Source organism: Phocoena sinus, chromosome 18, assembly GCF_008692025.1.
Source record: "Phocoena sinus isolate mPhoSin1 chromosome 18, mPhoSin1.pri, whole genome shotgun sequence".
Classification (NCBI taxonomy): Eukaryota; Metazoa; Chordata; class Mammalia; order Artiodactyla; family Phocoenidae; genus Phocoena; species Phocoena sinus.
The window spans coordinates 20,256,277-20,400,455 of NC_045780.1; the positions used below are offsets into that span (position 1 = coordinate 20,256,277).

The 144,179-nt window shown below is 40.2% G+C and overlaps 2 protein-coding genes across 14 annotated transcripts in view; both read left to right on the top strand.

The window, feature by feature from the left end:
• The first annotated feature begins 50,898 nt into the window (after window positions 1–50,898).
• On the top strand, window positions 50,899–110,518 carry HTR2A (5-hydroxytryptamine receptor 2A). 2 transcript variants are annotated; one of them, XM_032611623.1, is made up of 4 exons: window positions 51,246–51,309; window positions 51,741–52,470; window positions 55,598–55,798; window positions 107,243–110,512. In XM_032611623.1, exons 2-4 carry the CDS (start codon window positions 52,059–52,061, stop codon window positions 108,040–108,042), a joined length of 1,413 nt encoding a protein of 470 aa, XP_032467514.1. In that variant the 5' UTR covers window positions 51,246–51,309; window positions 51,741–52,058; the 3' UTR covers window positions 108,043–110,512. The 2 variants fall into 2 exon arrangements, with proteins under 2 accessions (XP_032467513.1, XP_032467514.1); XM_032611622.1 differs by having other exon boundaries at window positions 50,899–52,470; window positions 107,243–110,518.
• A 27,150-nt stretch (window positions 110,519–137,668) lies between these two features.
• ESD (esterase D) overlaps window positions 137,669–144,179 on the top strand; it is a 21,984-nt gene continuing 15,473 nt past the window's right edge. The window contains exons 1-6 of one of the 12 annotated variants that reach the window (XM_032611252.1): window positions 137,675–137,748; window positions 138,468–139,930; window positions 141,110–141,158; window positions 142,290–142,355; window positions 143,431–143,505; window positions 144,105–144,179. The exon at window positions 144,105–144,179 is cut by the window's right edge and continues 14 nt beyond it. In XM_032611252.1, the coding sequence (XP_032467143.1) occupies window positions 143,438–143,505; window positions 144,105–144,179 (143 nt within the window). In that variant the 5' untranslated portion in view covers window positions 137,675–137,748; window positions 138,468–139,930; window positions 141,110–141,158; window positions 142,290–142,355; window positions 143,431–143,437. Of the gene's footprint in view, window positions 141,159–142,289; window positions 142,356–143,430; window positions 143,506–144,104 lie in introns of all 12 variants that reach the window. The other 11 variants (XM_032611256.1, XM_032611257.1, XM_032611251.1 and 8 more) reach the window with 11 other exon arrangements.

The following is a 144,179-nucleotide window of genomic DNA, read 5'->3' on the forward strand; positions in this document are numbered from 1 at the left end:
AAAGAAGATTGAAGAAGACACAAATAAATGGAAATATATCCCATGTTCTTGGATTGGAATGACTGATACTGCAAAAATGTCCATACTACCCAAAGTTAACTACAGATTCAACACAATCCTTATCAACATCCCAATGGCATTGTCCACAGAAATAGAAAGACTTTTCTAAAATTTATTTGGAACCACAAAAGACGCTGAAGAGTCAAAGCAATTCTGAGAAAGAACAAAGCTGAACACATCACATTACCAGATTCTAAGCCTTATTACAAAGTGATTAAACAGTACGGTACTAGTATAAAAACAGGCACATAAGGCAGTGAAATACAGAGCCCAGACATAAACAATACATATATATGGTCAACTAATTTTTGACAAGGGTGCCAGGATCACACCGTGGGGGAAAGGACAGTATCTTCAATAAATTGTGTTGAGAAAACTGGATATCCACACAAAAAAGAATAAAACTGGACCCCTATCTTATATCACTCACAAAAATTCAAAACAGATCATAAACAACAAGGCCCTACTGTATATAGCACAGGGAACTATATTCAATATCCTGTGATAAATGATAATGGAAAAGAATATGAAAAAGAATATATATAGGTATAACTGAGTTACTTTGCTGTACAGCAGAAATTAACACATTGTAAATCAACTATACTTCAGTAAAATTTTAAAAATTAAAAAAAAATAGATCAGAAACTTAAATGTAAGACCTGAAACTGCAAAACTGCTAGAAAACATAAGAGAAAATATTCTTGACATTTGCCTTAGCAAAGATTTCTTGGAAAAGATACCAAAAGAACAAGCAACACAAACTAAAATAAGTGGGACTAGATTAAACTAAAGAGCTTCTGTACAGCAAAGGAAACAATGAATTGAAAAGGCAACCTACAGACTGGGAGAAAACATTCACAAATCATACATGTGAGAAGGGGTTAATATTCAGAACTATAGAAATAACTCATAACTCAATAACAAAAAAGCCAATAATCCAATTAAAAAATAGGCAAAGAACCTGAACACATTTTTCCAAAGACGATATACAAATGTCCAATAGGTATATGAAAAGATGCTAAACATCACTAATCATCAGAAAAACACATATAAAAACCACAATGAGGGCTTCCCTGTGGCGCAGTGGTTGAGAGTCCGCCTGCCGATGCAGGGGACACAGGTTCGCGCCCCGGTCTGGGAAGATCCCACATGCCACGGAGCGGCTGGGCCCGTGAGCCATGGCCGCTGAGCCTGTGCGTCCAGAGCCTGTGCCGCAACGGGAGAGAAATCATATCAGTGTCTATAAGACATGGCTTTCTTATAGCAATCCTACAGCTAATAAAAGCTGCATTTAAAAAAAAAAACAATGAGATATCACCTCATATCTGTTAAGATAGCTGTTATCAAAAAGACAAGGGGTAAAAACTGCTAGTGAGGTTGTGGGGAAAAGAGAGCCCTTGTACACTGTTGATGAGAATATAAACTGGTTCAGCCACAGTGGAAACAGTATGGGAGGGTTCCTCAAAACATTAAAAATTCAACTGTCATATGATCTGGTAATCCCACTCTTGGGTATACATTCAAAAGAATTGAAATCAGTATCTCCAAGAGATATCTGCATTCCCATATTAATTGCAGCATTACTCACAACAGCCAAGATACAAAAACTAAGTGTCCATCAAGAGATGAATGGATAAAGATGTAGTGTGTTTTTAGATATATAATTGAATGAGTCAGCCATGAGAAAGAAGGAAATCCTGACAGTGTGACCATGTGGATGGTCCTTGAGGGCGTGATGCCAAGTGATGTAAGTCAGACAAGACAGACAAATACTGTATTATTTCACTTATATAAGGAATCTATTTTTAAAAAGCTGAACTCATAAAATCTGTAGAATGGTGGTTACCAGGGGTTGGAGTTTCGGGGAAATACAGGGGATCATTAGGGTACAAACTTGGCACCAGTAAATAAGTTCTGAAGATCTAACACACAGCATCCTCCAAGTAGCAAGAGACTACATCTTGTTCTCACCACAAAAGAAGAAATGATTATGTGACATGATAGAGATGTTAGCATATGCTATGACGGAAATACAAATATATTAAATCAACACATTATACATGTTAAACCTACACGATGCTATATGTCAATTATATCTCAATTTCTAAAAAATTCAAAATGGAAAAAAATAGTCGGTGATCTAAGGGACTACACTTCAAGACCATGTAAATTTCCTGTTCCCAACAACCTTAGCTCATTAGTTAAAAAATCTATTGATATTATTCTGCTGCAAGTGCCAAGAGTGATTTTCTAACTTTATTTTTCTTTATGCATTTATTTACCGACATATCATAATATTTTCTCAATCAATAGCTAGGATAACTACTGTAATGTGAGAGTACAAGTCCTCAGTAAGGTTAGAAGCCACCTTATCTAGGCAGACACTAGACATTAGGCTAGCAATTGTGTAAATGTTCCACTTCCCCCATACACCTCACTGCACCACTGCACTTCTTTTTCCTCTCAGAAGCTCTGCTGACAGCACTGCTGTCTGAATTATTTGCAAAGATCTCATTATTAGATTTAATAGGAATAAACATAATTTTCTTTAAAAAACTAGAACCTCATTATTCCTGACAATTAGTATTAGGATTCTAGATATCCATATGAAATACTTGAAAAAGAGGGCTTTGTCCAGACAGTGGAAACACTAAGCAAATGATTGTACAAACCCCAACTCCATACATGCTGAGAACAACGAAATTTTAATATTTGCTGCTTAATTTGTCTTTATTTTCTCTAATTTCTGATTTGTTTAATGCAAAGACTACATGAGGTCATGTCGTTAAACTTTTGTACAAGGCCTGTTACTGTATAATTTGCGATTCCCTGGGCTTTCCTTGAAAATCAGCCACAAGTTGCTACAGGTGCAGAATTCAGCAGCTTGGCCACTGCATTTAAGGAGAAGAGAGACCAATTTCATTGCGAACGTAGTATGTAGATCGTTCAACAGGCTAAGATACAAGGGCCTGACCTACTCATATTCGATGTCAAATCAAGAATTTGGCCCAGCAGTTCAGTCTTGACCCTGTGATGTTCACAAAATCATCAGTTCAGACAGGGGTTTCATTCTTTAGAAATGTCTCCACAAAGGTATATTACAAGGTTTCTGCTGTTAAGATTTCAAGATTTACTACACTATCAAATCTGCCTGCATAAACAATGAGCCTCTCTTTTGCAATCTGGGATCACCTTCTCCAAGGGAGATAGATGGCAGGTATTTAAAATACAGCAGAAGAAGGGGCCTTCAAGATGGCAGAGGAGTAAGACGTGGAGATCACCTTCCTCCACACAAACACATCAGAAATACATCTACATGTGGAACAACTCCTACAGAACACCTACTGAACGCTGGCAGAAGACCTCAGACCTCCCGAAAGGCAAGAAAAACCCCACATACCTGGGTAAGGCAAAAGCAAAAAGAAAAAACAGAGACAAAAGAATAAGGATGGGACCTGCATCTCTGGGAGGGAGCTGTGAAGGAGGAAAACTTTCCACACACTAGGAAGCTCCTTCACTGGTGGAGATGGGGGGGTGGGCGGGGGGAACCTTCAGAGCCATGGAGGAGAGCACAGCAACAGGGGTGCGGAGGGCAAAGCGGAGAGATTCCCGCACAGAGGATCGGTGCCAACCGGCACTCACCAGCCCAAGAGGCTTGTCTGCTCACCCGCCGGGGCAGGCGGGGCTGGGAGCTGAGGTTCGGGCTTCAGAGGTCAGATCCCAGGGAGAGGACTGGGGTTGGCTGCGTGAACACAGCCTGGAGGAGGCTAGGGCGCCACAGCTAGCTGGGAGGAGTCCGGGGAAAAGTCTGGAACTGCCAAAGAGGCAAGAGACCATTGTTTCGGGGTGCACGAGGAGAGGGGATTCAGAGCATTGCCTAAATGAGCTCCAGAGACAGGCATGAGCTGCGGCTAACAGCGCCAACACCACAGACGGGCATGAAACACTAAGGCTGCTGCTGCAGCCACCAAGAAGCCTGTGTGCGAGCACAGGTCACTCTCCACACCTCCCCTCCCGGGAGCCTGTGCACCCGCCACTGCCAGGGTCCCGGGATCCAGGGACAACTTTCCTGGTAGAACGCATGGCGCGCCTCAGGCTGGTGCAACGTCATGCCGGCCTCTGCCGACGCAGGCTCGCCCCGCACTCCGTGCCCCTCCCTCCCCCCGGCCTGAGTGAGCCAGAGCCCCCGAATCAGCGGCTCCTTTAACTCCCTCCTCTCTGGGCAGGGAACAGACGCCCTCAGGCGACCTACACGCAGAGGCGGGGCCAAATCAAAAGCTGAACCCCAGGAGCTGTGCGAACAAAGAAAAGAAAGGGAAATCTCTCCCAGCACCCTCAGGAGCAGCGGATTAAATCTCCACAATCAACTTGATGTACACTGCATCTGTGGAATATCTGAATACACAACAAATCATCCCAAAATTGAGACTGTGGACTTTGGGTGCAACTGTAGACTCGTGATTTCCTTCCTGTATCTAATTTGTTTCTGGTTTTATGTTTATATTAGTTTAGTATTCAGAGCTTATTATCATTGGTAGATTTATTGATTTGGTTGCTCTCTTCCTTTTTTTATTTTATTTTTTTCATTTTTCTCCTTTTGTGAGTGTGTATGTGTGTGCTTCTGTGTGTGATTTCGTCTGTATACCTTTGCTTTTACCATTTGTCCTAGTGTTCTGTCTTTTTGTTTTTTAGTATAATTTTTAGTGCTTGATATCGTTGGTGGATTTGTTTTTTGGTTTGGCTGTGCTCCTTTCATTATTTTTTCATTTTTTTATTTTTAATAATATTTGTTTTAATAACTTTATTTTATCTTTTTTCTTTCTTTTTTTTCCCTCCCTTTTCTTCTGAGCCATGTGGCTGACAAGGTCTCAGTGCTCTGGCCAGGTATCAGGCCTGAGCTTCTGAGGTGGGAGAGCTGAGTTCAGGACATGGGTCCACCAGAGACCTCCCAGCCCCACGTAATATCAAACGGCAACAGCTCTCCCAGAGATCTCCATCTCAATGCTAAGACCCAGCTCCACTCAACGACCAGCAAGCTACAGTGCAGGACACCCTATGCCAAACAACTAGCAAGACAGGAACACAACTCCACCCATTAACAGAGAGGCTGCCGAAAATCATAATAAGTTCACAGACACCCCAAAATACACCACCAGATGTGGTCCTGCCCACAAGACAACATCCAGCCTCATCCAACAGAACACAGGCACCAGTCCCCCTCCACCAGGAAGCCTACACAACCCACTGAACAAAACTTACCCAGTGGCGGCAGACACCAAAAACAACAGGAACTATAAACATGCGGCCTACAAAAGAGACCCCCAAAACAGTAAGTTAAGCAAAATGAGAAGACAGAGGAACACACAATAGATGAAGGAGCAAGGCAAAAACCCACGAGACTAAACACATGAAGAGGAAATAGGCAGTCTACCCGAAAAAGAATTCAGTGTAATTATAGTAAAGATGATCCAAAATCGTGGAAATAGAACGGAGAAACTACAAGAAACGTTTAACTAGGACCTAGAAGAACTAAAGAGCAAACAAACAATGATGAGCAACACAATAAATGAAATTAAAAATTCTCTAGAAGGAATCAATAGCAGAATAACTGAGGCAGAAGAACGGATGAGTGACCTGGAAGATAAAACAGTCGAAGTAATTACCGCAGAGTAGAATGAAGAAAAAAGGAATGAAAAGAATTGAGGACAGTTTCAGAGACCTCTGGGACAACATTAAATGCACCAACAGTTGAAGACAAAAAGAAAGGGACTGAGAAAATATTTGAAGAGATTACAGTTGAAAACTTGCCTAACATGGGAAAGGAAAGAGTCAAGTCCAGGAAGTGCGGAGAGTCCCATACAGGATAAATCCAAGGAGAAACGTGCCAAGACACATATTACTCAAACTATCAAAAATTAAATACAAAGAAAAAATACTAAAAGCAGCAAGGGGAAAGCAACAAATAACATACAAGGGAATCCCCATAAGGTTAAGAGCTGATCTTCCAGCAGAAACTCTGCAAGCCAGAAGGGAGTGGCAGGACATATTTAAAGTGATGAAAGAGAAAAACCTACAACCAAGATTACTCTACCCAGCAAGGATGTCACTGCAATTCAACGGAGAGACTAACACCGTTAAAGGCAAGCAAAAGTTAAGAGAATTGAGCACCACCAAACCAGCGCTCCAACAAATACTAAAGGAAGTTCTCTAGGAAGGAGATGCAAAAGAAGGAAAAGACCTACAAAAACAAACACAAAACAATTCAGAAAATGGTAATAGGAACACACATATCAATAATTACCTTAAGTGTAAATGAATTAAATGCTCCAACCAAAAGACAAAGACAGGCTGAATGGATACAAAAACAACACCTCTATATATTCTGTCCATAAGAGACCCACTTCAGACCTATGGACACACAGACTGAAAGTGAGGGGATGGAAAAAGATATTCAATGCAAATGGAAATCAAAAGAAAGCTGGAGTAGCAATTCTCATATCAGACAAAACAGACTTTAAAATAAAGACTCTTACAAGAGACAAAAAAGGAAACTACATAATGATCAAGGGGTCAATCCAAGAAGAAGAAGATATAACAATTGTAAATATTTATACACCCAACACAGGAGCGCCTCAATACATAAGGCAAATGCTAACAGCCATAAAAGGAGAAATTAACAGTAACACAATCACAGTAGGGGAATTTAACACCCCACTTATACCAATGGACAGATCATCCAAATAATAAGGAAACAAAAATCCAAATAAGGAAACACAAGCTTTAAATGATACATTAAACAAGATGGACTTAATTGATATTTATAGGACATTCCATCCAAAAACAACAGAATACACTTTCTTCTCAAGTGCTCATGGAACATTCACCAGGATAGATCACATCTTGGGTCACAAATCAAGCCTTGGTAAATTTAAGAAAACTGAAATCATATCAAGTATCTTTTCCAACCACAGAGCTATGAGACTAGATATCACTACAGGAAAGAAATCTGTAAAAAGTACAAACACATGGAGGCTAAACAATATGCTACTAAATAACCAAGAGATCACTGAAGAAATCAAAGAGGAAATAAAAAAAAATACGTAGAAACAAATGACGATGAAAACACGATGACCCAAAACCTGTGGGATGCAGCAAAAGCAGTTCTAAGAGGCAATTTTAGAGCAATACAATCCTACCTCAAGAAACAAGAAACATCTCAAACAACCTAAAGCAATTAGAGAAAGAAGAACAAAAACCCCCAAAATTAGCAGAAGGAAAGAAATCATAAAGATCAGATCAGATATAAATGAAAAAAAATGAAGGCAAGAAGTGCAAAGATCAATAAAATTAAAAGCTGGTTCTTTGAGAAGATAAACAAAATTGATAAACCATTAGCCAGACTCATCAAGAAAAAAAGGGAGAAGGCTAAAATCAGTAGAATTAGAAAAGAAAAAGAAGTAACATCTGCACTGCAGAAATACAAAGGATCATGAGAGAATACTTCAAGCAACTATATGCCAATAAAATGGGCAACCTGGAAGAAATGGACAAATTCTTAGAATAGTACAACCTTCCAAGACTAAACCAGGAAGAAATGGAAAATATAAACAGACCAATCACAAGCACTGAAATTGAGATTCCGATTAAAAATTTTCCTAGCAACAAAAGCCCAGGACCAGATGGCTTCACAGGCGAATTCTATCAAACATTTAGTGAAGAGCTAACACCTATTCTTCTCAAACTCTTCCAAAATAGAGCAGAGGAAGGAACACTCTCAAACTCATTCTACAAGGCCACCATCACCCTGATACCAAAACCAGACAAAAATATCACGAAAAAAGAAAACTACAGGCCAATATCACCAATGAACATAGACGCAAAAATCCTCAACAAAATACTAGCAAACAGAATCCAACAACACATTAAAAGGATCATACACCATGATCAAGTGGGATTTATCTCAGGGATGCAAGGATTCTTCTATATATGCAAACCAATCAGTGCCATACACCATATTAACAAATTGAAGAATAAAAACCATATGATCATCTCAATAGACGCAGAAAAAGCTTTTGACAAAATTCAACACCCATTTATGATAAAAAAGCTCTCCAGAAAGTGGACTTAGAAGGAACCTACCTCAACATAATAAAGGCCATATACGACAAACCCACAGCAAACATCATTCTCAATGGTGAAAAACTGAAAGCATTTCCTCTAAGATCAGGAACAAGACAAGGATGTCCACTCTCACCACTATTATTCAACATAGTTTTGGAAGTCCTAGCCATGGCAATCAGAGAAGAAAAAGAAATAAAAGGAATACAAATTGGAAAAGAAGAAGTAAAACTAGTAAAACTGTCACTGTTTGCAGATAACATAATACTATACATAGAGAATCCTAAACATGCCACCAGAAAACTACTAGAGCTCATCAATGAAATTGGTAAAGTTGCAGGATATAAAATTAATGCACAGAAATCTCTTGCATTCCTATACACTAATGATGAAAAATCTGAAAGAGAAATTAAGGAAACACTCTCATTTACCATTGAAACAAAAAGAATAAAATACCTATGAGTAAACCTACCTAGGGAGACAAAAGACCTGTATGCAGAAAACTATAAGACACTGATAAAAGAAATTAAAGATACCATCAGATGGAGAGATATACCATGTTATTGGATTGGAAGAATCAATATTGTGAAAATGACTATATTACCCAATGCAATCCCTATCAAATTACCAATGGCATTTTTCACAGAACTAGAACAAAAAATCTTAAAATTCGTATAGAGAACACAAAAGACCCCAAAGAGCCAAAGCAATCTTGAGGGAAGAAAACAGAGCTGGAGGAATCAGACTCCCTGATTTCAGACTATACTACAAAGCTACATTAATCAAAACAATATGGTACTGGCACAAAAATAGAAATATAGATCAATGGAACAGGATAGAAAGCCCAGAGATAAACCCACACACATACGGTCACCTTATTTTTGAGAAAGGAGGCAAGAATACACAGTGGAGGAAAGACAGCCTCTTCAATAATTGGTGCTGGGAAAACTGAACCAGCTATATATAGAAGAATGCAATTAGAACACTCCCTAACACCATACACAAAAATAAACTCAAAATGGATTAAAGACCTAAATGTAAGGCCAGACACTATCAAACTCTTAGAGAAAAACATAGGTGGAACACTCTATGACATAAATCACAGCAAGACCCACCTCCTAAAGAAATGGAAATAAAAACAAAAATAAACAAATGGGACCTAATGAAACTTCAAAGCTTCTGCACAGCAAAGGAAACCATAAACAAGACCAAAAGACAACCCTCAGAAGGGGAGAAAATATTTGCACATGAAGCAACTGACAAAGGATTAATCTCCAAAATTTACAAGCAGCTCATGCAGCTCAATATCAATAAGACAAACAACCCAGTCCTAAAATGGGCAGAAGACCTAAATAGACATTTCTCCAAAGAAGATGTACAGACTGCCAACACACACATGAAAGAATGCTCAACATCATTAATCATTAGAGAAATGCAAATCAAAACTACAATGAGATATCATCTCACACGGGTCAGAATGGCCATCATCAAAAAATCTACAAACAATAAATGCTGGAGAGGGTGTGGAGAAAAGGGAACACTCTTGCACTGTTGGTGGGAATGTAAATTGATACAGCCACTATGCAGAACAGTATGGAGGTTCCTTAAAAAACTACAAATAGAACTACCATATGACCCAGCAATCCCACTACTGGGCATATACCCTGAGAAAACCATAATTCAAAAAGAGACATGTACCAAAATGTTCATTGCAGCTCTCTTTACAATAGCCAGGACATGGAAGCAACCTAAGTGTCCATCGACAGACAAATGGGTAAAGAAGATGTGGCACATATACACAATGGAATATTACTCAGCCATAAGAAGAAACTAAACTGAGTTATCTGTAGTGAGGTGAATGGACCTAGGGATTGTCATACAGAGTGAAGTAAGTCAGAAAGAGTAAAACAAATACTGTATGCTAACATATATATGGAATCTTAAGAGAACAAAAAAATAGGTTCTGAAGAACCTAGGGGCAGAACAGGAATAGAGACTCAGATGTAGAGAATGGACTTGAGGACACGGGGAGGGGGAAGGGTAAGCTGGGACGAAGTGAGAGAGTGGCATAGACATATATGCACTACCAAATATAAAATAGGTAGCCAGTGGGAAGCAGCCGCATAGCACAGGGAGATCAGCTCAGTGCTTTGTGTCCACCTAGAGTGGTGGGATAGGGAGGGTGGGAGGGAGATGCAAGAGGGAGGAGATATGGGGATATATTTATACATATATATAGCTGATTCACTTTGTTATAAAGCAGAAACTAACACACCATTGTAAAGCAATTATACTCCAATAAAGTTGTAAATAAATAGATAAAATACAGCAGAAATCCAAGATTGTAGTCAATAGGCCATAACAACCTTCTGGATTACACTGTGATTATTTTTATTGTTGTTCTAATCAAATTTGAAGAATAATAATGGAGTAAATGTTTACTTGTAGGAAACATTAATTTATAGGAATTATGAAAAGAAAGCTAATAAAAGCCAATAATCCTTGCAGGAAATTTAGGAATTATTGGAATCTGGAAATGGATCCTGAAGAAAAGCCAACTCCTAAAACAGGCAATGATTTGCGCTTTTTTCAGAAAATCAAAACAAACACTATCCTAATAGTAGGTTCTATATTTTTAAATAGATTTCCAAGTATGTTTCAAACAGAATTCTTCTACATAAAAATCCAACTGTTGGGCTTCCCTGGTGGCACAGTGGTTGAGAGTCCGCCTGCCGATGCAGGGGACACGGGTTCGTGCCCCGGTCCGGGAAGATCCCACATGCCGCAGAGCAACTGGGCCCGTGAGCCATGGCCGCTGAGCCTGTGTGTCCAGAGCCTGTGCTCTGCAACGGGAGAGGCCACAACAATGAGAGCCCCGTGTACCACAAAAAAAAAAAAAAAAAAAAATCCAACTGTTAACTACTAAGTCCACAAAATATGTAGATGTTTGCTTGCTAAAAGCAAAAAGCATTTGTTCTCGAAGTTTATTGCTTGAGTGACTGTAAATGTCATTCATTCAAGACTCTCTACCTAGCATTCAGCTTGGATTAGCAGGGTTCTTACATGGGGCTGTGTATCAGAATTATCTGAGGGACTTCCCGGGACTTCCCTGGTGGCGCAGTGGTTAAGAATCTGCCTGCCAACGCAGGGGACACGGGTTCGAGCCCTGGTCCAGGAAGATCCCACATGCCGTGGAGCCACTAAGCCCATGCACCACAACTAGTGAGCCTGCGCTCTAGAGCCCGTGAGCCACAACTACTGAGTCTGCGTGCGACAACTACTGAAGCCCGCGTGCCTAGAGCCTGTGCTCTGCGACTAGAGAAGCCACCACAATGAGAAGCCAGCTCACCACAAGGAAGAGCATCCCCCACTTGCTGCAACTAGAGAAAGTGCATGCGCAGCAATGAAGACCCAGTGCAGCCGAAAATAAATTTATTTTTAAAAATTACTTAAAAAAAAAAAGAATTATCGGGGAAGATACTTTAAAGCACATGTGCTGGAACATACCCTCAGACACTCAGATTTACTGGAAATTTACTAGAGCCAGATATGTTCATATTTTAAAAGCTCCCCCAAATGATTCTGGCATGCACTGCCATTTGGAACTAGTCAGTGGAAAGAGTAAACATACATGGGTTCAAACAACTATTGCCTAACTAGTTATACAATGTTGAGAAAGATACTTAAAATCCTGAACATCCCTTCACTTGTATGTAACTGGGCCACACAGGCATGAAATGTAATCAAATATCATATTTCACTGTTTTACTATTTTTGTAGCTGTTTTAATTCTAAAAATCTGTACACATATTTAATGTTTCGTTTTACTCCAAAACACTATTACTGAAGTCACAGTGCGTCTTAACAGTGAGTAACATCCTAAGGGGAGGAAGTAAAGTTTAGACCCAAAGGCAATGCCCCAAAGTTGATGTTCTATCAATGTTCTATCAGCTGAACAACTGTCTCTGCTACACCTCAGTACCAGGTGAGAAGGGCCTTAGAACCTTAAGAAAATTTTAGCTTTAAAAGTTAGGCCATTTGATCCCTGAAAATATGAATCTCTGTAGGAGTGACAGCTAAATTAGGGTAATCAAATCAATTTATTTTGTACCACCCCAGAATGTAAATATGACCTTTCAAATAAAAGTACCCAGAATTTGTCCTAACCAAAATTCCAAGTCTCAAATTTAAGTTCTTATACATGTTCTGCCTCTCTTCATACCATCTTCAAAAGACATGTATGTTCTTGCTTCCTTTCCTTAATTGTCTCTTCTAAGATACCTTTTGGGTAGGTAACTAACCTTCATGTGTTTGGGACCATCACACAGCAGTACTCTTCATCTCATTTCACTGAGGAGGAAAACCTTTCTAACAGTAAAACTGAACACCTGCAGTAGGGGCTTCACTCCCACAATGCACCACTAGGGATTGTTGAATTATGACCTATCTCAATATATTAGGCATCTCTAACAAAAACTTTACCTCTTTTCTATCTCCTTTACATGAGTTACATTAATAAAGGATGTTAAGTTTTTTTTTTTTTCTTTTTGGCCATGCCAGGTGGCATGTGGGATCTTCGTATCCAACCAGGGATCGAACCCACGCCCCCAGCAGTGGAAGCGTGGAGTCTTAACTACTGGACGGCCAGGGAAGTCCCAAGGATGTTAAGTTTTCACGAAGGACAGAATATCACAAAGTACAGGGTAGGTAGATGATTCCACAGCAGACATGTCGTTTCTTCCAGAATTTAATCTCCCTCTTATATATCCATGAAAGCTTCTATAATAATATAATAAATTAAAAAAATAAACCAGGGGGAAGGGCAAGATGCCAGCATAGGAAGACCCTGAGCTCACCTCCTCCCATTTTGACAGACTGAATCTGTACCTACATACAGAGCAACTCCTCCTGAAGACCTGAGGACTGACTGGACAGCTACTGCACATAGAGGGACCACATAGCAACAGGTAGAAAAGACAGACATGGTATCGATGGGAAACCTACTCCAACCTGCAGTGGGAAGGGATATAACTGAGGGGCTTGAGCACCTGGGATATAGCAAAAAAAAAACCCAGCTGTTTAAAAGGCACCTAGACTATATGGGAAGAAAATCCATTTACTAAGCCTAGAGCTTCTGCCAGAAGATCAGGGAACTGCTTCAGCCCTCTGGAGGGTCAAGAGCACTGAGGACCATCACTGAGTCCCACCAGGACTCCTCCAAGCCCACACATTCTACTGAGTGGTTGTGGAGATTAAATGATATACTTTTTTTTTTTTTTTTTTTTTTGCGGTACGCGGGCCTCTCAGTGTTGTGGCCTCCCCCGTTGCGGAGCACAGGCTATGGACGCGCAGGCTCAGCGGCCATGGCTCACGGGCCCAGCTGCTCCGCGGCATGTGGGATCCTCCCGGGGCGGGGCACGAACCCATGTACCCTGCATCAGCAGGCGGACTCTCAACCACTGCGCCACCAGGGAAGCCCTAAATGATATACTTTTGTATGAACGTATTAAGCTATTCTTTTTACAAGAAATTTTGGTTTGATAATTTCCTCTCTTACTCTTCTTTCCTTCCTTTCTATCCTTTTTGTTCTCCTCATTATCAGCTCCTCAAAGAGGAGAGGATGGCAAAGCCCACTGCTCCTCAAATGAGAGTTGCTGAAAGTAGGGTTAAAGGAGAGGTCCATTGGACACATCCATGAGAACCCCTGGATACAGTCTCCTATCAGCTTCCACTAGGATGTGAAATCTTAGGCAGGTGGACGTCTCAGAACTTTTAGGGATGCCCGCTTTGCACAAGATTGACCAGGCTTTAGTCTAGAATATAAAATTGAAAATTACCGTTATCCTGACAGATCTCCTCTTGAAATCAAGACAGTACAGCTCTGCCAATTCTCCTTGGTTCTTGGGATCTTACAAAACTGTTTCTTTGTGTTCCCATGGTGAAAAATGGAGTTACTGGGATAATGCTTAGGCCTGAGAGGCAACCCAAGTAGACCCTCATACACATTTGCTTCCACACTTGAACAGTGGCTGAGTTTCTTTGGTCAAAATATACGTCTAACTGACTTGTGTGGCCTGGAGACAAATGTGAAAGAATGCTTCTGATTAACCAGGACTAATATCAACAGTCTTTACTATGGTAAATAGTAAATACTGTGCTGATATGTCTACATGAGTTAGTTAGAAATGTCAGTCTTGCGCTATGGAAGTATTATCCTTGCTTGTCATTCTCCTGGATGACACCTGCAGAGATGGCACCACTCAAGAATGCTTATGCATCCAGCTCAGATAATGAGCCCATTAACTGTCCCACCCTAACCCCATCAAAAATCAACACTGAGCAAAGACATAGGTAATTAAATCTCAGCCAAGAACACCAAATAGCTCAAAAGAACAAAGCCAAGTAATGAGGTCATGAAGAGTGTAAGACTGCAACCTAGCCTACAGTTCAAGAAGTAAGCCCTTAGCACTTAAATGCCTAGTAAATGGGAGCAGAGTTTTTAAATCAATCAAAATAAAATAGCTGGTACTCTTGAGAGTTCTCAGCACCCATGCGAGATTTTGATAGTGAAATGATAAAACATTTTACACTTCCTACTACCGTTCCACATCCCTACTAAACATCCTTCACTCGGTAAGCATTGCATTCATTATCTAAAACAGAGATTGGCAAACTATGGTCTGCAGGCCAGACACCCATTTTAAAATAAAGTCTTATTGTAACACAGTCATACCGTTCATTTGTGTATTGTTTATGGTTGCTTTTGTGCTGGTTCTGGGTAAGATGAAGTAAACACACTTCTCACTGTCTCTTCCACTGAATTCAGTTTTAAAGCCTGGACAGAACGCACGAGCAAACTGTTGGGAAACTCTGTAAAGTAATGACAGGTAGATTGGGGTATAGACTACAATTCAAAGTAGTACCAGACCAGTGGTGAGTTTGCCATTTTCTCCCCTCTGTTTGGAATCCCCACCATTTGTCTCCATATGTGAATGCAGCTATGGACATCCATGGTAGACCAGGATAACTAAAGCCCCATATTTCTGGCAAAAAGACTGAAAAAGGAGATTCCCCAGGAAGCTGGAAAGTACTGAAGAGATTGTAGTGGTGAAGAAGCTTATGAAAGTGACCTCACAAAGTTGTTTATCGATTCCTAGGATACCCCCTGACCTGTGTACATATGGATAAGATCTTAATCAGAAAATGAAAGATTTTGAGAACTGAACTAAATGACCACCACCCAGATCCCAGACTGGCCACTGGCTGATGCACACATGTAATACATGTACACATTCAGATAACGCCGCAAAGGTTTTGAAAACTGAGTTAACATCGGAACTACAGTGCACTGAAGGTCGTTTTAAACTTTCAACCTGAACCTAATCAGGCTGCTAAAACAAAACTATCAACATTCACCATAGGATTTAACAAGACCCAGAATCTCACAACCTGATATTCAAAATGTGTCAGATTTAATCCAAAATTATTGGGCATACGAAGAACCAGAAAATCCTCCAACCCCATGTCACATGGGAAAGACAACCCACAGACATCAACACTGAGATGAGATGGATGTTAGAACTACCTGACAAAGACTTTAAAGCAGCTATTATAAAAATGCTCCAGCAAGCAATTGTAAACATCCTTGAAACAAGTGAAAATATACTCTCAGCAAATAAATAAATGGATAAAAATCTGAAATTTTAGAACTTAAAAATATAATAAAAGAAATTTAATGCAAAGGACTAATAGTTGGGGGAAAAGAAAGGACTAATAGTTGAAACTGTCCTACCAGAGTCACTAGGATATATATATACACATATGTGTGTGTGTGTGTGTGTGTGTATATATATATATATATATATATATAGTGTGTATATATATATATATTTTACAACCCATACAGACATCCCTTCACCAAAATAGTATAATTAAAAGGTATGGGTCTCAAATTCTACAAAATTTTTTTTTTAAATCCATTGTTGCCCTTTTGATCTACCTCTAAGATAAGCTTACCAACCACAAAAACTTTGTTGTTTTTACTTTATGCTTACATATGGGTTTGCTGTTTCCTTACTTACTTTAAACAAAACTGATGTCACCAAGCTCAGTTTTTCATCATATGCAACAAAGTTTTCTGGCAAACACCTGTCAAGTGTTTGCGACATTTATTGGGACATTTTGTGCCAGTTAGACTATATCAAAGACAACTGGGCTAATTAGCCCAGAGCTAATTAGAAAGAGTTTCTATCAAAAAGAATGAGTACAACTGGTTGGAAAACAATGAATATTTTAAAATCCATGAATTAGTAATGCTAATGTTAAATGAGATACAGGGAAAGACCCAGAACTCATTGAATACCTTTGGAAGAACTGGGTCAACAATTCCTTATTCTGAAAGCTGGCGATTAGAAATTAAGAGGAAAGAATTAAACAGTCATTCTGCCCTAAGCTACATGAACTGTATTTCAGGATAACTAAATAGTCTTAATTAATGATGGAAAGCTGTTAAAAATCACTATTTTGCAGTCCCTAAGTGAAATAATTGAGTCAAGCCAAACATCAATGGAAAGAAAGCATTAAACCATGGGTTAATGGGGCTCTTCACAAAGGAGGGATCAGGATTTCAGGATTAAAACAACTAGGCATCACTGTCTTCTGATGTGGTGCAATAGGGAGCATACAGCATCCATCTAGTGAAGTGTCTTGCCAAAAACGTTGAGCCAGAACCAAATCAAGTGTCTAAAGCTAATGTTAATTAAAAAAAAAAAAAAAGGAGATAGAAAAACATTACATGACAGAAAAACATTACACGACACCACGATTAAGCAAATAAAACTATTCTAAAATTAGAATCTTCTAGAGGTTTCTGCTGACAAGTCACTGACCAGGTGTTGCAACCAATCAAAATGTCATGAAAATGAAAAATAGGAATGGAGTCAATATAGATGAAAAAAAGTCTTAGGAAACGTAATATCCAATGCATAGATCTTGTTTGGATTCTGACTTGAAGGAAAATTAAAAAGAGACACCTTTGAAACAATGGTATTCTATGATACTAAGGAATTAATATTTTATTAAGATAATGGCACTGTAGTTATATTAAGGATATCCCTTTTAGAGATGTACACTGAAGCATGAAGGTGTAAAATGACATGATATCTGATATTTTCCTCCTAACACTTCAGAAAGGGGGAAAAAAAGGAAAAAGCTATAGATAAAGCAATATGGGAAAACCCGATAACATAACTTGATGTTGAGTATATGGAAACTCGTACTAGTCTCTCTACTTTCCTGTATGTTTAAAATTTATTTATTAAAAATATTTTCAAGGGCTTCCCTGGTGGCGCAGTGGTTGACAACCTGCCTGCCAATGCAGGGGACATGGGTTCGAGCCCTGGTCTGGGAAGATCCCACATGCCGCGGATCGGCTGCGCCCGTGAGCCATGGCCGCTGAGCCTGCGTGTCCAGAGCCTGTGCTCCGCAACGGGAGAGGCCACAACAGTGAGAGGCCCGTGTACCGCAGAAAGAAAAAAAAAAAAAGAGTAGCCCCCGCTTGCCGCAACTAGAGAAAGCCCTCGCACAGAAACGAAGACCCAACACAGCCAAAAATAAATTAATTAAAAAACATATTCTCAAGAAAAGTTGCTACTGATGATATCATAAAGATATTCCAAAGTCTGTCAGCTAAGTTCAAAAATCATCTTCGAAAAAGAACAAAAGATTTGGGTGCATTTGCACCGTCATTCAAATATGTGGTTGCCCTCCCAAGGTGAATATTTAGAAGGAGCAAAACTCTTTGAGTTATAAGTTCAAATGTGTTTTCTTTAAAATGCAGTCACTTTTATCTGTAGTCTTAATAAGTCTTACTGCTTACTCCAAGGTAACATCATCTCATCTCTTACAAAATATCAAACCCCAGATGCTCCATTGATAATGGAAAAGAATGTGAGGTGGAAGAGAGAAGCCTGACGCCTGGACCTTATAACCATCCCGTTCGCCCAGAGATTTACCTTCTGATTACTTACAGCTGCTTCAAGGAGGACTGCCACTCCTGTTTAATATTCTGGCCTCGGTCACAACATAGGACCCTTTTCTTATATCCTCAAGCAAAACTGAGTTAATACTGAAACATTTACACAAGATTTTAGTTAAAATTTGGGAACAATTAAAAGTGAGCCCTAGGAGTAACGTAAAACTACATCAGGGCTACTCAAACAGTGGAGCTGCATCCGCATCACCTGGGTGTCTGTTACAAATGCAAATTCATGGGCTCCCCGCCCCAGATTTACTGAGTCAGAATATCTGGGGCTAGAGCCCAGGAATCCTTGTTTCAAGGAACGTTGATGTGATTCTTTTGTGAGGACAAGTTCAAGAATCACTGAACTTGATAATCTCTCGAGATTCTGATTCAGTTGGTTTATGATAATCATTGGCAAACTTGGTGGCACAACAGAATCACCTGGGGAGCTTTTACAATTCCTAACACCCAGACCTGACAACAAACCAATTAACTCAGAAACTCTGGGGCCCGTGCCAGACATCGGTAGCTTTTAAAACTCCCCGGAGAATTCCAGTGTGCAGCCAAGCTTGAGAACCATTGGTCTAGAATATGGCATGACCCAGACATCAGTATTTTTGTTTTGTTTTGCCACTTGGCTTGCGGGACCTTAGTTCCCCAACCAGGAATTGAACCCGGTTCAACTGAACCAGCAGTGAAAGTGCCAAGTCCTAACCACTGGACTGCCAGGGAATTCCCTGGACATCAGTTTGTTTTTTAAGAGTTCCCCAGATGACGCTAAGTGCAGCCTGAGTTGAGAACCAATGAACGATATGGTTTAAATACAAGATATATCATGTTCATTTCCAGAAAGGGCTCTTCTAAGTCATCTCACTGTCTGCCTTCACATGCCATGGGCCATGTATTTCCCTGTATGCCAGGAATACCCACAAGCATACCTCGATGCTGAAAAATCCAAGGGAATAAGAATGAAGACAGTGATAAATTCCCTCTTCTACCTTTTCACGTGTGCCTTCCAAGTTCTAATGATTTGCCTTCCGCAGATGGGTGATGTCAGGAGTATCACCCTCATTTTGAGAGACCCCACTTCTTACTCATAGGGAAGAGAACTTATCCCAAAGATACCAATAGAAATTATATCAGAATCTGCCTCAACGCAGTAACTTCAACATTTCAAAATGAGACACTTAGAATATTAGAAAAAACATTTCATGTTCTCTATATACATCAAACATAATGCAAATAAATATTTGAGCATCCAGGAGTAGAGAGGTAATTAAAGATATGCATCTACTACACATATGTGAAAACTACTCTGTAGTTTATACTTTAACTGATTATAGACCCTATGGGAATCAAATACTTTTTTTTCTTAGCCTTTTTTTTTTAAACATCTTTATTGGAGTATATTGCTTTACAACGTTGTGTTAGTTTCTGCTGTATAACAAAGTGAATCAGCTATATGTATACATATATCCCCATATCCCCTCCCTCTTACGTCTCCCTCCCCCTCTCCCTATCCCACCCCGCTAGGTGGTCACAAAGCACCGAGCTGATCTCCCTGTGCTATGCAGCTGCTTCCCACTTGCTATCTATTTTCCATTTGGTAGTGTATATGTGTCAGTGCAACTCTCTCACTTCATCCCATCTTACAATTCCCCCTCCCCATGTCCTCAAGTCCATTCTCTACATCTACGTCTTTATTCCTGTCCTGCCCCTATGTTCATCAGAACTTTTTTTTTAGATTCCATATATATGTTAGCATACGATACTTGCTTTTCTCTTTCTGACTTACTTCACTCTATATGACAGACTCTAGGTCCATCCACCTCACTACAACTCAATTTAGTTTCTATTGAATTAAATACTTTAAATATCAGTTCCCAAGTTTTCTGAGAGCTTTAGTTTCTAAAGAACAAATCTATTTCTGATGACATTCTGAACTACCAACAGGGAGATACTACCATTTAATTGGCTTGTGTTTGAGATTTACACAGATCTTCATTTGAACCCAAATCTACCACTTACTAGCTATGTGATCTTGAACAAGTCAAGTCATCTATTTGAACTTTGATCTCATTTATAAAATGGGAATAATAATAATACCTGTTCTGAAGGACCTTTGTGAGAATTTATGTATGTGATACACTGACAAATTGCTTAGCATATGATTTGTGGTCAACAATGGGTAGCTATTGTTTCCAGAATACCTGTGTCATTTCATGCCTCCATGACTTTGCCACACCATTTCCTCTGCCTGGAAAGTCTTTCCTTTTTGTCAACCTGGTTCATTCATCCATCTAGTATTTTTTGGATACTATGTGCTGGACCTTATTAGGCACTGAGGATAAATTAAGCAAACAGTCCATCCTTCAGGTAAAGATAACCCAAACTGACAAATGCTGTGAACAAAAAAGTCTACAATAAAATTTAAGTGTATAAAGGGGACTTGTAGTCTGGGGGTCATCACCCAAGAGTGTAGGGGTTAAAAGCATGGACTGTGAGCTCTGCAATTCACTAGTTGTGCGACCTTGGGCAAGTCATTTCAGCCTTTGTGTTTGTTTCCATAGTACTTAACACATAATGTTGTTGGGACAATTAAATGCTGTGCAATCAATGTAATACCTGCCACATAGCAAGTACTTAAGTGATAAGTACTTGCTATGGTGAAAAGCGTCTTAAGTGTCTACCTTTTCTATGAAACTTTTCCTACTATTAGTGTATGGCACATAGTATAACCACAATAAATATTTGTTGAAAGAATAAACTCCACATGTACTGCAAATGAGTCAGATGCTTGCATCAAGTTATATAAATAGTACTTCAGTTTAGCAAGGAAACATTCGTTTTGACATCTAGCTCAAGGTCTTCATTTTAACCTTCATATAATAACTGCTGATATGTTCCACTGGCATCCTCTCTAAGGGTTTCAAAGGGAAGCTAAGTTTCAACAGAAAATTCTTTGTTTGAGGATAGCCTTTCTAAGAAAATCTACTTGCAAATTAATTTTGTGCCTGTCCATAATATTATCTTTCAATGTATAAAATTATATTTATCAATGCTTACTTAATTTGATTTTCTATGATGGGTATTATTATAATTCCCATTTTATAAAGGACTCAATTACAGCTGAGAGGCTAAGTAACATGTCCATATGTGTGGCTACTAAATGGCACAAGCTCCCTCAAACATGTTTCTAAGTTTCATGATCTTTCACCTTCTTCCATTGCAGCTATAGAGCAAAAGACCCTTGTCATATTTAAACCCATCAACTTTTATTTTTTTTTTTTGCGGTACGTGGGCCTCTCACTGTTGTGGCCTCTCCCGTTGCGGAGCACAGGCTCCGGACGCGCAGGCTCAGCGGCCATGGCTCACGGGCCCAGCCACTCCGCGGCATGTGGGATCCTCCCGGACCGGGGCACGAACCCGCGTCCCCTGCATCGGCAGGCGGACTCTCAACCACTGTGCCACCAGGGAAGCCCCATCAACTTTTAGTAAACGATTACCAGCATCTCCTAAAAACTCCAAAGCCTACTCTGAGTCTATCTTTATTGTACACAGATGTCAATGCTCCACTACAACCAAGCCCCCATATCATTAGATTATGTCTAGCAAATCAGCCTTGATATAACAATAAATAATTCTTAACGTGTAAATTTATTATGTGCAAGGCACCACGCCAAACACTTTACAGGTATTATCTCCTGTAATTCTCTATGAGGTAGCCAGTACCATTACCCTATTTCACAGATGAGTAATTTGGAGCTTACAAAGGTAAACCTAAGTGACAGAATTCAATTTCCACCTTACATTTATATAGTTTCAAACCTCTAATTTTTAGCCATTTTTTCCAATCTTCTCAGCCTATCTGTGTTCTTGGTTATGGATATAACAGCATCTTAGCTTTTCTCATTCCCAGTCTTCTGTTGCTTGGAATTGTAGTTCCCTGCTTCAAGGTTATTATTCTGTTTGTCATAAATTGCCTGTGAAATTTTTCCTCTAAGAGGGTCCCGGACTGGCTTTGAGAATCTCTGTATTAAATCTGTCAGTTCCATTCCTAAAAAGTGTGTCTATCAGGGATCTGGCCACAGGTGACTGAGATATAATTCCTAAGCTATGCCTCATACTCAGACCTCCACGAACCAAAAATACATCCTCACCATGACTGTCAAGCAGATAAACTCAAAACACCCAGAAATCAACTTGAATCAAGTCATGACGCCCCCCAGGCATCACCTACAAGCTTGATGGAAATTGTACAGCTATTTTATCACCAGCATCACAACTGTTGGGGAAATGTGCTATTAGGTATTGAGTGTTTCAGATGGAGAGTCAGATACATGCATTACTATACAAGTTACCATACTGACAAAGTCTCAGAAGAATTTGCAGGCAGGAAACTATGTGTAACCTAACCTCAGCAGAACACAGGTTCCTAAGAAATGGAGACTTTAAGGAAGGAGCGAGGAGGAACATAGCAGATATGTCTTGGCTAATCCAACATCCCCACCCTTTTTCACCTACTGAGACAGGATTGCTTAAAGACAGAACTATTGCTGGGGCCAGTCAGCAAGCAGACAAAGGAGCCATGCCATGGCAAAGCTACATGTCATCAAAAACCTTCTCAGGGAGAACACAGCCAGGAATAAATAAGATCTGTGTTGTGTGTGTGTGTCACTGAATTGTTACTGGAGTATTTAGTCTTAAAGGTAGCACAAATTCTTGGAAATCAGGTAAATTTTTGCAGAGTAGGACATTAGAAACTACATGTGCTCTCAAATCCACAAAAGCCTCCATTTTTCTGGCAAGACACCAAATGACGTTTGAAGGATTATGTGGTAACAATGTCAAGAGTCTCCTTTAAAACAGCATGAGAGGGCTTCCCTGGTGGCGCAGTGGTTGAGAGTCCGCCTGCCGATGCAGGGGACACAGGTTCGTGCCCCGGTCCGGGAAGATCCCACATGCCGCGGAGCGGCTGGACCCGTGAGCCATGGCCGCTGAGCCTGTGCGTCCGGAGCCTGTGCTCCGCAGCAGGAGAGGCCACAACAGTGAGAGGCCCGCGTACCGAAAAAAAAAAAAAAAAAAAAAAAAAAAAAAACAGCATGAGAGAGGTACCATGCAGAAAAACAAAACTGGATCCCTATCTTACATCACTCATAAAAATTAATTGAAATGGATTAAAAACTTAAACACAATACTTGAAACTGTAAAACTCCCGCAAGAAAACATAGGGGAAAATCTCCCTGACATTGGCCTTGGCAATTATTTTTTGATATAACACTAAAAAACAGAAAAAGGCAAAGATGAGCAAGTGTGACTACATCGAACTAAAAAGCTTCTGCACAGCAAAAGAGACCATCAACAAAATGAAAATGCAACCTATGGAAAGGCAGGAAATATTTGCAAACCATATATATGGATAAGGGGGTAATACTCAAAATACACAACTCATACAACTCAAAATATGAAATTAAAGTGGGCAAAGGAACTGAATGAAAAACAACATACAAATAGCCACCAGACATATGAAAAGATGCTCAACATCACTAACCATCAGGGAAATGCAAATAAAAACTGCAATGAGATATCACCTCACACCTATTAGAAGGGTTATCATCATGAAGACGAGAGATAATGTAACTACTGGCAAAGACACGGGGAAAAGGGAACACTTGTGCACTGTCGGCAAGAATGTAGGCTGGTTTAGCCACTATGGAAAACAGTATGGAGGTTCCTCCAACAATTAAACTAGAACTACCATATGGTCTAGCAATCCCACTTTTGGGTATATACCCAAAGGAAATGAAAACAGGATATCAAACAGATATCTGCACTTCCGTGTTTATTGCAACATTATTTGCAGTAGCCAAGATATGAAAACAACCTAAGTGCCTGTCAATGGTGAATGGACAAAGGTGTGGTACATCATACACAATGGAATATTATTTAATTCATGAGAAAAAAGGACATCCTGCCGTTTGCAAAGACATGCAGGGCATTATGCTAAGTAAAAAAAGACAGAAACACAAATAAATACTGTATGATATCATTTATACGTGGAAGCTAAGAAAGCTGAACTTATAAAAACAGTATAATGGTGGTTACCAGAGGTTGGTGAGGGAGAATTGTGGAGAAGTTGGTCAAAGGGTACAAACATATACTTATAAGATGAATAATTCTGTATATCTAATACCCAGTATTGATTATAGCCGACTATTATATACTTTAAAGTTGCTGAGAGCCTAGATTAACTGTTCTCACCCCAAAAAAGAAATGGCAATTATGTGACGTGATGGAGGTGTTAGCTAACAATGGTGATTATATTGCAATATACAAATGTATCAAACACATTATACACCTTAAATTTACACCATGTTATATGCCAAGTATATCTCAATAATAAAAGAGAAGTACTCCATATAGGGGCTTAATATCCAGAGAACTTTGCAGGAGACCACAAGGAGGACACCTGGTAGACTCGAGCACAGCTGAAGCACTCAGAGAAGATGCTATTCCTAGGAAAGCTTATGTGGAACAACTTGGATTTCAGCGACTGAATTTTTACTATTAGCGGAGCACATGAGGGAAAAGATGAGCGCAAAATTGGTTGCCCTCAGGGAATACAACAAGCAGTATAAGGTCAGCCTTGAAGAACTAGTGATGAGACCAAAATGGCTTAGCTCCTTACACGTCAAATCCTTGGCAAGTGAGGCCCTTGGAACCTGCTTGGGGTCAGGGAGGATGCCAAGCCCCATAGTCTACTTCCACCGTGACAGTGTTGGTAGCAAGCTTCAAAACTATGACAAAGTAGGTACTAACGCCCAGCTCCTTTCAGACACAACTCATGCGGGGCAGATTCTAGATCCATCCTGGGGCTGTCCAGGACATTGGAGGGTGGTAATGCCCACCTACCTGTTTCAAATGTGATGAGAAGGCATACGCTGGAACAGACAGGAACAAGGTAGTTTTCTTCTTGTGAAAGACATACAAAAGGCAGCCCACCTGCTAATGTGACTGAGTTCGACTTAATACTCACTCATTTCAAAAAAATAAATAAATAAAACTCAATCTCCAGTCCTTCAAGCTCCCCAAGGTACTGGCTTACCCACAGGGCCACACACCTGCCCGGGTTGTTGCAGCAGAGCTGCACCCGAAGGCGAGAGCACAAACCTTCCTATGCATCTTAACATTCTAGACTGAAGAAGGGCGCCTCATGGAGCTCCTTAGATCAGCCCTGCTCAGCCCTGAAGGAGCTGCGGAGGTAAGTGGCAGGGCTTAAGACATGGAGCTGAATTCGGAATTTTCGTCAGAAGGAAAATCATGAAAAACCCATCTATTTTTTTTAACATCTTTATTGGAGTATAATTGCTTTACAGGAGTGTGTCAGCTTCTGCTGTATAACAAAGTGAATCAGCTATACGTATACATATATCCCCATATCTCCTCCCTCTTGCGTCTCCCTCCCCCCTCCCTACCCCACCCCTCTAGGTGGTCACAAAGCACCGAGCTTATCTCCCTGTGCATGGGCCCCTCTTCAAACATATATCTCCCTTATTCCCTACTCTGCACCAAGGGACAGGCTGAGGAGCAAGATGTATTCTGCTTGGGGCTCACAGGGGTAAGCAGTCTACGGTGAACAGCTGCATTCCTCCGGATAATGGGGCAATTTTATACAGATGGAAGGACACATGCATGGCTGAGCACAAACCAAAGGAACAGATTTGTTTACTGGGGAATTCTGATTCATTTCTGTTACATGGTGTACGAGGTAGTTCTCTCCTCCAATTGCCCCGTCCCCAAAAAATACTTCCAGAAAAACTACCGAGTATGGGGTCTGGGGGCTGTTTGTGGAGGAGGGAGCAGGGAAGGTAGAGCACAGGAGGCAGCCACACCGCAGCTGCACGAGGTCCTTCCGTGGACCAGTGAGAAAATACCAGACAGGTCGCAGGCAGAGGGCGAGCTCACGTTGGTGCTGCCCTTAAGTTCAGGCATGTGCACGGACCCCGGGGGTGGGGGGCTCTCTACTTGCCTGAAAACCAAGGGGTCTCAGGAGAAAACACTCTAAGAAAAGTCAGAAGCTACTGTGCTTTTCCAGCTACTGCTGCCTAACAAACTATGCCCCAAACTCAGGGGTTTAAACCAACTGTATCCATCTCCTAATTTCGTGGGTCAGGAATTTGGAGAAGGCCTGTCTGGGCAGCTCTTCTGCACTGTGATGGTACCACTTTGGATCACTCAGTGGTAACTGGCTGGTGGCTGCCCTGGATAAAAGGTCCAAAATGTCTGTGCTCACATGCCTAGCAGGTGAGGGTTCCTCACCTTCTCCGCGTACTCTCAGAGTCTCCCGATGGGCCTTCCAGCAGAGCAGTTTGACGGTGTACACGTGGCCCAGGGCCCCGTAAGTGAGCATTTTAAGAGACAATAAATGGAAACTTCGTGGCCAAGCCTGGAACTGGCTAAGTGCCACTTCCCCACGCTCTACTGGTCAAGCCATCACAGGGCAGCCCACATTCAAAGAAAGAAGATCCACCTCCTAATGGGGCCATCTTTAATCTGCTACCAAAGAAAACAAGTTTAGTCTAAGGACAATTAGGTGTTTTCCAAGGAGAAGGATACTCTGAATACATATAATGTGTGCTACTCAGACTGCCCTACCAGCCAGCCGTACACACTGATTTTTATGCAGGGGATCTGCAGAGCAGAATGGGCATGAAAGAACGCCTTCAGGGGGTTTATAGAAAACTGAGGAGACCAACAGCTCCACTTCAAGATAAAACATAACCCAGGTTGAAAGAGAGTGTCTTGTCAATGTCAGACGTGGGAGATGCTGGGAGCCACCTGTACCCTGAGCCTCCCTTCTGCATCACAGCCTAAGGCGGGCAGGGGACAGTCACCCCACATGGCTAACACATTCCCTCACACAGGTAAGGTGTCTTGCAACCCCAGGGCCTCAGAGAAAAGGGGATGAATTTGTGGGTGGAGAATGGGTCAGAGAATGCACTTCTAAGCATGGGACCATTGCTTAGAACCCCGTGACCTTGATCATCTCCTACCGAGCACACAGAAGCCAAGTTAGCACTCATGTGGGCTTGTACACATTGTATGGACAGAAATAAGCCATTCCTAGAGAATAATGGTTTTCTTCCATACTTGGGCATTATTGCCAGTCTGTCTATTCAAATATCACAGTAAAATGTTGTTAGGCATATAGAGTTTCTTGTTCCAGTCAGGAGATTTTCTTTTATTTTCATGAGAATGTACCCTAGTGGGTTCCCAATATGAATGTGGGTACCCTCACTAAGCAGACACAGCCTGCTTCCATAGTTCCAGACTCAATTACTTTACATACATCTCAGCATCATGGCCGAAATCTGGGCACACGGCAGCCAGCCTGACAGTATTGTTTCTTTTAGAGGTGGGTGGAAATAACCATCTGAGGGGAGAAACTAAAGGAAAAAAAAAATGTAACCAACATTTTTTCCCACTAATTTCCTTTCTTAGTATATCCACCCCTATTCCACACAGAAATGGAAATCCTATATGACAACCAGAACATTTTTCTTGATTACCATTCTGATCATCTGATGACCTTGGCACTTTTAAAAACATGTCATTTGTTCACTGCATGATACAATATACTCTTAGGACTCCTGCAGATGCAGCTGACAGAAACGGAAATCAAACTACCTTAAGGAAAAAGAGGAAATTATTGGCTAAATTTTAAGGGAGGATACTCTCAAGCACAGATAGATCTGGAGGCTTGAGTGATGTTCACACTTTCTCCACCTCTGGGCTTTGTTTGTCTCCACTTCTGTTTGTATATTTATCCCATTCTTTCCTATATGAGGCTTACAGGTTATTCCCGAAAAGCAAGAGACATTCTCTCTCCTATGATCTAGATTTAAAACCTCACAAGAGGGCTTCCCTGGTGGCGCAGTGGTTAAGAATCTTCCTGTCAACGCAGGGGACACGGGTTCGAGCCCTGGTCCGGGAAGATCCCACTTGCCGTGGAGCAACTAAGCCCATGAGCCACAGCTACTGAGCCTGCGCTCTAGAACCCACGAGCCACAACTACTGAGCCCACGCACCTACAGCCCATGCTCTGCAACAAGAGAAGCCACAAGGAGAATCTCACGCACCGCAACCAAAAGTAGACCCCGCTCGCCGCAGCTAGAGAAAACCCGTGCACAGCAACGAAGACCCAACGCAGCCAAAACTAACTAAATAAAATTTTTTAAAAATAAAAGCAATAGGGCTTCCCTGGCAGCACAGTGGTTGAGAGTCCGCCTGCCGATGCAGGGGACACGGGTTCGTGCCCCGGTCCAGGAAGATCCCACATGTCGCGGAGCGGCTGGGCCCGTGAGCCATGGCCGCTGAACCTGTGCACCTGGAGCCTGTGCTCTGCAACGGAAGAGGCCACAACAGTGAGAGGCCCGCGTACCGCAAAAAAATAAAATTAAATTAAAAAAAATAAAACCTCACAAGATTCTAATTCAGTGTTCTTGGAACCATGTCACCTTCTAGAGCAAGCACAGAAGTGAGAGAGATGGAGTCCCACAACCAGCCTGGCTGGGTCCTGAGCTCACCTCAAAGGTCAGCAGGCAGTAAAACAGGTCCATCAGAGCCCTAGAGTTAAGAGAGCGCAGTTCCCCCACTGAAAGATGGGTAATGGGCACACGAAAAACATGTCCACGTCACGTGATCAGTCCTGTGTTTGGTTAAACTGGAAAGCATGTGTTAAAAGAGATAGTGAAAGAAAACACTTTAAAAAAACTAACAGTTTACAATGCATATAAAATATAAATATTTTATTCTTTTCTATGCCGTTCTAATCTAATTTTATTTTGCTGTATTTTATTTTTATCCTGTTCTAATCCCCATCTTATTCTACTGTATGTAGAGTATGTTTAATGCAGCTGCAACTATCTCTTCTCTCTTAGCACTTCCAGTGCCCTTGTTGTGGAATCATTACTATCCTCATACAAACATACTGCAACATTTTCCATCAGAAACAGGTCCCCCTCACCCCTCCTTATGCTCCAGCTACTGCATAGTTTCTCTGCTCCTTTTTATACTCCCCAAGCTTCTTACCACGGCCCTCAGAGCCCTACGCAATCTGATCATTGCCTATTTCTCCAACCTCATGTTTCTTTTTCCCTCAAGTCTCATTCTGTTCTCTATCTATGCCAACCACACTTTCATCCCACTGACATCCCTGACACCCCTCTTGGTCAACAAGGTCATAAAACGTATCTCTTTTGTAGTTCTCAACATTGGCTGCTCTCTGGTCGTCTTGGAAGACTTCCTTCTATTGGACTTCACAATACTTTTCTGTCCTGAGTTTCCTCCTATCTCAGTGGCCACTCCTCCTCAGTTTCCTTCGCCAGCTAGCCCTCCCCTTCTCTTACTGACTTCTCTCCTCTGGAGCACCCCAGAGCTCAGTCATATCTCCTCTTCATCTCGATTTATTCCTTAGGCATTTTTTTTTCCAATCCCATGACTTCAAAGATCACGGAAATGCTGAGGACCCTCACATTTATACAACAGTCCTAATCTCAATTCCAGGCTCACATATTCAATTGCTTACTTACTATCTACGTTTGAGTGTCTAAGAAGCACCTCAACTGAACAAATTTAACATTTGCCCTCCACCCCAAAATATGCTTCTCCCATAATCTTTCACTTATCAGTAAAAGGCAACTCCATCCTAGTTATTTGGGTCAAAAACGTCAGAGTTGCCCCTGACTCCTATCTTTCTCTCACACCTCACATTCATGCCATCAGCAAGTCCCACTGGCTCTACCTACCTTCATAATATGTCCCAAATCCAATGACGCCTGACCATGTCCACCAATACCAGCCGGTTCATGCCTAGATTATTGCAACAACCTCCATCTGGACTTTCTTCTACTACTTTTGCTTCCTTCAGTCAGTTTCTACACAGCTCAAAGCGTTCTTGTGTTCTTAAGCTTCAAGCTTCTTACCAGGACCTGCGCATCTCCACATGATCTGCCAGTTGCCTATTTCTCCAACCTCATGTCCCACGACTCTTCCCCTCACCTCTCCACACTCTAGCTGCACTGGACTTTTCGTTGTTCCCCAAATAACCCAAGTCAATCACACATCAAGGGTCTTCACATTTGCTTTTCCCTCTGCCTGCAAAGCTCTCCTGCCCCAGTTCTCATCAGAGCTGGATTCTCCTTGTTATTCAGCTCTTAACTCTAATATAACCTCCTCAGAAAGATCTTTCCTAAGAATACCATCTAAAATACTCCCCACTCTTCACTCTCTATCCTCTAACACTGTACCATTGTTCTTTTGGGCACTTATCACCTGGCCCAACATCACATACTAGCATGTATATGGTGCTCTACCTTCCCAAATAGAATGGAAGCTCTGTAAGGGAGAAACATAATTCCACCCTATCCACATAAGTATACCCAATATCTAGAGCACTACCTGGGAAATGGAAGGCCCTTAAGCAATAGTTAATGGATGAGGAAAATGTCAGAAGCTGTTTAAGAAAAACAGGGGCGGGAGGGTGGGAATGAGGAACTGTCAGGGTAACTGGAACTGGAAAGAGGTTACAGAAAACATCCCTCTGTTCAATTAGAGAGGTTTTTTTTTTTTTAGCAGAGACAGAACATCTCTAACCTAATTACATTTGCAGGAATTGAACTGATTTTTAAATACTGTTAAAAATGCACAGCAAACACTGTAGAGAATGTCAAACTCCTGACACGAAAATGACAGCTGAAATTTGTCAGGAATATGTAATGAACATCTTCTGACAGAGTAGGCTATGATTAATAGACTGTATTTTAGAACTAATATGTTGAAGTAATGCATAAGGAACTTGCATTTGCATCGTTTCAAAGATTTACTAAGATTGTTATGTGGTAATTCTTCCTCATTTACTATTAAAGATTATTAATATCAACGATTTATTGATAGTTTAAACTTTAGCTCTTACAATCTAAAAGAAATATTCAGTCTATCACCTCGTGTCACTTCATATTTAATTTGTTCATTTATACAGTTTTCGGATGGCCCAAGTATTGCTAAACTTAGCAACCGGCATCTCTTCTCAAAAATGGAACACATGAGGAGTAAGGTAACAGCTCTTAAAAACCTTAAGAGTCTATAGAGTAACCATTTCCCAGAATATCAGCCTATTCAAATTCCCTTTTCAGAGCCTCTGCTTCCACCATCCCAACTGAGTAGGTAATAAGCCATGGGGCTGCCAAGCGCCCTACAGATAAAGAGAACAGAAGTGGACAACTGACCCCAAAATGGGCCATTCAAATGGTCTTTGCCTGTAATTCTGAGATGGTCTTCAAAAATTCCAGCAAGAGAACTTTCATTTCCAGGAATAAAGTATAGATGTATTTCTCCCTATTCCTTCCACTAAGCATAAATAAAAGCCCTAGATGTTACACATAAAATTAACGTAAGACTCTGAAAGGTAGAAAGTGGGTGGCAGAATGACTAGGGTCCTGGAGACCCAATAGTGGAACACCACGGTTGTGAGTACCCTGGGTTTTATTTTGGTCTCATATAACCCAAACTGGGTGCTGGAGAATCAGCAACGTGGAAACACCAACAGGGATAACCAAGAAATGCCTCAACCAGAGCCTCTCTCTAGCCAAAGGATCAGAAAAGCAACAGCCTAGGAAAATAGAAAATTTAGATAATAACCACTCTACTTCACACACCACAAAATAAACTGTGCTCCCACCCAGAAAAGGCTGAGTGAAGAGACTACACTTCCACCCTAGCCGGGCTGTAGTGAGGCATGCTAAGGTGGTGCTGGAGAAGAATGAGTAGGTCTCTAGGACGTTTATCCTTACCTTAGTGTCAGTGGAAACCACACAGGAACCTGGACTTCTACCACACCTGCAGAAACAAGTGGTCCTCTCTCTCCCCTGATGAGGTGGTATCCTGGGAGGCCTAGCTGGAGAGGCAGGATGCTCACCACTACCTACTAAAAAAGGCCATCTCTCCCCACAGTAGAGCATACCCTGGCCCATAAAACAAACCTCAAGAGATTGTAAAGAATTAAAGCCATACCGAATCTGTTCTCTGACTACAGTGGATTCAAACTAGAAATAACAGAAAGATAACAAGGAAATCTGAACACTTGGAAACTAAACTGCATGCTTCTAAATAATCCATGGGTCAAAGAGGTTAATTGGATATAAAAGGTAATTGAACTTAATTAAAATGAAAATACTGTATATTAAAAATTGAAGGAGGCAGTGAAAACAGCTCTGGGAGAGAAATTTACAGCAATAAAGGCATACGTTAGAAAAGTCTCAAGTCAATAAATGAAGCAAAGAAGTGCCAAATAAACCCAATGCAAAGAATAAAATACGAAATCAAGGGAAATGAAAAGAAAGAGATAAATCAATGAAACAAAGAGCTGATTCTCTGAAAAGAAAAAAACTGACAAACTAGCAAGAAAAAAAGAGAAAGAAGACAAATTACCAACATCAAGGATAAAACCCAGGATATAACTCAAACATTGTACGTATCAGAAGAATAAATAACTACCATGAATAATTCTAAACACATACATTTGACAATTTAGATGAAATGGATCAATTCCTTGAAAAACACAAATTATCACAACTCACCCAATAGCAAATAGTTAATTTTATAGCCCTATAACTATTAAGTAAATTGAATTCTTTTTTTTTAAAACTCCTCAAAAAAGAAATCTTAGGGGCTTCCCTGGTGGTGCAGTGGCTGAGAGTCCACCTGCCAATGCAAGGGACACAGGTTTGTGCCCTGGTCCGGGAAGATTCCACATGCTGCGGAGCGGCTGGGCCCGTGAGCCGTGGCCGCTGAGCCTGTGCTCCGCAACGGGAGAGGCCACAACAGTGAGAGGCCCGTGTACCGCAAAAAAAAAAAAAAAAAAAAATCTTAGCCCCAGATGTGTTCACTGCAGAACTCTTCCAAACATTTAAATAATTAACATCAATATTATACAATCTACTCCAGAAATAGAAGAGGAAAACATTTTCCATATTTTATAAAACTAGTATTACCCCAATACCAACACCATACAAAAACAGTACAAAAATGAAAAACTATAGATCAATATCCCTCATGAATATGACACCAGTATTCTTAACCAAATATTAGCAAATACAGTCAGCAATATAAAAAGAATTAAACACCATTGCCAAGTGGGGATTATTCCATGGCTGAAAGACTGATTTAAAATTAGAAAAAAAATCAATGTCATTTCCTTTAACAGGCTAAAGAAGGAAAATCACAAGATCATACCAGTGGATGCAGAAAAGGCATTTAACAAATGCCATGATTTAAAAACTCTCAAAAAGTTGGAATGGAGGGAAATTTCCTCAACTTTATAAAGCACACCTACAAAACACCTACAGCTAACATAATTCATGGTGAAAAACACGATTAAGGCAAAGATGTCCACTTCTACCATTCTAACTCAACATAGCGTTAGAGGATCTACCCAGTGCAATAAGGCAAGAAACAGAAATAAAAGACATACAGATTGGATAGGAAGAAACAAAACTGTTCCAATTTGCAAATGACATGATCATCTATGCAGAAACTCCCAGTGCATCTCCAAAAACCAATCCTAGATAAAGAAATGCGTTTAGCAAGGTCACAGGATATAAAGATGCAAAAATAAATTGTATTTTATATACTACCAATGAATAAAGGACACCAAATTCTAAAATGCAGTATAATTTACAATCACTCATAAAATATAAAATAATCAGATATAAATCTAACAAAACATGCACAGGACTTGTATGCTGAAATACAAAACACTGATGAAAGAAATCAAAGATCAAAATAAATGGAGAGATCTGACACATAGATAATGGAATAGAATAAAGAATTCAAAAGTAGTCCCACACCAACATGCTCAACTTTTTTTTTTTTTAACAAAGGTGCAAAATACTTCCATGAAGAAATGGCCTTTTCAACAAATAGTAACTAGAGCAAATAGGCATCTATAGAGAAAAAAAAAAAAAGAACCTCTACCTAATCTCACAGCTTTACAAAAATTACTCAAAATTACAGACAAATGTAAAATGTCCGACTAAAAATTTTAGAAACAAAACAGAAAATCCTTGGGGTTTAGGGTTCAGTAAAGAGTTTTTAAACTAGACACTACAATCATAATCCATGAAAGGAAATCTTTATAAATTTGATCTCATTAAAATCAAAAGTTTTGCTCTGTTAAAGATCTATTGAACATGAAAAGACAGGCTATGGAGTAAGAAAGTATTTGCAAGCCACATATATGACAAAGGGACAGTATCTTTAATATACAAAGAACTGTGAAAACTCAACAATAAGAATTCTATTTGAAAATGGGCAGGGGCTTCCCTGGAGGCACAGTGGTTGGGAGTCCGCCTGCCGATGCAGGGGATACAGGTTTGTGCCCTGGTCCGGGAAGATCTCACATGCCACGGAGAGGCTGGGCCTATGAGCCATGGCCGCTGAGCCTGCGCGTCCGGAGCCTGTGCTCCGCAACGGGAGAGGCCATGGCAGTGAGGCCACCGTACCGCCAAAAAAAAAATAAAAGGAAATGGGCAAAAGATGTGAACAGACATTTCACTTAAGAGGGTATACAGTTGACAAGGAAGCACATGAGAAGATCTTCAATATCGTTAGGCATTAGGGAATTAGAAATTAAAAACACAATGAGATATCGCTACATACCTATCATAATGGCTACAATTAAAAAGAGACAGCACCAAGTGCTGACAAGGATATGGAAAACCCAAACTACTCGTGCATAGCTAGTGTGAATTTGGAATACTGCAGATACTTCAGACCATATTTTGGCAGATCTGTGAGACACATACTCCTGTGCACTTCCAGTTCAAGTTCCTTTGGGCTTAAGCTAGTACAGGCGGGTTCTATTTCCTACCGCCGAACAATTTCTAAAGAAGACAGCCACGTTCACAATTACGTCAACACTCAGAACCAAGTGGAATATTTTAAAAATGTGCGGGATACACCACAGGTACATACCTTACTGTTTTAGTTCCACCAGTGTACTAATTTTAAGGCTAATATAGTGTGACGTAGTAAATTTGCATAAATGTTTATATTACAAGTATTGATTACAGTTGTAAACATGCACCTGCTCAGATTAATTAACCTATATAGTAACCTGTGGTGTAACTATATAACGGCATTGAGATGTTCCATTTCAGTGGGAAAATCGTTTTTCCAGTAGTTGAACCAAGCTGTTTTGATTCTACCTCACTTTTCATCATTAAATTAGTTCATCTTCAATAATTAGAAAAACAGGAGAATATTTAAGAGAAACATGATTGTTTGGAGGATATCTGTTTTTCAAGCTGGATAGCATAAGTGGTAATCAATTTATTTATATTTATATTACTGGGCTGTGTGGACCATGAGTGAAACTTAATTTTTATGCTTGTATGCTTATGGTCATTCTTACGCTCTCAATGTGCCCACAAATAATTGCAAAAGGTGATTCTGATCCTGTCTTAGAAAGAAATGATTCAATTTAAGACGTAATCCTCTCAGAAGCGTTTTTCTCAGGTTTATTTAAAATAGCAATTATCCCTCCCTCTCATAAAATCCAGATTTACAAAAATTAGCCATAACTGTTTCAGAACCTATTTGTTATATATAGCGAGGAGCACTCACCCACCCAGGTATGCATTTATTTAACACGGTCGTGGTCCTCACCCTGTTACACATTGAGCTAGATCTATCAAATACAGCTAGTCCTTAAGACCCTCACAGACAATAAGGGTACCACATCTGCAGTGGGTCTGTGAACTGCACCTCAGGACTGTATCAGTACATGAGTAAGTATTCTGGGATGTGCAAAGGTAAGCAGCAAAAATTACTCCATTCAAAGTGAAACTAGTGTGGTTGTATTGATGAGTTTGTGTGTGAATCTAATCGCATTGACCTATCTCACAGCTTGTTGTATGACAGCTGAAGGTAAGCTGGAGCCTTTAGGAAAGTGTCATGAATTACTTCTATCGAGATTAAAAACCTCAAACCAAAAAGCAATACAATATTTTAGAAATTAGAGACCTTGTACCATGACACTAGAAGTGCTTTTAAATAGGGAGATATGAACCAAAAACGTGTTATACTCACACAAGCTCTGAGTACCGGGATGGAGCTTCGTTATATAGCTGCTCGGAAGAGAAGTCTAAACCCCAGAAATTTTCCCTTCAGGCAGCTTGACATTTTAACTCAGCAAATTACAAAACCATTATCCCTGACATTTTCTGTGAGTGGGACAAGCTTCCAACTTGCTTCTGCTCATGTGTAAATAAGGATTCAAATGGAACAGACATTTTAATAAGATGAACAACGCTATCTGAGAGTATCATACAAAGCACCTTCCTTTCTTACCTCGTCAAAGTGCTTTGTTATGAAAGCGGATTAACAACTCTCATAATTATAATCCTAATTGTTCTGTGGATTGAGTGCCCATCACATGCCAGGTCCTCTACTTGGCACTCTCCAGGTGTCATCACATTTAATCCTCACAATAGTCCTATGAGGTAGAAGAGGAAACGGAGGCTCAGAATGATTAAACCAGCCTAAGGTCACAAAACAATACCAGGCTGCCACCAAGAGAAGTCAAATATCTCACGAATGCTTAGAAAAAGGGAGGAGAAAGATAGTGGCTGCCCCTGGGAAGTGAGCGTGAGAGGTGGTGGGTGAGCAAGTAGAACTTTTATTCTTATTTTCCATATCTACTGCTTTTTTTTTTAATGAGAATGGATTATTTTTATAATAAAAAAAACTACTGAATTCCTTGATCTGATAAGACACCTGTTGTATGAAAACATCAGATCCCTTGAGCGCTGAAAACACAGTCGGCACTAAGTAATTACTAGACAAAACTGAATTGGGTTAAAATATTTTATTCTTCAAGAAAATGACAGGTAGGTGGGAAGCAGCTGCATCGCACGGGGAAATCAGCTCGATACTTTGTGACCACCTAGAGGGGTGGGAGGCAGATGCAAGAGGGAGGGGATATGGGGATATATGTATACGTATAGCTGATTCACTTTGTTATACAGCAGAAACTAACACACCATTGTAAAGCAATTATACTCCAATAAAGATGTTAAAAAAAAAGAAAATGACAGCTAAAACCAGAAAATAATTAGCAAAGTATAAATAATGTGCTTGTCTAATATTTATAAAGTATCGTTAGGTTATACAAAAAAGTACATACTGTATAATTCTACTAACAAAATTTAATAAGTGATAAAACTCATTTTTGCTGTTAGAAGTCAGGATACGGTTACACTTGGAGTGGCTAGAGAGCGACTGAAAGGGAAAATAAAGTGGATTTCTTATATGCTGGAATTTTCTCTTTCTCAACCTAAGTTCTGGCCGCATGGGTGTGTTCATTTTAGGAAAAATTAATGAAGTTGCACACTTACAATATGTGAACTTTGCTGTAATCTATTATATAGCAATATAGTGAGGGTAAAATAAAATTAAAGTGTCCATAGCAAAATTAATAGCAGTTATTGCACAGTTTAAAATTTAAAAGCCAAGACATAATAAAATTTAAAATATATAGTCAAAGAAAATATGATGTAATAAAAGAAAGAAAAATGGAGACATGGGTTAAGATTCCAACTCCAGCAGTGGCCTGTGAGATTAAACTTGGGTACATCTCTTGACTTCTGAGGGGCATCTGTGTCACAGACTCTTAACTTCACCTCTCTCACAGTTGTTGCCAGCATTATATAACAGGTATGTAAAACATAATACTTGGCACACGGTTCCATAAGCATTCATTTCTCTTCCTCGGTTTTAGAACAAGATATGACTATAAGTTTCATACAAAAAGCATCTGCTATTATTCTTAAATGTAGCACGAGTTCATAACCAGTAGTATAACTCAACATCAATGTGGACAAGCATATTACAAAGGAATGTTCATGCCAGCTTAGAATTAGACAGTTCCAGAGGATTTTAAAATATTTCCAACTTTACATGCTTTTCGGGGTGGGAAAGCAAATGGTAGGTGGTGACTCACCTACCAGGCAGACAGATATGGGTGTATAACGTGCTGTCTGAAAGAATACTGGCTGTGACACACTTTTTACCATCCAGGAGCAGGGACCCTGACTCAGTGGGGTGTCACTAAAATAAGTGTCATTGAAGGAAGAAGTGATGATGAAACTCCAGGACCCAAATTCAAATGCAGCGGGAAAAAAAAAAAAAGACCTGAGTATTGAAAGATTTTGCAATGCATGGCAATCAGTGCTAGCATGTTTCCATTTAAAAGGCAGATCATCCTCAGATTCGGTGACAGCTGGCATATCGTTTGGCATGGTGCACTGACTGAACAGCTACTGTGTACGGGAGCCTCTGGCCTCACCAGCCAGTTCTCATCTGGGCTCCAGAACGGGTGGAATTTGGAGAAGATTGAGAGGAGCAAAGGTTGAAAACAAAGAAAAATGAGCAAAACTTAAAATCACCCAGCATCATTCATGCAAAGAAGAGAAAAGTAGTGGACAATTCAACAACCATCTTTGTCTTTGAGTTAAAAAAAATCAAGGATTTAGGGGGAAAATAACAAGTACATTGTCAACAAAATCAAACATGCTGTACGTTTTTAGTGCCCTGCCTCTTGGTTCCATTGCAGTTCTCCCAGGCAAAAATGATGCCTCCCCTACTGGCTTTATTTTGTTTTCAGAAAAGCACGTACAGTGTGTAATCACTGTAACTTCTGATTACAAAAATGAAAAATGTGCCTGGAAATGGAAGCCAAAACGTAGAATGGAAAAGAAAGGGATGGTTGGGTGAATAAATTTGTTTTATGTTCTCCAATCTTCCATTACATTCCTTGGCCAATAGAGTCAATTGTAAATGGCTCTAAACGTCATGGATCATGACCAGCTCCCCAAACAGATACTAACAAAATTTGGGGGCAGTTATACAGTCATGAAAGATTGATATATTACATGACAGTCTTCTGAGTATCAAAAAGGATGACCAATAGTAAAATATTCTAACTTTGCTCTTTACCTTTAAACCTTTAAAAGTTTAAAGTCTCCCGAAAAGTGAATTGATGGCTTACAAAAGTGTGGTCAAGTCCATGGCTAAGAAATAACATGAAATGTCTGTTTACATGCCAAATTTTCACATGCTCTCTACTGTGGTGACAGAGGTGAGAAATGGAAGTTTCTGGCTTATTCTTAGAGTCGCTACCACAGAAAAATTAAATGAGACAATTGTGAGGTGATAGAGAATTAGTTCTTCTGCAGTAGGAATCAGCAGACTTTTTTTTTTTTCTGTGAAGGGCCAGATAAATGTTAGAATATGCAGGCCAAATGATTTTTTTCACAAATACTCAATTCTGCCATGTAGCATAAAAGAAGCCATGGACAATATACAAGTTAATGAGCATGGCTGTCTTCTAATAAAACTTTATTGAGAAAATGGGCAGGCAGCAAGTAGTATTTATCCTGAGGACCACAGTTTGATGACCCCTGCTCTAGACAGCATCACTAAGACCACCTTCCTATTGAGTGGAATACATCAAACAACCTTTTAACTGAATCTGGCCAAGAGACAGAGAGCCAGACACAAGCACAGACACACAGAGATGGAGAGAAACAGAGAGAGAGAGAGAAACAGAGAGAGAGAGAAACGGAGAGAGAGAGAGACGGAGAGAGAGAGAGAGAGACGGAGAGAGAGAGAGACAGAGAGAGAGAGAGAGAGAGACGGAGAGAGAGAGAGAGACGGAGAGAGAGAGAGAGACGGAGAGACAGAGAGACGGAGAGAGAGAGAGACGGAGAGAGAGAGAGACGGAGAGACAGAGAGACGGAGAGAGAGAGAGACGGAGAGAGAGAGGGGGAGACAGGGATTCAAGAAGAATTTAATCCACACATTAAAAGAGCACACTATGTTTCAAGAAAAACTGACACGGAACAAGCAAGAATAATACATTTCCTGATAAACTTAACTAGAAGGAAAGCAAGAAGTAATGTAAGCACGATGATTTTCTCTTCCTTTATAGATCTTATGTAATGCTGATAAGTAAAGGTACACATACACTTAAGTCAGAAACGCTGTAAAGACCGTGATCACAGACACAGCTCCGCACAAGTCCTATGTGTTAAAAGCTTAAAAGAAACGAAAAAAGTCCTTTGAGCATCAAGACAGAAAGGGGAAACAATCTCACTAAACTCATACTTCTACACAGCCATAGTCAACGCCAGAGGACGGTAGGACAGTATGTACAATGCCCTCTTACAGTAGCCAAAACACAGAAGCAATGGAAGTAAACGCCCATTGATGGGTGAATAAAGAAAATGTGATATACATATGCAATGGAATATTATTCAACCTTTAAAAGGACGGAAATCCTGCCATTTGTGCCGTGAATTAAACTGGAGGACATTATGTTAAATGAAAGAAGACAGATACAGAAGGACAAATACTAGCTCATACCACTTACACGAGGAATCTAAAATAGTCAAACAGAAGCAGAAAGAATGTTCTTTGCCAGGAGTTGGGGAGGAGGGGAAAACGGGGAGGTATTAGTCAAAGGGTACAAAGTTTCAGTTAGGCAACATGAGGAAGTCCTGGAGATCTGTTATATCGCACAGTACCTACAGTTAACAATTCTGTGTTGCAGAGTTAAAAATTTGCTAAGAGGGTAGACCTTAAGTGTCCTTATCACCAAAACAATGATAAGAAGGCAGGGGGAATCTTTTGAAGGTGATAGATATGTTTATGACATAGATTATGGTAATGGCTTCACAAATGTGTACTTATCTCCAAACTCATCAAGTTGTATACATTAAATATGTACAGTTCTTTTATATGTCAATCATACCTGAAAATGGTTATATATATATACACACACAAAGATACACATATATACGTATATATATAATGCACACAGTGTTCAAGGAAAGAAAACGTGACAAGAATTTTAGACTAAAGTGTAAAGATAGAGAAATGGTTTTGAACTATTAAGCACTCAGGGAATACAGTTCCATGACTCATTTTTAAGAACCTGCTAAAGAACAATCCACCAAGAGATAACTAGACAGCAATGGCAAAACAGATGTTGGTAAGCATTGACGCCAGCAAACTGTAGGACTAAGCCTAGAGCAGTTGTGAAGATTATGATCACAAAATGGATTTAACATTATAAGCCCCAGAATTGTTTAGAAACGATATAATTAACAAAACCGGAAGGAAATATCAGAAAGAAAGCAAGAAGTAATGTGAGCACGATGATTTTCTCTTCCTTTATAGATCTTATGTAATGCTGGTAAGTAAAGGTACACATACACTTACGTCAGAAACGCTGTAAAGACCGTGATCACAGACACAGCTCCGCACAAGTCCTATGTGTTAAAATTTCACAGTGCGTTAGTAGGTGAAGTATTTTCTCCAAACACATTACAGCCTTTGACTTTTTTAATGGCAAATCATCCAGAGAAAAGCACTTGATCTTTGTAGAGAAATTACCTGGAACCAAGTTACTAAAATGCAGTTAAAATGAACATTGATGGAAATGATAAAAGCAGAGAATCTCCAAATGAGGGATGAAGATACTCCAAGTGAAAGTCAAGGTCTTTAAGTGGCTCCTAAGACAGTGGCTTCCAAAAATTGCTACATTTTTTAGGCCTTGAAAGTTTATACATAAGTGAAAAGAAATTTTTCCTAAGTAACAATACTTCATAAACATTTATATTCATAGATATCTTCATTAGAATAATTTCGTTTTCTAGTGAGTCAAATTTTATTAGAGTAACCAAATGGTGGTTCATAAGATGTGAAAATGTTAGAGCTGCCAATTTAAAGAACCCTGTGTTAGATGTGAGGAAAATATTATTAAATTGTTGGTGGAAATATAAATTAACATTATTTTGAATAGATATTTGGTGGTATCTTTGAAATTTAGTATTTTCAATCCTAATACATTATTTACCTGTTTATCAAGAAGAGACTGGTCAAATGAATCATGGCGTGTCCTTCAGAAGAATTCTATTGCCTATATTTTTAAAATTTATATATTAAAAATTTTATATTATATATACATGTATCACATGTATGCGTATATGTTATATATATGTCTATATATCGCATGTATGCACACACTCATGCAAACACACTTGCATATGCAAAGAAAGTATCTGAGAGGATCTAAAATATGGGCAGTATGATTGGAAGGGAGATCCTTTTCTACGTGTTTTTTTAATAATATGCATGTATTTTATTAGTTAAAATAAAAACCAATTTTAAGACATAGTAATACCTAAGTATGACTCGGGCACCAGAGCCTATATGACTGAGTAGAAACACATGGCAAAAAAAATAGATAAGCCAAGTATGACTTTCCACTAACAGAGTGGATAGGCATCGTTTTACTAGTCTGGGCAGAAATCCTTATTTGGGAAAGGGGTCCATTCCGTACAGTCCCAAGGAAGCAGTCAATCACTTTGCCTTGACATCTCCCCCCAGGAATGGGCAGGTGGCAGGTCCCAGGCTGGCCAATTCGAGGGCTCCATTCCTCCCAGCCACCATGATTAGTTCAGAAACGGGCAAGTGACCCATGCAGGTCCAGTCAGGGTCTTCCCTGCATGGTGCTAAAGGAACGTCACAAAGTTAAATCCTCTTTCACGAGCTTCAATTATGTAAAATCAGAACTGCCAACAACCATCTTTCCCAGTCCCATGAAGGAAACCATGTGTAGCAGAAGAGAATCAGGTCAACTGAGAGATAGAAATAGAGTCTGCACCTTTTCAACCATTAAATCCAGCCACGCCTGAAGTACCAGTTCCATTCCTGGACTTGTCAATTACCTAAGAACCTCCTTTGACACTTCTTCGTCTTGGATTTCTGCCATTTGCCAATAATTATCCTGAATAATACAACTGCTATGCTTAAAGAGAACAAGCTGTTGGTTTTTTTTTCAACATCTCACCTTGAACCCAGTGTATCCCAGTCATGGTTAGAACAGAAGATTATCCCTGGCTCTCTTCCTATGACCTTTAATTAGTTTAAATATTTTAAAATTATTTTATGTTTATAACCATAACACATACATGCTTCAGAAATTTTATAAAATCCAAAATAAACATAAATAAGTAAAGAAATCACCATAACTCCTTGGCCCAGGTGATTACTGTGAACGCTTTCGTGCATTTCCTTTCAGTTCAGGACCATGCACATGTGTTTTTTGAAGTTGAGGTCATACCCTTTGGAGTTTTTATCCTGCTTTTATTTAATGTTTGAGGAACTTCCCACATAACGAAATGCTCCTCAACGATATGAATCTTAAAGCTTCACGGTGTTTCACTTGCCTTCTCTCCTCGAAATGTTTTCTTCTAAGACCAAGGGAAGAAAATATTTCTCTGTGTTTCCCCTTCCCTCACCACGCCTACACACCAGTCTCCTCTGCTGGTTCTTCCTCACTTCTAAATGTTGAGGTATCATTGGACTCAGCTCTCCAACTGCTTCTTTCTCTCCTCAGATGTTGGGAAATCTCATCCTATCTCATGGCTTTCAATACCCCCTATACACTGACAACTTCCTAATTTACATCTGCAGCCTGGACTCTCCACTCTCCCCTGGATTCAGCATAGTCATTTGTTTGTCACAGACATCTCAAGTTTGACATGCCCGAAACTGATCTGATATTCACCCTTGCTCCCCAAACTTGCTCCCCACTGAAGCACTTCAGTGAAGGGCAATTCCATCCTTCCAGTTACTCAGATCTAAAGCCTCCGTCGTCCTGTCACCGCTCTCTTTCTCACATGCCACATGCTGTCTATCCATCAGCAAGTCCTGTTGGCTCTATTTTCAAGATATACACAGAATCTGATCACTTCTCACAAACCCATTAGCACTACCTTAGTCCAAGCCACCATTCTCTCACCTGAAACCAACATCCTGCTTCCATCCTACCCGCTACTCACCCCTCATTTCATTCTGTTCTCAAAGCAGCCAGAGTGATCCGTTTAAATGTATGTCAGACACAGATGTAGAGAACAAATTTATGGATACCGAGGGGGAAAGGTGGGGTGATGAATTGGGAGATTGGGATTGACATATATACATTACTATGTATAAAATAGATAACTAATAAGAACCTACTGTAGAGCACAGGGAATGCTGCTCAATGCTCTGTGGTGACCTCAATGGGAAGGAAATCTAAAACATGGGATATATGTATACATATAACTGATTCACTTTGCTGTACAGCAGAAACTAACACAATATTGTAAAGCAACTATACCCCAATAAAAATTATTCTTAAAAAATTGTATGTCAGAGCATGGCACACTTCCGCCCAAATTAAATGGCTTCCCACGTCACTATGACCAAATGCCAAATCCTTTGCCCATAGTGACCCATGGAAGGTTATCCACAGGACTCCCAGCCCACTCATGCGGCTCCAGCCACAGTGACCTCATTGCTCTTTCTTACCCACCCCAGTCATGCCCCTCAAGCTCTTTGCTCAGAGAGAAATTTGCCAAACAATCTTCACCCCACTCCCCCTTTATCTGCCTGGATCATTCCCTCTCCTATTTCAAGTCACTGATCAAATACAGCCTTCCCTGACCACCTACTATCACAACCCCTGCTCCAGTGCCTATCCCCTTCCCATGCTTTAGTTTTCTCCACAACACCTATCACTTGGAGACACTATATAATTTGTATCCTTCCACCTCACACTCTCAGAACTCACCCTGCTCACCACTACCACATTGCTCTCATACATTTTAACATTTTCGATGAAACTGGTTTTTATCAAGGTCACCAACCAACCCATGTTGCCAAATCCAATGGACTCTTCAATGCCTTCATCTAAATAGGCATCACATTTTATAACTTAAATTACGGTATTTCACTGCCTGAAACCCTAGGTGACTTCCCACTGTACTTGGAATATTAATCCAGACTATTCATCCTGGCCCAAAAAGCCTTAATGATGCCTGACCACCTCTCAGGGTTCATCCCACACCAACCCCCCCCCAATCCCAACCAGTCCTCAGAACCTCGCCTCGCCCCGCCGCACCAAGCCTGGTTCAGCCTCAGGGTCTCCCCACGAGACCCTGCCCCACGAGACTCCTGCCGAGTCTTCCCCCATCTTCTCATCCTCCTGATCTCAACTCTGATCAGAAGACCGCAGGAGACCCTCTCCCTGATCCCCTTATAAAAAATGTCCCTCATCCTTTTCTATCACAACACCACTTCCTCACAGAACTTAAATGACACATAAATATATTTACCTTCTCCCCTAACTAAAATACAAACCTCATAAAGGACTCTGATCATCATCTGACATCAACACATCTACCAGCTGCCTGTACCTGAGCCCACATATTCTGTCTTCTCTCTTGTTATGGTGGAGGAACCCCGCTTCCACTTGTGTCCTTGACCCATCCCTTTTCATCAAATCAAGGACATCATGCCAACAATTATCTCCTGCCTCTATTGCACTGTCAATTTCCCCTTTTCTCCTGGACCATTCCCATCAGCACAAAAACATGTCATAATTTATCCTATCTGGAAAAAAAAAAGTCTTTGCTTCTTATCACCCTTCAATTACTACTGCATTATTCTGCTGTGTGTTTTTTTTTAATCCTCAAAGTAGTTTTTACATTCATTGTAACTTCTCCCATTTTTTCTTTAACCCACTTAGTCGGACTTTTACTGTAACCACTCCATTGGAACAGTTCCAGTTAGGGCCACCAAAGGCTTCCATTTTGACAAATTTGATGGTCATTTCTTGGTTCTCGTGATACTCAGGCTATCACGAGCATCTGACCCAGTTGAGCACTCTCTATGCTTGAGTCTTCACCTGACTTCCAGGATATCACTCTCTTTTTGCACCCCTCCTTACTCACTGGTTGCTTCTTCTCCATCTACTTGACTGGTCCCTCTACAACTCCCTGACTGGAGTAATCCAAGGCTCAGTCCTCAGGCCTCTTTCTTTTCATATCCCCATTCACTCTCTGGATGATCTCGCCCAGTTTCAGACTTTAAATACCATCAACAGGCCATTGACAGCCCAGTTTATACCTCAACCCTATACTCACACTTGCTACCGCCAACAATTCCTTAAATGAATGAATTAAGGCAGAAACACTGTCCCTCTTCACGGTATTACTTAGCTCCTAAAACAGTGTCTGACACAGCACTTGGTAATTATCCATTAACTTTATGAATATTGTTAAAACTAGACACCACTGTGGGAAAACTGAAAAGACAGATGACAGTCATTAGCTAATTTCAAGGAGCTGTTTCTTTTCACACATGCCAATGACATTAACAGAAGGCAATGCAAAACACTGCTTTCCAAGCATGCAGTGGTCAAGTGGTCAGGCTTGTTCCAAACCTCAGAACTGGAACACCCAGAGGAAATGATGGATTACATATCATTCAGGAAATCTGGGAAATTCTTTTTCTCATTCTTAGACCATTAGTAAGATTTGATTAATAGAAATCTCAGGGACATATTGTGAAGAATGAACATGAAATAAACAAATTCTATGAGGCCGATTTAGAAGAAAATCAGGTACAATTGAGTGGAGGTTAAGGTGGCCACCGTCTTTAAAAACAAAACCTAAAAAGAACAGACAGAAGAAGGATCTAGTCTATGCTTATTTGAATAAAAATAAGTGATTGACACCCCAAATGTCCAGGCCATTTAAGTTTCCCAGACTGCAATCCATTAAAAAGAAAAAATTTACTCACAGCAACATGAATGAATCTTACATACATACAGTTAAGCAAAATAAGCCAGACACAAAATGAGCATGTACTACGTGTTTCCGCTTAAGTGAAGGTCCAAAGAGGGCATAAGGGAACTTTCAGAAATTATGGAAATGGTAGATGTCTTGATTGGGTAATAGTTATATGGGTGTATAATATATTTATCAAAATGCATTGAACCGTTTAAGATATTAATATTTTAATGAATGTAAAAGATAACTCAATTTTAACAAATTTTCCTGCAATGAGTGCTCTGGGGGCTCTGGGGACTGGAGGGGGAGTGGGAAAAATAAAAAACAAATGCCTTCACTGCAGGATCTCTCAGAGGCTTGAACACGCTTCTGGGCACTGTAACTCTCTAAGAGAGGCTACAGGATGCTGTATGTTCCAGGTTCAATTGCTCAAGGAACTTTATGTTTTTCTTACATATATTAACCTCTCTAAGGCACTAATGTTTCAGAACCCAGTAACTTTAGTCTGGAAAAATTCAAACAGAGGCTATAAATACCACTGTAGTCTCTGAAAAAGTAAAATCAACATTTTTTAGTGAATCCCCCAGAATAAACTAGTTGCAAAACGTACCCTTAAAGAAAGTCCAATTACGTACTGGAGTAATTCTGTCCAAAATAATAAATTTCATTTTGGAGTTGTTGACCTCAAATTCCTTCTCGCAATTATTAGACAATAAAGCCAGTCGTCTGTCAAACAATTCCAAGTTTGTGTCAAGAAAGCATGCAACGATATAGACAATACTTATCTCTCTGTTCTCTGTAGGACATGCAGCTCATCCAGAGGTGGCATCAAGTCATTGAAACACAAATTTAAAAATAGAAGTCTTAGGTTGGGTTCCCTGGGAACCCTTGTGTACCCGTTTACTATTGAAAGCTCCAGACCAACACCTATCGGGAAACACGACTAGGCAGGGGGAGGAGTGTAACTGTGATACAACCACAACAAAGGTGGGGAGCTCTGGAACCAGGGCAGCCCTTAAGTGCTGTCCAGCCTTGAGGCAAGGGGGCCAGACTTTTCTATCTTCACAACAGACCAATCACTGTATCCTGGCTGCCCTAGGAAAGGGGCACAACTATGGGCACGGTGGCCTCTTTGAGGGTAATTTCCACAGGGAGGATCAGCTGAGAGCCATCAGCTACCAACACTTCCAGCAGCAGAGAGAGTGCCTCAGCCTTGAAGCGAGAGAGGCGCCACACACCAGTGTCCACTACAGCAGCCAATACACACCCCTTTCACCAGGCTCAAAGGGGTGTCTGATCTGCAAGAAACCCTCCAGACCAAATCTAATTCTCAGGCTATTAATAGACAAGCTCTGTTTGAGTACCAGGAGTCAAGGACTGAGATTTTGCCTATATTGCTTTGTCCTTGACAAGCATTCACAAAACCGCAATAGAAAGTGCAAATAATCTTAGATGGTTACAAAAAAAAATTCTCTCGCAATATAAACTATACACCAAGAAACTCCTATGACTAGCTTTGCCATGACTGGAAACCTAGCTGTTCTTCGGGAAGAATAATGGTCTGAGAACATCAGATATCTTTAAGAACTAAAACACAACAATCAGTAAAACAAGATTTAGCATCAAAAAGCTTTAGAATCACCTTCCAACACTGAAGTGTTCTTTTTTCATATTTTCCTTTCCTTTTCTTTTTTTTCACTCTTTTAAATTGAAGTATAGTTGATTTACAATGTTGTGTTGGTTTCTGGTGTACAGCAAAGTGATTCAGTTATATATATACATTCTTTTTCATATTCTTTTCCATGATGGTTTATTACAGGATATTGAATATAGTTCCTTATGCTATACAGTAGGAACCTGTTGTTTCCTTTGCCTTTTTTTAAAAAAAATAAAATTTAGTATCCCATTGGACAAAATAATTAAAAAGCATTTAGAGGAGTCTCCCTGAGTCTGCTTTTCAATATATGCTAACAATCAATTCATATATTCCTTCAAAATGCATCTACCAAGGACATCCCATTAAAGGACATCATGTTTGGTGTTGAGGGTATAGAGATGAATAAGAAGTTCACCATCTAATAAAGATGACGGACATGTAAACAGGTAATTCTAAATCATTCATTCATTCAAACATACCTAGGCACCATACCTTGAACAACAAAAACATAGCCTTTGCCCTCATGGGGCTTACATACAGTGTGAGAAGTGTTCACACAGAAGACTGTAGAAGGTGCTGTAGCCACAGAAAACTTTCTAACAGTAAGCTCAACAACAATGACCATTAACCTTTCCTGAGGGTGTAAAAGGTGCCAAGCACATATGTAAGTTTATTTAACCCTCACATCAATCCTCTGAGGTAGGTATTATTATTATTCCCTATTTACAGGTGAGGAAAATCACAGCACAGAGAGGTTAAGCAGCTTAATCAAGGTCACACAGGTGGTAAGTGGTGGCCTGGGCTTCTCAGAGGACCTAACACTGGAGCCGAGCCTTGAAAGCTGAGTAGTAATTTGCCAAATGGACACAAAAAGGGGGGTGGTGAGAGTATTCCAGACACAGGAAACTGCAAGTACCAACGCTTAAAACTCATCAGAAACCGCCAAGTTCATCCGCAGGTAGGCTGCTGGTGGGAGAGTTACAGGAGTCCAGGCCTGAAAAGGGGGAGCGGTGGGCTTGGGCAAAGACAGAATCCATGTGCCCTACAGAGACTGAAGGAATGCAAGCACAAACTTCAGGGGTTTTTAGTAATATCAATAAGAATATTCATAAGAATTAAAATGGCTAACATTCTTCAAGAGCAGCCAGACATGGGCTACTTATTTCTACACGTTATCGCACTTCAGCTTCATTACAATCAAAGGGAGCAACTAGATTGTCCAGGGTTCTGCTGCTTATGAGTTACAGAGCTGTGGTTCAAAACTAGGGAACTCTAACCCCAAAGCCTGTGCTCTCTCAGCTACTGGGTCTACAATACGTGGCAATCACCCCTTACCCTCACCCACCCAACCCCTACTCGGGAAGCAGAGGGGCAGTGAGGAGGGAACTCATGCTCCAGCCCAGGAGACAACGATGCAGCCGCCTTTAACCAAAGAAGTGAGAGCTGGGGGCTGGAGAAGAGATTTGAGGAATAAGTACACAGAGGTGGCACTGGGGACTTCTTAAGATTGGGCCGTGAGAAGGAGGGAATAGATGTGGAAAGAGATGGTGAATCCTTTACCAAGTGAACGGGTGGAAATAAGCACTGAGAGGTGGGCAGCGGGAGGGGAAAAAAAAAAAAAGATGCTAAGGTCAAGGTCTACCTAGGCTAGAGATAGAAGGGCCTGCTGGGCAGCTAGATATTTAAGCTGGGAGCTGAGGAAAATAACCCACCGTGAAGGTACAGATTTGGCCAAAAACATGTTGAAGGCATGGGAGGAGGTTAATTTGTCTAGGGAAAATGAAAGAAGAAAGAAGATGGACATTATTCTCTTCCACATGTGAGGTATTGAATTACTTCTAGGGGGTATATTTCTGCCAGAGAAAATAAGCTAGTTGAATGACGTATATATTTAATAATAAACAGTACTGATAGTTTATCAGCGTTATCACCAAAAATCTGCTCGGCCACTCTGAGCCCAAGTCACCGATGTCAGTAATTCCACTTCAGGCACAAGCTCGGTGGGCTCTGCGTGGAAGCACCGATGCTCGTAGGATATACCGTTCTCTGGCTTTATTTACGTTCTCTCTTCACCCTTCACCCTAAAAAACGTCACACTGGGCTTACCTGCCTTAGAATCTGTACATAGGGCGATTTCTCCCGTTTCTCTCTTTTTAAAAACAATGGAAAACTTCCCACTGTTAATATGTAGCAAAAAGAAGGAAGAAAACTAAGTAATAAATAAAGCCCGTCTGGTCCGCCCTCCCTGGCTGTTGCTACCTTGCAGTTTATGACACACAGATAGAGGGAGGGCTGCCGGAGTGAACGAGGCGGCCCGGCAGCAAGTCCATTCCCGGGGAAACCACGAGTGCCCGTGTGCAGGCGCCTCTGCCTACTTTGTGCCCTGCGATGTCTTCTGTGCGACTTTGAGAGGGGCTGGGGACGATGTCTCACCGCGCGCCCGGCCCAGGCGAGCCCCGCGGGAGGGAGGGAGGGAGGGACCCAGCCAGGCGGGGGCAGAGGGAGCCGCCGCGGACCTTGCAGCGCTGGAACTGGCTCGACTCTCCCAGGCAGTTTTTGAAGTCAGCAAAACAGAAATCGAATTACTATGACGCTGGTGGACGACGCTCAGGGAAAAAGGGGCTTTCTGCCGGCTTAATCGCCATGAGGGATGCAGCGAGTCACGGAACAGCCAAGTGTGTCTACCGTGTGGACCCTGAAGACCGACCTGCGTAAGTCAGGCTGCTGTATTTTATTGCTGTATAATTTTCTTTCTGGCTTGAAAGGCTGCTTGGCCGAAATGTAATCGTTTCAGTGAGAATCTCTGGAGTGGAAAGTTGTCTGCTGATCTTTGCTGAGGACTTTTTCTTTCTTTGATTAACTAAGCCACATGACACAAGCTGACATTCCTGCCGGCAGCTGCGGCGATTCAGCCTAAGACTGATGGAGACCTATAACCCAAAGTACATCCAATTACTATGGAATTAACCCTGTCTGTATTTTTAATTGACTGTCAGTGTAGAGTGCCTCCAGCCCCACTGTTTTGGATTGCTTGCTGTTTTAATGCTGCTGTGGTTCAACTAGTATTACCAGCATAACCAACCGAATGAGACAGAGCTAAGAGAGATTCCTGGTAGTTACAAAACTTTTCTTTTTTGGCCAGGATCACATTTTTTCTCCCTGACTGCTAAAAACTCAGCAACCTCTATGTTAAAAGTTCATTCTGCTTTTTTGCCCTTGCCTTGGAGAAAAAAAATCAAATCAGACAAAGGATTCTACTGAAATTGTGAAGGAAGGAAATATAAGGAAGCCACCGCAGTTCTTTAACTACTGTTGTAATAATGGGAGAAAAAAAGCCGACCAAAGAAGCCCGGCACGTACGCCAGCCTGTGACAGAGCATGGGGACGTAAAGCTGAATGGTGAGCAGAGCCTGTAACTCGGTTTTTCGGCACTTGATCTGTTACGAGTTCCAGCTTAGACATGGATATTCTCTGTGAAGAAAACACTTCTCTGAGCTCAACTACAAACTCCTTAATGCAATTAAATGATGACACAAGGCTCTACAACAACGACTTCAACTCCGGAGAAGCTAACACTTCGGATGCGTTTAACTGGACACTGGACTCAGAAAATCGAACCAACCTTTCCTGTGAGGGCTGCCTGTCACCACCCTGCTTCTCCTTACTTCATCTCCAGGAAAAGAACTGGTCTGCTTTGTTGACAACTGTAGTGATTATTCTAACCATTGCTGGAAACATACTCGTCATCATGGCAGTGTCCCTAGAGAAAAAGCTGCAGAATGCCACCAACTATTTCCTGATGTCACTTGCCATAGCTGATATGCTGCTGGGTTTCCTTGTCATGCCCGTGTCCACATTAACCATCCTTTATGGTGAGTGGCGTTGGTTTCCCAGCTGTATCCACACTGGTAACAAAGCATGTGCATGTTATTAGCAGATGAGTCAGGGCTCACGGGACAAACTAAGAGCAGGGCTTTGTTTATACAGGAGAGTCTACCATGTTATACTGCTGAACTTTTACTTTTAAAATGAGACCTCACATTTTAAGAAATCAGACAACCTGTTATGTGTGATCACTGGAGAGTTTTGTGCTTTGAAACATGTATATTTTATGCAGGGAGATAAGGTGTTGTGCTGAAAAACATGTACATCTTATGTACAATTATAAAGGTCCCAATACAGTCATGAAGCAATGACATCTGTCGTTCTGAATCCACTTGGTTTTTGCTCCTTTATATTCTCAACCAAATATTCCAGCCCTCAAGACAGGACAGTTTTATCTTTGTCACACTGTTTTCAGCACTTCTAATGAAGGGGTAAAACTTTCCCAATTACCTTGGAACATTTGCAGAGAGAATATTAGTGGTGCAGTGGGTTTACTGTTAAAATATGGAGTCTCCATTAGAATCAATGAATTATACCAGTTTTAAATTGTTCCCTGCCCAGAGAAGCTAATTTGGAAGTGTGCCTTTGAATTAGAACCTCAACTCTTTAAAAATGCAGAGGCATAAACTCCTCCCGTCTGGTTTGGAGGAGGGTGGCAAACACATGGGAAGAGATTAATCTTGCTTTCTTCTCAATAGAGTTTGAAAGAGTCAGACCTCTCAGCAAGTAGGCAGACACTGGGATGGCTTCAGCGGGAAGCAGAATGTGATATTCTTTACAAATTATGAGTAATACAGCTAGATTTCTCTCTTTAAAAGGGGGCAGAGAATCTTCAGACTGCTGATACAGGCACACCGGCAGTCACCCAGGGCTAGAAACAAGTTATGAGCGCTGCCTTTTAGAAGCGATGTTCTGGCCAAGTCTTAAGTGTTAAGAAAAAAAAAAAAAAAAAAAAAAAATCAACCCAGCCCCAAGGAATATGGAGGAGGAAGGAGGTGAGCAATGGAGCGCAGGGGCGCCGGTTTACACAAGGTCGATAGTGCTCTTTGCAAGGCCAGCCTCCGCTTGACCACTCACAGTGTCACACGAGGATGATTTGATTAAATTCGCCTGTCATTTCCCAGACATCCTGGAGAGGTTCCCGCTTCCCAAAACCCCGCTGCGTTGAAGGCAAACTCCATGAGTGGGAGATGACTCTCAGAGGGCCTGTCCGGGAACCAAAAGCCCGGTGGGGGGGGTGGGCGGACGGACCTCCGAGCGGCAGGTGGACCCCTGAGAAGCCCGTGGGGACGAGCAACGGCCAGCCGGGTTAGAAAGCCGACATCTGCCCGTAGCCTCCGGCTCGGGGTGCAACGGCGCCCCCTGGCGGCCATCACTGAGCACAGCTGGTTCCTGCCCAGAGATGCCTGGGCAGGCATCTGAACTGTTCCTGAACTGGTCCTCCGGACACCGCTGGGTGGGTGAGGAAATGCCCCCTTCCTTATCCCCACCACGGAAACCCAAACTACGGCCCGCGGCTGCCTCCTTGCACAGAAAACTCCTCCCAGGGTCAACATCAGTTCCGACCAGGCAAAGCATGGCTTCCCCCCAGGCACTGCTAAGAAAAGTTCTCTCCTTTTAGCTCAAGCTCTCTGCACATGGCGTGAAAGGCACCAAGTCCGACCTGTATCCTGCACCCTTTACTTTCCTAAACATCGGTGGTGGCATTTTGGTAGAGAGTATGTTTGTGACTAGAGAGTTCGTTCAGCTCTGTGGATCTAGAATGCCGTGAAAGAAAGGTGGTCTTCATAATTTTCCTTCTCACATGTGCACAGATTTAACACCATTGCTTATATTGTCATCAAAACTAATTAAGGTTTATATAACCATTTGGTCTCCCTCTAACACACAAACAGGAGACTGTGTGTCCGTAAGGCATACCCTGCCTTCCTAGTGCAGCAGGTGACTTCCTGCAGTGCGTCTCACAGGGGAATCCTCTGGGTAGCTTTAAATCACTTTAATGTTGGAGGGCGCCCTCCACCCACCCTGCTGGGCATCAGGACCTACAGAAAAGCTGTCCAGCTGATTCTAATGTGCAACCCTGGGTGAGAACCACTGCCCTAGGCAGAAGTTACCCAAGTGTGGTCCCTGGACCGGCAGCGTCAGTACCAGATGGGAAATTGTTAGAAATGCAAATCCCCCTGCGTCACTGCACACTTTCAGAATCAGAACCCCTGGAGATGGGGTCCAGCAGTCCCATTGTAAGAAACCACCTCAGAGATTCGGAGGCTTGTTAAAGTTTGAGCACCACTGCCCTGAAACAGTTCTCAGGACAAGAATACCATGCTTTTCTTTACCACTGTCTTCATTTTCACCCCACACCCCCCAAGTTTGAGTTTAACCCCCAAAGTATTATTAGGTAATAATTTTTCATTTTCACAAAGAAATTCCCAATCTGGCTTTTTAAACATTTCTTCATTCACACCAGTAGCACTTCTGAGAGACCACTAGATGCCATCACTGTGCCAGACTGAGCAGCTGTAATAATGGCTGAGAGATGGCCTAACCTCAGGGAACCTACAATCTGTGAAAGATATGTGAATAAATAATGACAGTACACTGCAAGAGGTGCTTCAGTAGAGGAACCCATAGTACCTCATAGCTCCTGACCTAAGTCATCAAAAACAAAAAGGAGGGACTTCCCTGGTGGCGCAGTGGTTAGGAATCTGCCTGCCAATGCAGGGGACACTGGTTCGAGCCCTGGTCCGGGAAAATCCCACATGCCATGGAGCAACTAAGCCCATGCGCCACAAAAAAAAAAAAGGAGGTAGATTTTGTTAGGCAGAGGAGACAGAACGAGAGAAACCCCAGGGAGACACACCCTGAGTTTACAACACACCAGCATGATTCCAGCCACAAGAAGTTTTCAAACCTTGTATTCAGCCAGTGCAATCTTATTGTAGTTAAGTACAGTTGCCATCAGGCTCTTTTGAAATGTTGAAAATGTTAATATCTTGTGTTGCCCTTTGCTGTTACCTGTGCCTTTTCCCAGGATGGAAACTGTTCAAGCAGGGTAAATTCCACACACCAGAGAAGGTCAAGGTCGCTAACTGATGCTAACCTTCTGCATCTTAGGGTACCGGTGGCCTCTGCCTAGCAAGCTCTGTGCTGTCTGGATTTACCTGGATGTGCTCTTCTCCACGGCCTCCATCATGCACCTCTGTGCCATCTCCCTGGATCGCTATGTTGCCATCCAGAACCCCATCCATCACAGCCGATTCAACTCCAGAACTAAGGCATTTCTGAAAATAATTGCTGTTTGGACTATATCAGTAGGTAAGTAGGAATGGTATTTTGGAATCTCATTTGCAATGACAGTTCATGCCTTCTAAGTAGACCTGTCCTGTTTTGTTGCACTGAACCCTGACATCCTGAATGTACTGTTTTGCTTGTTGCAAGACATGTTATAGTAATTATTAGATTTGCTTTAGGAAAGAAAAATCTGTTACTGTCACTGGCTGACGACATAAATTTGTATTTTTTTGCACAGGTAAAAACATATACACCAGTAAAGCCAAACGTGAGAATAACTGTGCCATGGGCACTTCCAAACACTTTCCCCATCTCACACTTTCAAATTCACTCAATTCAAGTTTCTAAATTCCTAGATCTTGAGTTTCCCAGAGACCTCAATGTTTATAATCACTGGACTTGTGGTCAGTATAAGAATACAGAGCCCCATACTGGAGAATACAGTTTCTGGGGGATAGAGAAGGTACCAGGTGCCATAACTCAGAGGGAGAACGAAAGTGAGGACAGAGGATGGTGGCAGAAGTACCCAGCACTTCTGTAACCTTCCCCCTCCTCTTATGATAAAACATGCCAGAGGATTTCAACCCACTTCACTCAGGTTGATTACACACCTTCACCTGTTGCCAGTATTGATCTCCTCTCACACACCTAACAGGAAAGCCCAGGTAGGGGAAGCTAAAGGAACAGCTCCCAGGCAGCTAAGTCAATTGCACCTGTCCCCTAAGCAGGCTTGGTTCATAACCAAAAATTCCCTGGGATTTGTTTTAAACTTGCCAAGGGGGAACGATGTGCCTGCTTACGGCCACATGGGTGCCAGTATCTACTAACATGAGAAACGGATTTGGTGGCAGGCTTGACATCGAGGACTCCAAACCCTGCTTGCACTGCTGAACTTAATATGTTCCTTCCTGGGAAACAGATGTCGCTCCCAAAATACGCTTGGAGTTTCTGGGCCTGTGCAATCTTGGACTCAACCTACTAGGATCAAGAGAATGAAGGACTAGTTGTTCTCAATCCCAGCTGCACATAAAAGCCCTGGGGAGAGTTCTGATTTCATTGGTCCATGGCAGGGCCTGGTGACTGAGGTGCAGCCAGGGTTGAGGAATGAGACAGACGGTCGCTGAGGGAAATGCAATTAGAGGGGCAAGAATAACGTGAATGAAGCGAGCCAGGCTATTGTCAAATTTACGTAGCTTTACCCCTGGACACTGTCCCATTGGTGAGACAGACGCTGGGAGAGTCACCCGATCTTTTACCCTCCGCCGCATGCCACCCCTCTCCCTGCCTTAGTCAAGCTTAATAAGAGCGGTAGTAGTAAGGGCTGTTTCTGAGCAACGACCAGAGACACAGTCACGTTCAAAGCACCTTGTGGAAAATAAGCTGCAGAGAAATAAGTTGCATAGGATGACACAGCTCATAACCAGGAATCACCCTGGGTCAGTCCTATTTGAAAGCCTTACACCCTTACTACTGCCCAGTAAAGACAGTCTGCTTCCTCTCCTTCCAGCCATCACCCCAGGAGGCAGGCAGGCTGGAATGAATAGTTGTGGGGTGATGGTCAGGGGTCATGATCCATTCGGCCAAACTTTTACTGCAAAACTACTATGTGCTTGGCACTGAGTATAGTAAGGTACGCATTCAGAGATCTCTGACCATGTGGTCGGGGAAGGCAGATAAGAAAACGTAAGAAACGCTGAAGTTACGTAGGCTCTATACCACAAGTCCGTGCGATGTGTGTCTGAGGAGTTGGTAAAGGTAAGATAATAACGTCTGTTCTAGTGAAGGGGCTTAGCATAGATAGCCTCCCGAATCGTTTTTCTAGTGTTTCTATTTCCATTGTTGTTTTTATGTTGTTGTACGTCTAAATCCTTAGGCTAGCATTTTTGTATATGGTTTAACATGTTTTCTTCTACCAATTATTAGAGCCTTTTCAGTATCTACTGGTATCAGTTTTTCCCCCTTCAATTTCCTGATGTATCTCATTTTCTTTGTAGATTTTAATATTAAACTGCCCTTTCATGCCCAGAATGTATTCATGAATGAAATTGGATTTCTATGACTTTGTTAGTTGGTTTATTATTCTTATAAGGTTTCTTTCTGTAGCCTTATTAAATTTGGGAGGGTTCTGATTTTCCCCTAAGGTCTTGAAATATTTAGTAGGAATGTACTTTAAAGGTTATATAGAATTTAGTTCAAATCTTTCTCGTCCTGGTGCCTTTTCAAATGGTGTCTTTAATTATATCACAAACCTCTTCAAAATTTTTCATTTACATTTTCTACATTGTATGCAGCTAATGACCCAAAACAAAGTTTAAGTTATCTTTTGTGTTGATTCGTTTATCATTATTAAGTGTAATGCTATTTGTTTTAAACTCTGCTTCATCTGATATTAGTATAGCTATGCCAGGTTTTTTACGTTGTCATTTTCTGGATATATCCTATTCCATCCTATATACTGTCAAACTCCTTTCTGACTTAATATTAAGTACATTGTAAGAAGCATATAAAGCTGTTTTGTTTTTATCTAGTCAATCTGTCTTTTTTTGTTTAAACTTTTTTTTTGAAGATTGCCTTTTTAATAATTTTATTTTTGGCTGTTGGGTCTTCGTTGCTGCGTGCGGGCTTTTTCTAGTTGTGGCGAGCAGGAGTTGCTCTTCATCGTGGTGCGCGGGCTTCTCATTACAGTGGCTTCTCTTGTGCAGAACATGGACTCTAGGCATGAGAGCTTCAGTAGTTGTGGCTCACAGGCTCTAGAGCCCAGGCTCAGTAGTTGTGGTGCATGGGCTTAGTTGCTCCATGGCATGAGGCATCTTCCTGGACCAGGGCTCAAACCCGTGTCCCCTGCATTGGCAGGCAGATTCTTAACCACTGCACCACCAGGGAAGTCCCCAATCTTTTAATTGGAATATTTAGTTCATTTACACTTAATGTAACCCAGATATATTGGGCTTAAATTTACCCTCTTACAATTTTCTTTTTATTTCCCATTTATTCTATATTCCAGATTCTCTCCATTCTTGCCTTCTTTTAGACTAATCAAGTGTTAATTCATTATTCCCCTTTATAAGCTTAAGTTATCCCATTCTTTTAAATCCTTTTAGTGATTACAGCATACATTTTTGACCTAAAGGAGGCTAATACAAATTACTTGTATCACGTTTGTTTGTTTGTTTGTTTATGGCTGTGTTGGGTCCTCATTGCTACACTCAGGCTTTCCTTAGTTGCAGCGAGGGGGGGTTACTCTTCATTGAGGTGCGCGGGCTTCTCATTGCAGTGGCTTCTCTTGTTGCAGACCATGGGCTCTAGGTGTACGGGCTTCAGTGGTTGTGGCACGCGGGCTCTAGAGCACAGGCTCAGTAGTTGTGGCACACGGGCTTAGTTGCTCCGCAGCATGTGGGATCTTCCCGGACCAGGGCTCGCACCTGTGTCCCCTGAATTTGCAGGGGGATTCTTAACCACTGTGCCACCAGGGAAGCCCCTTATCTCTTCTTAAATGATGCAAAAACCTTAGAATATTTAACTCAATTTTGTTATTTTTATAACAAAAAACTTTTATAACATTTTTATTTTGCCTTCATTTTAAGCATATTTTTGTTCAGTATAGAATTCAAATTTGGCAGTTATCTTTTTTCAGCAATTTATGGGTAACATTCATAAAGTTCTAGCTTATATTGCTCCTTTGCGAGAACTCTGCTGTCAGACTTACTGTTGTTCCTTAGAACAGGGGGGGTCCCCAACACCCGGGCCATAGACCAGTACCAGTCTGCAGCCTGTGAGGAACCAAGCCACACAGCAGGAGGTGAGCAGCGGGCGGTGAGAGAGTGAAGCTTCAACTGCCTCTCCCTATCGCTCTCATTACAGCCTGAACCATCCCCCCGCCCCTTCCCCCTGTCCGTGGAAAAATTGTCTTCCACGAAACTGGTCCCTGGTGCCAAAAAGTTTGGGGACCGCTGCCTGAGAAACTGCCATCTCTTACCACCCTCTGCTGCTTTGGGATTTTTTCTTTGTATTTTAGTCATTTTACTATGATGTGCCTAGATGTGGGTTCATTCTGGTCTTAACCTACATGGTGTTTGTACTGATTCTTAAGTTTGTAGCTCAATGCCTTTTGTCAGTTGGGGAGAACTCTTGACCGTTATCTTTTCAAATACTGCTCCTGCCCCATTCTCCCTTCCCCCACCCACTTCTTAGACTCCAATTTCTTGTATGGTAGAACTTTTACCCATGTTTATGACTCTTAAATGCTTTTCTACATTTTTCACCTTTTTTCAATTCTTGAGTCTGGATAATTTTACTGATTTTTCTTCTCCTGGGTTATTAATCCTCTCACCAGCTATTTCTAATTTGCTATTTAAACCTATATACTTTATTTTTAATTTGGTACTGCATGTTTAGTTTTAGAATTGCCACTTGATTCTTTTTATAGATTCTGGTTCTCTGGAATAACTCTCCATGTTTTCATCTATTTTCTTAAATACTCATCACAGGTATCTGGGTATCTGAGTAACCTGGGAATTTCTATTTTCTGGGGTCTTTTTCTGCTTGGTTCTGTCAGCTGGTAAGCCTGGTAATTTTATTAAACACTGACAATGGGGGAGAAAAATGTGGATACTCCACTGATGTTCTCATTCTTCAGACAGGGGTCCTTTAACTTTAGCAGGCAGTTAGAATAGGTCCCCTAAATCCAATCAGGGATTAAGCTAGGTTTAGGCTGAGTTTTTCTAACTACTGGTCTGTTTTCAGTTTGCCCTTATACCTGGGATATATTCCTCCATGAGCTCAGATGGAGGACCAAGGTGTTCTCCATTTTGAAGAGCCCTCAACTCGAGTTTCTGTCTCCTCAAGCCCTATAAGGCTGCTGCTAACTCTTTTTGAAAATTTTTTAATTGGGAGTACAGTTGATTTACAATGTCATGTTAGTTTCTGCTATACAGCAAAGTGAAGCAGGGGCTTCCCTGGTGGCACAGTGGTTAAGAATCCGCCTGCCAATGCAGGGGACACCGGTTCGAGCCCTGGTCCGGGAAGATCCCACATGCCGCGGAGCAAATAAGCCCGTGCCCCACACCTACTGAGCCTGCGCTCTAGAGCCCGCAAGCCACAACTACTGAGCCCGTGTGCCACAATTACTGAAGCCCACACACCTAGAGCCCGTGCTCCACAACAAGAGAAGCCACCACAATGAGAAGCCCGCGCACCGTAACGAAGAGTAGCCCCCGCTCGCCACAACTAGAGAAAGCCCGCACACAGCAAAGACACAACACAGGCAAAAATAAATAAATTAATTAAAAAGTCAATCAGTTATCCATATCCACTCTTTTTTAGATTCTTTACCCATATAGGTCATTACAGAGAATTGAGTAGACTTCCCTCTCTAGAGTAGTGTGTATATGTCTCTACTCAACCTCTCCATCTGTTCTTCTAACAAGTTGGTAAGCACCTTAAAGGGAAAGGAGGCTCATACTATTACCTTACTTTTTTCCTCTTCCTTTCACTCCAGAATCCTAACCCCTGAAATCCTGACTGCTTAGACAGCCCTAACACCAGTTTTTGATCTCCCAATCCCCGCTGAGACACAGTTTGGGGCCTTGAATTTTGCTTTATTTGACACTAATATTCCATACCTCCTCCCTCGTTTGAATCTTTCCAGGCTATCTTTTCTCACCTCTTCATTTTTAATATCTTTGTTCTTTTGTTTAATAAACATTTTCACAAGTAACTTACAGAGGGATTTTTTTAAATAAAATCTGAGTCTCTGCCTTTTGATATTGAAAGTCAGCCTGTCTCCATTTACTGTGACCATTGACATAATTGGTTTTATTCCTCCCATTTTACATTCATCATGTATCTTTCTTTGTAAGAGTTCATTTTCTTCCCCATTTCATGTTTGCTGACTTACACAATGTTTTCTTCATTTCCCTAGCCCCATCCCGTTAGTTTGAATTTCTACTTGGCTTTTCCACTCCTTCGTGATTATTGTCCCATCCCAAATAATCATTACACTGATATTTCTATTATTATATACAAAATAAACAACCCCACTAAATCGTTTTATTTCCTCATTCACCCCGAGTCCCAATTCATAGGTTTTTCTATAATTTTAAAGTAACCTAGGGGCACAATAGATCTTTTTTAAGTCAAAAAATGCAGAAACCATAAAGATCGATATAGACATAGCTGACTACACTAGAAATAGTACATTTTATGTAGCTAAAATCAATATAAACAAAGTCGAAAGAAAAATTTCAATGTCTGTGAATAACAGACCAAGGTTTGCTACCCTTAACATACAAAGAGCACCCACATTTTGATAAAAAATGAAAAGACAAGCAACCCAACAGGGAAATAAGCAAACTATATGAACAGGCAATTCACAGAAAGTTAAAATGGACAAAGTTCATGAGAAACGCTCAGCCTTTTTACAGTCATGGAAATGTAATTTAAGACAACAATGCGGTACTATCACCCATCTGATTCGCAACATTAAAATGAGTGAAAACACCCACTGCAGTTTTGGATATGGTGCCCTATGTACTCAGATTCTGTTTGTGTGAATTTGAATTGTTTGTTCTTGGACAATCTAGCAAGTTATTCAATATTAAAATTTGACCTACCAACCCCACTTGAGAGAATCTGTTCTACAGAAACACAAAAGTACACTTAAGAATCTATGGGAATTTGGGGAAATAGCAGAAAAGTGGAAAGGCTAGTTCATGGCTGAATGTATTATTTTTGCCTAAATTATGGAATATTTTGCAGCTCTTAAAAATATCGAGTTGGGGTTATTTGATATTCCACCGGAGGAATGTTAAGTGCAAAAAAATAAAATAAGTTTCAGTGTGGTATGCACGGTCTGGGCCCCTTCGGGTAAGATAATAGTAATGATATATGGATACATTTACATATTAGCACTGAGAAACTACTGAAAGATTTCACACTTGTCAAGAAGGTAAAATTAGCCTTAAGAACGAAATAATGCCATTTACAGCAACATGGATGGACCTAGAGATTGTCATACTGAGTGAAGTAAGTCAGAGAAAGACAAATACCATATGATATCGCTTACATGTGGAATCTAAAAAAGGGTACCAGTGAACTTATCTACAAAACAGAAACAGTGTTACAAATGTAGAAAAAAAATTTACGGTTACCAGGGGGTAAGGGATGGGGAGGGATAAATTGGGATTGACATATACACACTACTACATATAAAATAGATAACTAATAAGAACCTACCATACACCTGAAACTAACACAACATTGTAAATCAACTACACTCCAATAAAAATTTTAAAAGACATGTATACAACATAAAAAAGGTAAAATTAAAATGATAGGATTGTTATATTTTCCCTTATATATTTCTGTATAGTTTTGCCACAAGTATGATGATGATAAAAGTGCTTTAGATGATCAAGAATGAAACAGTTACACCTGCATCATGGGAGGGAGGGCTCTATGGAGGAGGTGGCTGACCCTCAAAGTTTGCGAGGATCTAACAGACGGCAACCTTGGTGACCACATCATAGATTACTCAAGTTTTCTTGCACTGAGTATTTCTGAAATTAGCCTCTTCTTTCCCCTCCTTACTGCAACCGGCTTGGTCGTCTTATTTTCGCCAAGCCTTCTATCTAACTCTGAGGAAAATTAACATAATCACAAATCAATTGAGTTTTCTACTTGTGAGCTTCTCTGAGTAAAGAAGTGATAAGAGTAAAGATTGAAGCATTAGATTAAGAATGATCCTGAGGTTCTCTGGATTTCATTTTGCCTTCATAAACCCAGTTCCCTTGATCAGGGGAAACCATGACTTCAACTACAACATATAAAATGAGCAAACATTTTCCTCGTGATGATTGCCTTGCTAATGCCACGTGAGAAGAGAAAGTAGATGCTACTTATTCCTCGACCATCCTTAGCAGGTTAAAGGACATATTAGATAGAAAATGTGAGAATGACTATTTTCACATTGTCATATCCTGACAAGCAAGCAAAGACACCAATTTAATTTTTTTCTTGTGCTCATTTCATTGCAGAAATATATTTGCAGCTCAAAGAGTAATTTTGAAGTATCGTGAGGGTAAATTAGATTTTTTTCAAGGCTAAGCATGACTTTCTATTTTATGTACTATTACTTTTATAATAGAAGAGACAAGCTGTGTCCATTTATTTTGTCCTTTGCCTTCACAAACTGGGACACCACACATAGAACCCTAAACTAAATGCTTAGAACACTGGGTCCGACCTCATGCCTTCAGGCAGGTCAAAAAACCTACCTTCCTAGACAGTGCGGCTGAATAAGGCAGGTTTGAGGGAGAGTGAAAATGATATATGTCACTATAGCTTTAAATTGTATTTATCTGATCATATAGTATTCTGAGGATCTTTTCATGTTTGTGAGCAAATGTATATTATGTTTTCTATGGTTGGCTGCTTAGTTTTTGCTGTAGAATTTGGTGGTTATAAGCAAGAGCCTGGAGCCAAATACCTGGCTCTGTCCCCATAAGCTGTGTAACCTTGGGCAAGTTACTTAACCTCTCTGCACCTTCAGTTCCTGATGAATAAATGATAATAACAGTACATATATTGGTGAGGTTGCTTTAATGATTAAATAAATACAGCATTTGTCTCAAATGTTAAGAGCTGACAACATCATTTGAACTCCTTTCTGTGAGGTTCTTGGACTTTTCCTAACGTAAAATAGAAGAATTAACTTTTTGTCTGTATTTTCACGATTTGTGTATTCCCAGTGTGTTGTCACTTGCCATTGTTTATAGTGGTTTTCTTTTCCCCCACACGGACTTTTATGTAATTTTATCTATACATGTTCTTTTCTCCTTTACAGCTTCTGAGTTTTGAATCGTGACTAAAATTGCCTTTCCCACTGCAAAGTTATAAGAGGAATTCTTCCATTATTTTTATGGTTTTGTTTTATACATTTAAGTCTTTGACCCATTCAGGATTTAACCTGTGGTTCGATCTTATTTCTACACAGCTACTCATTACATCACTTATTTCCCCCACTGATTTGATATGTCACCTTCAGTACACTCAGTTCTCATGTATGGATTTGGGTTTATTTCTAGACTTTATAGTCTATTCATCAGTCTACTCATTCACTTGCAGTATATTTTTAATTGTGGATATGTAATATGGCTTTTATTATCTCTTAAATCTAGTATTCCTTCATTGCTTTCTTTCAGACTTTTCCTGACCCTTTTCATTTGCTTCTTTGAGTCTTTTAGGAATGAGCTTCTATCTAGTCCCAGAAAATTTTATTAGAGCTGTAACTTTTTAAGTCAACTTTCTAGACCTTTTTCCTGGCATACCTGTGTACTATTTTTGGTCTTATTTTTTGTGGTTTGTAAGCAGCCTCAAATTCTATATGGAATAAAGTGAAAGTATATAAACAAATAAAACCTAAAATTTTAGCACTTAGGTTTAAAAATTTTTGAATGCATGTTTAGGTCCAAAAGGAATAATAGTGAAATATGTATGTTGAGTATTCCTATCATACCTTATCTTCTGGGGGAAAAATGGCTTGGAAAAACACAAAATAAATTAGCTGAATAAAATGGGCTCAAAACCAGATGGTGTTCTGTTGCCCTTTAGAGTGGGGGACATCCCTAACTCCACTGTCAGAAACAAATATATCTGAGGAGCCCACTTTGGAGTCTCTCCTCTAGGACCTTACAGGTTCAGGCCCGAGTCCCTTACTGCCTAGGAACTGGGTTTCAGATACTCATCATGCAACCAGGACAGGAAAGGACTTGGGTTACCTGTTCTCTCTCCCCCTGCTTAGAGATCACATTGTAGGTGAGCATCTACCGAGATACAAAAGGAAACGTGAAGAATTAGTCTAAGCCGCCTTTCCCTCAGCTTCTCTATCTTCTGATTTCTCTCCTGGGTGAAGTAAAATCGCCTCCCCTCTTTCCCCATCTTTTTTGTCCCTACCACAACGCATTAGCGCATCAGAGGTCCGGGAAGGAGCTCTGGGCACTGCCGCAGCCTGCAGGTGAGCAGGTTGGTGACCAGGAGCAGGGATGCTCACAGCCGTGGCGAGAGGGGGCTGCTGGCCTTCCCTAGGGTGCTTCAGCACCAGAGAGCCGCCAAGGAGCCAGCTGTCACCGTCACTGCGCTGAAACAAAGCCTCTGCAGGGCCGCCACTCAGCCCATCTCCTTCTCTTGACCCCTGAGTGCAGCGGTCCTGTCCCTCTCTGTACACGGGTGCAGGGAATTTAGGGACATCTCCCCCACCAGACCACCTGTTCTCATACTTCAGCACATAACATCACAAAAAAGACGGTGCTCTTGGAGGATGTGTCCTTGGTTGTCCTTCAGGACACCGTCCCACGGGTAAGAGGAGACTTACTGGCCTGGGCAGCTCAGAGCCTTCCAGAGTGACAGCTGACTTCTCTCTACATGGCAGACTCTAGCCATAGCCATGGGACTACGTGCTGAATAAAACAGCACTTAGTAGCATACACTCTCCACGGCCACGGGAAACTGGTGTGCACAATTAAGAAATGACCCAATGAAAAAGAATCGCTTTATCCTTTGTTAATTTGACCTTCGTCATAGACTGAGTTTCTTGGCTTTTAACTCATCATTCTTCCAAGGAGAAGAAGTTAGAGGAGGAAGCAAAGGACAGGGACTCCTGTTGCTTCTGGCCACTTAAAGCAGAGGACTACCATCCACATATCGCCCCCTTCTGCCCTTGGACCGTATCAGGAACTCACAGGCTATGGAGGCATATACTTGCTCCAAATCTATCCATCCCTTTTGGGCCCGCAGGTAGGAACCTTCACTAAGTCAGGAGCGATAGCAGATCACCTGATCCATTTGTTATCACCCGCACCCTTTGTGCCCTGGTACCTGTTCTTTCAGTGGCCTAACAAAACGCCAACCCTGCACAACCAGACTCTACTGTTGCTGTGTTCTGTAACCAAGTGCTCCTGGAGAAAAAGTCACATGCTGTGAATCGGACACCATCTATCTGTGGTTTCCAACCTTGCCTCGACTCTCATTGCTTTCAATCCTTTTGCTTTATCCTTAGGGGATTTTTTTCAAGTCTTTTTCCTATTCAAGTCTTCTTAGCAACCAGAGGTGCCATTCTCTAAGCAGACAATCTTACTCCCTTTTGTCCTAAGGGGCCGTCAGGCACAATTCGTTTTCTATTTCTACTCCCACGTGCCAACTCCACTTTTCAGTTCTCAATTTCCAAATGGGTATCCCAAGAGACGCAGGTTCTTCCATACTTTGTCTCTACCTCCTATCCCTCCCAGAAGAATCTTTCCTGACTTCTCTCCATCTCCCTCCCTGATTTATTTTAATTCCCTCTGAAGATTCTACTCATTTGCTCTATTTTGTCACCTCTCGTTTGTACCTCCAAGCACCATCCAGCTTTGACCTCCCTCCTTTTTACTGTTCTTCAAGGTCACCAAAACCTTCCTGATTCCCAATTAAATCCAAAAGATTGTTTCTATTTTAATAATGTACTCAGGTAATACATGAATACATCCTCAAAGGGAGAAAGTCAAACGGCTCTCACTATAGGGAATAGAAGTGAACTTGCCCTTCATCTCTCCCTGTGTCTCCAGACCAGCACCCACAGGTACTATGCTAACCTTGAACTTCCCTGTGACCGTTCAATGTGGAGCATAGCACGAGAGGAGGGAGTGCTGCCAAGCCAAGCCCCCTCAGTCCCCCTTCTACTGGTATGTCCTTCGACTCTGGGCTTGCATATCAAGCTATGCCCTCCAGACCCTGCTGACCTCTGCTGCAGTTTTTTCTTTCGTTTTGGCCCTTTCTTCAACTTCTACTTCTAAACCAGGTCCCATCTGCTGTCTTCCAGAGATTCCTCCATCATTTGTGAAATACTAACGAGATGACATTTTCATGGGTTATAATTTATTCTGATCAATGTACTTTATATTTTCTAATCATTAAATGGAATTTTAGGAGGGAGTAGAGACACATGGACACTGCTTGGATACTATCTTGATCCAAATTTTATTTATACATATCATACTTTATCTACTATTCTTTTATGCATTTATTTGTGTGTATTGACATCTCCTCTTCGAAACTGTCTCCTTCCTTATCACCTTCTCCTCCCTCTCTGATCAGTTGCTTTTGTAAGCTCCTTTTTGTCTTATTCCTTATATGGTAGTTCCCTAGAGATCCATTCTCTACCTTCTCATTTTTTCTCCTCCTTTCTTTTGCTGGGTCCTTTCCATTTCCATGGATTCAGCTACTAGCAGAACACTGACGAACTAACAAATCTGTATTCCAGCCCTCAGTGCTCCCCAGGGCTTCAGACTCCTGCATCCAACTATGTGCTTCTAGCCAGAAGGCCCACGGGAACCCCAGTCTTACCAGATCAAAAGCTGTGCTTATTGTCTGCCATTCCTCCTCCTGAAATCCCTATCTTAGAACATGGCATGAATATCTGCTCAGTCACTCGATACCCAAAATTCCTCCCCTTCCTTACCTCCACATCTAAGCAATTGACTAGTCCTTTGGTTTTTTGGGTGTCACTTGCTAGTTGTTGCATACATCAGCCTTCTCTCCTTTCATTCAGCCCCATCATCTGTCCTGTGACACTGCACACATTTCCCTGTCCACAGGGTTTGGGGTTTTCTGGTTGTTTTGTTTTTGCCATCAGTCTCCACCTTGTCACCAAAGTCACCATATGAAATAAAGGTTTAACTAAATCACTCTCTTGTTGGAAACCCTTGAATGCCTTTGCTGCCAACGGATTATAGATTCTTCAGTGAGAGACACAAGGCCCTGTAAGTATGTTCCCTGTCCACTCTTCCATTTCATCTCCCACCATACTTTGCCTCACATTTTCTTCTCCAGTTACAATACACTGCCCCTAATTCCCACGTCATTTCACCTTAATTTTTGCATCTTCTGCCTCAAATGCCTTCTCATCTCCTTGCTTGGCTAATTTCTACTATTCTTTCGGCACCACCTCCTCCAGGAAGCCTTCTTGGGTTTTTTTTTTATTTGGAAACAACCAACATTTTATTATCTTTCCAGCTCTGTGGGTTGACTTGGCCTCCACTGGGTGCTTTTCTGCTCCATGTGCTGTTGGCTGGGCCTCTAGTGGACAATCTGAACTGGACATCTGCCATGGAGAACTCACATGGCTGGTGGTTGATGCCAGCTGTCGGCTGGGAGCTGAGCTGGGGCCAGACACTGAGTGTCTCGGTTCTCCTCTCCTCCAAGGAGCCTTGGGCCCCTCACAGCATGGTGACTGTGTTCCAAGGAGTGGAAGCTGCCAGGCTCAGGAAGCCTTCTTGATTTCTCCCTTTTCTCCAAGGATTAGGTACTTGCTCCGCTTGGAGTCTTCCACAACCTCTACATGTATTACCTTTTCACATATTATAATCATCTGTTTATTCCCTCACCAGATGAGTTCCCAGAGAAAACAAAAAAATATATACTTCCTCTTAAGCCCAAGTTATATAATAGATAATGCCTATCCAAAAATTAATTTCTAGAGTCAGAGGCTGAAAGCATCTTTAAGAAACTTATTTCCTTGTGCGCTTGGTTTCAAAAACCTATTTTTAGATTGCTTTCCCCATAAGCTAGCTACTTTTATTTTTCTACTTAATACCAATCATGTTGTGGTTATTCTAAATGCCTAATTAGTAGGGTCTGTAAGAAAGATGTGGAATTTTTTCCCCACCAGATGGTGAGTTTGAGTTTGAGATTTTAAGACCTATTTGGAAAGCGTAGGACAATCGTCCCACTCCTAAGCCCAGTTCTCTCAAGTCAGAATCTACATAGCATCTCAGGGTAGTTTTCCATTGGCTGTTTTTTTTTTTTTTCTAACTCATTATGAGAAGGCAGGTAATGTGTCTCTTAGAGGCCTCATGGGTCTCCCAGGCAGAATCTCACTGTTGCAGCTGGACATCAGTGGGGTGTCCACATTCTACAGTCCAGACATCAACTTTGCAAGTTCAGATTTTTCCCCTGCTTTGCCCAGGAATAATCACACTCTGGGAAGTTGACTTACAAGAGTCAAATTCCAATAAGCTGACTTATTTAATACATAGGTAATATATACCCGTTTTCCTGGACCCATTCACCGGCCTGGGAGTCTCCTTCCTGGCAGGGCAATCCTTTCAGATGGCCGTACAAAATAGCAACGTGAAGTAAGGGAGGATCCGTAATGGGCCAGAGGCAGTACAAGCACGTGATGGACACAGTGAGAACTGAATATACAAGCAAGTAGCAAAGGGTTTGACGCATACATTTAAGCTTGTTTAAAATGTGAATCAAAATATAAGTACACAGCAAAGGGCTTTACAGTCTAATGAAGGAAGATCTATAACAGAAACCAGAATTTGCCATTATAATAAAAATGAAAAGAACTCAGCAGAATTGGGGATGAGAGAAGGTTGTATGAAAACAGACATTTGAGTTGAGCTTTGAAAAAGGGGAAAAAGTTGGGGAAATGGAGAATGAGACAGAACTCTCCAGAAAGAGAATAATGCAGGCAAAAGACATGATATAGCTTGATAAACAAAGGATTGAGATATCAAAATATCCTTTAAAGGATGTCTAAATTCATCTAACTCTAACTAATGAGTTGGATGCCCTTTTCCACTCTAGGAATATTTGTCTTTAAATAAGCAAGACCGGTCATCAAGTATCAGAACATCTTTCCCCTGGACGGCACTGAAAGAATGCTGAAGATTTCTTAGCTCTCGGACTCTTTCGATATTTCATCTCAGTCATCAAAATAGTCCATTATATATAAACGTTATGGCTCTAAGACTGCTTGCATTAGTCATGTTACAGGTGCTGGCTAAGAGAGGCACCTTGGAGTCTCAGATAAACAGGAAGTTATGTTTTTATCAGAAACATTTTCAAAACTTTCTTCTACAGAGTTGCTTCTAGGAAGAATTCTGCAGATGAAGAGTTTCATCCATTTTATTGTGATCCTTCTTGATTTTAATTCTAGAAGGTGGCACCTTCTGGTCTTGCCCTGTATTCTGCTCTCTTGCTTAGTGGGGGGTAACAGCCTTTAGTTTTGGCCACAGAGTCCGGAAGTATGAAGTATGCTGGTACTTTAAAATATCTTCCTAAGTTTAGTTTCTAATCTAGCCTCGTATTTCTTATTTTTTTAAGTTAAAGCTTGATTTCAGGAGTTAGGACTGTTGGCTATGGTGGGGTGTAGAGGTGGATAGAAACTTTTGCTTAATTCCTATTAGAATATGCCCATGAGAACCTTTATGATAAGTTATCAATTCTTGCCATTATCTTAGATTTTTAACATTTCCAAAATTACTTCCATTTCTCTATATTCTATAGGATGGATTCTTTTTCATATTCCTATTCCTTTTTAACTCCCAGATGAACCATTGTAATGGTTTATATGGGTGACCTTGTTTACAGGCTGTACTCCGATGGTTAAAACATGACCAAGCTAATGCCCACTGTGTGTTTTATTCAAAGAAACCACCCAGTTTTTCCATTTGATATAGGAACTTTGGAAACCACCCAGTTGATATAGAAACCAAAAGTCTGTCTACTCAGGGGTTCTTGTTTTTCCTCTAATACAGCAATTAACCCACCTATTGGGTAAGGGCTGTTGCTTATTCAACTTTTTGTTTCATCCCATGAAAGATATTCAAGCCTGTCTGGAAGAAAGCTGATCTCCATTTATTGTTTGTCCTCGGCCCACTGGTTATCGTGTCTATCTCTGCTTTAGGCCCTGGCTTCTGAACCCCTGGTAGATGTCCATGATGTACCACAAGCCATGTACCTGTGGTTTCTCTACTTAAAGGGAAAGGAGAGATGCCTTTTATGTTTCTCAGCTACCCCAACTCGCCAACGTCTTCCCATACGAGAGTGCGTCAGCGTTCTGTTGTGGCTCCAACCGTTCTATTCACGCAACATCATTCTTGGATGTGCACTGAGCCATCATGCTTTGGACGGTTGGGATGCAGAGACAACAACCCTGCCCTTCTCTATCAGTGTGTTTAACTGACATGCTCCCCAGATATACTTGAAGACAGCATCCCGGTTGGTTTTGTCTCCTAAAGACATCTATCTGACCCATGTAAGATGGAAAAAATGTCTAGATTTAACCACATATAGGCGCTCAATTATGCTTGTTGATTGATTAAATAAAAGGAATGAATGAACAAAGAAAGGAGAGAAAAAAGAAGAAGAGGATAGGAAAATAAAGGGAGAAGAGAAACAGGGTTTCCTAGAAGCCCTTGTAATTTTTTCCCTGATAGCAAGTCATCTTTAGAATGTCCACCTGTGCCCATTTTGCATCTGGGGGCGTCACCTGGCAAAGGACAGCAAGTGAAAATTTACGAGAACATCTCGATTGTAGCTTCTCTAGTATTTTCACAGATTTAATGTCTGTTTCCATAGAAACAGGTTTGGCAAGGCTTGTCATAGAAGCTAAGAATGCGAGACACATACCGTGAAAATTTCACATTCTAACTTCAAGCAAAGCTAACTCATGGTTCTATCTTTTCAGTAACTTAGGTGCTTTTAAACTCGGCATCAGAGAGCCTTATTAAGAAGTAGTTTCATTACATTAACGAGGGTTTCACTTTTAACTGTTTATGTATATCATAAAAGTGAAAGCCATTACAGGAGCAGTGTTACGAGGGAATGTCCTCGGGGGAGTGGAGAACTCTGGGATACCGGGTATGGCTTTCAGAACGAAGTCTCCACCAGCCACCCTTTCCTCAGTGAATGGTCTTAGCCAGCACTTGTTCACCTGCCTGTGTTGTTTTCTTCACGTTTGGCTAAACCGTTTACAAGTGTTCGAGAAAACTGAGTGAAAGACTCAAAGATAAACAGTGAACTGGCCCTCTAAGCATCCCTCATAACCACTCTCAGACCAGTTTCTGAAACAATGGGAAAGACACAAAAAACAATGACCCATCACTGAAGACCCTTTCACCCTTGGGTGAGAAACTATTGCTGTGAAGGATGACTTTTCTCTAAGGAAACAATGGAAGTGTGTTAGAATCACAGGAAAGTGCATATTCTTAGGGCCCACTCCCAGATAATCTGATTCAAGAGAAACCAAAGGGAAGCCCAAGAATTGGTGTGCACCAAGAAGCACCGTCTGAGCTATCAGTTTAGAATTGGGATGGACCTTTTAATGTCCGTTCTCAGGGATCGCCTCACATATGCTCTTTCTAGAATTTCAGGTAAGTACATCGCACGTACCCTAGTTCGCAACGAACCAATGACAGTGTTGCACAGAGCTGTCAACCCGTGCAGTAGAGCATACTGGGTTTTTAACCTCTCAGGTGCCGGGAGGGGTCACGTCTTATTGTCTTTGATTCACTCATCACTAGCACAGTAGGCACTTGATAAATGCTGGCAAAACTGACCATAAGTGAGCCAATCCTGATTTCCTCAACCAAGTGCATTGGCCTTGATTCTTTATCATCTTTTATCTTTGATTTAAAATCTAAATTTAAGAACGGTTTTCATTCCAACTGGTCAAGGTAACAAGATACCTTCTCACATTTCAAGAGCACCATGATATTTTAAAGCTATCATTGCACCTCATGAACATTACCAGAACTGAAGAGGAAGAAATAAAAGATACGACTGAAGTGATGTCCCTGGAGGTCTTTTGAAATCATAAGACTTATGTGGGATTTGTCTAGAATTAAATCACATTTTGATAATCCTTTCCGGCTCTATAATATTTTCTACTGTTAGGTCTCCATACCTAAGACTGTCAGCAAGCCGCTGAACAGGCTTTTGTTCTGGTACAGAGGGATTCTATTCGACCTTCAGAACTACGCTTAGAGCAAGTTGGGTGCCAAGATACAGAGAAAGGCACTGGCCTGACCAAGACAGGTGGTGTTATCTCCAACTCCCATCCATTTGCCTACCTGGAGAGTCTGCTAACACTCTGTAATTATTGATATTTTGAAATAGAGTTGGTTTGAGTCAATAAATCACAGACCCTATCAAGAGAATAATGCTAAAAAGTCTATTTTCAGAATGATTTGCTTGTTTTTCTTTTTCCATAATGGTTGAATGCAGAGCAGACAATTGATTATTTAGCAACCCAGTCAGTGGCTCAGCAGCCTGAATTAGGCCAGGAGGGGACTGATGGACCAGAAGGGGTTCTCTTTTAATCCAGCTTCAAGTGATAAAAGACAGGGTTTTGCGATTGATTTCCTTTTTTGTTTTTCAGGTCAAAAATGGACCTGTTTAGTTTATGGGCTTTTAACAGATTTTTCACAAGATATGAAATATGAATCAGGTTGCATTTATATTTCTTGAGAAAGCTTTTTCTGCATTAAGCTTCTAGCATGCAGAAAAGCCTAATTACTGATAAGCTGAAATAATTCTCACAGTGTAAAATATCCTACAAGTTGAAGGAGGAGAGAAGGGATGACGGGTTTGGTTAATCTAGTATTAACAGCAATACGCTGACATTTTGAAGATGAATCTTCCAGCACCAAGCTCCTCTGGCTATAACACATTGTCATGCACGTACAGCACTGGATATGAGCAGAGTATTAAGACCCAGGCAACCTGGGCTACTATCCGGTTTTCTTCAGAATACAGGCTGTGTATATGTTTCCTCACTTGTAAAATGAGTTTGGACTACCAATTTCCTAACTCTATAGTCCTATAGTTATATAAAAGGAACCCTCAAGTCTTGGCATTAAATGAGAATATTTCATGAGATCCCAAGCAACACTTAATTGGAGTTTAACTTATAACACCTTTAAACCACTGATTTAACTCTGCTGTCATTAATTGTAGCCCAATTTAGACATGTCTTCAGACTAAAATTGAATATAATTGATACACCTCCAGGATAAAGGGAATCTAGTTCAAAACACCAGCATTACTTTGCACAATAGGTAATTACTAGAGAGAAGTACTGAGCCCACCAATGTTTCATTTTTCCTTTTTGAAAAAATTAAAGCAACAGCATTAGAATTATTCCTAGAACTGTTTTTTGCTTTGACTCCCACATAAAATGTATTTAGCAAAGATATTATATGCTATTCTATATTCTGATACATATGTTGGTATTAATGTGTTTTTATTTTCCATATGGGCTTCATAATTATGATTTTAATGGCTACAAGTTATTCCCTCATGTTGATATAGTCTATTAGCCATTTTCCCAATTCCCAACTAATTTCCCAACTAGTTTTGACTAATAAAGTAGTGTATTCAAGACAGTAGTTTGGCACATAATTTGATCTTATTCTATCCCTACAGTAGTCTATTTGTCCTTTTAGTTTCACTTGCTTATAATTACCTCAGATATATTTACTTTGGTCCCAATAATTTTACTTTTTAGTTTTAAAACTCCCTTGACCAATTTAGAAGCTAAATTACTTAAAAGTCACAAATGAAACAATTATGGTTAAATAACAAATTTGCCATTTTCAGTATACAATTTAGGAGTATTATATTCATAGTCTTATGCAACCATTTACCATTATCTACTTCTAGACTTATCACCCCAAACAGAAACCCTGAACCATTAAGCAATTATTCCCCATTCCCTTCTGCCCCAGCCCCTGGTAACCTCCATCTACTTTGGATATGAATTTATCCATCCTAGGTATTTCATGTAAGTGAAACTTTGTCCTTTTTTGTCTGGTTTATTTCACTTGTCATGTTTTCAAGGTTCATCTATATTATAGCACGTTATCAGAACTTCATTCCTTTTTATAGCTGAATAGTCCATTGCACGTACATTTTCTGTGGGACAGTTGGGTTGTTCCCATCCTTCAGCTATTGTGAAGGATGCTGTAACGAACACTGGCATATAAGGATCTGTGAGTCCCATGTTCAATTTTGGGAATCTACTGAGAAATGTAGCTGCTGGGTCATATGGCAATTTTACGTTTAGTTTTTTGAGGAACTGCCAAACTATTTTCCACAGTAACTGTGCATTTTTCCATTCCCACCAGTAATGTACAAGGATTCCAATTTCTCTGCATCATTGCCAAAGCTTGTTATTGTTTGTTATAGGCATCCTAGTAGGTGTAAAGTGTTATCTCACTGTGGCTTTGATTTGCATTTCCCTAATGATTAGTGTTATTTCATATGCTTATTGACCTCTGCATACCTTCTTTGAAGAAATATCTATTCAAGTCCTTTGTCTGTTTTAATTAGAATGTTTGAGTTTTAGGAATTCTTTATATATCCTGGATATTCAACCTTTGTCAGATACAATTTGCAAACATTTTCTCCCATTCTCTGCATTGTCATTTTACTTTCTTTGATGCACAAAAGTTTAATTTTGATGAAGTCCAATTTTTTCTTCTGTTGCTCGTGCTTCTGGTATCAATCGCTGTTCTTTCAATCTAGTTTCCCATTTTACTCCCTTCCAATTCCTTTAAGTGACTTTATCACCTCAAGTATTACTGTTAAATAATAATCCAACAGTAGTTACCTGAGAAAAAAGTAGACTTGCAAAAAGTGTTTTTCCTACGATTATTTTAAAGTATTGAAATTTCTTTGTGACAATGTTAAAAGCTGAGAATAGTTTTTCCATCTTTAGAAATGGCAATCTTCCAGTTGTTAGGGAATGTAGATTACTTTATAAGCCCTTTTGGATATTTCAAGGATGAATAGCCACCCTAGACTTCCTTGAGGAAGTGCCTGAAGATAAATGATGTAAATTCTGTATAAAGGATAAAATAGAAACTCGGTCAAATATAGGGAATTTAAGGTATAACTCCTGTGAGTAGTCTCTCTCAAAAAACTAGGTATAATAGTTATACATCTTTAAAGGTGCAGTTCCCTAATTTAAGGGGAAAAAAAATCCAATGATGATATTTTAGGGAAGTGTTAGTTTGTAATTCCTTGAGTAGAAGTTTGCTTTTGGTCATATGGTCAATTCCTCCAAATACATCATCTTCTGAGTAGTTTTGTTCTTAGCCATGCCTTCACCCTCAAAGACCTTGTACAAACGTTAAATCTCAATACCAAACTGTCAGAGTTTTGCCTTCCATTTCATCTTCAAGCTGCATTTCCAGCCACACAAACACATTCAGTAACTCCATTCAGCTCGACTCTGCCCTGGCTCTGGTAGCATCGCACATCCAAGAATGCTGAGCATTCCGATTACTCAAATGTTCTGTGCTCCCTGAAGTCTGACCTCTTTAGGGAAAACACATCCCCATACCTTTAGAGAGATGGGGGAAAAAATTTGCTTGAATATGGAAACAGAATTTCCACTGATAATATAAACTTGTGAACTTAACTGACTAGGTTCCCAGTTGCCTAAGGAAACCAGATACTGAAGAACTGACCCCCTCTTTGCAGCAGTGCTGAGACAGTTGATGAACTATTTCCTACGTTATCTGGGTATTTTGTACTCAGTCAGGACAAAGTTCACATTTAGACTTCAGGAAATTCTTCAATAATTTGTTTATAAGGTATATCATCATTTCTTACATTCCTTTAACTATTCCCTTGGTCTAAGAAAATTGCCAATTCATTCCAAAAGTGCACATGAAGATTGAAGGGTGCATCTTAGATTTTACTTTACTTGCAAGTTAACAGGTTAGCCTGCCACAGTTTCATGGATGCTGGCAGATGACATGAGACTCTTGGACCAGAGATTCCCGGCAGTAACAGCCAGTGTATCATCCTTCTCTTGTGCTGGTTGCCTGAGCCCCGTTTCACACAGGGCAATGCCAAGGGAGCCGCAGTAGATTGCACAGAAAAAAGGAATCTGAGTGTCACGAACCCAAATCCTTTATGATAAGCAGTAAGCAACCTCCCCCTTTGGATACACTGTATCATCCAAGGCTGTTCACTATTCAGACATCTTTGAAAAGATACTCTGGAGAAATAGCAACTCAAAGTTCCACGAAGAATTGTCTCCACAATTTTATAATACATTGTATTCACATTAGTACCAGGCTCTGTCATAATGTTGATATAAATTCATAAACGGTAGACTGTAGAATAAGACATTCAAACTGAAAATAGCCCCTTCCCCGAGACTGGGAATTTGTTAAGATTTGGGGGTTAGCCTTCACTTTCCGGGATGAAGGTCAGCTGTAACCAGCTTGTAGAATAGATCTATTTTAGATATAAGATATATGCCAGATAACTCATGTCTACTACATGATTAGCATACAGTAAGCATTCGAAGAATATGCTGTTGTCATTGTTATTAGTTCCAGGCAAGGGTCAACAGCTAGGTTTTAGTTTCCTATTTTCCTGTTTCTGGACTCCATTTGGAAAGCTGTTCCCAAGATAGGTACATGTTCTATCGCCTCATTTGCTTTAAGCCTTTGCTCAAATGCTTATTTCTTGTGAGGCCTACCCTGATCTCCCCAGAGAAGTTATCACATTCTCTCCCATCTATTCCCTATCCGTTGTCCCCCTCTACCTTATTCTATTAGCTTCTATTATATATTTACTTATGTTTTATCTTCAGCTGAAATGGAAGTTCCATGAGGGTAGGGGTTTGTAGTCTACTCCTCTGATGAATCTCCAGCCCCACATACTATACCAAGCCCAATAGTTGGTGCTCAATAAATTTGTTAAATGAGAACTAGCTCAAGGAGACTAAGTAGCTAGTCACGATTTCATAATTAAGAAGGCAGAATTGGTCCAATGCACGTCTTCTGACTTGAAGTCCGTGACTATTTCCACTCTGCACCACTATCTTTCCTCAGCCTCTCTCTACCCTAAGGCCTTTAGGCAGGTCTAGGGTGGCTCTGCCCAAGAGCTGAGAGACCCCAGGAAAAAGAAGGAAGCAAAAAAGCGAGAACTGTGAGGCCAGGCTAAGGCTGAAGGACGGGTCAGCTTCACAGATAAGCACATCAGGAAGCGGATCACCTGATCCAACTGTGTCTGTGTGAGCCGGCCTCCTGGGTTAATAACACAGATGCATTTCTCTGGCAATGTGAACTGTCAGAAGTCTAATCTCTCCAAGTCAGGACTGCTCAGAGTAATAAACACTTTATAGAGAATTTTAATCTACAAAGAGATTTATAAAACTCTTACAGATGAATCCTCTTAGGATTCCCAGGATGTAGGCAAGATAAAGACGGCAGAACTTGAAAATAATGAAGACAGCAAAAAGGTCTCATGAGATGGCTGGAGGGAGCCCAGAAAAGCTTACCTTGTTCTGAGCATCCACACGTTCCCATTGCTGCTAACAACTTTTAGGAGTGCTTCACCTTCAGTCTGTGTATCCTCCAGTCAGGGATAAATGTTGCTGAGCATTCCATACTTCAGATTTATCCTCCCCCTGCCCCCAATAGCACAGGTGTGTATATACATACACGTACCCATATATACATATACTCTAAGTAAGTGACCCAAAAATGTTTTTGCCTTGAATCCAATAGTTCTGAACTGTAAGATAGCCACTAGACAGGTCTATTGCTATTTAAAAGTCCTACCTCCCTTGATGATGGCATTTCAAAGAGTTAGCTCCCTGGTTCTTGGGAAAGACATTCCTAGTTGTAAGACTTGAAAGAGGCTTTTTAAAAGATTTAAAGCCCAAAGCCAGAGAAAGAATTTACAACTTTACAAAAGAAAATGCTCTAATAGAAGGGAAGGGATAAGAAGAAATAAGGCCTCTTCCCTTATTTGTAATAAGGAGTATTTATCCTCTTGTTTTTAATTTGTATTTGCCCTTAAAGTCTATACAAGTAATATGCTAACTCAAAGTTGTATAAGCATTTATAATGTGACTTTATTTGACTAATTGCTGGGAAAATAAGTCTGAGTTAAAGAACCTAAGTTACAGATTTTAAAAGAAACTCTTACTCTCAAACGTACATGGTAAAACAGGGTTATACCAAAGAGACTGTCAGTATAGAGGTCCTTGATATTTTCTTTGAGGATTAAATTGAAAACTTGTATAATTAGTGATTTAAGTCATTTACACGGAAATGACCAACAAGTGCTTAAAAGCATTCTACTCTTTTAATATTTCCACCAATAACTTGATTTGTAGAACAAATGTCATTTTATAAGTAGTGCCAGTATTTTTCTACATAGTCCAAGATAGGGATATTCAAATAAAGTGTTGTAATGAACCAAGCAAAGAACTTAATATCGCTTGGGTGTATTGCCTTACTATAGTTCTTTGCCTCACGTGAGGTGTTATTGAAAATGTTGCATATAACAATCATATGCTCTCACCAACTTCCATTATAACTTAGGAAAACTAACCCCCTATACTACTTTATTAAAAAGTTGGATTTCAGTACTTGATAAGATTCACAATCAAGAAAATCATACCATTATTTACGTCAAGGAAAAGTCAGCTGTGGTCCCTGTATTCTGTATATTTCATTCTCATAAAAGCCTTCATAGTAATCAACTGGTCACAAAGGTGCCAAAATTGTTTATATACTCATTAATACATACACCTATTAACCCACGTTTATATACTAATACATACACCTATTAACCCACGTTTATATACTAATACATACACCTATTAACCCACGTTTATATACTAATACATACACCTATTAACCCACGTTTATATACTAATACATACACCTATTAACCCACGTTTATATACTAATACATACACCTATTAACCCACGTTTATATACTAATACATACACCTATTAACCCACGTTTATATACTAATACATACACCTATTAACCCACGTTTATATACTAATACATACACCTATTAACCCACGTTTATATACTAATACATACACCTATTAACCCACGTTTATATACTAATACATACACCTATTAACCCACGTTTATATACTAATACATACACCTATTAACCCACGTTTATATACTAATACATACACCTATTAACCCACGTTTATATACTAATACATACACCTATTAACCCATGTTTATATACTAATACATACACCTATTAACCCATGTTTATATTTGTAGATGAACACTTGAGTGTTTAAACCACCACAGGTTTGATTCATTATTCAACAGAATTCAGAGGTATGAGCTATGTAAGTAAAGACCTTTTAATAACTTTTCAATGGCTTCCCATCTCCCTTAGGATGACTGTGAAATGCTTTTGTTAGGCTTAAATGCTAAATAAGTCCTTCTGCCCTAAAGCACCTGCCTATTTCTCCACCCTCACTTCACCTCACTTGCACCTTATCTCCCTTAGGACCTGCCTACTCTTCCCCCAGTTACTAGATTCTTTGGCTTCACGGTTGAAATATCATTTCCGATCCCACCCACCCTTCACTTCACTTCTTACTCTTCCTGTAGGTCTTGCCTCCAAGTTCTGTAAAGTGGAGTATTTTACCAGCGAAGTTCTTACCAATTAGAGGACACCCTTAGAGTTAACTGCCCCAACAGATGTTTTAAGTTGTCTTACAAAGACTTCATTTAATAGGAGTCACTAACAGCTGCATCTCCCAATCAAGGGTCAGCCAGTTTTTATTTCCCCATTCCTCTTTCCTATTAGGGTGGTTTCTCTTTGGGGGCCTCTATGTCCCTCAGAGCCACCCTGGATCTATCCCAAAGTTCTACAGTACTTTTTTCCCTGCTAATTTTCCTTGTCCTGCTTATATTTTATTAAACTTGATAGTAAAGTTTGCCTTCCCTAACACATTAATTTGCATAGGACATATCCTATACAGTGCTTACCTCTATTCTTAGATTGTGGTACCTGCAGAATAGGCCCTTAATGACTGAACACAGGGGGGAAAAAAAGTTTTTTCAAGGAGCTACTTGCTGTGAGTCACCTCCTCTGAAGTGTGAAATGCTTAAATTGATTGGTTCAAAACCGTATGCATTGCCTGTATACTGTGCACCAACTGCTGGGTTGAAGTACACTTACAGAAGGTACAATTTGATTCATTGTAATAGTCAGATCCGACAAGGAACTTCTTCACTGTCGTCTGGTTCTCTATCTTGCATGCTCGCACAGAGGTCATTTTGAAGTCCGCAGCGAATTTCTTATGTCAAAAATTAGTAGGATCCTGCCCCATCTCCCAGGAACTATAAAGGGCAGGCAACAGCAAAACAGTCTCTTTTTGTCTTCTAAAGGGGGGTTGTCCCCACATGGATCCAGTATTCCTCATTACCTTGGGCTCTTTGGCAATAGCTAAAAGCATAAAACAAACTGACTTCAGTTCGGTAATTAGTGATCCAGGACGTCTGGGCAATAGAGATTAAGCCAGAGAAGGAACCTCCCATTCAGAGTTGTAAGAGAGGCGCAAATGGGCTTTTCTACCTCTGCCAAGCAGCACTTGGAGGAGGGGAGATTTCTCCAAAATAATTCATTCCATCTGCTTCAGCCCCTACAGGGCTTCTATTTGGGATAAGGTTTTAGTTGGTAATAGCTAATGGGTTCCAAGTTATCATGCCTTCCAGAAATGGGTGCATTTTAAGTACAGAGTGCCAGAAAGATCAAGACGTGCGATATAAAGAAATGAACCTGTGATGGGAAAATTTGGGGAAGGTGGGAGAGACAATTTGAAAACAGACCTATGTCTCCCAAACTATATCACAAGGCCAAGTTTACTCCTTGGCCCACAGCTGATTGGGGATGGGGGAGGGGTGGTGGAAGGAGCTGTGTTGGTATTTGTTGCTGGGTCATGTGTCTAGAGGCACTGAAAATTTAATAATGGTTTTGGGGATAAGGGGAGGACATTTTTCACAATCTAAAAGTATGTCAGTGAGAAGGAAGCTGCTTAGGAGAAAAAATAAAATAAAATCATATCCTTTGGAATCCCAAACTCCAAGTTTCAGAAATGCTAACACTCAATAGGATTTCATCTTATTCTCCTTTTCTTGCTGCTTCATCTTATTCTCCTTTTCTTGCTGCTAAGCTTTTCTCCTCCATTTGGCTCTGAACCTGGTTGCTTTCTTCACTTTATCGTTTTGGTTCAGTTTCCTACCAGCTATTATGAAATGCCTAGGACATTTTAAAGGGATAAATTCCTATTTTCCCATTTCTGCCTACAACAAAAACATCTGGTGATTCTAATATTAAGTAATCAACCTTTCAACATGGTGATTAAAAGATATATATCTGAATTTGCATTCATTTGTAGAAATTCTTCCTGGGAGTCATTCATTTTTCATCAAGCTCCCTGTGCTTTTCATTACTTCCTTCCATCTCCCTGTGGTCAACCTGCCTGAGTAAGCAGCTCTATTTCACTCCAATCTCTTGCTCGGCAAATGTAAAACCATTAGCAAATGTTAATAATAGGAACCCATCAGACTTCATTATTTCAGTAATGGAATCTGTCAAGGTCAGCCACTGATAGCTGTTAATGACCACTTTGTTAATAAATAGGGGGTAACTACAACAATATTCATTTTAAGCAAATAAAATATGTTCTGATTAAGAATTCATTCCGCCTGGTTGGAATCCAATTAAGCCAGCTTCTGGAGAAAGGCTCACTCAGGATCTCTCCGCTTAAGAATAAAGCCATAGAGACAACATAGTATAAGTTGGACTTCTTTCCATAAAGCTCTTCCTCTTTTTTTTTTTTTTTTTCCGGTACGCGGGCCTCCCACTGCTGTGGCCTCTCCTGTTGCGGAGCACAGGCTCCGGACACGCAGGCTCAGCAGCCATGGCTCCCTGGCCCAGCCGCTCCGCAGCATGTGGGATCTTCCCGGACCAGGGCACGAACCCGTGTCCCCCGCATCAGCAGGCGGACTCTCAACCACTGTGCCACCAGGGAAGCCCTAAAACTTGTTTTCTATTTCAGGCTCCACTCTACAAAGCTAAAAACCTTCAGTCTTCATTTTTCTTCCTGTACCCACACCTAATCACTAAGTTCTACCACTTCTCTTAATGTCTTATGAATCCTCCACTTTTCTCTGTCCCCACTGCTGTCTGTCACTTTCTCACCTTGTGTACTGCGTCAGCCTCTTTACTGGTCTAGTTCCCTTCTAATCCATTTTCCACACTGCCAGACCTTTCATCCGATCATTTCCATTCTCTGCCTTAAATCATTTAATGGCTGCCCATGGCCCCCAGGATAAAGTTAAAACTGCTCCAAATGGCTCACAAGGCCCTCCAAGACATAGCTCTTGCATACCTCTTCAGGCCCATCTCTCTCTGGAGGATCCTTACCTCATATTGAGTTACTTTCAGTTCTTATTATGTGCTGTGCTTTCTTGTCTCTAGGGAATGTATCCAATTTGTCTGGATAAAGCCTTATTCTTGAGGTCTCAGTTTTTGATCCCTTTCTACAGAAAGTTTTCTTGATCTGTCCCCAAATCCAAGTGCCTTTCTGTGCCCCTCATTGTAGCCTGAAACTGCTGCTACCCTAGGATGTATTACCCTGTAATGCCTTCTACTGAACTGTAAACTCTGATGTCAGGGGCTGTTTCGGCCAAGGTTGTATCCTTGGTGCTCAGCACCACGCCTGACACTTAGGAGACATTCAAAAATTATTTTCCCCATGCATAATAAGTAGTTAATGACATCCCTTTAACCTAAGTTATAAGCCTTTTCGTAAGAAACCCTGATCCCAGGATGAAAGTACTGTGCGAGAGCATATATAAGAACCACCATACTAGATATACCAGTAGTCCCGTTCGCCCTAGTATTTTGTACTAAGAGTTGAACGGGCTCCACTAGAGAAACGCAAGCTGAAGTTACCTTTCACGAACTTTAAGGTATATATAAGACTCGTACTGACTTAACAGATCAATATTCCATGAGGTAGAGGGCTAGCCAAGCCCCATATCCATTTAAAAGACTCATTTCTATTCAAAACCCTGCTGCAATTTTTATCTCTTGAGTTTCATAAGCTCATAGTGAGTGAAGTAACATTCCTACGTCTTTACTTCCTGTCTTTGTTGGGAAAAAAGAGAGGTTAAGTAATTAGGTTTATTGAGAATTCACTGGAAAGATAAAGCTGTACCTAGTATTTGCATTTATTTCAAGTCTTTTCTAAATTGCCTATTAGGTTGATTAGAAAGCCATGAGGGATTACTGTTTTGCTTTATTTTGAGGGATTTTTACAGAGAAAAACCATTCAAATTGGGTACTCTTATAAGGAGAATGAGAACCATATTAGCAGGACACAAATGCCTGAATCTTGTTCTTAACCCACTGTTTAGAACACTGTCAGTTTTCCAAGAGAAACGTATAACCAGAGGATGAAGCAGGACAAAGGATTGCTTTGTTCTACCCCGTTTGTCCTAAATCCAGTCTCTTGTCTTGAATGTCAAGAATGTACCAGCAAGGAAGAGTTGTAAGTAACAGATGGTGGTAGCCAGAGGAAAGACCATTCGCCCCAGTGCCAGGGTTGTTTAAGACCTTTGGTAACTCTTATTTCTAGAGGCTCCACCCACATCATCTTAAACATGTATGTTCCATGTGGCATATTAATGTAGCCAGGTCAGCCCTGTTAGATGTTACATTGTATTGACACTTAAATGTTTATTTGGAAAAGGTTACACACACGTGTTTCGGATTTTTTCCAGATCTTAACATTTTCATAGGCCCTTCAGAACACCAAAAGGCCCCCACCTGCCACCCCACCTCAGACCTTTTTAGGGAAAGCAAGCTTTGGAGTTCTGTCTCTGTTACAGTTTGGCTACATGTAATAAAAAGCATCCACAGAAGCATAAGCAAAGGCCAGAGAAAACGGCGGCCAGGATATCTCCCAGCTGGGAGCCCCTTCACACTCCAGACGAGGGAAGAAGTGGAAATGAGACAGGCCCCCCATCCCACCCTAATGAGATTTATTTAGGGTCTCACACGCAAAATGTTAGGTTGGATCACGTGAAACTACTTTCTGAAGGTCAAAGGTGGCTAACTATCAACCTTTTCATGTTTCAACCTAATAATTCAATGAGTGTCCTTGAATCTGACCGATCCATAGCATCACTTCTCCGAGGAGGCAGAGTGAAGGAAAGAGGGTGTACTAGCCTCCTAGGGTGACTCAAACAGAAATGTATTGTTTCACAGCTCTGGAAGCTAGAAGGCCAAAATAAAAGCATAGGCAGGGTCGGTTCCTTCTGAAGGCTGTGAGGGAGAGTCTGCTCCATGCCTGTCTCCCAGCTTCTGGTGTTTTGCTGACAATCCTTTGCATTCCTCGCCTTGATAGATGCACCACCCAATTTCTACCTTAATCTTCACGTAATGTGATCCCTGTGTTTCTCTCTGCACCCTAAATTTCCCCTTTTTATAAGGTCACCAGTCATACTGGATTAGGGCTCATTATCATGACCTTATTTTAACTCGATCATCAACAAAAACTAATTTCAAATAAGGTCACATTCACAGATACTGGGAATTAGGACTTCAACATCTTTTCCAGGAATACTCTTCAACTAAAGCCGGGGGTTGCGGATGGGTGGTGGGGAGAGCGGGATGTAATCTGTGATCTTAACCAAACGCTGTGCTGTTTCTCCCTTAATCAAATGTTAATTATATGATCACATCCCTGAACCTAGGGAGTCTCTGCTGACTTCTTTTATTAGTGACGTACACCATAAAATCCCTGGGAAAATTTCAGCCTAGAAAGAGTTGAAGTCAGGTAGGGCCAGACCTGGAATAGTGATATTTTATTCTAATAGAGGCTAAAAAAAAAAAGAAAAACAGACCACCATTGGAATTCCTGACAATAAAAGTCAATTCTAGCAGCTTCTACCTCAAGCCAGTACAAGCCTGAAATGAGCTAAATTGTATGAGCTCATTATGTGTCCCTCTTACAGGCTAACAGGAGTCTAATTAAGTGTTAACAGAGTCTAAAAGCAATCGTAACAAGAGTACTAAAGGTATGGCTCACAGCCACAGAGAAATACCTAAGCCTTTGATATTTGTAACACCACCTGCTAGATGATTCTCTTACTCTCAGAGCATTGATCCTCCCGTCACACATCAGTTAATGAATGTTTCTGTCCTATTCACACCACAAGAGTTCAAGTTCGGCTAACATCTGTGAGCATCTCCTAAAAGATGCCACTGGGGGCCTTGCCACTTTCTCTCATTTAATCCTCACAACTCTGAGGGATAAACTTTCTTTGTTAGGAAAGAATCAAATCCCAGACTTGACACTGTGTCCAGAGCCCTCCCCCTACAATTTGATAATGTTCTGGAGGAAAATACACGTGCTGCTGCTGACCAGGCCCCTCTAGCTTAGTTCCTCAGGCTGGTTTCCCTTTAGTCTTCCGGGTTTAAAAGAAGGGCCTCCAGGTGCTATTACAAAGGCAGATTCACTGGGACTGCAGACTACTTCTTCTAAACCTAACAGAAGAGGGGAATTGGGGAATCGTAGAACTAGCATAAAAGCTATGAAAAAGCTCTAGGAAAACAAAAGGTGATCAGGTCTACACGTGGGACACACATAACCCAGAGGGGAAAAGCGCCGAGAGCCACAGACAGTGGAGTGGGCTCCCCTTTAGAGCCACTGCCCTTGGCAGGGACTGCTTGCCTGGTGACCAAACAGAGAAACGGCAACCTTGGCTGGTACCTCCTCCAGCCGGTGGGCTAAGTTCAGGCCAGGGCGGTAGCTCTTGGCCTTCACAGCACATAAGAATCACCTGTGGAGTTGTAAAAACCTTGTGTCCTAGGCCTCCCCTGGGGCTCAAAATCAGACTATAGGTTCAGTCCAGGTGTCAGTATTTTAAAGCTCCGAGGTGGTTTCAATGTGCTCCAAGGTCGAGAACCCCCGAATCAGAGCCCAGGGAAAGGGGAGCAGCAACCAGCTGGCCCCCGAGCTTTCTTACCTCCTGCCCCTCCCAGCCCAAGGGATAGGGGACTGGGGGCTGGAGCAGCAGCCCACGCAGGTGCCGTGGAGGCATTCAGGCAGGATGTGGGCAAGTGGGGGATCTTCGAGCCCACATTTTAATGCTAGAGGTCCTCTGCCCAAAGGTCCATCCTCCCCCCCCACCCCCGCACACCGAATAGAATCACCAGGAGGCACACAGGCTAGAGCGTGAGCTGTAAAACACCTTCTCCTGCTGTACACAATCAGCTGTGGCAGCTTAAATCCTCAGAACTCATGAAAAAATACCTAGGTCCATGAGAAGCAAATCTATAAAGGAAATACTAGTAGCCCAACCTTTACCCGACAATTCGGAAGTAACACACCATACAAGGGAACAATAACCACACAGATTGACACAGGCAGCAATACTGGATGCAAAACAGATGACATAAGAATTCCCAAGACCTTTATGACAAAAAAGCCTTAAACCATTATAGACAAAATAAGAAGACTTAGCCAGTTAAAACCATATAACATGTTCATATTGGGATAATTTGACATTGTAAATTGCAGAACTAAGATGTTAGTTTCCCCCCAAATTAAACCCAGTTTCAATTCAAATATCAAAAGGATTTGAGGAACTTGACAAAGTTATTGTAAATGTTTATGGGAAAACAAGTCCGTCACATCCGTAGCTTGTATGAAGAAAAGGAAGGACCAAAGACAAAAGGCAGGGCTTCTGGCCCCCAGTCTCATGCTCATTTCACCCCAGGTGGCTACAGCTGTGAATTGCGGTTTAATAACAATAAAGGTGAAAAGCAAGGCTGCTTTTCATATTGTGGAACAGTTTTCTTCCGCACAGGAAGGTTTAAAAGTTCATACATGATCTTGGATGGCATCAAAACTCATCAAGTTTTGACGAGTTTGCCGGGTGAATCTCACTCCAAATGAACAAAGGCAGTGCCATCAAAACAGTGGGAGCAGAGGGTGCTGTGTACAAGCAAAGGCTGGAAAGGCCTCACTCTCTGGCTGACCCCCTGAATGTGCCTACTTACAGCAACACCCAAGTATCAGAGAAGGAACCCGTCCAGGCAATGTGTGTTCCCTTTCTGTTACTGCAGTAACAATTATCACAAACTTACGCAACACTTCTACCAACTTAAAAAAGAAAAAAAAAAGTGTTACCTTCAAGTCTAGTTAGAAGTCCAAAATAGGTCTTACTGGGCCAAGTCAAGATGTCAGCAGGGCTGCGTTCCTTCCAGGGGCTGCGGGAAAGCATCACCTCGCCCGCTCCAGCTTCTGGAGTCCACCGGCCGCCATCTTCCAACACTGAATCACTCTGACCTGGCTCTCCCGCCTCCCTCTTCCTCCTTAAGAATGCTTTTGATTACCGTGAGCTCACCTGGATGATCCAGGATCCCCGCCCTGTTTGAAGGTCAACTGATTGGCATCCTTAATTCTCATCTGCAACCTTAAGTACCCTTTGCTGTGAAATACAACGTATTCAGGTTCCCGGAGTTAGATGTGAGCATTTCAGGGGATCATTATTCTGTCCCCCACAAAATGTATCTGTTTAAGAATTTAGTGGGCTGGAGCTGATTAAACAGTACCTTTGCTCCTGTCACGAAGTTTAGAAAAGCAGTGAGCGTATCATCAAGAAGTTCACAGTTTACTTAACCGGATCCACCACTACCCCACATGCCCAAAATGTTGTTAAAAGGAGGGTCTCTCTCTCTCTCCCACTTGCTCTAAAACCATCCTACCCTTGTAAACTGGACAACTGAGCAATTTTTCAGAAGTTCCTGTTTCCTTTGTATGAAAGTTGTCTTTTGTCTATGTGAAAGTATTCTTTTGGTCTGACTTATTCTAAGAATTGCTTCAATTTTAACACGTATGTAACTAGCAAATTACCTTCTCCCCAGAATACTAATGTGTTTTGTGGTGTGTGTGTGCACGTGCGTGTGTTTTAACCTGAATACACAATTCATCAAAAAGGTCATCCTTTTATCGTTTTCCTGCCTTTCCTTAAAATTAACTGGCTCATTAAATTTTTGACTGTGACTTGTGTCTCTTGATGTGTTTTTAAAGTATAAATTGCTTCCATGTTCTAAGAAACGCACTCTCCAGGAGATATGGAACTATGAAGCTGTGAAGCTGTGATTTTATCAGAAGGCACATATACACATACTCTCTCTCTCTCTCTCTCTCTCTCTCTCTCTCTCTCTCTCTCACACACACACACACACACAAATGTAGCCTTTGTATATCCAGGTTCAATGGTCCAGAATCATTTTTGTGTTACAGAGTTTTGCGGGATTACCTTTCCCCTGAAAATTTTGCGTAGTCAGAAGAACATAAACTTTTGCATTCATTTTCAGGGGGTTTCTGCCCCACCCCCATCCATGAAATCATCTAAAGGTTAACTTGGAAGGAAAACATTCAACCTCAGCGCAGGTGCAGGATATCGATCAGCTGAGAACCAGGGAAAGAGAATGAGTGTAAAAAAATAGTGGAGGAAATTGTAATTTTAAAAATGTTAAAATTGTTCATGTTAATGTAAAAATGTCAACTTAAAAAAACTGGGAGATGTGCATTAAAGACTTATAGTAGATAATTCCTCCTTAACTTTAAGCTCCTGAACGACCGGTTCCATATCGTATCTCTTCATTTTTGTTTCTCTCTTACGGAAAGCCATGACTGGCCTTCCCGTGAATATCATCTAAATGGCTCTCAATGTGAAACTGATATACAAAGAAAGAAGGAGGCTTGCACTCATCAGCATGTTCCATAGCTAGGGCCCAGCATGAATTTCAGGATCCAGACCTGAGGATGCAGAATCCAGGAGTGATGTGATTTGTTAAGTAGCAGATTTGCTGAAACGAGGTAGTTTGACCCCTCGAGCCTGCATGCCTGACGGCTGAACTGTGCTGAGACCACAGAGCAAAGAAACATACACACTCTGGAGCCAGACTGGCTGCATCTCAAAATCCAAGTTCCGCCACTTACTGTGTGACCTTAGGCAAGTTACTTAACCTCTCAGTGCCTCAAGTTTTTCATCAGCAAATGGAGATAATAATAGTACATATCTCACAGGGTTGCTGTGAAAATTAAGTGAGCTAACTTGTGTAAAGCACTTAGGACAGTGCTTAGAACATAGAAAATATCATACAACTATTTGCTACTACTATTACATTATTATTACCATCCCTACCACCACTACATAGTGTCCCTAAAGAAGCGTTAGGCTGTAAAGATGACGGATCTTATTAACTGCAGGGTATTAGAGAAAGGGTACTATCTCTTGGAAGCCTTCATATTTAATAGCTTTACCTTTATCACCTACAAAGACCTAATTTGACTAGAATTTCTAGTGCCCCAAATGACCTATATTTGGGCAACCTCTTGCCCTTACCCCTATAACCAAGGTAATGAGAAAGTCTATTGTCTGATCATAATTGCTTTCTGCTCTTCTTTTTATGTCCCAAAGGCCTCTGAATTTGCTTGTTCATTTATTCTACGAATCTTTCTTTGTTTTTTAATGCTTAGATACTGTGTGGCAGGCACTATCTTGGGAAAAGTCCCTGATTTTTATGGAGTTTTTTACATTCATGGAAAAAGACAAACAATAAACAAGCAAATAAATGACCAATAAAAAAAATTCATATAATGACAAGTGCTATAAAGAAAACAAATCAGGGAAATGTGCTCTAGAGTGACTCAGGCAGGGTGAGCAAGGGCTAATTGAGGTTAAGGTGTCAGGAAAGGGCTCCCTAAGGAGAGGGAATTAAAACTGATGCTGAATGATAAAGAAGGAGCCAGCCATGGGAACATGGAGAACACGTTCCTGGCAGTGGGAACAGCAAGTCCTAAGTCCTATGTGGAAACCAGCTGATGGGGTTGAAGGATCAGAAAGAAGCCAGTGCAGCTCGAGATATTCATCAAGAAGCGATGAGATGAGTGTTAGGAGACAAGGAAAGAGAGGGAGGCGGGGCTGATAAGAGAAGGCCTTGCAGCCAAGGTAAGGAGGTAGACGTCATTCTAAGTGCAATGGGTGATCTCTGAAGGGTTCAAGCAAAGGGTTACATGGGTAAGGGTGGACACAGTGAGAGCAGTGGGGAAGCTCTTGCAGTAATCCAGGTGTGAATCTTAATGGCTTGGAGTATAGAGATGGATGGTAGTGCCATTAACTAGGACGGGGAAAGTGGAGAAAGTTGGCGGAGCGGTGAGGGATGCAATCCAGAGCTCTATTGTGGCCGTGTAAAGTTAGGATGCCTATTAGAGACGTCCACGTTGCAAGGCCAAGTAGGCAACTACATATTTGTTTATTGCTTATTAAAGAATTATTTGTGACCTTGAATAGGATACTTGTATTGAAGAGCCCTGAGAGTGAAGTCTCGTTATATCAAGGGCAATGCACAACCCTTCTGTTTGTTTTCCACTTCTATCTCCTGTTTCTATTCCTACCTCCAGTGTATAAGATCCCACATAACATTCATTTGCGTCTCAAGGCTCTTGACCCATGAACATTCTTAATCCCTAACACTCAAAAAAGTATTAGTTAAAAAGTGAAAGCAGTGAAGGAGCTAACCAAACATTCTGATGTAGTCAAAGGACTGCTAGCCTAGGCACCATGAGGCCAAGGTCATGACAAAAAGTGAGGTAGAGGGGGTGCCGGGTGGTGGTGGGATGAATTGGGAGATTGGGATTGACATATATACACTAATATGTATAAAATATATAACTAATAAGAACCTGCTCTATAAAAAAAAATTAATTAAAAAAAACCCCATATAACCCCAGACTAACCATGAGAAGGACATCAGACAAATACCAATTGAGACTCACTCTACAAAATATTTGACCAGTACTCCGCAAACTGTCAAGGTCATCAAATATAAGGAACGTCTGACAAACTGCCACAGCCGTGAGAAGCCAAAGAGATATGACCCCAAAATGTAGTGTGGGGTGCTGGATGGGATCCTGGAACAGGAAGAGGACAGTGGGTAAAAACTGAAAAGATGGGAATCAGGCATGAACTTACAATAACGTATCCATATTGATTCCCTAATTGTAATAAACATACCACAGTAATGTAGCGTCTGTAACAGGGGAAACTGGGTGTGGGTATATGAGAACTCTCCGTACTATCAACACATTTTTTCTGTAAATCTAAAGTTCTTCAAAAGTAAAGCTTAAAAAAAAAAAAAGGTACAGAAGAAAACAAATGATTCCTAGGCTTGACTCCTGGCTCATTCCTTTACTAACTGAAAAACCTAGAGCAAATTATAGAATATTTTGGAACCTCAGTTTTCTTCCCCTGTAAAATGGGGATAATAATTCCTGGCTCGTTTGTGCCTTGTGAGGATGAAATTTGCTAACATCTGTGAACACCTACACAGTGCCTATACTATCTATGGTGGACATCTGTAAATATAGGTTTTTTTCTCACTCTTTTTACTTACTATCTCTCTACCTTGGTTCATCAAATGTAAAAAGAAGATGCTTCGCTAGATGATCATTAAGCTCTATTTCAGCTCTTTGAAAACCAGTAAACCATCCTCTTGATAACGACTGGATAAACTTCTTGGTTAAAGCTACTTTTGAACCCAATATTAGTACATCTTTCTGCAAGCTTTGGTCACATTTAGATTAGGGAAGATGCAGCGTTCAGAAGCAGGCATTAGACCAGAGAAATGTCTCTCCGAATGTTGCAAAAAAATTTTTTTAACACCTTTATTGGAGTATAATTGCTTTACAATGCTGTGTTAGTTTCTGCTGTACAACAAAGTGAATCAGCTATACGTATAGCTATATCCCCATATCCCCTCCCTCTTGTGTCTCCCTCCCACCCTCCCTCTCCCACCCCTCTAGGTGGTCACAAAGCACCAAGCTGATCTCCCTGTGCTATGCAGCTGCTTCCCACTAGCTATCTATTTTACATTTGGTAGTGTATACATGTCAATGCTACTTTCTCACTTCATCCCAGGTTACCCTTCCCCCTCCCCATGTCCTCAAGTCCATTCTCTGTGTCTGTGTCTTTATTCCTATCCTGCCCCCAGGTTCATCAGAACCATTTTTTTTTTTAGATTCCATATATATGTGTTAGCATACGGTATTTGTTTTTCTCTTTCTGACTTACTTCACTCTGTATGACAGACATTAGGTCCATCCACCTCACTACAAATAACTCAACTTCATTTCTTTTTATGGCTAAGTAATATTCCATTGTATATATGTGCCACATCTTCTTTATCCATTCATCTGTCGATGGACACTTAGGTTGCTTCCATGTCCTGGCTATGGTAAATAGTGCTGCAATGAACATTGTGGTAAATGACTCTTTTTGAATTATGGTTTTCTCAGGGTATATGCCCAGTAGTGGGATTGCTGGGTCGTATGGTAGCTCTATTTTTAGTTTTTTATGGAACCTCCATACTGTTCTCCATAGTGGCTGTAGCAATTTACATTCCCACCAACAGTTGTTACAAAAATTTTATCTCCCCCAACATCCGTAAAATTTCAGGGTAGGAATAACCTTGTAGAAGTTAGAGTAAATGAAATCTCACAGAGTGGTACTTTTAGTAGCACTTGCTGAAAACACAGTCTAGGAGAATCAAAACACAAAGCTCTTCATCTCAGACTCCCTTAAACTGGATGGGAAGTTTGGAGGTCTGAGCCAACCAGATGGATGGGGGATAAGAGTGGGACGCTGTTAAGAAGCTTCTAGTATCCTACCAGCTCCAAGAGAGAGGGGCTAAGACAGGAGGGCCATACAGAAGACCAGCTCAGGTTAAAAACGGGAGTCACTAGTTAGGGACTTTCTGTGTCCCCCTCCTCCCCCTTGTTCCTGTCGGAACAAGAGCTTATCCACCTGTGTGGCAGCAGCACTGATCTGAGTCCCAGGGGAGTGCATCTGCAACCCACGCTGAGAAAGACGCTGCTTGATCAAAGGACTTAGGGACAAAAATTAAAATGTGCGTGAGCCTTATGGTAGAAACAGTGTCGGTTTATCAGGACAGGGACAGTGACCCCGAGAACGAGGCCAAGATGAGAAGCCTATAAGAGATGTGAATATGGAAGAATCCACCCAAAACACTTTTTAAAGCTCCAAACCTATGCCAAGCTAATTGAAAAATGAAAAATCGGTCTGGCCCAGAGATCTGTTTGGTTTGACTTGCACAATGTGTTTTTTCTTAATTGAACCCAATTGTCCTGTTCAGTTTTCCAAGCACCACTCTCCTGTCATCTTATACCCCAACCCATAACCCGGCTATACGACTACATTAGTCCCGTATGCATTCAGGTTCACAGCTACTGGTATGTAATTTCCAGACTGACTGACTTTTAAGTATTGGATACTTGAACATATGCCGACTGCAGGGATGACGGAGAAAGAGAACAATCATAGGGAAAAGAGGAGAAGAGGGAAAGGCTAGAAATTCCAGCCTTGCCATCTTTGGACGAGGCATCTCCCCACACCCAGCCCAATTAAAACAGCTGCAAATCGGCCATACCTAGGTCCAGTGAAATGGGTACCCACCATAGTCATAGCTGCCTGTCTCTTTCAACTAGCCTTTCTATCTTTGGAGAAATTCCCGAGAGGCAGAACTCAAATTCCCAGTCTCCCTGGTAGCTAGGACATTGGCTCATGGTCTAGGTTCCCCCAAAGACCATGGCAAAACTGTGGTTCCTGGCAAAACTGTGATGTGGAAAAGGGCAAAGTGAACAAATATGATGTCTTTGCCAGCATGGAGGTAGCTGGGCCATCAGGTTCCCAGCGGCTGCATAATTGATTCCCTAGTAAAGAAGTGACATTGACGAGGCAGGAGGCTCTGATGCTCAGTGGACAAAGAAAACAGCAGAAGTTTCCTCATCAGACCAGGTCGGCAATGCAATTTTACTCCTGGAGTTTTAGCCTGGAGCCCAGGCCTCTCAAGAATTCTTTGAACTACTCAGTATCATTTTATTAAACTCATTTTCTGCTAAATCAGCCCAATCAGCTTCTATTGCTTGAAACCAAAATCCATGACTGCTAAAGCAAGCAGTGGTGGATCCATCTCTGAGAACCTTTCACTGGGGTTGCCTTGGGAGAAAGCCATTCGTGCTGATTTCCACGAATCCCAGCACCTGTGAAAGAAGCCCCAGATGTCATCAGGCCGCCCTTGTTCCCGCAGAGGAAGTGCACAGGAGAAAACTCTTTTATATCCTTGCTCTGTGAATCCTAACATGTACTTTCTGAAGTCATATCACATTGCACACCCATTACTCAGTACTCGTGGCAGTTGACTTAATTGTCACCATCTGCAGAAGAGGTCGTTAAGTTTTCACCACTTGCTACTTAGTCAGTTGTGGAAAATGTCAGAGCAGAGGAGTCTGTTCTCAGCCAGTCTGGGAGATGGTCTTGCTCTACATGGCCCTTGTAGCGACTAGTGAACTGGTTCCCTCTTCTCAGACCTCTGTGCAAAAGAGGCAAGCAAGACAGATTTTAAGCTAAGCTGCAAGGATGACAGCAAGCTGGTCTGCACACTAAGAAAGGCTGTCGAACATTCTTCTCTATTATTTCTGTCTGCTAGACAATTCTGTATTTACTATAAACAGTAGAGCAATTCTCATTTATAGTCCTCATGAGAATCCTTTAATGGGGATACTATTAAATCCTCCTTTTTTTTTTTTTGGTACGCGGCCCTCTCACTGTTGTGGCCTCCCGCTGCGGAGCACAGGCTCCGGACGCGCAGGCTCAGCGGCCATGGCTCATGGGCCCAGCCACTCCGCGGCATGTGGGATCTTCCCGGACCGGGGCACGAACCCGTGTCCCCTGCATCGTCAGGCGGACTCTCAACCACTGCGCCACCAGGGATAGCCCAAATCCCCCATTTTATGGGAGAAAAAGCTCAGACACATTAGGTGGCTTGCTTAAGGTCATAGGGGATCCAAACTTGAGTTTTCTGATTCAAAGCTGGTGGCTTTTTCTTCTATACGTCAGTGGCTTGCAATGTGGGTTCCAGGGATCTCTGGGATGTTTTCGGGAAGCCAAGGAGGTCAATACTATTTTAATAATAATAATAGTAATAATAATATCCAAAGTAAAGGAGATCACTATCTCAAAGAGCTATCTACACCCCCATGTTCTTCACAGCATTATTCACAATAGCCAAGATATGGAAACACCTGAGTGTCCACTGATGAATGGATAAAGAAAATATGGTGTATATATATTTGTGTCCTGCCTTTTGTGACAACGCGGATGGACCTTGAAGGCACTATGCTAAGTGAATAAATCAGACAGAGAAGAACAAATACTGTATGATTTCACTTATATGTGGAATCTATACAAACAGAGTAAAATGATGGTTAGGAACCCCAGGGTTGGGGGAAATGAGGGTGCAAACTTTTGGTTCTAAGACGAATAAGTCCTGGACTCTAAGGTACAGCGTGGTGACTATAGTTAACAATACTTACTGTATACTTGAATGTTTCTATGAGCGTAGAGCTTTAATGTTCTCACTGTAAAAACAACAAAATGGTAATTATGTAAGGTAAAGGATGTGTTAACTAACCTTATTGTGGTAAACATTTCACAAAATATATGTGTATCAAATCGTCACACTGTACACCTTAAACATACACAATGGTATATGTCAAATATATCTCAGTAAAGCTGGGAAAATATAAAGTGTCATTTGCCCTCTTCTGTTTCATCCTTTTATGAGGGTGCAGGGGAATTTTCCGGAGGATACCTGACATGCAATATAACAGACTGAGGCAGAAGCATATGTGAGAATCCAGCTGTCTTCTATTAAGCCAAACATTAAAGAGATTTTCAAAACTGCAAAACAGTGCCACTCTTCTCACTGTTTTGTTCTGGAAAACATAAGTATTTTTCATAAAAATATTATTTATGTTAACATATGATGGGTTTATTCATTTTGTTTTAAAATGGATTGATAACTTATCTTCAGTGTTCACAGCTTTCATTTCTAATACAACAAGTATTTATAGATGTAACCCACAGAAACAAAAACGCTTTGGAGTCCCCAATAATTTTTCAATGTGTAAAAGAGTCTTGAGACCAAAATGTTTGAGAACCGCTATCCTGCATTATAGCTGCCTTAAAAAAATATATCCAGGGTAGATACAGATTTACCTTGATTGCATTTTAACAATTTGATGCCAGTGCTAAACCTAGATTTTCTGTTTCCACCTCGTATGTTCTTCCTCCTAGTCTTGACTTGGATTGATGAGTTCGTGAATGACAGCCGAAAATCTTGAACTGTAGTGATTATAGACTCAAGCAGCTTCTTCCTCTCAATTCCTAAAGTACCTAGTTCACTGTATGTTCGATTAATATTTGATCACTGGATGAATGACTAAAACAGATTGCTGTCACAGACAGGGGACCTGCTCGATGCCTCCGAAGAGCATGTGCGCTCACTCCTGAGTTCAGTTGCCTGCCAAACCCAGCTCAACTCAGCCCCGGCAAGGCCAAGTGCACTTCGGGCCCCAATGGACAGCGATCGTATACCTGTCTCCCTGCCTTTGGACCTGACCCCTGTCCAGAGTCTCTTCACCCACAAGACCCAGCTTAGCCATCCTGTCCCCTACACAACTCTTTCCTGGAGACACTAACCCACAATGATCACCACATTCTGACATCGTGTAGGAGTGTTTATCCCCGTCACCTGTTTTGCCTCTTGATCTCATTCTATCCTGCACTGCTGTCTTTCTAAATCACCTGTGTCTATTTCATTTTCCCTACAAGATCTTAGACTTCACGAAGGTTCTCAAAGGTCTTCTGTGGTACCCACAGAATCAAGCATAGTGCCAAGTTAATAATAATCACTTTGAACTTAAGAGTTTACAAAATAATTGACATATCACCTCACTGTTTTCTCACCGAAGCCCTGTAGGTAAATTAGGGAAGGCCTCTTTTTATTATCTCCACCTTCCAGAGGGAGGCTTTAAAATTCAGCAGCCCAAGGTCACTCAGCTAGTGATGGTGCAAGCCTGTGTCCTGTGATGCCCTAGTCTGTGCTTTCCCCACTGTATCGTGCTCTAGTTTCCTAATACATACCTATTTAATTTACTTGAAAGAGAGCTTTGAGAAAAACAACAGCTCTAGATCTATGAGTTAGGACAGTCAGGAATAAACCCAGGTCTCCTGATTCTCTCTCAGGTGCTACAATTCACAGCCATCTTTTCCCTTGTGATTTTAGCTGTTAAGGTAGTCAGCACACGTGCTGGTTAATCCTATACATAGTTCTCTCACAAGGTATACACGTTAAGTGTCACATAAATATCAGTTTTCCCTCTTTCTGCCCTATGTGGCTAATTGGTAACCTCATTTACTCATTTGGTTTTTGGGCAAAAATTAAGGAAAATATTCTGAGATAATCCAGAAATGCAAGTTGCGTCTATAAAATTGATTATACTTTACCTTTATAATTCCTTATCTTTTCTCTTCTTCTCATTCATTTGCTCACTAATCCCACAAGCATTTACTAAGCTCCAAGTATGAACAGAGCCGCATGCTGCTGGAGGGACCTGCCATAAGTAAAAGAAATGATATCCCTGCCATTAATGAGATTATCATCGCATGGTTGAAATGACATTTCTAGAGAAAAATTCTAAGGCATTAGAAGTGTGAGTTAGCTCAGTGTAAATTATTTATGGAGGCGATGAAGGACTAGAGAGTAAGAAAAAAGGAGTTCTTATTACAGAGAGAAATAATTGGGGGAACGCTTCATACAAGGGATGTCTTGAAAGAAGGATGTCATGAGATATGTCTCAAAAGAAACGTAGAATATGGTCTGGGAACATGATCTCCATCTACAGCCTCAAGACCACCCCCAAATAATCAAACAGTCAAATTAAAAACAAATGTAGCCACAGGACAGGTTGCCTGGCTCCCCACACCCAGCCAGCTGCCACCCCTAGGTCCTTGCTACAGAGAAATTCTGGAGCCCCACCATGGGCTGGTATAGCATTTCAGGGGAATGGGTGGCATCAGAACTGGTCCAGGGCAAAATGAAAAAGTGAGTCCATACCTCCCAGATACTATGTACAGTGCATCTTTCCTCCCCCATGGTGCTCAAGTCTTTTAGGAACAACTCAACATGCCACGGACACCACATTCCTCTCTGACCTGCATCCCAAGCTATTCTCTGTGTCTCTCTCCTATGATGGGCTTCTTTCCGATGCCCATGCCCTCAGGAGTTTCCCCTGCTGTGCATCTCTGTGCCTCTACAACTCAAGTTTGGATTAATAGTTGACCCACCGAGGTACTATAGGTACGCAAAATGGGACCCTTCACTCTAGCAGCGGGACACTGCAGTATACCAAGCACACCACTGGGAGAAGACGCAGTGGGGGCAGAGGGATCTCGGGAGCTACCCAGACCACACTATGTGATTAGCTGGAAAGTCGAGCTACGTGTAATACCCTCCTGAATAGTTCAAGATATAACATAAAGAAGAGAGAGCACACCACATGGCTATGTCAAAACCGAGAAGGTTGAATAATGACATTAAGACCAGATCACAGAGACCTTGTAAGGTAGGGTGGGCTCCGTCGTTGGTAATGGCTCGAGCATTAGGGACACTGTAGTTCTTCATAACGTAATGTGATAAATGTGGTGCTTTGTGAAGCCGTGGATGAGAGAGGATGGGGGAATAACGGACTCCCCATAGGCCTGGATTATGAGGGCACCTGCTACAAGCTCACTTTTCAGGCACTGTAACCATTTCTACACACACCTTCTAGATCAGAGTCTCTGAAATGAGGTGTCACATGTGAGTTTCATTCTCCAAGCTTTCAGAAGGAATCACTCCAAAATCTACCCCCTTTTAAACAAATGGAAGGATGTAGTTCGTTAAAGATGAGGTTCCATCATGTGGGTCAGAGATGAATTTTTCTGGCAAATAAACCTTTGCTCATGAGCACGTTGCTAAATATGCAGTCTAGAAAAGAACACTTTTCTGTTGGTGGATAAGATGATATCCACTTATTACAGATGACAAGTTGAATGGAAGAATTTGTAAAGTAGCTTTATTGTGATTCCAACAACAAAATGAGGCTCTGATAATTTTTTCAAATTCCGTTGTATCATTCAGATTCTGTTTGGGTTTCATGACATATTGTCAGGGGAAGAAGGTGGTGGGTGGACGCCAATCTGCCTGGGATGAGAGATGTGGATGGACTTTCGGGTGTCCCAGTGACAGCTGACAATCCATGTTTGACAAGTCAGAATTCAATTTCTTTATCTTTCAGAGCAAGATCGTCGCATTAAAAGCCCAACTTCCGGGGGGGGACGGGGAAGAATAAATCAGGAGATTGGGATTAACATATACACACTACTATATATAAAATAGGTAATCAACAAGGACCTGCTGTATAGCACAGGGACCTCTCCTCAACATTCTGTAATAACCTACATGAGAAAAGCATCTGAAAGGAATGGATATATGTATATGTATAACTAAAGCACTTCAGCTATACACCTGAAACTAACACAACATTGTAAATCAACTATACTCCAATATAAAATAAAAATTAAATTTTAAAAAAGCACAATTTCTGGGCTATGAAACACAATGGGAAAGGAGCGAGGGTCAGAAGAGCAAGAAATCGCCTTTCTAGGAAGCAAGGACCGGGAACCAAGGCCACCAGCTCCTGGGCAGTGAGTGCACGACTGCTTGTACCGCAAGGAGACTTTGAGCATTTCTTCCAAGTATCATGTATGGACTAGGGCAGAACACAAACTTTAAAAGCTTTTTGGAGATTCAGTCATAACAGTCAAAGAATTGAAACAAGGACTTGGGGCTTAACATAATAACCTCACTCAACACTCCCCCCCCCCCCCCCCCCCCCCGCCGCGGACAACTTCTGCCCAGGAAGGGGGAGGGATAAAGGGCAGGTTTCTTTTCCTCTCCATCAATTCCCCATGTTCCTTTGCTGTTTGCTGTGGGAAGTTAGCCTGAGCCCCTTGGAAAATTCATAGATGTGTTTAATGAAGGCAAAGGGCAGAATTGTAAAACTTTACTTGATTTGGTTTTATTTTAAAATCAACACATTTTTACTACACTTTTAATCCTATACCTCTTAGGTTCTCGACACTGGTTGTAGATTAGGATCAGCTGGGTGTTCTTTTGTGTTGATAATAATGTCCCTGTGGGACCTGAATATTAGTATTGTTTAAGGTACTAATGTCAGAACTTCTGGGAATGGAGCCCAGGCAAAGTAATTTTCAAAAGCTCCCCAGGTAAATCTAATATGCAGCCATAGTTGAGAATAACTGCTGTATTGAAAAAAGAAAAAAAAACAGGTGTTGGTTATAAGGATTTCAGTTTTAAAATACCTGTCTGGCCTCAAAAATAATGTCTCACTGGAGGAAATTTTGCCTTTGAGATGAAAGAATGAAAAAGAAAGTATCAAGGTGTAGAGAATCATTGGGGTGTGTGTGTGTGTGTGTGTGTGTGTGTGTGTGTGTGTGTGTGTGTGTGTGAGTATGTGTATGTTCTATAGTTAGGGTGTTGATATAATTCAGTAGTTATTAACAGCCTTGGGAGCAGAAGCTTTTCTGATAATCTGATGAAGGCTCTATCTTCTCCAAAACAGTGTACATAATGCAAATTTTGCAGATTTTAGGGCTATCACTCTCTTCCTAAAACCGATGTTAAGGACCTCTGATATAATCATAGACTTTTATAACTACCATTGAAGAAACAAATAAGCAGATAAAAATAATCAGCCATAAGAACTGAGAAACCTAAGACTGAGTCTTGATTTTTCCCCCTAAGTTGCTGTGTGATTCTAAATAAATTACTTAAGCTTGCTAAGCCTCAGTTTTTCTATATAATGAAATGCTTATCTGCCTATAGGGCAATGTGGTTAGTATTTTTACAATTTTGTAAAAAAAAAAATCAATTCAGAGTAAATGAATACAAGTAAAAGTACTTTGAAAAGTTACGATTTATTGTCAGAGATATTCAGAATTAATCTAAGAAGAAATATACAATTTCTTGGGTAACTGAGATGTATGTCTCGCTTTCACTGCTATGTACACCTGCCCTGTCAGCAGACCATCAATTATAAGGAATTCAGCAACTCTTGAGCTAACTCAGAACTAACTCTGTATTAGATGGATGGTGAGTCCCAGCCCCAGTTGGCCTATATATTCAATCTCTCTCTCCCTGTGGTATGATGACGAGCCTTTAGTATTCACTTTCTGTCAAACTGCTAGTAAATCCATACTTATACGTTGAAAAATTTCAGCATGTGTTAAAATGCAAAGGGAAAGTAGTAGTTTCAGGGGAAATTAAACCTATGAACCAAAATTTGGTCTTTTTCACGGGAGTCCTGAGGTATTTGTTTCTTTCCTCTCCACCTCCTACCTGACCTGAGGACCTGGGGATTCCCACTGGTTCCCTATCAGAGGATCTCTCCCTAGTAAATCAACCTTCTTATTTCCCAAGGAAACACTGTCTCAGAAATACCTTCAGTCCCCAAATATTAAAGTGTAAAAATCTAGGATTAAGAATAAAGCTTGCTTTTAACAGCCAGTGCTACAGGGTTAGAGCCATTTATCCTGACTGTGGTAACATGTTAACCAGAAGTGCAAACTTTATACACAAAGACTAGGCAGGCCTACCCTAAAAGAAAGACACCAGCCAGAGCCTTCATGTTCCTGGGTGTCAATGTTTCCTATTATTTCATTGTCTTAGTCTGAATAAAAAAAAATAAAAATGAGCAAGGAGTATCCAATACTCATACTGAATTTTGATTGCTGTTTTCCACTCCTCAGAAAAATATGTTGAACAAAATGCAGAGTCACGTAGCTCAAGCTACTGTCTGTTTGTTCATAAAGGAAAACGCTTTATACGCAGAAATTTCAAGTGAGAGGAGATCTCAGGTCTCCAAAAGCAGCTATTATCAAACAAAGCAATCAGAAAATTAATGCACTGGAGATGGCTGTGACCACAATCTTGGCTATCAGGGAGTGTCTTCGTCTCTCTTGGTAGGAGCTCGTTTTCAAATTGCTTATTGTACCCACAAAGTCTATCTAAATGTTCTTTGCCATAAATCCCTCCTCCTCTTTTATAGAGTATTGCTTTAACTGTCTAGGTATTCTTTCCCTAAACCCTTGCTTACCATCTACTATGAGTAAGACACTGAAAAGAATGGTATTTGAGAGCATTCAAGATATTTTTGTTACATATAAAGAGGATGGGCCATTGAAAGACCTAATCAGTTTGATTCTGCCCCTCCAAACCAAGGTCTCCCTAGTAGATGACCTATCTGTGTCCTCTTGCCCCAGCTGCTTTAAAATGGCTCTTCATCCCAGGGAGCTAATGGAGGAATCTGTACTTCAGTGAAATGGCTCCATCATCCCTTTCCCTCCCTGACCACAGAAGTTGGGCCATTCTGGAGGGGTGTGTGTGTGTGAAAGAGAGAGAGAGAGAAAGTATGTCTTCTCCTCAAACAAGGGCACGGTACATATCTGAATTCCAAATGAATGAAATTTGGTGTTTTAGGTAATCCTATCTTCTGGTAATTGAGAATTGCCACTTATATAAATTACCAGGTCACAAACAAGTAGGGCAAAAGGCTCTCAAGGTGGTGACTTCCTTTGTATTAATCAGGAAAATGCACACCCAAGAGTTGAATAACAAAATCATATACTTTTTTCTTGGACAGTTGATATTTTGTTTCTGTATATCATGACTAATCATAATGGCTATAATTCATCACTTCAGAAAAGCAATCTACAGTTCTAGCTGTACAAAACTAAAATGGATCGAGACCCTTTGCCACCCTGGCAGAAGATAATAATTACATCATTATTTATTAACTATAGCGACAATAGCCAAAAGTCTTTTTAACTTCGTTTGATTTAAGATCTATTATACGTTATAGTCCAGCATACACAAGCCAAGCAAAATAGAACAAAATTAGAGAAAAATCAAGTTCGTGTATTTAATCTGAATAATCCTGCAAAGAAAGCTACTCTCATGTTTACCTACCATTGGTAGAACATCTACTCTGCACTAAGCACTGTCCTAGGTGTTCTGCATATTTGATTCATTTTATCCTCGCCACATCCATGGAGGCATGCTGGTTGCATCCGTTCTAATTAGTGAATAACTACACTAACAAAGATCCTGTAGATTAGTACAGGCAACACCTTTCACAGATAATATGTTCAAACATTAGAACAACAAAACACTCTTCTTGGAAACCATGTCTTAACTTTTACAATCAAGAGTTTTTTGAAGGATAAGCAAAACTGATGCGTATCCAGAATCTCAAAGGATGTCCCGCTTGGAGCCACATTTCTTCCGTCTCTTCTTGGCCCACACAATGTTCCCAGAAACAGGCCAGGGACAGAGAGGAATGAAGGAAATGAAGAGTCATCAACCACACTGAGTGCCCTTAAGAACTGCTCTGACGTCATTTGCCTCCACCTTCCACGAATCCTGGGATGGCCCTGCACAGACAAGTGACAGATATTGACAACTCAGTCTGTGAAGATAGTGGCGAATGTCACTGAGGGAGATTTGTGTTAAGCATTACATTAACTCAAGCTAATGTACCCTCCTTGCAAGGATGGCCAGTGTGAGGTGACGCGAGGTTAGGACAGTCCGATCCATAGTTGGATGGAGATGAGCTCTGTTCTGAGTATGCAGAAGTTAGATTATAGATCCTCAAAGGAAGTTTTTCCACGGATAGCAAGAGTCAAGCACGCGGTAGCTCCCACCTCTGGAATGAACCTGTGTTCCTGGCTGGATTGTGACCACTTACTAGACTCTAAAGGGTGGTCAGAAGCAGGGACCAGGACACTCCCTATTATACAGTTCTGAAGGAGCTGAAAACATGGGCAAGAGTTAGGAAGACACTTTTTGCTGCCTATCCCAGGGTGCCCCTGTGGTATCTACCCTTCACAAAGGAAGCAACCTTAAACTAAGTCATAAAGAGTATTTGATTCATGTTTCCTCTCCTTTCTCCATCATCCTGATTCTTCCTTTATGAAAAACACATGATTGCCTGGCCTGACCAGTCCCAGGCCAGTAGAGGAAGACATTCCCACTTGCCCCGAACTGTACAATGGTGGTTGTGGCCAGCTGGTCCTATCATCATGGGGGAGAAATTAGCATGATTAGAGGCCAACTGTTGCCTTCATTCCCTCTGCTCCCTCCTCTGCCTGAGCCTAAGACCTTTACAGGTTCCCCAAATGGCAGTGACAAAGCAACTGACCACGACTCACGTTCCCATATATTTCTCAATACGTACCCAAATTTGTATTTGTCAATAAGAAAAGTCTCTGGCTGCTTAGTTGTTTGTAATCCACCCTTTGGAATGCGCTACTTATAAAAATATTATTAAAAATATATAATGACTTTTATGGGACATTGGAAATGTGAACACCAACTCTATATTTAATGATATTAAGGAAATATTAAATTTCTATTTAGGAGTAGGAATGGTATTGTGATAGTATTAGGATTTTTAAGAGTGAATAGCTTATATATATGTATATATATGTGTGTATATATATATATATATATATATATATATACTAAAATGTTTACAGAGTGAATGATATGATGTCTGGGATTTGTTTCAAAATAACATGGGAGGGTTGCAGCAAGTAGGGATATGGGTGAAACAAGATTGGCCTTGAGTTGATCATTGTTGAAGCTGGGCAATAGGTTCATTGTGCTGGATTTTGTTTTGTTTTGTTTTGTGTTGTTTGTATATGTTACAATTTTTCCATAATAAAAATATTTAAAAAAGAATCAAAATTGGTTAAAGTTAATTTAAATTCACTTTAGAAAACATGTTTTTCAAAAATACTTTAAGATATGTGCAATTTTATGATTTAATGTTAAATGGAATAAGAAGATATAAAACTGCACATAAAATATTGCATGCACATATATATATATGCATGGAAATGGAAGAATAAAACTACACGAAAAGTAAATTATGGTTGCCCCTGACTGGCAAGAATACATGTTATTATTCTTTACTTGTTACTTCTTTGCATTTTCCAAATTTTCTAGAAAGAAAATATATTTTGTTTTTGATTTTATGAAGTTATTTGTATAAGCCATGCTCATGATACGTAAGGGGAAAAAAGTGCTATAGAACTGTATATGAAATAGAATCTGAATTTGTTTTTAAATGTGCGTGCATGGTGTGTGTGTGTGTGTGTGTGTGTGTGTGTACCTAAAATAAACATCATCAAATTGTTAATGATGATTATCTCTGGGTGGTGGCATCGTTTGGTAATTTTTATGTTTCTTCTTCAGTTAATAAGTATAATGTTATAATCAGAAAAATATAGCATGAAAAAAATTAAACTTAGATTTATTGTATTTCTTTATAAGTAAAGGATTGTCCATATAGGGCAATGTAAATATAAGGAACTATGTAATATATATTTATAAAACAGATAAGTACGTCCAAGGGAATTTTAATTCTCTTTGAAAGCATATGTTAAGGGTTTTTTTTAGATTTTTTTTTTTTTTTTTTGATGTGGACCATTTTGAAAGTCTTCACTGAATTTGTTACAATACTGCTTCTGTTTTATGTTTTGGTTTTTTGGCCACGAGGCATGTGGGATGTGAGCTCCCCGACCAGGGATCAAACCTGCACCCCTTGCATTGGAAGGCAAAGTCTTAACCACTGGACTGCCAGGGAAGTCCCTGTGTTAAGTTTTGAACAATGCTAATATAAAATCCTGTGAACAGCCATTATGTGGTGATGCTCCTGCCTTCATATACTAAAATTCCTTAATAATCATGTTTCATTTTCTGTCCAACTCCAGGTATATCTATGCCAATACCAGTCTTTGGGCTCCAGGATGATTCGAAGGTCTTTAAGGAAGGGAGTTGCTTACTCGCCGATGATAACTTTGTCCTGATTGGCTCTTTCGTGTCCTTTTTCATTCCCTTAACCATCATGGTGATCACCTACTTTCTAACCATCAAGTCGCTCCAGAAAGAAGCTACTCTGTGTGTGAGTGATCTTGGAACACGGGCCAAATTAGCTGCTTTCAGCTTCCTGCCTCAGAGCTCCCTGTCTTCAGAAAAGCTCTTCCAGCGGTCCATCCACAGGGAGCCAGGCTCCTACGGCAGAAGGACTATGCAGTCCATCAGCAACGAACAGAAGGCTTGCAAGGTGCTGGGCATCGTCTTCTTTCTGTTTGTGGTGATGTGGTGCCCCTTCTTCATCACCAACATAATGGCCGTCATCTGCAAAGAGTCCTGCAACGAGGATGTCATCGGAGCCCTGCTCAATGTGTTCGTTTGGATCGGTTACCTCTCCTCAGCGGTCAACCCTCTAGTGTACACACTGTTCAATAAGACCTACAGGTCGGCCTTTTCCAGGTATATTCAGTGTCAGTACAAGGAAAATAAAAAACCATTGCAGTTAATTTTAGTGAACACTATCCCGGCCTTGGCCTACAAGTCTAGTCAACTCCAAATGGGACAAAGAAAGAATTCAAAGGAAGATGACAAGACGACAGATAACGACTGCACTATGGTTGCTCTAGGAAAACAACATTCAGAAGATGCTCCTACAGATAATATCAACACAGTGAATGAAAAGGTTAGCTGTGTGTGATGGACTGGTTGCCATGGCAACTGCGGAGGGCACACTGAGCAATTTCCCCCTTATCTGGGAGGAAAAAGGAAAAAGAAAAGAAAATAGGGAGACTGGAAAAGATTAGGCCAGTCTAATGGAACCAACAATAATATCTATATGCCTCATTTTATTATGTCAGTGAAAAGCAGGGTTCAATGCCACAAAACGTGCACTTCAAAAATATTCTGACAGCATTTCAGCTGTGAGCTTTATGATATTATTTTTAACATTGTAAGTTATATGTCTTTAAAATGATTAGCTTTTATTGTATAATTACAATGAGGCCATAAATAAATCTAAATTTTCTTCTATTTGCAAGTGAAAAGCTTGCTACTATGTTGTTAGATGGCATGAGTTGGTTACCTGTCGCTGTAAACAAAAATAGCTCTAAATAGTGAAACATTGGATGAATATGATGGCCTCTTACATAAAGAAAAAATTCTCTTTAAAACTTACCATAATACACGTTTTGGATGACAATAACAAAAAGACACTAAAGACAGTGTTATGAAATCTGTATTGCTAAGATACTTAAAAGAAATACTTGACAACTTTTTCAATCCTGCTTTTTCATAGATGCCATTTTGCAATATTCACAAAGTCGCTGGTATTTGCTGCATTTCAAATTAATTCTTCTCAGAAGTGAACAAGATTTTAAGTGTTATTTAATAACTATTGCTGCTTTCTCTTCTACTACTTGTGCTTTATTCTGAATTTCCAGTGTGGTCTTGTTTAAGTGTTTGCTCTATTAGGTAAACTATCAAAAGGATAATCAAACATTACCAGATACATTTTTAGAAATTGCTTCTCCTAAGAGCACCACAGAAGCGTTTGGTAACTTGCTCTTTAATGACTGCATCATGCCTGCGCTCCTCTGAGCAGTAAGCGGTATTGATGTAACTGTGTCAGGATTGAGGAATAAAGTCAGGTTTTTGGCTACTGACAGCAGTAGAGTCTTAGGACATCTCTGTAAAATGCAGCTGACCCACCTGTTGGCACCCATCAGATAAATTGATGCTTTCAGATCAATCTATATTATTTACTAAAACTGTTCAGCTTTGGATTCACAATCATTGATTGAGTGTACACCATCTGTGAAGAAATTTCCTAGGTACTAAGGATATAAAAATAATTCAAACAAGATCTTTGCCTTTAAAGAAAAGGACCTAATTTGAATGGCACTTATCAAAACAGTAATTAACAGACATTTGGAGAATCAGTTCGATTTATTTCCTTCTCACCTGGCTCAGAAACAAGTTTATTTCAACTCCAAGGGCAGTTTTCTCAGTAAGTTTCCTGACTGGTTGCCAACGAATACCAACCAAACAAAAGAGGGGGAAAATACCACTTGAGGTCAAAATCTGCAATTAATTTAGGAATATGAGCTTCAACTTGGACCCCAACTATGACTACCATAGTTTTGAGCAAAATATGATTCCACTTTCCCGAAAACAAACTCATTTATTACTCACTGACACTGGACATCCTACCCCCCAAAAAGCAGTAATATAATGTTTCATAGAAAAGTTTGTTAAGGAGACAGGGATTAACAGCAGTTAATTCACCTTGATACTATTACTCTAGGTTACATTGCACATTCTTCTTGGAATGGATGTTAGATATGTGATGACAATACTGAAGCATTTCTGTTGAATGAGAAATAGTTTTTGCTGTATGCCATTAGAAAAAACTATATATTTGGAAACTAAAAATGTGGGAGATTCTGTTGTGTAATTTGGAAATGCATTAGGTCTGTCCTAATTATGTCCTTTTAGGTACATTGAGAGGGGTTTCTTTCAAAGCTAGAATTTATAATAAGCTGCTAGTATCTAGGCTGCATTTGAACTAAACTATTTTCACGATTATACCATACTAACTGATACAAATGTTAAAAAGTCTCTACTCTAATGTATTTTGCCTTAGTTTGTAACTCTGCCCATCTCATTATATATTAGAGAAAAGACTACAGATTCTACAGCCATATACTCAATCTTGATGAGAATGAACATAAATACTGCCTGATAAGTCTTTTGACTACATATATATGACAAATGTGTTATGTTTTTTCTCTCCATAATTATCTGTTCAAGTGTATATAGACAAACATGTATCTGTATTCTTGTACAGACATGTTCCCATGCACTTTATTCAGTATTTATATATTTATATGGAGGAAAAGCAAGTCATTAATGAAAACACAGTATATACACGTGTGCATGTTTGTATCATGTCAATTTAAATGTGAATTTCATGTTCTAATGTTTCTATGACCTTCCATTGCTGTCAAAGCAGATTGTAACAGAAATGTCAGCTCTTTAAATAAACTGGATGTTGACCTAATTTTGTGGGAAGACTTTTAACACAATTCTATGAGGGTGGTGAAAACAATGCTCCTTTTACATAGTTGATTGATCCTAAATAAAATGGTTCCTTTGGGCCCTTTGTTTAGTCTGGGGACGTTCTGATTACTAAGGCTTTTGTTTTTTCTTTTTTCTTTTTTTTCTTCTTCGGCCACGGCATGCAGATTGCAGGATCTTAATTCCCCAGTCAGGGATTGAACCCCGGGCCCTGGGCCGTGAAAGCGCGGAGTCCAAATCACAGGACCACCAGGGAAGTCCCACTAAGGCTTTTTAACACACCCCTCACTCCAGTGAAACAGTCCTTGAATTATTCATGGATCTGTGATCAAAGGACTCACTCCTAGTCAATATTGTTAAAGCGACCAACCTTATTCTACTTTAAGTTGAATGGTAGATTCTTCTAAGTTTAAAGAGTAGAATTAAGTGCCATAATTAGGGAAAACTTTCAGTTTAAAGCATACTTAATCGACTTGGGCACAGCACCATCTCATGGTCACTTTTTAAAATGCTACCATAGCCAAATTGAACTAAGTTACTGTACTAATTTTGCACAAGGTGCTTCTTCCATTTGTGCATCAATGAAACATATTATAAAGCGTTAAATTATTCTGTGCCATACGTAACAAATACAGCGAAGATTTTTATGTCATGGTTTTAATCAAGGCTATTTAAAAGATTTCACGAAAGAATGAATAATTGTAAATAAAGTATACTCAAAAATAAATGCAACTTTTTGAGTCTATAGCTGTGTCCGCTAAAAGAAAGTTGCCCGAAACCTCCCATCTCATCAGGCTGGGAACTCCAGGTACCATCCAGGTGTTCTGGGAGTACAAAGCCTGTGCTTCTGGGGCTTGGTCATAGAGCTAGGACCCACCTGGTTGAGTTAGATTTATAGTAATGATCCCGTTTCTAGTTATCTGTAGCAGACAAATGTTCCATGTTTGATCACTATGTCTGGTTCCACCCGTGGGTACACGTGTACAGGTGTACCTGAAGACATTCACAGATACATTTACACACACACACACACACTTTTGCAGGAGCTAGCTTCAAGAATTCAAGTAAACCAAGGAGACGCTATATCATTGAATAAACAGGAAAGTTGCTCTGATTCATCATCTCACTCTAAATGTAGGGAAAGGGAAATAGGGACAGTATGTATCTTTTCCAGGTGTTTACAGCTCCATGTATTGAGTACCTATCATGTGCCAGGCGTTAAGCTGGTTGCTTCGCTTACTCTACCTGATGGAATCCTCACAAGTCTACAAGGTAGGTATTATTATTCACTCTTTTTCATAGATGGAGAGACTGAGATTCAGAGCAGTTAGTAACATGCCTGAGGTCACACAGCTGGCAAGAAAAGTGACAAGTGCAAGCCTGACTCTGAAGCATAAACTCTTTCCCCTGCTCAGTTCGGTACAGGAGAAAGAACACTGGGCTCAGAACCAAAAGATGCAAGTTCCCATCTTAGCTTCCCTGTACACTGGTTACATGAACTTGGACAGTTCATTGAATAACCCTGTGCCTCAATTTCACTGTCTCTAAAATGGAACTACTAGTACCTGTCCTGGCTAACAATGTTGCTTAAATGAGATCATGGCTATGGCTGTGCTTGATAATCTGTAAAACACTGTATAAATGTTGTAAATGTGTTGTTATTAAAAAGGAAAAAAAGCCTCTATACATTATTAACCATCAGAGCAAATTCTAAACAAAACTGTGGGATAAGCAACATTATTATTCAACGGCTTCTATCCTTTCTCTGAATGCTTCTCATTTTTTACAGCTATTTGTTTCTGCTTTGTTCTCACCATAGAGTTCCCTTCATTGGTTCTCTGCTGCTTACATCAAAACCTATTTACTTTATGTGCCATTCCCTCAGGTTTCTCCTCTTTGCTAGATCACTAATGAGTAATTCAAGCTGGTAATCCATTGTCTCTCACTGAGATCCCTTTAGCTGTCCACCAGGAAGATAAACCAAAAGGCAGGAACAAAAGGCAAAAATTTTAGGCACCAGAGACACAAGTGAGAAAGAAGAAATCGGGGGGCAAGAAACATCCTCCTGGTATTGCTCAAATGACCAGCAAAAAAACAGGTGCCTTCAGACACTTCATAATTTATATAAAGTTTTATAACTTAACACTGAATTTTAATCCACAATAATAACGATGATTTTGAAATATTTGTGACTTTAAAGATTTCATTCTAAACTGAGGACGATAATAATATTACTAAGCTTTCTTTCAATGGATATTTGCCCTAGTAAATATGCAGTAAGACACAACTTCTTTGTTAATTTTTGATTATCTTTGCAGGCAGTTTGCAAAAACAAATAGCTTCCTTATTTTCCCTGAATAGTATTCATGTCAATCTTAGCTCTGTTCTTCCTTTTTGATATTTAACACCAGTATGTCCACCTGAGCCAACACATTATGGGAAGTTTTCACATCCAGTTGGAGCCTCAGGATTTGATGGGATCCCACTGGAGCAGAAGATTGAGGTAAGAAACCTAGGCCTGCTGTTACTGTCTGACACTGGACAAGTCAAAACCTGTTTTCCCTCAAGAGTATTATGAAGGACTGAGAGTCAATGATCGTTTCAGGGTCTAAGTCTATGCTTCTTTGAGTGCTAGGGCGTCCAGTCAAGACAGCTTTGATGAACCTTGCACATGAAGACAGCTTCATGTGCAAGGAATATTCTGGAACCCACAATTCTCACATTTTCTTAAATTCTTTAGATGAATTTCAAATAAACGACAGCTTTAATTTTATATGGGAATCTTATGAGAAAAATCAAGTTGTTAGTGATTTAAGGAGTTTCTAAGATACGAGATCAAGAGTCAGATATCAACAGGTAGGATTCCTGCTGTGGCATTTTTCTCAAAGTCAGCCTCCCTTTTGTAGTTTCTAGCTGCTCCAAGATATCGGGTTACTCTTTTTTTTTTTTTTTTTTTTACATCTTTATTGGAGTATAATTGCTTTACAATGGTGTGTTAGTTTCTGCCTTATAACAAAGTGAATCAGTTATACATATACATATGTTCCCATATCTCTTCCCTCTTGCGTCTCCCTCCCTCCCACCCTCCCTATCCCACCCCTCTAGGCGGTCCCAAAGCACCGAGCTGATCTCGGGTTACTCTTTGTAACAGCCTCTAGGCTTGCTGTAGAACAAATGTTCCCACTATCTGAGTCCTTGAGCAGTTAAAATTTAAAAGCCCAAATAGATTTAGAATGAACACTGCAGAGAAAATCTCTTTTTCAAAAGCTAAATTTTTGTTGAAAGTGAGCCAAGGTTATTTAAGTTTTTATTTATAATTAAGATTATGAGTTCTTAAAGGGGGTGTTTATTCTGGCTTCTAGAAAACAGTACAATTTGTACTTCCTATCCTACATTTATTTCAAATGTTGAAAGGTAATAATATGTTATTATTCAAATGATCTTGTCTTAGTTGGGGTGACCCCAAGTGCAGAGCTGAGACAAGAATTTGACAGCAGATTGTTTTATGTGGGAAGTGATCCCAGGAAGCAGACAGAAGTAAAGAAGATGTAAAATTCTAATTAAGGGTGTGGTATCAAGGTTACCGCAGACAGGACCCAATTCCACCAGCAGTAGGAGATGACCTGGAACTCTGCACCATGGGTACAACTAAATTCAAAGGTGAGCCAACAGCACCTGGCCAAGATCTTGCATGGATGTTTTATCCAGTTGGTAATTAATCATGGTCTCAAAAATTATTATGCTTTCTTAATAGCAAGTGGTATTATTATGGTTAGTAACAATTTTTAAATAAACATACGTTCGTATCACACAATCACATCTAAACTTACTCACGTTAAACGCAATCACATCTAAACTTATTTCTCTGACCAGCATACACGTTTCATACAGAATCAGACTCAGAAGCATGCTGCAGATAATTCTTTTCAGCTCTGCTAAGATGGTTATGGTCAGCCAATATCATTCCTACCGGAGCTGTAGAAGACCTAAAAAAAGCCCTGTATAGTCTGAACAGGCAAATGATCAATTCTTTGTATGAGTTCTGTTTATTTAGCCCCGTTTTTTGTATGAGTTCTATACAAAAATGGCCTAGTAGCATCCAAGTCAGCTATGGGATTCAGACCTCCCTCATGGTACCCAATCTCTACTTTTCTCCTCTTATATGAAAAATGGGTCTAAGAAGGGCCCATTGGTTTATGGACCATATGGTTTATTTGGTCATATCACCAAATATATATTTAAATCAGGTTGAGAGATCAGGATTACAAATTCACTTATTCTCTCAACAGGTTTATTAGCAAGGGTCTACTAGGTGCATGTTATACTTAAGACATTATTAAATGTGGGAAGTCTGGGGATGTGAGAAGTCTTTTTTTAAAGAATAGAAATAAGATGTTTCATGAGGAATTATCCTGTCTTCTTTATAAAAGTCATGTTGATTTTGTTGAACTCACTACATTTGTCGAAAATTAGCCTAATTAATATGTTGATAACTTGACACACCTACCCAACGATGCCTCTTGAGAAAATGCATCTGATAGAAGTCCCCTGAGGCAATGCCACCACCTTTGGCAAAAGTGTTAAGAACATAGTATTTGGAAATTAGTTTTAAAGGGAAAAAAATTAAAAATTAGATAAAATGTTCAATATCACCGTCTCCAGGCTCCACTACTCAAGTTCTGCATCCTAAGACCCAGGGTTCACAATGGGGTATATAAAAAAGAATATCCAAAAGATGGGAATTAAGTCAACATAGAAAAGTAAACCAAGAAGAATTTTTTAAATAGAAGAAAAAAGAAATTAAAAAACAATGATAACAAAATCAAAACTAATTTGCTCAGCATGCACACATTTAATAATATGCCTCTCTGACCACTAAAAATGGGATATATCTACAAGTATTTAATTTCGAAATATGATGTGTGTTTTTTTCTGAATTAGCAGGAAAATAGGAAGTAGTTATTCATGAGTGATTTTGAGTATGACAAATTTAGGAAAACTAAACATTTTTAAGACTGAAGAGAAAGAAGAGTGATTTGCATGAAAATGTCACGTTATAGTCAGCCTTTAAATATTATCACCAGAGAACTCGACTATGATTAATTCATCCCTGCACTTGTCTGCAGTAGAAAGTGGAAGCTATGACCACATTTGTTCCTCTACCCGTTCACCAGATGGATCGGACCAAGTCCAGTAACCCATCAGGACCACTGAAAAGGAGTAAGTCTTGTCAACCTTGGGATTCTAATCATAACCATGATGCAAATATCAAGTTATCTCAATTTATATTAAGCATAATAAATAAATATTGAAGCTATGGGTGCATTTATCTAATGTTCCTTAAGAAATTTGTTTTAATGACTTTGAAAGACAAATTATTTTCCCCTTGGAGAAGAATATTTTTAATTTAAATTTAGTAACAGCTAATGTTGCTCATGGCTTTGAGCAATCCTACTTGGTTCTAAGAATTCAGATGAAGAACAACTACCCACTGATAGGTAAATGATAATGTGTACATAAAGCATAAATTAGCAATGTTTTGACCTTTTTTTGGGAAACAATTAAATTAAACCCAGAACCATCAGCCTACCTTCCTTACTATAGGAGAGAAATGCAGAAGGAATGTAAAAGGAAGATACGGATGTAAATATTTATATACATTCCAACAACCATATGTAATCACAGTAACATCTATTTATGTCTCATTGTAACCAACGAGGAAACTGAGTCTCAGAGCGAAACTTGCCCAATTTCACCAAACTAAGGGGTAGAATCAGAACTCAAGAGCAGATCTGTATGACTGTTAAGTTTTTACTGTTTCCTGTTTCTACTACGCCAAAGGTCAGGAAACATTTTCAGTAAAGAGCCAAACAGTATATATTTCAGGTTTTGTGGGCCATGTGATCTATCACAACCGTTCAACTCTGCTGTTGTAGGTTGAAAGCAGTCACAGACAATAAGCAAATGAGAGGATGCCACTGTCTTCCAGTAAGACAGTATTTATAGAAACAGGCCAGACAAATCCCATGGGCCATAGTTAGCCAATCTCTGGACTACGCTAATAATGACAACTAATACAACACTATAACCCAACAACTACTGCCTTCACAACTATGCATTTGAGTCCTTATTGGATGCCAATTCTTGTGTTAGGTCCTTTTATACATCATTTTATTTAATTCTCACAAAGCAATACTACATGCTTAATACCACTATCATCTCCATTTTGTATATAAGGACAGTAGAGATTAAGTGATGTGCCCAAGCTCACACGTAGTAAGTTTTAGAGCCGGGTTTTAAATCAACATTCATATTCTCTGTTCCTTGCCCTATGTCTTGCCTAATTCAGAAATGCAAGAGCACATCACCATAGGCCTGCATTATGTCTGAGTCTGCTTTGCCTCAGTTAAACTGAAGAATATGCTCAACAAAACTCTAACCTTGTGAAGGTACAGTTTCTCTCCAAGTCCCTAACTTACAACACAGGTTAAATTAGACTTTGCTGAATAAACACAATTTCAACCCATAAATATAGTTCACCGTCAACATGATTCATTCTCTCTATAAAGGAGCATTCCTGATCTTATAACATACAGTCATGATAGATTGATTGCTGTCTTTTCTCTTGATTCACTTTCTTGCCCAGAGAATATAACTAACATTAAGTTCCTCTTAAATGAAGGGAAAAATGAGTAAACTCTATGCCCTTCATCCAGTAGAATTATGTTCAAAAGTAAATTTCTATATATCCTTTCTATTTCTTGCGCTAACAAATAAAAGAATAAATTTGGGCTGAGGGTACAAAGTACCATTTAAAATGAGTGTTGACCTGCTGATTTGTTGAAAAAACTCCATCAAGTTCCTCCATCAATAAATGGAGTTTATTGTCAGGATACACATAGGAGTGAGCAAGCAGGAAGCACTGATGTCAAAGAGGCCCCACAGAAGCCCAGAAAGAAAAACACAGTCAGCTCTGTACCAAACCTACAGCTGCCTGAGGTTACGCAGGCCCAAGTTCCCCACTTCTCCATGGGATTCAGCTACTCTCTCCGGCCCGTTCCTCTCGGTGCCCCTCTCTCCTCCTCTGCTCCTACCCATCGGCTTCCTTCATTTTCTCCTTACTTTTCACATCCTCACTCATGGTCCACCACGACCTCATTCATCTTCTACACCTGCCACTCATTACTTGATCTTTTCTATACTCCCCTGTTCAGATTTCTAAGAGAGGGTAATCAGGTCTGTCCAGGTTCTCTCAGTTTGGGCAGAGATTTTGTTCTGAGCCCCTCTAATAGTCTTCTCACCAGATTATGGCCAGTTGCTGCAATCCAACCAGCTGTGGTGAGCGGGGCAGAATGTTCCCCCTGCTGGATCCCTGGACAGAAAGAGTTTTCACACAAGGGGCTAAGAAGGGTCAGCACTGTGTCTAGTCAACACCTTCTCAAAAAAAGAGAGAATCTATTGACTCATTCTTCTGGTAAGTGTTGCTGTCTCTTTCAAATAGCACTCCCATTTCTTACTTTACGTTATTTTCCTTCCGGTACAACTATTTCCAGTTTCCTATCTGTTACCTAATCTATAAAACAGAAGATTCACACTTTAAAGAATGTCACCAACAAGTGAGCCAGCCAGTTTTCTTTTACAGCGCAATCTGCAAAAGAGTCATTGCTTTAAAATACAGAAGCTTAAATATGAAATCCGGGAAATACAATGGACAGGAAATAAACCAAACTCAGGTGACGCTTTTCCAACACTTGCCCTGGGAATCGTGATTCGATGACCTCAACAAGCAATCACAGTGCACTGTGATTAAAATAGCCATGTTACAATCTAAAGAAAATTAGACAAATCAGGAGGAAAAATCTGCCAAGGCTGAGAGAGAAGAAAATCATTTAGTATTTGAATTAGAAACATTTATGTCATGGGACCGACATAGGCCTCCAACCGCCTGATCCCCCAATGTTATGAAGATATACCTAGGAGAAGAAAGGCACAGAATGATACATGGACCTGCAGCTCTCAGGAAGATGCTCAATTTACACCTGTAAGTAGAAAAGAGCATGGATTTAATTATCTACAAACCGAAACTCTAAGAAGAAATGAGAGAATTAACTATAGGACATAAGTAAAAATAATCTAATAAAATACTTCCCCCTGCAGTGCAGCAAGAATTGTTTGAGTTGTTCCATACTCCTTAGGTTCACAAAAACAAGAAGTTACATAACAGAGCTTGGGAACTTTATCTTAGTGAATTTCACAATGAGTTAAAGTTCATGGTAAGGCCATTAAGGGAAGGTTGTATTTTAAATCTCATGCTAAAAGATTTAGGAACATGCTTGGAATTTCATGGGCTTTCAAGAGTTACATAGACATTACTTCAAATTCTGCCTCTGCAGGACATTCCTGGTGGTCCAGTGGTTAAGAATCTGTCTTCCAATGCAGGGGACGCAGGTTCAATCTTTAGTCAGGGAACTAATATCCCACATGCTGCGGGGCAACTAAGCCTGCATGCCACAACTACTGAACCCCTGTGCCACAATTACAGAGCCCACGGGCTCTGGAGTGCCACAACTAGAGAGAAGCCCATGTGCCACAATGAAGAGCCCACACGTAGCAAGGAAAGATCCCGTATGCCACAACTAAGACCCAACACAGCCATAAAGAAATAAATATTTTTTTAAAAAGAACAAATTCTTCCTCTGCTATTTACTGGAAATATTAAAATGAAAAACTTACTTAAACTTTTTGAGCCTCATCTGTTAAACGGAGACAATAATATCTTGTGGAGTTGTGAGAATTAGAGGTAGATCCTTGAACAGGATTTGGCCAATTATAGAACACGTGACAAATATTAACATTATTAGCTAAAGAGCAAAGAGGTAACTGCTTGTTAGGAGGAACTGCGTGACTATATCCCACAGAAAGGGGGACAAAAATGTAGGCAAAGGAACCTCCAGAGTTAAAAACCATAGGCAGGACTTCCCTAGTGGCACAGTGGTTAAGAATCTGCCTGTCAATGCAGGGGACACAGGTTCGAGCCCTGGTCCGGGAAGATCCCACATGCCGCGGAGCAACTAAGCCCGTGTGCCACAGTTGCTGAGCCTGCGCTCTAGAGCCCGCGAGCCACAACTACTGAGCCCATGTGCCCCAACTACTGAGCCTGCGCTCTAGAGCCTGCAAGCCACAACTACTGAAGCCCGTGCACCTAGAGCCTGTGCTCCACAAAAAGAGAAGGCACTGCAATGAGAAGCCCACGCACAACAAAGAGTAGCCCCCACTTGCTGCAACTAGAGAAAGCCCGTGCACAGCAACAAAGACCCAACGCAGCCAAAAATAAATAAATTAAAAAAAAAATAGGCAAAATTTACATGTGAGGTCTGGCAGCCTGTCAAACTAATCTATCCCCATCTTGGTTTTCCCTTGGTGTTCATATAATAGGAAAAAAACAAGAACAATCTACTATTGTTTGGGACTCTTTTACCAATATGGACTTAAAAAGGAGGCATCTCCTTTCCTTACCTGCACCTGTCTCTAAAGGTCTGAGGTTCCTTCCAAAAGGGGCTGGTCCACAGGCCTGTTTCAGGAGCACTGAGGGTGTGTCACGTCACATGCAGAGAGGCTGGGAACGAATGCTTTGAACTGCAGCTGGGAGTGATGGCTTATGCCAAGGTTTTCCTGAGACTCAGAAAGTAAGGGGTGAGTACTTCTACAAGTGCGAAAGATCTGCAGTTAGTAAGGCCTCTGTTAGGTGCCTTGCCAAGAGCACTCCAAGCCTGATGCTGGCATAGAGCGAGTGAGCTTCCCAGCCTCCCTCCACTGCACAGCCGTAGACACGAGCATCTCAAAGTTTCTGGTCTAGGACCTGGATTCTTCTAAAGTAGGGGGATTGTTGCTTCCGGGCATCAGTGACAAAACTGGACTTTCACCAACTTCTGACAGGGGAAATCAGGCCCAGATTTATTTTTATTTAGAAAAATAGGTGATATTTTTCTCTCAAATGTTATTGTATAGAGCGGTAATAAGATGGAAGAATGAGGGAAAGTTACATTTCCTTTTCAGATCTGCCTTTTGATGATAGACTATCAGTCCTGCATGCCCATGCCGAAGGCAGCCTCATTCTGTTCTAGGTAAGCCTTCCCTGGGCAGAACGATCCTGTTCTAACAGGGCAATTCTTACACCGTGGCTGACACTTTCTTAGCATCAGCTGTCTAGCAATCTCATCATCCTAGAACAGGGCTATGAATAGAAATGACTAAAAAGAACTTCTGAGTAGCCATAGACCAACTCTGCCCTTTATTCCATAGAAAATGCCCTCAAACCCTGAAGCAGAGTCACTCGATCGAGATAATGAGCAAAATTCTCTCACCCACAACTTTTATAAACTTGAAGTCCCAGGCACCTCGAGATTGTTGTGAGGATCAGGGGATAATCACAGTCCACTGGTCCCTTGTTACAAAATAGGTAAGAAACAAGAGAGTGGGAAATAGAGAGGAAGTCGGATCTAAAGAACCTCTGATGAATTGGGAGATTGGGATTGACATATATACACTAATATGTATAAAATGGATAACTAATAAGAACCTGCTGTATACAAAAATTAATAAAATTCAAAAATTCAAAGAAAAATTTAATAATAATAAAGAACAGTTGAGGTATGGGACTGCCACTGAAAAAAGTAGGCAGAGAAACTACAAATTGGTACCAGTGGAAAGCCCTCTGTGGAAGGTGGAGTTGATGATGGTTACGACTGAACAGCCCAGTTTTATCAAAAACGATGGTAGCAGAAGTGAAGAAGCACAAAATGTGGAAATTGTTTGCTAATATAAGGGATGAATCGGAGATGGGAGAAAACTGTAGCATCAAGCCCTCCAGAAACCATTACACAACAGGCTCACAGTCTTTTAACCTCAATTCCAAAATCCTTTATCCTCAATTCCAAAGCCCAAAAGTTCTGGACACTAAAAAATAATTCTTAATAACTGATTTGGTAACAATACCTGACCTGATCTTTCGTGGCAAAATCTGCCCTGAGCTATGAAACTATGCATAATTTTTAGTTACCCACTTGGTGTGACTATTCATATGTTTCACTGAAGAAATATTAAAGTATATGATTCCTGGGAGCTGTTCTAGACCCTGTTGGAGACATATTTTCTGGAATTATAGGGTTTAGATTACCATTCTAAAACCAAAACAATCTGAGTTTACAAATACATAGCATCAGAGAGAAGAGAAGATCAACAAGACCTAGCCATGAACATGATGGAGAGGAAAAAATTTTGTTTCTGGTTTGGGTTTAAGACAATAAAGATTATCACTATCCAGAATGAGGAAGAAGGAGCTCCCAAAATTAAGGAAACTTCCACTGGAGTTTAGGAATTTTCCAATTCAAATTATTCATTTTTTAAAAAACAGTGTTTAAATGCATCACTATACATATCTAGAAAACCGTGTCTGGAATATCTCAAACCTCTTCAAAAGCAGATAAGTGAGAAGGAAGACAATGCCTTATATCACTGTAGTGCTTTAGAACTTATGGAGCATCTTCCTATAATTATTGCTCTGAGTCCTCTGAACCACAAGGCATTTTTGTATGCATGTGCTTACACTTAGCTAAATCTTAATTTCAAAAAAGATTTTTTTTCATTTTTTTCATTCAGTTTATTTTTACATATGTTATGTTTCAAAAAATATATTCAATACCAGAAAAGCCTCTCTGTTCAGAGAAAGTCTTGATATTCTGGGAAAAAGAATCTACAGAGCCACACTCATTCTAATTAGTTGTCCTTCCACATCAATATGAAAAATGTGGAAATCTATACTGAATTTATCAAATAATACTGCACTATGGGACTGCTGTAAAAAAAAAAAAGGGGGGGGCAGCCTGTACCTCTCTCCCTTCAAGTGTTCTAACAGTATGGTTTGACCACTATTTTCTTTTCAATCAGTAAACTTTTCTCCTTCTAAACAAATGCACCACGATCTATAATCATGTATCTGTTAACCTCAATTGTATTTACACCTCAATCTCCTGAGTCAGTAACAAATATAATTGTTCCATTCTTGATTGAATTTTTCTTTCTAATGCTATATTTATCAGATGGTTCGATGGCACTTTGCAGTGCCCTTGCTAACTGTAGATGCAAACTATTTCTCTTGATTAACCAGCATCTCTGTAAAGCTCATGTTAAAATGGCATACATGTTGCATAAAGGAAGAGAAATGTGTCCTTGGTAAAAGTTGTCAGTCTTACCCGTAACTTTTAAAAAACCTATGCGAGTAACATAAAGCTATACTGTTGTTGTAAAAGATTCAAATATACAGCCACACACAGCAAAATGGGAAGGTTCCTTTTACAGCTGTTGAAGCTCTCCTACTTCACGCCATTGACAATAGTTTTGTGCAAGTCTCCACACCCTCCACACCTGTTCCTATGCTCCAGGAGTAGTTTAAAGGGAGAATTCAATTGTTTTTCCTTTTATATTTACATTTAGAGAGAGAGAGAGAGAAAGAGAAGAATACATTTAATATCTTCTCCATCAGGAAATACCATTGGCTCAATCTTCAAAATATATCCATCACCCCACACTGCTACCACCTTTGCCCAAACCATCATCTGTCACCTGGATGACTGCAATAATCTGCTTCCTGGTCTCCTGGCTTCTGTTCTTACCCCACCCTAAACATCTGTTCACACACAACAGTGAGAGGGATCCTTCTGGAAACAGTCTTCTGCTCTCAAGTGTCCAATGGCTCCCCACCTCATGCAGACTAAAAGGCCCAGTCCTTTGGGGCCTAGAAATTCCTGTACAATCTGCCCCAGCCCTGACTCTCTGAGCTCATCTCCTGTAACTCTCCTGGCTCTGTCCAGCGACACTGGCTTCCCTGCTGGTCTGGGTCCGAATCCACTTAGGGTCTGAATCCATTTAGGGTCTCCAGAATAACGCATCTCTGCCAACACCTTGATGTTAGCCCTGGGGGACTCATTGCAGATGTCTGACTGCCAGAACAGGAAAATAATAAATTTGTGTTGTTTAAGCCACTAAATTTATGGTAATTTGTTACATAAGTAATAAACGAATACATAATCTGCCCTTCATTTCATAGTAGTCACAAAAAGCACTCCTTCTACACACAAGTGGTAAAAGTGCTTCCAGCTGCAAGGCTGAGATGAGGAGGAGAGTCTCTACACACAAACCAGCATTCTTCTCAACAGTCCATTGTTAACTTATGCATAAGAAAAGACACGTTTCTCGGTATATTTATTTACTCTCTTGCTAACCTAACATGCAGAAGAACAATTCATTCAAAAAGGTTCAAGAGTCAAGAGAATAAAAGACCTGGCTGGGCTTCCCTGGTGGCACAGTGGTTGAGAGTCCGCCTGCTGATGCAGGGGACACGGGTTCGTGCCCTGGTCTGGGAAGATCCCACATGCCGCGGAGCGGCTGGGCCCGTGAGCCATGGCCGCTAGGCCTGCACGTCCAGAGCCTGTGCTCCACAACGGGAGAGGCCACAACAGTGAGAGGCCCGTGTACAGCAAAAAAAAAAAAAAGAATGCATACTGTGATTCCCAGAAAAGCCACTTGAAAAATATAAAGAGGTAAAACTAAAGGGCCAGTAGAGGAATACTGACCAAATACTGAAAATGGAATACTGAAAAATATTTAACAAACCCAAAAGAAATCTAGAAAGAAGAATTATAGAAATAATAAAACAGGACAAATAGAAAATAGATAGCTAAAGACCAAAATCTAATCACATCAATACTTACATTAAATATAAATAGACTAAACCTTCCAATTAAAGGACAAAGACACTTCATAATGACAAAGAAGGTGTAACAATAATATCAGGAAAGTATAATAATAAGAGATGCTTACATGCTTAATACCAGAGTTTCAAAATACATGAAGCAAAAACTGACAGAACTATAGGAAAAATAGATAAATCCACAATCACGGTTATACATTTAAACACTCTTTTCTGAATAATTAATAGGACACTTTTAAGACTAGACAAAAGTTAGTAAAGATATGTAATATCTGAACAACACTATCAACTAACTTGACTGCATGAATATTTATAAACTGTACAATCAACAACCCCATGATACATATTATTTTCAAGAGCAGATGGAATATTCATGAAGATAGACATTATGCTGGGTCACAAAAATGTCTCAGTAAATTTCAAAAGACTGCAGTTTTTCACAATATGTTCTCTGACTGCAAGGGAATTAAACTGAAAATCAATGACAATAGAGAAGATGAAAAGGAGAAGTACCAGTACAGAAAGGGGAGAAGACTAGACCTATGATGTCAGATAGGAATTGGGGATCTCAGTATGAACCCATTAATTTTAATATGTATAGAGAAAAATATAGAAATAAATATAGAAATATATACATACAGGAAAGTGTGTGTGTGTGTATGTGTGTGTGTCCATCCTAGTTTGGCCTCCTGAAAGGACCCAGAAGCTATTACATACCGGAAGTAACAAGCACACTTAGCTCCCAGATCTTAGTTTATAGATACAGGTCTCCTTGGAGAAAAATCTAATTCTAGCTCTGGGACAGGGATAAGCCTATAACATCTTGTTACTCCAGAAAGTAAGGAATTGCTTAAAGAATGATGGGAACATATCAAAAAGACATGGGAGCTGCTTGCAAAATCTGGCACAATTCAAGCATTAAAATAAATAATCTTAGTTGTGGATTACATAATCCACTGAAAAATAAAAATTAATGAGTACAATATGATAAAAAATAGTGAATGAATGAATAAACAAACAAATAAGGGAGAAGGGAAAGCTTTTCTTTACAGTAGAATGCCAGCTAATAAATAGAGAAGAAATAACAGAGTTAGAAAAGCATCAATGAGTACTAAAACTAGTGACTAAAAGCTTAATAAGAGGAAAGCTACTCTGGTGGATGCTGTGATGTGCCTGTCAGATCCTACTTCAGGTGTGAAGGACTTTTTACCCCAGCTGCTGGAGGTCTGTGAGCAGGCCCGACTCCAGCTGTCGATTAGCCCTTTTTGGAAACTGCTCCAACCAAAGAGACCCATCTCACCCAAGGTCATACCTTTTTTTTTGGGCACCTGATAATCAATATCTAATCAATGCAAGTGTATAAAAGCCCAGCCCTCTCATCAACTCAGGACAGCACTTAACAGTCATCCCATCTTCAGAATATCCTGTAGGATCCACTGAGGCCCATTTGAGACTGCACTGCAGTTTGACTTCTCCCTGCCCAGTCCTGTATCCTTCCCTTCCTTTCCACAAGTATTATCCCAAGAGCATTCTCTGTTAAACTTTTGCAGGCTAGTGTCCATCTCAGAATCTGCTCCCTGGGGAACTCAATCTTTGACATTTACATAGTCACAAGGCATACATTATTTCTTAATTACAAAGGTAAAATTATTAACTTTACAATCGAGAAACTTGGAGAACACCAACTTAATGACATGATCGACATTAATCACCGATATTGGAATAAACAAACACTGTGTGCCTCTGTGCCTTCTGGTATGATGCTCTGAGGATACAACATTATTTCAGAGTTCTGCTGAAAATAAGAAGAAAAAAAGCCTGAGTATAATCATTAGATATCATCAAAAAATCAAAATTACAGGATATTCTAAGACTAAAGTAACTGGTCTGTATGCTTCAAAAGTATCAGGATCAGAAAAGACAAACCTAAGGAACAGCTCTAGATTAAAGGATACTACAGAGATGTGGCAGCTAAATACATGATACTGGATTGAGAGGGGTAGATACACACTCACACACACACTCACATACGTACATGCATACACACTTTGAATAATCAAAGGGAAAATTGACAAAATTTAGATGTGACTGTGGATCAGATAATAGAGTTATTATCAGTGTTAATTTCTTGATTTCAATAATGGTACTAGGTTATTTCAGAATTTAAGTACTAAGTGTCCTTGATAAAGCAAAAGGAGTAAATGATACACAGGGGTTTCTTATATTAATTTTGCAACTTTTCTGTAACTTTAAAATTATATCATAACAAAATATTACCCAAAAATGAATATCCCAAGTTGCTAAAATTCTTTTAAAATCTCTTCTGCCACTTTTGCAATGCACCTCCTTGAGACTGGTTTCCCCGGCATGGTGCCATTAAAACAAAACGTAGAAATAGTTTAGACATCCACTATCCCCTGTGGGTAACATGGTTATCAATTCATCCTAGATTAATAAGGTAACACACGAGAAGCAAACTCACTTGCCACATTGAAACTTTTAGTATTGATATGCATTATGTTCATTCAAAGTATGCATATAAGCATTTTATATATGGAAATCATTATTTGATTCAACTTTTTTTTTTTTTTTTTTTGCGGTACGCAGGCCTCTCACTGTTGTGGCCTCTCCCGTTTCAGAGCACAGGCTCCGGACGCGCAGGCTCAGCAGCCATGGCTCACGGGCCCAGCCGCTCCGCGGCATGTGGGATCTTCCCAGACCGGGGCACGAACCCGTGTCCCCTGCATCGGCAGGCGGACTCTCAACCACTGCACCACCAGGGAAGCCCTCAACTTTTAATTTACTTATGATTGTGGAATAAAAAAAAGTTATTAGTGATTCTCTCTATTATCCACCTATAGCAACATTCAAAAAACATTTTTCATGATTATTTTCTTTGGGGCTCTTCGTTGTTCTAATTATATTTACTGAAATGTAATTTACATCGTTGAATATAATAATTAAAAATTGGACCATGTATTTTGGCCTTTGTGGGTTTTTTGGTCTCATTTTACTAGAAAGTCATTTTTATTATATTAGTCAATGACACTGGAAGTTATATATGCATAGTTAACCACAGACAGTTTCAGAGGTACTGGTTGGTTAAAGGGCTGATTAACGCATAAACAAGCCAGCCTCTCAGGGGTATTTGCTTTCTGAAAGGACCTGATCTCATTCACTAAAAGGACAAAGCATCCAATGAATTGGTAAGGATTTTTATTTGTTTATTTGCTTGATTTGAACAAGTATCCCCACTATAACTGAATTATGCTGTCAGTAGTGTCCATTTTAAAGAGTGGTGCTAAAAGAGCTCAAATGTGTGGGTTTCATGCTTTTTTAAAAATTAATTAATTAATTTTATTTATTTATTTTTGGCTGTATTGGGTCTTCATTGCTGCACACGGGCTTTCTCTAGTTGCAGCGACTGGGAGCTACTCTTCCTTGCGGTGCATAGGTTTCTCATTGCGGTGGCTTCTCTTTGTTGCGGAGCACAGGCTTAGGCGCATGGGCTTCAGTAGTTGTGTCACATGGGCTCGGTAGTTGTGGCACACGGGCTTAGTTGCTCCACGGCACGTGGGATCTTCCTGGACCAGGGTCCAAACCCGTGTCCCATTGCATTGGCAGGCGGGTTCTTAACCACTGTGCCACCAGGGAAGTCCCGGGTTTCATCTTTGAAAGGATCAGCTACCCTTGCTCACAGAGATATCGTTCAAGACCACAAAATGTACGCACACCTCTACAGCCATATGCAGTTATTATCAGGGGACTGTATACTTAGCTCAGTATTTGGGGTCCTGAGGAATAGGAAGTGGGGTACTGTTCAGAGGTTAAAATCATAGACTATCTAAATCTACATGGAAATTTATTTTTAATTTTGTTTAACTAGAAAAAGTCTTTTCTTGCGAATTCTCATTAAAAGCCTTAAAACTCTTAAATCTAGTGGTACTGTGCTAGGCCTTTTCCCTGGCAAGCTAAACCCAGTGGAACTGGGTATTGTCTAAGGACACTCTGGGTATTATCCTATTTCATGGGGATGTGCATCTGTGATTGATGTTCTCTTGACTACACTGTTTTACAACCCTATAGAGGTAGAAGTTAAATTATAAAAAACTTATAGCAATGCAAAGAATTCCAGTTAATAGCAATGCAAATGATTTCTGTTCATAGTAATTAATATGAATTGATTTTATCTAGCAGAAAACATACATCTCTGTAACTCAAACTCCCATTTGAACAGTTTTAACATCTTACTGGTCCCTCATTTAATGAGTTGAATAAAATCTTTCATTCAGTGCAGTTTTTATTTGTATAGGAATCATGCACATAACCTTCTTAAAATTACATGGGAAGTACTATAAGGTAACAAGTGTTTCCTCTAAGGAAACCAAGGACAGCAGCATGGCTGAAAGAAGAGGGAGGGGTGACACCTTTAACAGTAACAAAAACAAATTTCCATGCAGAGAAGTTAGGCTTATTGAAAAGGCTACAGCCTAAGCATGTGTTGATCAAAGCCCCCAGATGAGGATGTAAGTCCAGAAAAATAAAAAGTGAGAAATATTTGTGAAATTCTGTGGAAAAAAAAATGCATCATGACTTGGCAATTGATGGGGGAAGTACTGATAGAATAAAAAGCAGTCAAATGTAAAATTGCTTGGAGTTTCTTGTTTGAGAAATGAGTGATACTATGGTATTGAAAACTAAGATAGAGACCTCCAATGATTAAGGGAATGTAAAGAGTTATGGACTTTATAAACAGAAAAAGATTATGATTGGGTCTAATTCAATGGGAACATGACCAACCCAAAACTAGATCGATATTTCCCAAACTGTGTTCCAGATGACACAAATCTCTCAGAATGCTCTGTGACAAAAATGGTACCATACCTCTCAATGGGAGATTCATAATGCACACCAGCACCTTAAATTTTCAGGGAAGCCTCCCTTGTTTAGCCTACCATTCTCATATTTAATCATAGAAACATGAACCTAAATAAAATCCTATGGAATTAGAGTTTCTTAATGTCACTTTGAGAAATGTGAGACCAGATTTATCAAGAAAGTTTGTTTATTAATCAAGTGATGATAAAATTTAAAGTGAGATATAAATTCTTATGTCAGCTCTGACTTCACCTAAGTGTATTCCTGAAACATCCTAGCCTATAATTTTATATAACTGGTTTGTGAAAATACCAGAAATCTGTCAGTTTTGCAGGAATAGTCTTTTGTATACCAGGCAATCGAAATGTAATAATAAAATTATCACTGTTTTCCTTACCACTTATAATAAGTTCAAAATGGTTCTGGCATTTTTCTAGTTCTTTCATTTTGAATCAGGTTTCAATCTATAAAAATCTCTCCTATTCACATGTCTTATTCTCTTATTACTCTTATTCTCCACTCACTTACTTTACTCACAGTTTTAAAAACTCCTCTCTTCTTCCTTTGTTGATCCCAATAAAAACATTTTTAGAACTGGCTCATTCCCGCTGTTTCCTACTCACAACATAATGTTCCTAGAGTGTTTATATAACATTGTTGACTTCCATATTCTATGGTTTAAATTAGTTGGAGGTAGACTGGAAAAAATCAGAATTTAAAAGAATCAGGAGATACTGGCTATGTCTTCTCAAATTCAACTGAGCTAGTCTGGGCTGAAAGCAATGGTCATTTACAAACACTTACCAGGTTTCATTCTGTGGGATTGATTTTGCCTTTCTTGTAGATCTTGGTCTGCTCCAAGCTAACACATACTAATAGAAAGATAAAATTCCAAACACAATAATGTTTCAAAAATATATATTTCAGGATGTCAACCTAGGGTTGCTAGATTTATCACTGTTATAAATGCAAAATGTTAAAATGTGCAAAACTTTCTTCTACAGATAGTTTTGTGTTATAAAAGAATCCATTAGATGTTTTATTAAATATAGTTTATGAAAACAAAATTAGATTAAACCTAAAATAAAGACTTTTATTAATCCCAAATTCCTATATTCTTTTGCCAGGCACAGAAAGGTGAATAGCAAAATAACTCACACTCTAACTTTTTAAAATTACTTTTTCATTGGAGTATAGTCACTTTACAATGTTGTGTTAGTTTCAACTGTACAGCAAAATGAATCAGCCATACATATACATATATCCCTTCCCTTCTGGACTTCCTTCCCAGTCAGGTCACCACAGTGCATTAAGTAGAGTTCCCTGTGCTCAACAGTATGTTCTCATTTGTTATCTATTTCATACATAGTATCAGTAGTGTATATGTGTGAATCCCAATCTCCCAATTCCTCCCACACCCCCTTTCCCCCTTGGTACCCATACATTTGCTCTCTACATCTGTGTCTCTATTTCTGCTTTGCAAATAAGATCATCTATAACATTTTTCTAGATTCCACATATATGCGCTAATATACAATAATTGTTTTTCTCTTTCTGACATACTTCACTCTGTATGACAGCCTCTAAGTCCATCCACGTCTCTACAAATGACCCAATTTCAATGCAATCCCTATCAAATTACCAATAGCGTTTTTCACAGAACTAGAACAAAACCTTTTACAATTTACATGGAGACACAAAAGAGCCTGAATAGTCAAAGCAATCTTGAGAAAGAAAAACGGAGCTGAAGGAATCAGGCTCCCTGACTTCAGACTATACTACAAAGCTACAGTAATCAAGACAGTATGGTACTGGCACAAAATCAGAAATATAGACCAATGGAACAGGATAGAAACCCCAGAGATAAAACCACACACATATGGTCACCTAATCTATGACAAAGGAGGCAAGAACATACAATGGAGAAAAGACAGCCTCTTCAATAAGTGGTGCTGGGAAAACTGGACAGCTACATGTAAAAGAATGAAATTAGAACACTCCCTAACACCATACACAAAAATAAACTCAAAATGGATTAAAGACCTGAATGTAAGGCCAGACACTATAAAACTCTTAGAGGAAAACATAGGCAGAACACTCTTGACATAAATCGCAGCAAGATCTTTTTTGACCCACTTCCTGGAGTAATGAAAATAAAAACAAAAATAAACAACTGGGACGTAATGAAACTTAAAAGCTTTTACACAGCAAAGGAAACCATAAAAAAGACCAAAAGACAACCCTCAGAATGGGAGAAAATATTTGCAAATGAAGCAACTGACAAAGGATTAATCTCCAAAATATACAAGCAGCTCATGGAGCTCAATATCAAAATAACAAACAACCCAATAAAAAATGGGCAGAAGACCTAAATAGGCATTTCACACTCTAATTTTTAAAGTGCTTCAAAGTTGTTCTAATATAAAAACTAATACATATTTAGCCCAACCTCCAAATCATCTGTATTACTAATCAAAGATGTAATTTTTATCAATTGATTTATAATTTGAACTTCCCTCTCCACCTTCTAAAAATTATTGAAGGTAGATTCATTGCAGTCAGAGTCAAAGATTCCCAAAAGAGAGAGAGAAATAAGAAATAAAGGAAAAGAAAATCTGTATTTATAAAAATCTTGATTAAAGTAAACAGTGCTATAGTAATTGGGTAAAACTTAGTTATGGACATCCTAAAAAACAGGACAAAGAAGGAAATACAATACACAGCTCTTACTGATGGACAGAAGTATAGTAGTTTATTTGGGAAAGCAAATTTTATTAAGACCCCTAGTGCTAAGAGAAATACTCATAGGAGACTTTGTAAGAGGGCATTGAACTGCTTTATAAATATTATATAAAGCCATTTCAAATGTTACATGTTTTCATTTCAGCTATCTGTATAAGAAAATAATGCCAAAGCATCATTCTGAAAATGCAGCTATAGTGGGGGCAGGGAGATAATGACAATGGTGTAGTCTAGGTATTAGGTTTTCTAATTTTTTTAACACATGGTATGCAGCAAAGAGACATTGTATTCATCAAAACATCCCAATCATAAAGAATTACAACTAGACAGTTATTCTGTGTGATTTCTGAATTCACATTGGGAATTTGTAATGAAATGTGCTTTGGGTTATACATTACAAAATGCAAAATATCCCACTGTTGAAGAACATTGCCTAATGTGGGAATTCCTTGGTAGTCCAGTGGTTAGGACTCCGTGCTTCCACTGCCGGGGGCTAGGGATTGATCCCAAAAGCCGAGCAATGTGGCCTAATGAAAGGGGCATAAAGAGAATGGAAGATGCTGATAGGAATGTAAAATGGTATAAACATTCTGTTATTTTGGCAATACATATCAGGAGGCTTAAAAATGAGAATAAATTTTGACTTAGAGATTCCACTTCTAGGACCGTGTCCTTAGGAAATAATTAAGAAAGCGGGCAAAGGTTTACTTACAAGGATATACATCATCAATTGTTTTATAGTAATGAAAAATTAGGAACAATCTAAACATGCAAATGAGGGTGGTAAAATACTTTATATGGAAAACTGTTTACCCATTAAAAATTCCTTGATAGAAAAATATTTTTACCTTGGAATGTTCAAATACAGGTTGGTGTAATAAAAGGGATAAGGAAACAGTTTCTTTCATATGCTGAAGGGTGCACAAATTTGGCAAAGTCTTGTAGGACTGTTATTAGGTAGATTTATTGGGATAAGGAAACAGTTTCTTTCATATGCTGAAAGGTACACAAATTTGGCAAAGTCTTGTAGGACTCTTATTAGGTAGATTTACCAAAATTCTAAATGTGCATGCCCTGTTCATGGGAAATATTCCCTGTAGGAATCCTTGCAGTGTACACACAGATACACTATGTACATGTTCATTGTTCTATTGTTGTAATGAACAAAACCATAAAGAGTCTACATGTTCATAATAGGTGTGGTGGTTTTAAAACACATCCACAAATTCTTTGACACATCAAGAGATGGGGGTCTATGTCCCCTCTCCCGAAATTTAGGAAGGCTTCTGACTACTGTGACCAATAGAACGCAAAAGTGGCCAGAAAAGGGTATGCAGCTTCTGCCTGATCCTCTCAGGACAATCACTTTTAGAGCCTTCAGCCGCCATGTAAAAGGTCCAACTACCCTCTAGCTGTCATACTGTGAGGAAGTCAGACCACATGGAGAGGCAGGAGCTCTGGACAAAAGCCAGCATCGGCCACCAGGCACGTAAGTAAAAATGTCTACTGATGATTTCATTCCCCAGTTACTGAGTTACCTCGGCTATTAGTTCTCCCCAGCTGAGGCCCCAGACATCATGTATCAGAGACAAGACATCCCCACTGTGCTCTGTCTGAATTCACAGAGTGCAAGAAAATGATATATCACATGACTAAGTTTTAGAGTCATTTTTATGCAGCATTGATAACCAGAGCAATAAGGTATTGGTTTAATAAAATATGGTATATGCACAGAATAAAACACTATACAGCTGTTAAAAAGAAAAGATGGGGAACTTTAGAACAATACATATAATATGACCCTAGTCTGTTTTTTATTTATTTTTATTTTTTTCCAACTTTATTGAGGTATAATTGGCAGTTATGACCAATATATGAAAGGGAGAAATAAAAATAAACAAACACTGCACATAAATCTTAGGAACTTTCTAGAAAGCAATTTGGCAGTATATTTCAAGAATAGTAAGAATCTTCAAAATTGTTGACCCAATAATCCCTCTTGTAGGAATACATTTTAAATTTCCATTTAAAAAATTCATACACAAATCTAAGTATCGTTCTTTGGAAAGGGCAACTAAAAAGAATCATCTCTGAATGAAAGAAGCAAGCTAAAATGAGAAAGAACCCAAACACTCAGCACTAACAAGGGGAAAAGTGTGATAACCACAGGCATGGAGATTTTTATTTTTTTAAATAAAATGCTACAAAAAATATAAAACCTGGGTAAAAGAGATTTTCTGGAAAACATAAATTATTAAAATTTATCTTAAAAACTTAAAAAGTCTAAATATTCATGTTAGAAAGTGAAAAAGGTGTCACTACTGCTTCCAAAAATTTGTCAGCCACAAAAGTTTTTCAGGCAACTGTTTTCAAACTTTAAATGATCAGATAGAGAGACAGGCCGGGACCTGGGACCCATGCTGCAGTGCTGCAAGGCTTCCACCTGGACACACCTCTCTTTAAGCAACAAAATACAAAGAAACTATATGGGACTAAAAATAACTGCATGCAAGCTGCAGCTAGGGCAAATTTTGGACAAAAGATACAGAGACCAAAAAACCCAGCTGCCACCTTTGAAGAGTCTGGAGCAAAAGCAGGAGGTTGGGAGCAAAAGCAGGGTACTGCACATGCCCCCTGCACACACCACCACCTAAGCGGTGGGCAAAACACCTAAGCCACCCCTCCGGCCGACCCCTGGACACACCCCTACCCTCACCCCATATAAGGAACAAGCTCTCCCCACCCCCACCCCCACCCCGCTCAGGGAGCCAGCAAGCGAGGGAAACCATTGTTTGTTCTCTCTCTCCCCTGCTGCAGCAGGGGCCCCAATAATGCCTTGCCTGAATTTTTTGTCTGGCCTCTGATCAATTTCTATTGATTAAGAAGGCCAAGGGCTTCTCTGGTGACTTAGTGGTTGGGGGTCCGCCTGCCGATGCAGGGGACGTGGGTTCGTGCCCCGGTCCGGGAAGATTCCACATGCCACAGAGTGGCTGGGCCCGTGAGCCGTGGCCGCTGGGCCTGCGCGTCCGGAGCCTGTGCTCCGCAACGGGAGAGGCCACGGCAGTGAGAGCCCCGCGTACCGCAAAAAAAAAACAAAGAAAAAAAAAAAAGAAGGCCAAGAAACCTGGTCCGTAACAAAATGACCTATCAGAAAAATTAAATGAATTTCTCTCTTAAATACTAGGATTATTGGTGATTTAATTTTTATTAATTTCTATATTTTAAGTGTTCTTTTCAAATATATATTTGTATTAATACAATCAATACTGTATTTAATAATATAATTAAAATTTATTAGACCTTGGGATGAATCTAACTGAAATCATGAAAGTGGGAATATGTAAGTTTTACTTTGTGAAGCTTTGAAATTAGTGAAAGACAGGTAAGGTGAAAGTGGTATCAATTTGGGGATGTTGAGATATTAAGAAAGAGAGGAGAACAGCCTTTTGGCTCTCATGGTTTTCGAAGCCAGATGTTTGGGAGATTCATTTTTCAGTTGCAGGTCTTAAAAGTTGGAGTGCCTGAAGCAGGGGATAACCCTTCATTCCTGGGGAGAAGCTCAGGGTCTGTGAGGTCCCTTGGGATTGCGGGCTGCCATGCCAGGGGTTGGGTTTATGGTGAGACTCTGTCTCAGCCTTTCCTACCTGCTTTGATGTGTTTGCTGATGTGAAGGAGTTACTCAGCTAATTTTCACTTCTTTTTCGGAGTGAACTGTACCATAAGTAGCTGTAGACTTGGTGTGTCTCTGGGAGGAGGTGAGTTCAGGCTCTTCCTATGTCATCATGTTGAACTGCTTTTCAGAGCCTACATATAAATGACATGATTCACTACTTGTCTTTGATTTATTTCATTTAGCATAATGCCCTCAGGTTCATTCATCTTGTAACAAATGGCAAGATTTTCTTCTTTCTTTTTTTTAATTTTTATTTTATTTTTTTATTTTTTTTTGTGGTACGTGGGCCTCTCACTGTTGTGGCCTCTCCCGCTGCGGAGAACAGGCTCCGGACACACAGGCCCAGCGGCCATGGCTCATGGGCCCAGCCGCTCCGCGGCACGTGGGATCTTCCCGGACCGGGGCACAAACCCGTGTCCCCTGCATCGGCAGGCGGACCCTCAACCACTGCGCCACCAGGGAAGCCCTTCTTCTTTCTTAAGGATAAGAAAGTAATATCCCTAAGTAATATCTCATTGTGCACATATACATAAAATCTCACATTTTTTCATCCATTCATCCATTGATGGACACTTAGGATGTTCTCATGTATTGTCTATTGTAAATAATGTTGCAATGAATATGGGGGGTGCACACTTATATCTTTTCAAATTATATATATAATATTAAAGAAGAAACAGAAATTTATTGGAGCTATATATTATAATTGTATTTATGTTGAGTAAAATAAATTTTAAATTTTACTTCCGGTTATCATCACACTGTATCAACACAAGAACCTTTCAGTAAAAGACTTGATCTCACAGTTCTTAGGCTAGTCTGCACCCCAGAGCAATCAATTTATTAAATAAATCCCCTTTAAGCTTCTCCAAATATTTCCTATCAGTTCTAAATAACTTGCAAACTTGGGTATTCTATTTTAGTTGTGAAACTCAGTTTGAAGAAAATTCCATTTTCAGTGACTTGTATTAAAAAATAGTGCACCACAAGGAAGAGTAGCCCCGGATCGCCACAACTACAGAAAGCCTGCAGGCAGCAACCAAGACCCAACGCAGCCAAAAATAAATAAAATAAAATTTTTTAAATAATTAATTAAAAAAAATAGTAGAAAGTAAAATGAATTTTTCATTTCAATGCTTCCTCAGAATAAAAATATTATTTTGATTAAATAAATGCTACCTTCAGCCCGAATTCCAGTCGATCCACAGCTCCACAGATTAGTTCAGTCCATAGGTCACTATGGCCAAATAGGCCTGGGCCACGGGGACAAATGCTGACAGGTAGTCTCCTGAGTGGCATCCATATTTATAACATAGGTTCCAATAGAGGTCACTTCACCTACCACTCCTTTCAGAAGATCGGCCACATCATTTGCAGGGCCCAGTGCAAAATGGAAATATGTGGGCCCTTTCAGAATTTATTAATAATGTGGCACAGGAAAGAAACTAGGACCTCAGCGTCTTTCTGAGGTCCTGTTCCACTGGACAGGTTGCATGCCCACAAAACCAGCCTTGTCTTTCAGAAGATGTCATTTACAATATGTCTATCTAGCTGTTGGTTAAAAAAATTTTTTTTGGTAATCATGTTTAACTTTCTCAACAGGCAAAGTACACTGACAATTTCGTTAAATCAGGCAACAGAAGCAAAAGGGTGAGCATCTGTTGTAAGTCAGCAACCTACAATGTATTGCTCAATTCAACTAACATTGAGAGAAGGGAGAAAAGAGGACACTGGGGAAGCTTCTACTATGTTTCCAGCACAGGAGATTTTTAAATGGCTCCTATTTCACTCCAGCTACCAAGTAGGTGAACTGGAACGACTGGGGCTGGCGAGGGGGAGGAGGTTTGAAATTATGTCCTGGTTTCTAAATAACTTCAAAAGGCTACGGTGGAAACATTTTCCACGAGTTAAGCTGTGCCAGAACTCACGTTCATTCAAGCCTGGGCCTTATCCTGCCCCCGCTGGTAAGAGTCTGGGCCAAGGCGGACGGCGGCTCCCTGACGTAGGACTCGCGTCAAGAAAAGGAGAAGCCGCCCACAAAGCGCTGCGGGGAAGTGCGAGGCGAGGGAGGGGGCGGGGACAGTGGGGGGCGGAACCGATGAAGGGCGGGGCTGAGGAGAAGGGGCTCGGGAGTTAGGATCCCGGAGTGGGCGGGCCTAGAGGGGGCGGACCCTAAAGGGGCGGGACCGAGGCGGTGGCCCTGGCGGCCATGATGAGGCCCCGCCTTTCCCTTACGACTGCTGCTCCTCTTCCCTACGCGGCCCGAGGTAAGGCTAGGTCTGGACAGAGGCCCGGATGTCCTCGGCCCGTCTGGGTCTCGTGCTGCCCCGGTGACACGGCGGGGCCCAGTCGGGGCGCACGCTGAGGCCTGCGGCGAGTCGCGTGGGTGCGATCGCGAAGAACGCGGACCCGGGCCCGGAGCGCGACGAGCCGTGGCCGGAGGCCGAGGGAGGGGCGCTGAGCCGAGGACTTTGTCCCGAGGCTCGGCCTCTTCCCGGATCCCTTTTCCTCATTGAGCTTCCAAGAATGTGTAACTCGGGGTGCTCGGGCGTGCGGTCTCTGAGGGCATCTGCCGGTTTATCAAATACCCCACTACGTTTGCGTAGCTGTTCCTGCATCAGGTGGATGGGTACCTCGCTCATGGAGGAAACAGACCCCAAAGCGTTCGCAGCCTCCACGGGCGCCTGGGTCAGGGGCCCGGGCACCTGGGGATCCCGCTTCTCCGCACACGCTTGCAAGCACTTTGGAAGGCTGATCGTATTTGTAAATGCGGTGTCAGTTGTGTAGTCAGTCTGGCGGTCGTCTGTGAGTGGGTCGTCAGGGCGATGGCATTTGCGCGGACCTTGGAGGGCATTCGAGGTTGCAAGAATAATAATAGCTAACGTTTGTGTGCGTATCATGGCCAGCAGTGTTCGAAGTACGTGAATTAACTCAGTCCCGGGAACAACCCTATCAAACTGATCCTATTAATATCCTTACTTTACAGATGGGGAAATGAGGCATAGAAAGATGACATAGTTTGCCCGAAGTCACGACCACTACTACCAAAGAACTACCGTGTATAGTACGTGGTGAAGCCAGAATTTGAACCTGGAGGGTCTGGCTCCACAACCTGCTCTAAAAAACCATTGTACCTTGGCACCCAGTAGAAACATCCAGGCTATGCTAGAATTATACATAATTGAGTTTGACTAAATTAAGATAACAGAAAACAAGGCCAGAAAAATACTGTGGGACCACTGAAGACAATTTTGAGAGCTAAGTTAAGGTGCTTGGAGTTCATGGATGCTATGTTTTTCCCCAGGGTGGATTAAAAATTCATGTATGGGCAAGCCATGTGAATTATGAAGGAAAAGCGATTATGCATAGTACAGTTAATAATGTGACCAAAGTATATATGGAGTGCTGCTCATCCTTTTTGTCAGTTCATAGTTTAAATTTTCTGAAGTTTTAATGGCATCAAGCTTTTAAAAAATTGCATAATTATTGACACTATCTTCCATTTCAATGACTTATTGGTTTTCAACTACTGCCCTGACAGCAGAGCGGGATTAGTTCTGGACACCTGTAGCAGCATCCTGGAAGTGGGCAAGCATTTTTCATCTGCTAGTTAATGTGGGCAAGCTAACCATGTTTTAAAATTGACAATGTGCTTAACACTACTGAACTATACACTTAAAAATGGTTAAGACAGTAAAGTTTATGTTATGTGTTTTTTAATCACAATTTTTTTTTTTTTTTAACATCTTTATTGGGGTATAATTGCTTTACAATGGTGTGTTAGTTTCTGCTTTATAACAAAGTGAATCAGCTATACATATACATATGTTCCCATATGTCTTCCCTCTTGCGTCTCCCTCCCTCCCACTCTCCCCATCCCACCCTTCCAGGCCACAATTTTTAAAATAAAATTAAAAATAAATTTAAATGACTAGTAATTCCAAATAGACCATGTTAGGCCTGAAGATGTGTCGTGTATAGGGATCCATTGAGCAGTAAGTTAAATGGATTAAAGCCCTAGGCCTCCAATGCAGGATTGATTTTAGTGAGACACACAAGAAGGAAGCAAAGTAGGAAGGAAAATTTAATTTCTTGTGTATAATTAGGATGGTGGCAGTGGGAATTCAGAGACGGGTTAACTTTAAGACATTTCAAATGTAGGTTGGGCAAGACAGGCATAGATGAAAAGAGAAGCAAAAAAAGGAATAGAAACACTTGGTTTGAAGGTAGGAGACAGAAGCTTGACTTTAGATGCGTTGAGTTTTACTAGCCTGTGGCACATCCTGTGAGAAGGGTCCAGCAAGAAATTTAAATTCTGGCACCAATGCCTGAGAACGATTGAATCAAGAGAGGCAGATTTATATTGTTTCAAGGCAAAAATAGAGCGGAAACTTAGGGAATGGAATCCTGTTTTTTCACGGAGGAGAGAATTTGAACAAGGAAGTGATGGTAAGCAGTTCCATAATCGGGTGATGTTGGGAAGGCCTGTGTAGGTTATCGAGAGCCAGTGGGGTGGGACACATTGCAGATGGAGAAATGGATCAAAGTCCATGAGGGAATGAGAACAAAAACCCAGGTAGAGATAGATAGAAAACTTTTGAGGCTTATGGAAAGAAGGAAAGAATGGGTGAAACACAAAGAACACAGATTGCTGGAGATAAATAACACTTAACTTCAATAAGTAAAGGGAAGAAAAGTAAGATTTGACAGTTTAGCCTTTTGGGGGAATGGATACTTTGTGAATAAAGATGACTTTGATACTTTTTACCTCATTGGCTTTCCATGTACCATGCATCCAGAGAAACTTTGTTCTCTGAAGAATATTGATGTACATTTCATTGACTTTCTAGGAAGACTGGCACTGTGAAATTTTTTTTGCCTTTGTTTTTGGTTTTTCTTGGGGGAGGGTGTTTTTTATTATTCTATTCTACTCTGTAACTTCGTTTCTCCCCAAAAATCTGTTCTAGAACCAAAATGAAACGTGTCAGACAAATGACACATTTGGTGTCATTTGGTGCACACTACTATGTACATTTCTATTTGTTTGTTTGTTTATTTCTGTGTATCAGTAACTTCACCATCATTCATAAGCCCAGTCAGTTTTCTCACCAGTTCGTCCTTTCTAGCCAGTCAACCCAGTAGTCCTTAAGCCGTCATCTCTTCCCTTCTTTATCCTCCCCGCGTTACACGTTTGACCTACAACCCTTAGCTGATGAGTCTAGGCTTCTTTTTATCTTTCTCTGCTTTTCTCGTCTCCACTCCTGTTTTCTTCACTCTCAGCAGTTGACTGTATCTCGTACTTTCAAATTGCAATCTAAAACTTTTTGTTTATTTAAAAGAAAAAAAAAAACTGTCTTCATAGGACTCTTATTCCAGGAGAAGTTTTTAACCAAACACAAGGCCTTGTGGCAAAATAGGTGTTAAGGTACTTAGATAATGGGCCGAGGCAAAGCGATGGTGCTGTCCCATCAGCTGCCCTTTTGACACTGCCATACCCAGAGTAGGTAGTCATCTACCTCACAAGAGGAAGATGTCTCTGTTGAGAATGTGTAGTGTACTATACATGTCTGTATAACCTTTGTTGTGAAAAGTATGTCCCATTTCTACACCATTTGATCTTTTTTTCAGGATCATCTACCCTTTGGTGCAGATAAAAAAGCAAGTAGCAATTGGACAGGTACATTAAAGTTTTATTTTTATGTATTACTTTGGAAGTTGAATGAAAAATCTAGTAACTTGGTTTAAAATATGCTATTTTTCACATAGAAAAATTTTAGTGAAAAATGTAATCACCTAGTATATCATTTCATATATCATAGTATATCATATCTAGTTCTTAGCTTATGTCTTATTTTTTATCGAGCCCAACTTTCTTAATTGACAATTGAAGATAGTTTCTAAAATGGGTAGTTAGGGGGAAAAAAAACTTTAAAAGCTTTGATTTTATTTTTATTAATTCATTCTACCAATTTAAAAAACAGTATTTTAACTTTGTTTTCTCTGGCCCAATGGAAAGTGTTTGATTTTGAATTTTAATTAAGAACATTCAAAGAGCAGAAGAAATAGACTAGTTACGGATTACCAAAATAGATGAATAACAAACTATAAAAACAATAGAGGTAAAGAATAAGCTAATTTTAAAAACTTTCACATAATTGGTAGTTAGAAGTTAAAAATTTATTCATTAATTCAACAAATAATTATTAGGTACCTCTCACGTACTAGATATATGCTCAGTGTACCATGTTTTGGGAAAGCAGACATAGTCCCTGCTAGATCTAAAAAAGTAGGATTTCCTTTAAGAATAATTCAGGTAAATTTTTTTCCTTGGTCTCATGTGTATATATTTTCAAAGTATACATCTATCTCTGTTAATTCATTATTTAAGATAGTGTCATAAACAAGAATAGCTGAAGTTAATATTCAATAATTAATAACATTTTGTGGGCAGTTTGTTTAAAAATTGGTCTTTTGAAGGTTAAAAGCATAAACCTGTGAATAGAAGGTAATTCTACCTCTGTGTATAATTGTAATACCCTAATGCTATAAAATTAGTCAGTCTTTTCTGAAAAAAAATTTTTTTGTGAGTATTTAAAAACCCTCTCAGGAGGCAGGAAAGCATAGCAGGAGAGTAGGGGCTCTGATGTCAGACTTTCTGGTTCACATCCCACATTTCCAATGCAAAGCTCAGTATTTGGATTTATTGAGGAGATTACTTAAACGTAGGATTGAAACTAATCTTATTTAGAATTTTGCAAAGATGTTTCCAAAATAAGCTTCCTAAGATTATTGCTATGTATCTTTTTAGAGTAACCTTAACACCACAACTGATCAGTGTACAGTAGAACATTTCACTGAGAAGACCACCAGAGAGGTAATACCTGTGCCTGGTATCTGAGGAGTTTTTATTTAGTTTGTACGATTTAGTGATTTGTAATAAGGAGGGGAAGGGAATCCTTCCTCGAGAGATACAAATCAGAATCAGTCTGGTTTCTCTTTACTCAACAGGTATTTACCATAAAGATGGTGTTCCAGTTTTTTTGGTATTTATTATTAAAAATTAATAATGTGTGGTATTTTAACATTTAAGTTTAAAATTATTTGTGAAAACTTTAAAGATGTGTTGGAGAGAAAAGAAGTACTAAACTTCAAAATTTCTCCATGACAAGCTGTACTTTTAATTCACTCAGGACAGGGTTTTGTTTTACTTGCTGGTTTGTTTTAGAAGGAGAAATGTTGATCTGAAAATTGCATATCACTTTCTCTGAAACACTCTCCTAGGATGAGTAATTTGATCTCGTTCAACATGTAGGAAAGTGCCTGTGACACTGTGTTCAGTAAATGTTACCTGTTATTATTTTCAAAATCATTATTGTTATACCATTTTCCTCCCATTCTAATATCAACCATAATGTTCATACCATTGCCTCCTTTGTTACAGTTAACTGGTAAACTATTAACAATTTTTAATCTTCTAAGCTAAAGTTAATAACTTATTTATATTCTGCCTCTTTCTGAAAAGAATTTGGAAAAAAGTAAAAAGGAAAGGGACTTCCCTGGCAGTCCAGTGGTTAAGACTCTGCACATCCATTGCCGGGGGCATGGGTTTGATCCCTCATCAGGGAGCTAAGATCCCACATGCCACGCACACAGCCAAAAAAATAAATAAAAAGAATTTGGGGCAGTCCACAGTCATACAGACAAAAAAGCTTGTTAATAAATTAGTAATGACATTCCAAAGTACTAAAGTTTCCTAAAGTGAGTACCAAGTGTAAGTATCAAAATTAGTTTCATAATATTATTTATGAGAGGAAATTAGCATGTGAAAAAAATTCAGGGTGGCAGACAGTTGCATGTTTAGATAACTTATCCCAAAAACAGTTAGTTTTGTTTCAAATTTTTTAGGAACTGATTCTCTAGAAATTAATGAGATTAATCTTCACTAATAGGAGAAGAATGGCGTTGAAACAGATTTCCAGCAACAAGTGCTTTGGGGGATTGCAGAAAGTTTTCGAACATGACAGGTAACTACTAAGAAGATACAATTTTAGATATCTCTAATTCTGCTTCCGTCTATTTGATTCTTTAAATAAGCCCATGAAAGATCTCTGTTGCCTGAATTACTGTTTACCTGTAGAAAATACTTGTGATTTTTATCAGCTTTATCTTATCTAGTTTTGATATTGGTGATGGTAATAAACTCTTAGTGGTAAAAAGCAAATTAAGGACGTGATGCATTTCAGTGCCCATGAACAAACATGTAGTTTAAGAGCTTTAGAATTCATTTTTTATAAAAGCTGATTTATTATTTCATATATCTCTTTAGAAACAATTTTTCTTTTAATAATTTTAGTGCTGCATTGAGGGTGTTACATTTATTCTTTTAATTCAGCCTGCTCAGAATGACTGTGTACCAGGCACAGCATAGGCTCAGTTCGGTTAATATCAATAGATCAGTATGCTAAATTGGCCTCATTCTTTCTTTAAGGGCTATGGTATATTCCTTAAATGTTGGTGGAATCACTTATTTTGGACATTAAATCACTTATTTTATGTTTCTGTCTTGACTGATGACAATCAGGGCAACTGATTTTTTTTGTATGTATGACTGTTAAAATTACAGTGTTGAACTGAAATGCAAAATGAAATTTGCTATCTATTTACCACCAAAGGCAGAAACTGGAAAATGCCCTGCACT

Bases quoted from the DNA above. Each gene is read 5' to 3' on its own strand.
- HTR2A (XM_032611622.1), top strand. From the start codon at position 52,059: ATGGATATTCTCTGTGAAGAAAACACTTCTCTGAGCTCAACTACAAAC. The intron at 52,471-55,597 runs GTGAGTGGCGTT...TCTGCATCTTAG, and splicing joins CACATTAACCATCCTTTATG to GGTACCGGTGGCCTCTGCCT. The intron at 55,799-107,242 runs GTAAGTAGGAAT...GTCCAACTCCAG, and splicing joins TGTTTGGACTATATCAGTAG to GTATATCTATGCCAATACCA.